We start from the raw sequence: 104,277 nt of genomic DNA, 5'->3' as shown, positions 1-104,277 counted from the left end.
ACACAGCACAGTAACTCAGCTCACCTCACAGTAGTACACAGCACAGTAACTCAGCTCACTTACAGTAGGACACAGCACAGTAACTCAGCTCACCTCACAGTAGTACACAGCACAGTAACTCAGCTCACTTACAGTAGTACACAGCACAGTAACTCAGCTCACCTCACAGTAGGACACAGCACAGTAACTCAGCTCTCCTTACAGTAGGACACAGCACAGTTACTCAGCTCTCCTTACAGTAGGACACAGCACAGTAACTCAGCTCACCTTACAGTAGGACACAGCAGAGTAACTCAGCTCACCTCACAGTAGGACACAGCACAGTAACTCAGCTCTCCTCACAGTAGGACACAGCACAGTAACTCAGCTCTCCTTACAGTAGGACACAGCACAGTAACTCAGCTCACTTACAGTAGGACACAGCACAGTAACTCAGCTCACCTCACAGTAGGACACAGCAAGTAACTCAGCTCTCCTTACAGTAGGACACAGCACAGTAGCTCAGCTCTCCTTACAGCAGGACACAGCACAGTAACTCAGCTCACCTCACAGTAGGACACAGCACAGTAACTCAGCTCACCTCACAGTAGGACACAGCACAGTAACTCAGCTCACCTCACAGTAGGACATAGCACAGTAACTCAGCTCTCCTTACAGTAGGACACAGCACAGTAACTCAGCTCACCTCACAGTAGGACACAGCACAGTTACTCAGCTCACGTACAGTAGGACACAGCACAGTAACTCAGCTCACCTTACAGTAGCACACAGCACAGAAACTCAGCTCTCCTCACAGTAGGACACAGCACAGTAACTCAGCTCTCCTCACAGTAGGACACAGCACAGTTACTCAGCTCTCCTTACAGTAGGACACAGCACAGTAACTCAGCTCACTTACAGTAGGACACAGCACAGTAACTCAGCTCACCTCACAGTAGGACACAGCAAGTAACTCAGCTCTCCTTACAGTAGGACACAGCACAGTAACTCAGCTCACTTACAGTAGGACACAACACAGTAACTCAGCTCTCCTTACAGTAGGACACAGCACAGTAACTCAGCTCTCCTCACAGTAGGACACAGCACAGTAACTCAGCTCACTTACAGTAGGACACAGCACAGTAACTCAGCTCACCTCACAGTAGGACACAGCACAGTAACTCAGCTCTCCTTACAGTAGGACACAGCACAGTAACTCAGCTCACTTACAGTAGGACACAACACAGTAACTCAGCTCTCCTTACAGTAGGACACAGCACAGTAACTCGGCTCACCTCACAGTAGGACACAGCACAGTAACTCAGCTCTCCTTACAGTAGGACACAGCACAGTAACTCAGCTCTCCTTACAGTAGGACACAGCACAGTAACTCAGCTCACCTCACAGTAGGACACAGCACAGTAGCTCAGCTCTCCTCACAGTAGGACACAGCACAGTAACTCAGCTCACTTACAGTAGGACACAGCACAGTAACTCGGCTCACCTCACAGTAGGACACAGCAAGTAACTCAGCTCACCTCACAGTAGGACACAGCACAGTAACTCAGCTCTCCTTACAGTAGGACACAGCACAGTAACTCAGCTCACTTACAGTAGGACACAGCACAGTAACTCAGCTCACCTCACAGTAGGACACAGCACAGTAACTCAGCTCTCCTTACAGTAGGACACAGCACAGTAACTCAGCTCACTTACAGTAGGACACAACACAGTAACTCAGCTCTCCTTACAGTAGGACACAGCACAGTAACTCAGCTCTCCTCACAGTAGGACACAGCACAGTAACTCAGCTCACTTACAGTAGGACACAGCACAGTAACTCGGCTCACCTCACAGTAGGACACAGCACAGTAACTCAGCTCTCCTTACAGTAGGACACAGCACAGTAACTCAGCTCTCCTTACAGTAGGACACAGCACAGTAACTCAGCTCACCTCACAGTAGGACACAGCACAGTAGCTCAGCTCTCCTCACAGTAGGACACAGCACAGTAACTCAGCTCACTTACAGTAGGACACCTCACAGTAGGACACAGCAAGTAACTCAGCTCACCTCACAGTAGGACACAGCACAGTAACTCAGCTCTCCTTACAGTAGGACACAGCACAGTAACTCAGCTCACCTCACAGTAGGACACAGCACAGTAGCTCAGCTCTCCTCACAGTAGGACACAGCACAGTAACTCAGCTCACTTACAGTAAGACACAGCACAGTAACTCAGCTCACCTCACAGTAGGACACAGCAAGTAACTCAGCTCACCTCACAGTAGGACACAGCAGAGTAACTCAGCTCACGTACAGTAGGACACAGCAAGTAACTCAGCTCTCCTTACAGTAGGACACAGCAAGTAACTCAGCTCACCTCACAGTAGGACACAGCAGAGTAACTCAGCTCTCCTTACAGTAGGACACAGCACAGTAACTCAGCTCTCCTTACAGTAGGACACAGCACAGTAACTCAGCTCACCTCACAGTAGGACACAGCACAGTAACTCAGCTCACCTCACAGTAGGACATAGCACAGTAACTCAGCTCTCCTTACAGTAGGACACAGCACAGTAACTCAGCTCACTTACAGTAGGACACAGCACAGTAACTCAGCTCTCCTTACAGTAGGACACAGCACAGTTACTCAGCTCTCCTTACAGAGTCCCTGCCTATAGCATGCTCAATAGCCAGGGCTGTAGTGACCTGTGTGCACTCCCCCAGAGAAGAGCAGAAGTTTCACCATCGTCAGGTGAGCTGTTGGGGATCGTGAGGCAGAGACCAGGGGATGCTGGGAAGGGATAAGAGGGCAGCCGTGTGGTGCAGTGGTCAGGGTTGTGCACTTACTGTATAACTGGAAGGTTGTGGGTTCAACCCCTAGCTAAGACACCGCTGTCTCCTTGAGCGAGGTACTTTACTCAGATTGCTCCAGCAAAATACCCAGTTGTCAAAATGGGTGCTAATGGAAGCTGCTTTAGATAAAAGCTCCAGCAAAACAAATGAGCAATGAATTAGGACCCCAGTGCTCTAAGGAGGGAATATTCCCTACAAGAACGCGGCGTGTGTGTTCCAGTTGTGCTAACAGCTGGCACTGAGCGCTGCAGTGAAACTAACAGTCTAGAGAGTAAAACCAGAGCTGTGGGAGAGCCCAGCAGGACCGACCCGTCAGAGGTATCAGGCCCTTCCATAACCCAGTGGCATAAACAGAGGTTTTCCTTTCCTAGTTGTCATTCAGTTAAATGTCCAGGTGACCTCATCAATGCGTGAATATATAATGATGGCTCATCAGGAGTTTTTTTTAGAGAAAACAGAAAACAAAGCTGCCCGTTTCTGTGTGTGATTGTTTTTCAGGGTTTGAAGACGGCTTGTGTTCTGCGGCCCTTTGAATATTCAATGGAGATCGTAATTAAAGCTCTGCGTGGCTCTGTGAGCGTGCTGTTGATAGAGGGGCTATTCAGGTGGCTCCGAGTGAAGAGCCCTCAGCTGCTCGCTGCTCAGTCACTGCAGTGTTTACTCATCTCATTACAGCCCCTCCTCTTCCTCAGCACAGACTGCAGCCTCTCCTCTACTCTTCCTCAGCACGGACTGCAGCCTCTCCTCTTCCTCAGCACGGACTGCAGCCCCCCCTCCTCTTCCTCAGCACGGACTGCAGCCTCTCCTCTTCCTCAGCACGGACTGCAGCCCCCCTCTCCTCTTCCTCAGCACAGACTGCAGCCTCTCCTCTTCCTCAGCACGGACTGCAGCCCCCCCTCCTCTTCCTCAGCACGGACTGCAGCCCCCCTCTACTCTTCCTCAGCACGGACTGCAGCCTCTCCTCTTCCTCAGCATGGACTGCAGCCCCCCTCTTCTTCCTCAGCACAGACTGCAGCCCCTCTCCTCTTCCTCAGCACGGACTGCAGCCCCCCTCCTCTTCCTCAGCACAGACTGCAGCCTCTCCTCTTCCTCAGCACAGACTGCAGCCCCCCTCCTCTTCCTCAGCACGGACTGCAGCCTCTCCTCTTCCTCAGCACAGACTGCAGCCCCCCTCTCCTCTTCCTCAGCACAGACTGCAGCCTCTCCTCTTCCTCAGCACGGACTGCAGTCCCCCCTCCTCTTCCTCAGCACAGACTGCAGCCTCTCCTCTTCCTCAGCACAGACTGCAGCCCCCCCTCCTCTTCCTCAGCACAGACTGCAGCCCCCCTCTCCTCTTCCTCAGCACGGACTGCAGCCTCTCCTCTTCCTGAGCACGGACTGCAGCCCCCCCTCCTCTTCCTCAGCACAGACTGCAGCCTCTCCTCTTCCTCAGCACGGACTGCAGCCTCTCCTCTTCCTGAGCACGGACTGCAGCCCCCCCTCCTCTTCCTCAGCACAGACTGCAGCCTCTCCTCTTCCTCAGCACGGACTGCAGCCTCTCCTCAGGGAAGGGGAAAGAGTCACCACAGCAGGAGTAGTCTTGGGAAACTCAGTTTGGGGGGGGGTCAGGGTAGGAACATAGGGTGGCCATAAGACAATGACAGAGCTATCCCAGCAGCCCACTGTGGGCTGTGGGGCCTGTCTCACACGTGGATTTCGCCCCTGTCTTCTGTAGCGTCACATACAGATCCAGACACTGGCGGGCTGTTGAACCCAGCGAGCCAGCATGGGAACCGAGAGGCGCCGCAGAGTTGTCTGTGTGTGAAGCTGGAAGTTACCGAACAAGAGAGCGGACGAGGAAAACAGGCCAGAAGGGGGAAAACAAGGGGCCGATCGAGAGCTCTGCGCGGCAGGGAAGGCAGCTGTGAGACAGCGCTGGGCGAGGGGAGCATGGACCCCACGGTTTGGAGATCCAATCCCACCAGTGCCAACCAGGGAGACCCAGGGGACCCAAGCTGTAAGCTCCACGGGGATGACTCAATCAGGACATTAGAAAAGCGCTTCACCTCCTCATTGTTACAGGAAGAAAGGCTGCAGCAATGCTCTGCTCGGTTACACAGCATCCTTGAATACATCATCATAAAGCTGCAGTAATTAAACAGGGAAATGGCGCAAGTGCAAGACTTATAAAAGCCCCAGATAAAGACGGCTAGGAATATCGTTGCTGGGGGAAACGTACATCTCTAAGAACGCTAGAACGCCCTCACACACACACACACACACACCTGCAGCATGGCCCTTCGTATCCTGCAGGGAGACAGGGAGGGGATCTCCCTGCTTTAATTACAATCTGTTTTTCCAGCCCGGCTACACGTCGGAAACGCTGGGCCTGAACGTGGCAGGAATCCGCTCGGACAAAACGGAAAATGTTTTGCCCTTCCCCCCTGTTAGGACACAGCTGTGGCTCAGCCCCTCCGCGGTCAAGACACGTCACCGACAGACCTCCGTCTGTCCATATCCCTCTTCACCATCTGGGGTTCGGTCCCCTCAGAGTGCGGAGAGGGGTGAGGGCTGGGCAGCCCAGGGTGTCCTCACACCTCGCTGCCTGTTGACACACTTCTGCACGGCCACGGCCTCTGGAGTCTGGACTCCGAGCCGAGGAGTTCTGTCACAGTCAATGACCAAGTTGGCTCCCCGCCCTGGTCTGACACACTCTGCTTCGTCCTGCCCTGGGAGTAGGGTAGGTCCCTTTCCAGGCCATCAGGGCCATCATGGGGGAATGGGCCACCATTTTCCTACACCCTCCGACACTGGAGGTGGAGGTGATGGGATCAGCATCACGCTCCGGTCGGCCTATTACCCCCGGAAGGATTAACCTCCCTGTACTCATCTGGAAAGCAGGCTGACCAGACCTGGGAGCCGTCTGGAAGGAATCAGAGCCCCATCGCTTGGCCCTACCTGGGATCGAACCTGGGACAACAGGAGCTAGACGCCCCTGCCGCCTGAGTTACCATGCCTCCACCCTGGCCCGTGGTTCGCCATGTTGCAATCGGCCTCTCTGCTCTGGGCTGTACGCGCCAGGCTGCTGACCCCACCCAACCCCCCCCGTCCTACAGTGGGAGGGGCAGAGGGAGTCCGCCAGCAGGCGCGCGGCCCAGAGCTGGGGGGAGGGGGGGGATGGGCTGGTTTCTAACGAAGGGCACATCTTTCCAGACAGACCAGACAGCTGTGCAAGCGGGGTGGTGGTGGTGATGCTGATGGTGGGGGGGGCTAACAGAACAACATGAAGAGGGGGCCACGTCTCCGCCGCCCCGGCTCATCGCACACAAGACGCGCGGAGGTGGTGCCCCCCGCTGGCGGGAGGGGGGAGCTCTTCATGACTCTTTCTGGGCCGGGCAGGACCTCCGGGGATGATTCAGGCCTGCCGTCCCAACCCTCATCCACCCCCTTTCCAAAACGGCAAAGGTGTGCATCGTATCGCGCGTCGGGGGATTTTCCCCCCTCGCGGAAAGTCTCCGTGGTTGTGAAACAACGGACGCGCGGACCTGAAAAGCACAGGTGATGAGCGCAGGGGGGGCGGAAGCAGGCGTCGCGCGTCCTTAATTAAGAGCTGTGTGGCGTCAATGGGCTATTTCTGGAGGTGCGGAGAGGTGCGACGGACCCAGGACAGACGGGGCTGGAGAAAGGCTTCATTATCCTGCTGTTGACTTTAGATAGAGGAGCAGCCCGACTCAGGAAATCACCTCTGGGCTCTGATTATCGCGGAGCGCACAGTACTTCAGGATCCTGGGGAAGAGGGGCAGGGACGGCACGTGTCCGGGTGGGCCTGCTGGCTCACAGGTGTGACGCTCGGCTCGCCATGCCTGGCCTCGGCTCGCCATGCCTGGCCCTCGCGACCCCCAGCTAGGATTTTAGCCCCGGCCGAACTCCCAACGACATACTCCACTGCGTCTTCCACTGCATTAAATTAGCTTGATTTCGCTCGAAAAAAATTGTTTTTATCTGCTCGAAAAAGCTAAGCAGGTTTCCAGGAGCCAGTCACATTTTTTTTCCTACCGTAGTTTCGTTTGTGGAAAAAATCGAGTTTAAACCAGAGCTGACGACGTCAGGTCCGTTCAGCAGTCTCTCTCTCCCTCCGCGCGTCGGGACGAAGCCAGAGAAAGGGAGAGGGTTCGAGAAGGAAGGGGGAGGGAGTGGGGAGACAGGATTCACAGCTGACAGGAAGTTCTGCGTCTCTTTGCCTCTTTCCTCACTCCAGGTCCTGACCCGCCGACGGGCTCCCGGACTCCAGCGGCCCAGCACCCCCTCCCCCCCACCCCTCCCGCCCGCGAGCGAGCAGTCACTTCTCGTCAGGCTCAGGCAAGACTGACGGCTCAGTGAGCCTCTTTCGCCCTCCGGCCCTGCTGGCTGCCCGAGCAAGAGGCTCACCCGCACGGAACCAGGCAGGAGCGCCGGCGGGCCCCGCGGAGCAGAGCACGCTCGGGCAGAGCGAAGGCCGGGCACGTGGGCCGAGGAAACAGAGCGAGCGAGCACGGTCCGGAGTGAACCTGGGCGCACAACAGCGGACAGAGACGCGTCAGGGTCAAGGAAGAAGAACAACAATAAATTCTCCCTGGCCAAACTGGTCAATGTGGGTAGTGACCCTTCAGAGAGAGAGCTGGGGGGGTCTGTCAGCACTAACTGGACAGTGTGTGTAGTGACCCTTCAGAGAGAGATCTGCAGGGTCCGTCAGCACTAACTGGACAGCGTGTGTAGTGACCCTTCAGAGAGAGATCTGCAGGGTCCGTCAGCACTAACTGGACAGTGTGTGTAGTGACCCCTTCAGAGAGAGATCTGCAGGGTCCGTCAGCACTAACTGGACAGTGTGTGTAGTGACCCCTTCAGAGAGAGATCTGCGGGGTCCGTCAGCACTAACTGGACAGTGTGTGTAGTGACCCCTTCAGAGAGAGATCTGCGGGGTCCGTCAGCACTAACTGGACAGTGTGTGTAGTGACCCCTTGAGAGAGAGATCTGCGGGGTCCGTCAGCACTAACTGGACAGTGTGTGTAGTGACCCTTCAGAGAGAGATCTGCGGGGTCCGTCAGCACTAACTGGACAGTGTGTGTAGTGACCCTTCAGAGAGAGATCTGCGGGGTCTGTCAGCACTAACTGGACAGTGTGTGTAGTGACCCTTCAGAGAGAGATCTGCGGGGTCTGTCAGCACTAACTGGACAGTGTGTGTAGTGACCCTTCAGAGAGAGATCTGCGGGGTCTGTCAGCACTAACTGGACATTGTGTGTAGTGACCCCTTCAGAGAGAGATCTGCGGGGTCTGTCAGCACTAACTGGACAGTGTGTGTAGTGACCCTTCAGAGAGAGATCTGCGGGGTCTGTCAGCACTAACTGGACAGTGTGTGTAGTGACCCTTCAGAGAGAGATCTGCGGGGTCTGTCAGCACTAACTGGACAGTGTGTGTAGTGACCCTTCAGAGAGAGATCTGCGGGGTCTGTCAGCACTAACTGGACAGTGTGTGTAGTGACCCCTTCAGAGAGAGATCTGCGGGGTCTGTCAGCACTAACTGGACAGTGTGTGTAGTGACCCCTTCAGAGAGAGATCTGCGGGGTCTGTCAGCACTAACTGGACAGTGTGTGTAGTGACCCCTTCAGAGAGAGATCTGCGGGGTCTGTCAGCACTAACTGGACAGTGTGTGTAGTGACCCCTTCAGAGAGAGATCTGCGGGGTCTGTCAGCACTAACTGGACAGTGTGTGTAGTGACCCCTTCAGAGAGAGATCTGCGGGGTCTGTCAGCACTAACTGGACAGTGTGTGTAGTGACCCCTTCAGAGAGAGATCTGCGGGGTCTGTCAGCACTAACTGGACAGTGTGGGTAGTGACCCTTCAGAGAGAGATCTGCGGGGTCTGTCAGCACTAACTGGACAGTGTGTGTAGTGACCCCTTCAGAGAGAGATCTGCAGGGTCTGTCAGCACTAACTGGACAGTGCGTGTCCCGCTGACCACGGAGGCCAGGGAGTAACGCACATCCCACCACCTAGAAGAACATGACGACGACCCACAAGGCCAAAATAACAACATCAGCATCCCTTTGAACTGCGCTCTGCAAAGACGGGGGCAATGGGGTGACATCACACAGGCAGACCAGCAGCCCTTAGAAAGGGATCGCAGGTATTGTCTCGCCCCTCTGATTACTCTACACCTCACCCCTCCTCCTTCCTTCCACCCACTCTCCCTCTCCAGCCCACTGTCACCCATTTCCATTACAAAAGCACTCGGAATATCAATGCAGTCTTTAATTACAGCAGCCCGTGTTTTTAAATACTGTGAAGTGCAGAGGCACACGGGGCCGAAGCAGCTTGCAGAAACACTGTACACTGCGTGCTCTCTCTCTCTCTGCCTCAACTCCCTCTGCTGTCAGGGCTGCTGCTCTCTCACCTTTGCACACTCCAACCCACAAGACCCAGGGCAGCTAACCTGCAGCAGAAATAAGATAAGATCACTTAATTTCTTGCATTAGGAATTTGTCTTTTCACATACAATACCCCTGCTTGGGAAGGAACGCAGCCGAAAGAACTGGACAACGAACTGAAGGACCTCAACTGGATGGCCGTACACAAGAGACTGGCTACCAGAGAGGTCCTCTACAGACACTCGATCTCCAGGAATCCGCATTGCCCCCGGGACACGTGTTTCGTCGAGGAGACTCAGGAGCACGTGTTCTGGAGCTGCCCCTTCGCCAAGACGGTGTGGGGCAGAATGGACAACACCATGCAACTCCTGGGGACAGGTGCGGTGCTCAGTTACCAGTGCATTCTGTTGGGGCTGGCACCTAGCGGATTGGACAAGGGGACGCAGTTCCTGATGTGGCTGCTGCTGTCCCTCACTAAAAAAGGCCTGTGGGACGCGAGGAACAATCTCATCCGGCACAACATCGAGTGGGGAGCGAGGGAGCTGGAGGAGAGGATCCTGGCGGACCTGGCAGGGGAGCACTGGAAAGGACTATGGACCCTGTACAGGGATTAATGGTTAACAGCAAGTGGTAGGGTTTGGAGGGACTCTCATAATAGCGCAAATCCGCCCACACTTGCAATGATTGATAACGGACAATCACCGCCGTTCCGCCATTGTTTTTACTACATGGAGTGTTAATGTGTGAGATGTTTCCTTTTGAGATGTTTTTTTTTCTGAATAAAGTATATTTTATAAGAAAAAAAACCCTGCTTGCTCTCCATGAGACACACAGACAGGGAGAGAAGCTGGGGGTCAGAGCGCAGGGTCAGCCATTGTACAGCACCCCTGGAGCAGTTGGGGTGAAAGGCCTTGCTCAGGGGCCCAACAGAGTAGGATTCCTCTGCCGGCTGTGGGATTTGAACCGGCAACCTTCCAGCCACAGGCGCTGGTCCTGAGCCACAGAGACACCACTCTGCCCAGGAAATGACCAGGAACATCAGACTCGTTCCGTCACACTTTGCTGCAACACCACCGGCAATAAGTCCCACCATAGAGCAGCCGGGGAGGGCACAGAGCACACAACACCTTCCTGCTGAACAATCCAAAGTAATTGTTTTAACATGGAAGCAGTATAAAAATATCATGACAAGACCACGGCCTGAATACAGCAGCTCCGAGACAAGCAAAGTTAAAAACAGACAAATAGATACATTTCAACACAGCTGCCTCATCTTAATAATAATAACTCCTGACACTTATATAGCGCTTTTCTGGCCCCTCCACTCAGAGCTCTTTACAGGTCATGGGGATCCCCTCCACCCCCACCAGTGTACAGCTGGTGATGAAGCCAGTTCAGAGAGGTGTTATGAGGTGTCACTAGGTGTTATGAAAGCCATTTTGTTTTTTTGTCTCGCTCTGGGAGCTGCGCCTGCAGGCTGCTGCTGACCTGCCTGGCTCGGCCGAGCGCCGCCCCCCTGTGGCTGGAGAGGGTACGACAGCAGGAGTCCGTGCGCCAGAGCCTCTGCTTCATCATGTGCAGCTCCACCAACGGTACAGCGCCCCTCTCCTTCCTTTCATTTACACAGCGCTATTCTGGACACCCCACTCAGAGCTCTTTACAGGTCGTGGGGATCCCCTCCACCCCCACCAGTGTGCAGCCCCACCTGGATGATGCTCCAGTCCCCTCACACACACCAGCTCTCAGTGGGGAGGAGAGCAGAGTGATGAAGCCAGTTCAGAGAGGGGGGTTATTAGGAGGCCATGACTGGTAAAGGCCAGGGGGAAATGTGACCAGGACACCGGGGTTACACCCCTACTCGTCTCGAGAGACACCCTGGGATTTTTAATGACCACAGAGAGTCAGGACCTCAGTTTTATGTCTTATCTGAAGTACGGCGCCTTGTTACAGTACAGTGTCCCCATCATTATACTGGTGCATTAGGACCCACACAGACCGCAGGGTGAGCGCCCCCTGCTGGCCCCACTAACACCTCTTCCAGCAGCAGCCTCAGCTTTCCCAGGAGTCTCCCATCCAGGTACTGACCAGGCTCACACTGCTGAGCTCCAGTAGGGCTGCCAGGAGCCCTGGCCTGGGAGCTGCAGGGTGAATTGACTGCTAGCTTCTTCACTTGGGGAGAAGACAATTATCCTAAAAAAACCCACGAGAGCTTTGAATACTATTTTCATTTCATTTTGAATTTCCTTCAAGGGGCTTCCCATCACTGTGGACTCAAGAATCTTTCCCTGGACCACTGAAGTAAAAACGAAGAGCTCGGCTTTATTAACGAAGGAAAGGCGTCTGATTACAAACATGAGCAAGAGCATGAAATGGCACAACTGTACAGGAACAAACCGCAGTGTGAGAGACCAGGCTGAAGCACACAGGGCTCCCAGTCACAGCCTCAGAGCACAGCGAGGGGTCCCCCAGTCACAGCCTCAGAGCACAGCGAGGGGTACCCCTGTCACAGCCTCAGAGCACGGCGAGGGGTACCCCTGTCACAGCCTCAGAGCACGGCGAGGGGTACCCCTGTCAGAACCTCAGCGAGGGGTACCCCTGTCAGAGCATCAGAGTACAGTGAGGGGTCCCCCTGTCACAGCCTCAGAGCACAGTGAGGGGTCCCCTAGTCACAGCCTCAGAGCACAGCGAGGGGTACCCCTGTCACAGCCTCAGAGCACAGCGAGGGGTACCCCTATCAGAACCTCAGCAAGGGGTACCCCTGTCAGAGCATCAGAGCACAGTGAGGGGTCCCCCTGTGAGAGCCTCAGCAAGGGGTACCCCTGTCACAGCCTCAGAGCACAGTGAGGGGTCCCCCTGTGAGAGCCTCAGCGAGGAGTCACCCCCAGTACATGAGGGGTGGGGGTTCCCCTGCAGCAGCAGCTGAAGAAGATGATTCGCTCCCCCGTCTCTGAAGTAGCTTCCGGATAGAGAACGGATTTCATGGGAGCGTCAGGGCTGCACTGCCATCTCGGGATCCCTGGCTTTCTGATGCTATTTGTTCCGTTAACCGGATCAGCGGCTCCCAGCGACTAGCCCCACTCAGTCCTGCCTGGCCCGGCCCGGCCCGGCCCGGGTCAGTCAGAGCTGGAGGCAGGGGAACTCCTCTCGCAGAGCGCCTGCCAGCTGCCCCTCCACCTGGGAGAGCACGGCCACGAAGAGCCGCACCTGAGGGGGAGACAGGGACCGCTGTCACACGGGACACACACACCGGGGCCAGACACAGACCCACAGACACCACTCCAGCAGCCTGACGCACAGACACGCACAGACACACCACTCCAGCAGCCTGACGCACAGACACGCACAGACACACCACTCCAGCAGCCTGACGCACAGACACACCACTCCAGCAGCCTGACGCACAGACACACACAGACACCACTCCAGCAGCCTGGCACACAGACACACACAGACACCACTCCAGCAGCCTGGCGCAAAGACACACACAGACACCACTCCAGCAGCCTGGCACACAGACACACACAGACACCACTCCAGCAGCCTGACGCACAGACACACACAGACACCACTCCAGCAGCCTGGCACACAGACACGCACAGACACACCACTCCAGCAGCCTGACGCACAGACACACACAGACACCACTCCAGCAGCCTGGCACACAGACACACACAGACACCACTCCAGCAGCCTGGCGCACAGACACACACAGACACCACTCCAGCAGCCTGGCACACAGACACACACAGACACCACTCCAGCAGCCTGGCACACAGACACACACAGACCCACAGACACCACTCCAGCAGCCTGACGCACAGACACGCACAGACACACCACTCCAGCAGCCTGACGCACAGACACGCACAGACACACCACTCCAGCAGCCTGACGCACAGACACACACAGACACCACTCCAGCAGCCTGGCACACAGACACCACTCCAGCAGCCTGGCGCACAGACACACACAGACACCACTCCAGCAGCCTGGCGCACAGACACACACAGACACCACTCCAGCAGCCTGGCGCACAGACACACACAGACACCACTCCAGCAGCCTGGCGCACAGACACACACAGACACCACTCCAGCAGCCTGGCACACAGACACCACTCCAGCAGCCTGGCACACAGACACCACTCCAGCAGCCTGGCACACAGACACCACTCCAGCAGCCTGGCGCACAGACACACACAGACACACACAGACACCACTCCAGCAGCCTGGCGCACAGACACACACAGACACCACTCCAGCAGCCTGGCGCACAGACACACACAGACACCACTCCAGCAGCCTGGCGCACAGACACACACAGACACCACTCCAGCAGCCTGGCGCACAGACACACACAGACACCACTCCAGCAGCCTGGCACACAGACACGCACAGACACCACTCCAGCAGCCTGACGCACAGACACGCACAGACACCACTCCAGCAGCCTGACGCACAGACACGCACAGACACCACTCCAGCAGCCTGGCACACAGACACACACAGACACGCACAGACACCACTCCAGCAGCCTGGCACACAGACACACACAGACACCACTCCAGCAGCCTGGCACACAGACACACACAGACACCACTCCAGCAGCCTGGCACACAGACACACACAGACACCACTCCAGCAGCCTGGCGCACAGACACGCACAGACACCACTCCAGCAGCCTGACGCACAGACACGCACAGACACCACTCCAGCAGCCTGGCGCACAGACACGCACAGACACCACTCCAGCAGCCTGGCGCACAGACACGCACAGACACCACTCCAGCAGCCTGGCGCACAGACACGCACAGACACCACTCCAGCAGCCTGGCGCACAGACACGCACAGACACGCACAGACACGCACAGACACGCACAGACACACCACTCCAGCAGCCTGGCGCACAGACACACACAGACGCCACTCCAGCAGCCTGGCGCACAGACACACACAGACACCACTCCAGCAGCCTGGCACACAGACACACACAGACACCACTCCAGCAGCCTGGCACACAGACACACACAGACACCACTCCAGCAGCCTGGCACACAGACACACACAGACACCACTCCAGCAGCCTGGCGCACAGACACGCACAGACACCACTCCAGCAGCCTGACGCACAGACACGCACAGACACCACTCCAGCAGCCTGGCGCACAGACACGCACAGACACCACTCCAGCAGCCTGGCGCACAGACACGCACAGACACCACTCCAGCAGCCTGGCGCACAGACACGCACAGACACCACTCCAGCAGCCTGGCGCACAGACACGCACAGACACGCACAGACACGCACAGACACGCACAGACACGCACAGACACGCACAGACACGCACAGACACACCACTCCAGCAGCCTGGCGCACAGACACACACAGACGCCACTCCAGCAGCCTGACGCACAGACACGCACAGACACCACTCCAGCAGCCTGACGCACAGACACGCACAGACGCCACTCCAGCAGCCTGACGCACAGACACGCACAGACGCCATTCCAGCAGCCTGGCGCACAGACACGCACAGACACCACTCCAGCAGCCTGACGCACAGACACGCACAGACACCACTCCAGCAGCCTGACGCACAGACACGCACAGACACCACTCCAGCAGCCTGGCACACAGACACACACAGACACGCACAGACACCACTCCAGCAGCCTGGCACACAGACACACACAGACACCACTCCAGCAGCCTGGCACACAGACACACACAGACACCACTCCAGCAGCCTGGCACACAGACACACACAGACACCACTCCAGCAGCCTGGCGCACAGACACGCACAGACACCACTCCAGCAGCCTGACGCACAGACACGCACAGACACCACTCCAGCAGCCTGGCGCACAGACACGCACAGACACCACTCCAGCAGCCTGGCGCACAGACACGCACAGACACCACTCCAGCAGCCTGGCGCACAGACACGCACAGACACCACTCCAGCAGCCTGGCGCACAGACACGCACAGACACGCACAGACACGCACAGACACGCACAGACACGCACAGACACGCACAGACACACCACTCCAGCAGCCTGACGCACAGACACGCACAGACACCACTCCAGCAGCCTGACGCACAGACACGCACAGACGCCACTCCAGCAGCCTGACGCACAGACACGCACAGACGCCATTCCAGCAGCCTGGCGCACAGACACGCACAGACACCACTCCAGCAGCCTGACGCACAGACACGCACAGACACCACTCCAGCAGCCTGGCACACAGACACACACAGACACACCACTCCAGCAGCCTGGCGCACAGACACACACAGACACCACTCCAGCAGCCTGGCGCACAGACACACACAGACACCACTCCAGCAGCCTGGCGCACAGACACACACAGACACACCACTCCAGCAGCCTGACGCACAGACACGCACAGACACCACTCCAGCAGCCTGGCACACAGACACACACAGACACGCACAGACACCACTCCAGCAGCCTGGCGCACAGACACACACAGACACACCACTCCAGCAGCCTGGCGCACAGACACACACAGACACCACTCCAGCAGCCTGGCGCACAGACACACACAGACACCACTCCAGCAGCCTGGCGCACAGACACACACAGACACCACTCCAGCAGCCTGGCGCACAGACACACACAGACACCACTCCAGCAGCCTGGCGCACAGACACACACAGACACCACTCCAGCAGCCTGGCGCACAGACACACACAGACACCACTCCAGCAGCCTGGCGCACAGACACACACAGACACCACTCCAGCAGCCTGGCGCACAGACACACACAGACACCACTCCAGCAGCCTGGCGCACAGACACACACAGACACCACTCCAGCAGCCTGGCGCACAGACACACACAGACACCACTCCAGCAGCCTGGCGCACAGACACACACAGACACCACTCCAGCAGCCTGGCGCACAGACACACACAGACACCACTCCAGCAGCCTGGCGCACAGACACACACAGACACCACTCCAGCAGCCTGGCGCACAGACACACACAGACACCACTCCAGCAGCCTGGCGCACAGACACACACAGACACCACTCCAGCAGCCTGGCGCACAGACACACACAGACACCACTCCAGCAGCCTGGCGCACAGACACACACAGACACCACTCCAGCAGCCTGGCGCACAGACACACACAGACACCACTCCAGCAGCCTGGCGCACAGACACACACAGACACCACTCCAGCAGCCTGGCGCACAGACACACACAGACACCACTCCAGCAGCCTGGCGCACAGACACACACAGACACCACTCCAGCAGCCTGGCGCACAGACACACACAGACACCACTCCAGCAGCCTGGCGCACAGACACACACAGACACCACTCCAGCAGCCTGGCGCACAGACACACACAGACACCACTCCAGCAGCCTGGCGCACAGACACACACAGACACCACTCCAGCAGCCTGGCGCACAGACACACACAGACACCACTCCAGCAGCCTGGCGCACAGACACACACAGACACCACTCCAGCAGCCTGGCGCACAGACACACACAGACACACCACTCCAGCAGCCTGACGCACAGACACACACAGACACCACTCCAGCAGCCTGACGCACAGACACGCACAGACACCACTCCAGCAGCCTGGCGCACAGACACACACAGACACCACTCCAGCAGCCTGACACACAAAGACACCACTCCAGCAGCCTGGCACACAGACACACACAGACACCACTCCAGCAGCCTGACACACAGACACACACAGACACACCACTCCAGCAGCCTGGCACACAGACACACACAGACACACCACTCCAGCAGCCTGGCGCACAGACACACACAGACACCACTCCAGCAGCCTGGCGCACAGACACACACAGACACCACTCCAGCAGCCTGGCACACAGACACGCACAGACATGCTGTGTGGTGTAGGGCAGAGGGACGGACAGTGGGGGGCGCTCTCACCGCGGTGCAGTGCTGGGGCAGGAGGCTCCGCGCTGCGGTGAGACAGCTCTGCTCCGTCAGCGCTCCGGTCCGGACCAGCTCCGACACCGCCTCCTGCAGCAGGACACAGCACCGGCAGTCAGGACCCACCCTGGACCTGCACCCTGCTCCCCCCCGACACCCTCCCCGCTCCCCCCGACACCCTCCCTGCTCCCCCCTAACCCCTCCACCTGTCACACCACTGCCCCCCCGCTCTCCCACCTGAACCCCCCCCTCCGCCCCCCACTACCCCCAAACACCCCTCCTGCCCCTTCACTACCCCCAAACTTTCACTTCCCCGCAGCGCAAGAGGGGAAAGAAAATTCAGCGGTGTCCCGGGACACAAACATGAAACAGCGGAGAAGAGGGAAGAAGATAAACACAGTTCCATCCAGGGGAGAAAGAGCCTATCCTCCAGGGATCATCCACAGCTGTGCGGCCCTTCAGACACCTCCAAACCCAGCTCGTGTGTCTGCCGAGCCTAGAGCAGGGCCCCTCCCTCTCTCTCGAACCCCGCCCTGGGCCTTGCCTGAGGAAGGCCAGCCAGCAGGCCGGACAGGAGCTCGGCCGCGGTCTCCTTCAGGATCTGCAGGTGCACGTCCTGGTCCTCCGCCGCCCCCTGCTGGCACTCCTGCTGGTACTGCAGCACGCGGGTCAGACTCCCCACCAGCGGCAGGTCTGCGGCACACAACACACCATGACTCTCGGCCCTGGGCCCTGAGCCGTGTCCGCTGCAGGCGGGTCAGAACCTGCAGCACACCCTGATAACGCACTGCCCCGAGTCCCAACGAAACCAAACACACACTGAACATCTCAACAAACTGAGCATCTTCCTCCTCCTCTTCCTCTCCAACAGCACAGCCCCCCTCCTCTTCCTCCCCAAAAGCACAGCCCCCTTCCTCCTCCTCCTCCTCTTCTCCAACAGCACAGCCCCCCTCCTCTTCCTCCACGACAGCACAGCCTGACCTTCCTCCTCTTCCTCCCAACAGCCCCACTCTCCTCCTCCTCTTCCTCCCAACAGCCCCCCCCTCCTCCTCAGCCCGGCTCTCCCGTCTCTCTCCAGCCCCATCCTCCTGCTCCTCCTTTCTCTCTCCAGCCCCACCCTCCTCCTCTTCTTCCTCCCAACAGCCCCCCCCTCCTCCTCAGCCCGGCTCTCCCGTCTCTCTCCAGCCCCATCCTCCTGCTCCTCCTTTCTCTCTCCAGCCCCATCCTCCTGCACCTTCTTTCTCTCTCCAGCCCTACCCTCCTCTTCCTCCTCCTCTCAGCCCTCTCCAGCCCCCCCTCCTCCTCTTCCTCCCGACAGCCCCACCCTCCTCCTCCTCCTAGCCCTCTCCCCCATCTCTCCAGCCCCACCCTCCTCCTCCCAGCCCTCTCCCCCCCTCCTCTCTCCAGCCCCACCCTCCTCCTCCCCCCCTGTCTCTCTCCAGCCCCCCCCTCCGTGCGCGGGCCTCACTCCGGTCCGGACAGCAGCACTCCGGGCGACCCTGCAGGTCGAACAGGGCCCCCAGCACCGCCAGGACGGGCGCCAGCAGGGTCTTCTGCTCCTGCAGGGTGACAGCGGGGTCGTCGGGCTGGCAGAGGTCACTGCACACGACATCGCTCAGCAGGGCCCAGAGCTCCTCGGCCACCTGCTCGGGCTCCACTGGAGACGGGAGAGACAGGAGAGACGGGGGAGCAGGGAAGAGGAGGCACAGCACGGGAAGAATGAGCCTCACAGCCGCTGTCTGGGATGGACGAGTGGGAATATCTGCACAGGCAGTTTCCAGACAGTGTGGGATAATTGGGAATCTCGGGATAGGCAGCGTCCGGACAGTCCTGGATAAATAAGTGTACACAGAAGGGCAGCTGGAAGCAGGGGGAGTCAGGCCTGTGTCTCACCTAGAGCCTGGATGCCCGTGTCCACTGTGGTGAGGAGCTGCAGGGCGTGAATGTACACCTCCAGACCCTCAGGGCTCTCCGACCTGCAAAGCACCGGAAACACGACAGGGAAAGAGCTCAGACTCCTGACTCCAGCCGCAGCACCGGGAAAACGACAGGGAAAGAGCTCAGACTCCAGCTGCAGCACCGGGAACAGGACAGGGAAAGAGCTCAGACTCCTGACTCCAGCTGCAGCACCGGGAACAGGACAGGGAAAGAGCTCAGACTCCAGCTGCAGCACCGGGAACACGACAGGGAAAGAGCTCAGACTTCCCTCCAGCTGCCTGACTCTCCAGGCACTTCCAGTCCTCACCAGCAAGAGGCGCCGGTCTGTTTCCCAGTGCGCACGGGTGAATACAATACTGACTGAAAAGGACTGGAGTACCAAGACGCTCGCAGAACCAGGAGGACCCAGGCTGGGATCAACACACACATTGGTCAGGGCCGCGCTGTCACCTGAGCTGCTTGGCAGCCTCCAGCAGGCAGGGGGCGATGTGCAGGGGGCCCTCCCCGTCCGTGGTGCTGGGCTGGGCCTGCGGTGTGATCCAGCTCCTCATCAGCTCCTCGTCCAGGTCGAACAGCTTGTCCACCAGCTCGCCCACCTTCAGCAGCAGATCGACTGTGCAGGACGGAGCACAGACATGCCAGGTAAGGCTTGGGACACCCTAGCGTGGAGGCACAAGGATGGACAGAGAGACCGCCAGGCAGACTGAGAGATGGACAATGACGGATAAACGCACAGAAAAGCTGACAGATCCGCAGCTCAGAAGGGTGATATGGCCAGCACCCTGCAGCTCCCAGCTGGCAGCCCCACTGGAGCTCAGCAGTGTGAGCCTGGTCAGTACCTGGATGGGAGACTCCTGGGAAAGCTGAGGCTGCTGCTGGAAGAGGTGTTAGTGGGGCCAGTAGGGGGCGCTCACCCTGCGGTCTGTCTGGGTCCTAATGCACCAGTATAATGATGGGGACACTGTACTGTAACAAGGCGCCGTCCTTCAGATAAGACATAAAACTGAGGTCCTGACTCTCTGTGGTCATTAAAAATCCCAGGGCGTCTCTCTAGAAGAGTAGGGGTGTTACCCTGGTGTCCTGGCCACATTTCCCCCTGGCCATCAACAATCATGGCCTCCTAATAACCCCCCTCTCTGAACTGGCTTCATCACTTTGCTCTCCTCCCCACTGAGAGCTGGTGTGTGTGAGAGGACTGGAGCATCATCCAGGTGGGGCTGCACACTGGTGGGGGTGGAGGGGATCCCCATGACCTGTAAAGAGCTCTGAGTGGAGGGGCCAGAATAGCGCTGTGTAACTGTAAGGAATGAATGAAAGGAAGGAGAGGGGCGCCGTACCGTTGGTGGAGCTGCACATGATGAAGCAGAGGCTCTGGCGCACGGACTCCTGCTGCCGTACCCTCTCCAGCCACAGGGGGGCGGCGCTCGGCCGAGCCAGGCAGGTCAGCAGCAGCCTGCAGGCGCAGCAGACCGGCGTCAGGCACAGCCCCCAGAGCGAGACATGAACTAGCAAACACTGGGCTGTGCCTCGACCCGACGGACAGAAGTAAAAAAAACAAAAAAAAACAAACGGCTTTCATAACACCCCCCTCCATCATCGCCCCCCGGTCCCGCGGGCTCCGTCCTCACCTGCTCGTCTCCAGCAGGGTCGGGGGGTCGCCATCGGACAGCAGCAGCAACAGCACCACCCTGTGGACAGCACGGAGAACAGCAGGTGAGCAGGCCATGACACTGCTGGGCCTGGGGGGAGGGGGCCGGCCATTCTCCCACACACAGAGGAGTCTGGGGGGGGGTAATCAGAAAAGTGGGGCACCCCAGAAAAGTGGGGCACCCCCACCTCCCCACCTCCGTATGGACATTTGTTTTCGAAGTCTGGAGCCGGGGGAGGTGGGTCGCTCGGGATAACCTGGATTCTGGGATGCGGAGCCGCCCTCTTCGCTTACGATAGCCTGGGAAAGGAACTCGGAGCCCAGGAGGACTGACCCTCTCCCCCCCCCCCTCCCGGCTCACCCCAGGTCCTCGTTCTCGCTGATGGAGCAGCAGGCGTCGGGGAAGCAGGCCATGTTTCCCAGGATTCCCACGCAGATCTCCTGCAAGAGGAGGCGTCTCAAACAGCAGGCAGCATGGCCAGCCCGGGGGGGTACACCCTGACCCCCCCCCGCCCCCCGCCGAGGAAGACCGAGCTCTCCCACTCCCCAGGGACAACCCCGACACCCTGACCTGCGGCTCCGCCCCGCCGGCCGCGACTCCTGGGACTCACCGTGAGGCGGGGGCTCCCGGACTTCGCGATCGCCCCCAGCAGGATGTCCGCGGCCTTGAACTCCTGGAGGAAGCGGGCCACGTCCTGCGTGCAGACACGGGCAGAGCCGCGGGGTGAGCCGGGCGCCGCCAGCCGGTGCGATCCGCCGGTGCGCGCGCCCGCCCTTCCGCCCTCACCTGGTCCGCGGCCATGTCCCAGACCTTACAGAGCTGCTCCTCGTCCTCCTCGCCCAGCTCCTCCCGCGCCTCCGGGTCTCCGGCCCCCTGCTCCGCGGCCACCTGGGCGGGAGGGACAGCGGGGCGTCAATCCGGGGTCAGGGTGTACCCCCTGCCAGCCTGCCTCTCCGCCCCTGGAGACCGCCCCTGCACCGCGCCCCGCTCACAGCTCCGGCTTCCTCGTCCGTGCGGCGGCGTGTGGCCCCGGACCTCCTGCTGGGCACCGCGGCCTCTGTCCAGCTCGGCCTGCCTGACGCTGACCCAAGCGCCCCCCTCCTGGACACACGCGGCTCTGCGGCCTCAGCTTCCTCGCCGCTCCATCAGCCGAGGAGCAGAAACAGCTGTGGGGTCGCGGGGACCCCCGGACTGGACTGGACTGGGCCGTGACTGGCGACCGGTGCCCCAGAAACAGCCGCAGGGGTCACAGGGTGGGCAAGAGACTACAAACCCAAGAGTGCCCTCAAGGCAGACTAGAAACAGGGAGAATTCCCCAATATCCCTGCTCTTGACCGGTATTTGTCACCACTGTAATGACCGCTGCCCAGTCCTCCCTCCACTCGCCGAGCCCTGAGCAGGGACTGCAGTACCTGCACCAGCCTGGTGAGGGCGCCGAAGAGCCAGTGCTTGCTGTAGACAGTGTTGCCGATGGCGTCCCCTTCTGGCCCCCCTTCCTCCTCCTCCTCCTCCTCTTCCTCTGCGTCGTAGCCCGGGGGCGGCGAGGGGTTGCGGGCCGGGTCCGAGTCCGGGCAGGGGGGGGCGCTGCCTCCGTCGTCCTCGCTGTCTCCGCCGCGCTCTGCCACAGAGGAAGAGTCAGACCAGGCGGGAGGGGGTGTCCGCACTGCTCTAGTCCTGGGGTCCTGCTCTGGTCTCAGTGACCTCAGTGACCTGGTCATCAACTCATTTCAAGAGACTTTATTAGCATGGCCCATTAATTTCAGTGCTGCCAAAGCCTATACAATTAACACAACATCTACAGTCATTTACAATACAGACACATCATAATACATGTACATACAAACATATGGAGCATTATTGAGAGACAGGCTCACTGCTCCTCAGGCTGGGACAGGAGATCACACACTGTATTATTATTATTGAGAGACAGGCTCACTGTCTGTTCCTCAGGCTGGGACAGGAGATCACACACTGTATTATTATTATTGAGAGACGGGCTCACTGTCTGTTCCTCAGGCTGGGACAGGAGATCACACACTGTATTATTATTATTGAGAGACAGGCTCACTGTTCCTCAGGCTGGGACAGGAGATCACACACTGTATTATTATTATTGAGAGACAGACTCACTGTCTGTTCCTCAGGCTGGGACAGGAGATCACACACTGTATTATTATTATTGAGAGACAGACTCACTGTCTGTTCCTCAGGCTGGGACAGGAGATCACACACTGTATTATTATTATTGAGAGACAGACTCACTGTCTGTTCCTCAGGCTGGGACAGGAGATCACACACTGTATTATTATTATTGAGAGACAGACTCACTGTCTGTTCCTCAGGCTGTGACAGGAGATCACACACTGTATTATTATTATTGAGAGACAGGCTCACTGTTCCTCAGGCTGGGACAGGAGATCACACACTGTATTATTATTATTGAGAGACAGACTCACTGTCTGTTCCTCAGGCTGTGACAGGAGATCACACACTGTATTATTATTATTGAGAGACAGGCTCACTGTCTGTTCCTCAGGTTGGGACAGGAGATCACACACTGTATTATTATTATTGAGAGACAGGCTCACTGTTCCTCAGGCTGGGACAGGAGATCACACACTGTATTATTATTATTGAGAGACGGGCTCACTGTCTGTTCCTCAGGTTGGGACAGGAGATCACACACTGTATTATTATTATTGAGAGACAGGCTCACTGTTCCTCAGGCTGGGACAGGAGATCACACACTGTATTATTATTATTATTATTATTATTATTATTATTATTGAGAGACAGGCTCACTGTCTGTTCCTCAGGCTGGGACAGGAGATCACACACTGTTTTATTATTATTATTGAGAGACAGGCTCACTGTTCTCAGGCTGTAATGGGAGATCATGTACTGGGCTGCCAGTTCAACTGAAATCCTTCCTCTCCCAGTAGGATTGGGAGCTGTTCCGATTCTAGCAGGTGTGGGAACTCTGGGATTAGATTTCTGAATTTCAGGAAGAATGTTTCTCTAATCCCAGAGTATCTGTCACAGTGCAGTAGGAAGTGCACCTCTGTCTCTATTTCTCCCCGCTGGCAGTGGGAGCACAGCCTGTCCTCTCTGGGCAGTCAGGTCTGCCTGTGTCCAGTCTCTATGTCCAGGCTGTGGTCACTGAGCCTGTCCGTCTGTGTCCAGTCTCTATGGCCAAGCTGTGGTCACTGAGCCTGTTCTCTCTGGACAGCCAGGTCTGCCTGTGTCCAGTCTCTCTGGCCAGGCTGTGGTCACTGAGCCTGTCCTCTCTGGACAGCCAGGTCTGCCTGTGTCCAGTCTCTCTGGCCAGGCTGTGGTGACCGAGCCTGTGCTCCGTCAGGGCCGGTTTCCTCAGCCTCAGAGACGCAGAGAAGCCCTGCTGGACTGGAGCCGTGCCCCTGCGCTGCACAGAGGAGCGGTACAGGAGTCTCCACCCCCCTCACAGTGCTGAATAACTCGCCACACAGACACGGTCTAAACTGGACATCTTCAACCGCAGCCCGAAGGTTGAGCCCTTCGCAGGCCAAAATAAATCACGAGTCAGCAGACGAAAAGGTGGGCGCTGTGCGGCGGCCCCATTCGCGCCCATGAAGCCGAGCTGCGAGCCCGGGTCCGAGCCGAAGCGGTCCGGGCTCGGGGACAGGCAGCTGCAGAGAGGGCGGGTCTGCAACAGAACCAGAGGCTCCCCGGCGTGCGAAATCACTCTGCCCTGACGAGCCGCCGACCGGCTCCGCAAAACACAGCTCAGATCACATCATTTAAAACCAGCTCCGCCCTGCTGATGACCAGCAGCCGCTACGGGGGGCAGGGGAAAGACGCCCCCGTGAAAAGCAGCTACAATCCAGGGTAACAAGACGCATCCTGCCGGAAAATAAATAACCTCACATCTTTCCTTTCTGAAAGGCGTCTGCGCCTTTACAACAGTCTAAATCTCCTCATTCTTACCCATTAACATCGACCCAGTGGAAGAAGTGTAATATTGTCTCCTGCAAACTTCCTGTTGCCCACGGAGACGTTTATCTGACGAGGTTTGTTTGTGTTGATGTGAAGTAATCCGCCAAAGACCTGCAGTTCTTTCAAATCTACCTCCTCAACCGCCTTTGTACGCATGCTCACAAGCCTACGGGTCCCGAGAGCGGCCAGTCCGTTCGTCAACACAGCCCCGCCTAGCGGTCACAGGGGGACATGACCGAGGCTTGACGCGTCACTCATAGGTCATGAATACGTCAGGAAGGGGAAAAGGTTTATTCCACGCTGAAAGGAAAAGGAGAGACACAACGTCCCGGCACTCCTGGAGAAGGCTCTACAGCGGAAACTATGACTCTTTTATTTGCTATATATACAGTGTCACGAAAAAGTATCTGCCCCCTTACTGATTTCCTCTATTATTGCAACACTGAATGTTTTCAGGTCTTCAACCAAAATCTAATATTAAAGGGAACTTGAGTGAACAAATAACATTTTTGTTTGCTTATTTCATTTATTTAATAAACAAAGTTATCCAGCACCATCTGGCACTGTGTGAACAAGTACTGCCCCCTAGTTAAATCGACCCGATTAAAGGAAGAATTTAGAGTCAGCTGATTGAACACAGCCAGGCTTGATTACAGCCAGCCCTGCTCAATATAAACCTCTCTTAGGTTGACCCTTACTGTCAGAGTCAAGGTGCCAGCACAAAGATTCAACAAGCACGTTCTACTACGATTAAAGGAAATTCCTGAAGTGATCAGAAAAAAGTTGTTGATGTCTCTCAGTGTGGAGAGGGTTACAAAGCCATTTCTAAGGCTCTGGGACTCCACCGAACCACACAGTGAGAGCCATCATCTCCAAATGGAGAACACCTGGATCAGTAGTGAGTCTTCCCAGGAGTGGCCAGCCTGCCAAAATTTCTCCCAGGGCGAGGCGTAAAATCATCCAGGAAGTCACAAAGGATCCTCAAAAAGCCTCCAAAGAACTGCAGGCTTCTCTTGCCTCAGCTAAGGGCAGTGTTCGTGACTCCACAGTCAGAAAGAGACTGGGCAAGAATGGGCTTCATGGGAGAGGAGCCACTGCTCACCAAGAACATACACGCTCGTCTCTCCTCGGCCAAGAAGCACCTGCACGATCCCCAAGCCTTTTGGGAGGACGTTCTACGGACAAATGAGTCAAAAGTGTACCCTAAACCACTCCAACCACTCTGTGTGTAAAAACCATTTCCAAAGCTCCGGCCCAGATGAGCCCCCCCGTGAGTTTCCAGCTGTGGCTCTGAGTCCTTGAGTTGCTTCTGAACGTGCTGTGTCGATTTGCTGTTGACATAATCCATACCTCCCCGGACAAAGACCTGTTTGCTCTAGACTGCACAATTCAGCTCATTTGACCTGTCCATAGAGGACATACAAACAATCCACCGAGCCCAGGACTTCCCTGAACACTCAAACTACAACCTTGCAATAATCTCATCCACACACAGTAAAATCGACATTTAGACCCAGATCCTTCCCATGTGCAGCTCTTTCTGCACTCACGCAGTATGTGTCCGTACGGATTGTGTGTGTTCCTGCTGCCAGAGTGCGTCAGTTCACACTTCTCACAGTCAAACTCCATTGAACTAGTGTCTGCCCAGGCTGCGACTCTCTTCAGGACTCTGTACTTTGCTGCTGCTGCTGTGTCAGGCTGGCTCGGTGTTGCTTGTTTAGGGAGATGAGGGTGGCCGCTGAGACTCGGTGAACTACAGGATCTTCCCCAGGAAGCAGCTGTGAGATGGGTACAGTGAATCCCGCACTCTTGTGTTAAAAACCCCCCATGAAATAACATCTTGCTAGGCAGCTCGACGTCTGGGAAATTCCTCAGAGGGACACTTACAGGAATACCTTGGCTCTCCACTGCCCTGCAGCACCCTGAGCCCAGCCAGACACACACGCCCTCCCCTGGCCCAGCTCCCACCCTGAGTGTTCAAGCGCAGCAGGCTGGACACAGGCTGCACGTGGCTGTGGGCTGCAGGCCAGCTCCCTGGTCAAGCGTTACTCAAAACGCAAACACGCTTGTGCCATTCCTGCCTTTGGACTGCCCAGCTCTGTTTGCCCTGCCAGGCTGTCCTTGGTTCTTCATGCAAAACACAGGATTTTCAGTAAAAGGCACCTCTGGCTGGCAGCAGGACACTGGGAAGGCACGACGATAAGGATTTCCTATTCCAGTTAGCCGGCTCCTGGGGTTTGTGAAATTCTGGATTTTCTGAAGTGTCAGATTCCCCAGTTTGGCTGCACGGGGCCGGCCCGCGGGTCTGGACTGGAACCTCTGCAGGCAGCTCTATATAAAGGAGCCTGCACTTGCAGGGAGAGCAGACAGCTGAGCTACCCTGAGCTACTCTGAGGCTCCTGACTGAGACTGTGTGCCGGAGAGCGGTGAGCATGGACTACTTCTCCCATCCCTCTCTTCTCCATCACGCTTTCTCCTCATCCCTCTCTCCCTCACTCGTCCTCTCCAAGCCTGTCCGATCCGCCGGGATACAGGCATTCTTGTGGCGTTGAGACGTGGGGATTCTGCTCTGCTTTTAAAAAAAGGCAGAGCAGAGCAGTGGCTCTGTGGCTCAGGATCTGCACCTGTGGCTGGAAGGTTGCTGGTTCAAATCCTGCAGCCGGCAGAGGAATCCTACTCTGTTGGGCCCCTGAGCAAGGCCCTTCACCCCAACTGCTCCAGGGGTGCCGTACAATGGCTGACCCTGCGCTCTGACCCCCAGCTTCTCTCCCTGTCTGTGTGTCTCATGGAGAGCAAGCTGGGGTCTGTGAGGAGACAAATTCCTAATGCAAAAAATTATATATGGCTAATTAAGTCATCTTATCTTTAACTAAGACACAGGCAAGGCTGAGAGCAGAAGAGGTTGAAATCATTCCACATTCTGAGCCTTCAACAGAAATGAGAATGCTGCGTAATTAGGGTTTGCACTCTTTGGGGTTTAGGGTACAGTGCTAATAGTTCATTACTGAACTGTCGCTGGATCTAACACAAGAGGAAAGAATAGGCACCTTAAACAGATTTGATCAGTACCCTCTCCAGCACGGCCGTGTCCTGACCCGTCTCCCTCTCCAGCTGCGACGATGAAGGTCTGTCTGGCGGTCCTGGTTCTGTGCTGGGCTGTGGGCGCCCAGGCCCAGTGGTACATGTTCCCTGTTGAGGCCGCTCGAGGTGAGTGTGTCCGCGTGTCCTGCCGCTGGGGGCCTGTCTGCGCCACACGGCCGCCGTGAGCACACCCGCTGTCCCGGTCTCTCCCGCAGGGGCGGGGGACATGTGGACCGCCTACGACGACATGCGAGAGGCCAACTGGAAGAATTCGGACAAGTACTTCCACGCGCGGGGCAACAGAGACGCCGCGAGCCGAGGTCCCGGGGGCAAGTGGGCAGCTGAGGTCATCAGGTACGCCTCTCTCTGAACTCCCAGACACACAGCCTGCCCCTCCGCTCTCTACCCCTCTCCTCTCCTCTCCACTCCTCACTCTCCACCCCTCTCCTCTCTACACCTGTCCCTCTCCTCTCCTCTCCTCACTCTCCACCCCTCTCCACTCTACACCTGTCCCTCTCCTCTCCTCTCCACTCCTCACTCTCCACCCCTCTCCTCTCTACACCTGTCCCTCTCCTCTCCTCTCCTCACTCTCCACCCCTCTCCTCTCTACACCTGTCCCTCTCCTCTCCTCTCCTCACTCTCCACTCTACACCTGTCCCTCTCCTCTCCTCTCCACTCCTCACTCTCCACCCCTCTCCTCTCTACACCTGTCCCTCTCCTCTCCTCACTCTCCACCCCTCTCCTCTCTACACCTGTCCCTCTCCTCTCACTCTCCACCCCTCTCCACTCCTCACTCTCCACCCCTCTCCTCTCTACACCTGTCCCTCTCCTCTCCTCACCCTCTCCTCTCACTCTCCCTCCTCTCACTCTCCACCCTCTCCTCTCACTCTCCATCCCTCTCCACCCTCTCCTCTCACTCTCCATCCCTCTCCTCTCCACCCCTCTCCTCTCACTCTCCACCCTCTCCTCTCCCTCTCCACCCCTCTCCTCTCACTCTCCTCTCACTCTCCACCCTCTCCTCTCACTCTCCACCCCTCTCCTCTCACTCTCCATCCCTCCTCTCCCTCTCCACCCCTCTCCTCTCACTCTCCACCCTCTCCTCTCACTCTCCACCCCTCTCCTCTCCCTCTCCACCCTCTCCTCTCACTCTCCACCCCTCTCCTCTCACTCTCCACCCTCTCCTCTCCCTCTCCACCCCTCCTCTCCCTCTCCCTCCTCTCACTCTCCACCCTCTCCTCTCACTCTCCATCCCTCCTCTCCCTCTCCACCCCTCTCCTCTCCCTCTCCACACACACACACCCTGATGAATCGGGAGGACCAGGCCGGCCAGCACCACCCCCTGTCCTGTCTCTCCCTCAGCAATGCCAGGGAGTGGTGGCAGGGCAGTGCCAGCGGCCGAGGGCACGAGGACACCGAAGCCGACCAGGAGGCCAACCGCTGGGGGCGCGACGGGGGGGACCTCAGTAAATACAGACCCAAGGATCTCCCCGAGAAATACTGAGCCCCTTTCAGCACGCCGGCCAGCGATCACGGTGGGCTGCCGAAGCCCTGCTGCTCTGCTGGCTAGAAACCTGCCTCTGGAAGATGCTGTGATCTCATCAACACTCTCTCCAAAACAACCCCACCGCAAATAAATTAGATGCGTGCTCCAGCTTCTTTGTTCTTTTCTCTTGGGCTTTCTGTGTGTATTTAGTCTGTGTGAACTGCTCCAGGGTCAGTAAGTGGGCACTATACTGTAAAAAGGTCCTTCGGATGAGACATAAAACCGAGGTCCTGACTCTCTGTGGTCATTAATAATCGAGGGTGTCTCTCGAGATGAGTAGGGGTGTAACCCCGGTGTCCTGGCCAAATTTCCCATTGGCCCTTACCAATCATGGCCTCCTAATAACCCCCATCTCTGAACTGGCTTCATCACTCTGCTCTCCTCCCCACTGAGAGCTGGTGTGTGTGAGAGGACTGGAGCATCATCCAGGGGGGGCTGCACACTGGGGGGGGGGGTGGAGGGGATCCCCATGACCTGTATGAACTCTGAGTGGAGTGTCCAGAAAAGCGCTGTATAAGTGTAAGGAGTTATTATTATTATTTTATTATTATTAAGGGGTTTTACATACAGCTCACACACAATGAATTTTTATCCAGCCACTAGGGCCCAGGCTGGAGGGCAGGAGGGGAAAGGAAAGCGCAGGAGGGGGCAGGGAGAGAGGGAGGAAGACCCACAGGGAGCTCCTCTCCAAGCGCGCGGAGCGCCCCGGCTCCCTGCTCTCCGAAACAAGACGGCGAAGGAAAACCAGGCAGCGCTCGCTTCACAGTGTTGATTTATTAACAGCGGACTCAAAACAGGGACACAGGACACGCGCGGGACGGTCACCGCAGGCCTCCGGGGATCTGTCCCGAGGGACACCTGGCCCTGCCGGGAGCTGTAGGGAAATCGGGATCGGATTCCACCCAGCTGCCGCCAGCAGGTTGTGGGAGACAAAGCTTCGATCAAGCCCTCCCAGCAGATCCGTCCCCCAAGGGCAGTGCCGCCCGTGGTCTGATGAAGAGGGACGAGCTGGCTGGCCTGGCCGGAGGAGGTTTTGCGCGGTTTTGCTGCCTGCGGTCCTCACCGATCCTGGTCGGTCGGAGATTGTCATTCGCTAGGCCAGACGACAGCTCCAGCACCTGCTCAGAGTGAGGGCTTTGCTCTCTAACGCCTTTCTGGAATTTCTCAGCAGAACGAACTGAGCTCCTCCTAATTAATACTAAACAATAATTAATACTCCAGTGGTCAATCTGGTCCTGCGGTACTAATGGCAGTTAAAAAATTACATATAGTTATTGCAGCATTCCATACTTTAAAAAATCATCTGCATATATTTGCATATATAACAACACTAATTTGTTCATCTGCTATAAATGAAAATAAGCCTAACTCCTAATAGTAAGTCGTTGCGGGCAGAGAGACAATTAGACCACCCGGGATCGTTCAAAGTCCTGGGCACCAAGCTGACAGCCACGTGGTTCCGGCCCGGTGAGGAAGTGGGCCAGATCACACCCGTGCTGGCTGCGCTGCACCAGCTTCCAGTGCTGAACGCCTCGCCCCAAAGCTTTTCTCTTTTCTGCAGCCACTGCCCCTTCAACAGAAGCACCTGAAACACCCAGACGGACTGAACACTCAGGCTCGCCTGGCTGTGAGTGCACAGAACCAGAGAGCGGAACAGAACTGGGCCTGCCTGCTTCCAGTGAATCCCACTACCAAAAATCACGGTCTTGCTCCTGTGCACCGACTGTGCTCTCAGGTGCTTCTGCGTGAACAGAACTAGGTTAGAGGCTGCTTATCGCTGTGCATGGAGGCCAAGTCACCTCTGAGGCAGCTCAGTCATTCTGGGAGCAATGGAGGAAGGAAAACTACTTTGTTCAAACGACTATCACGTGGTTTCACTCCACTAAATCTCAACCTCTCAGCCTGGAAATTCCTGCCGGTTTTTCCACACATCGTGACCGGGGGTTTAAGAGCGCCAGCCGTGCTCGTGCTCTGACTGGTGTGGGATCTGTGCCCGCTGGGCCCTGGCGAGAGAGGGCTTCAGCCAGGCTCCGCTGCTGCCAGCGCGAGAGTGCCCACGCTGCCCCAGGCCGCAGAGCTAGGCCTGCTGGGACCACAGGAAGCGGTCGCACCTCTCCAGCATGGCCTGGATGAGAGCCCTGAGTGGGGAGAGAGAAACACAGGCGCCGGGGTTAGGCTCTGTTTGAGCGAAGACGAGCGAGGCCAAGAAGCAGCGGCCACAGTTGCACCCTCTGGACAGGCCGGCCCGCAGCGCCAGATGGGTCCGGAGGGTCTCTGGAGGCAGTCAAGCGCCGATTCAGCCGGGAGATCGACGTGAACGTCAACGAACTGGACTCACGGGGGATAACACCAAGGCGCGACGCCATGGGACCGGCGGCAGGGGGTGCGTGCGTGCGACCCGCGCGGCTCGAAGACGAACCCCAAGCCCGACCGCGCCCGGCTCACCTCTGCCGTCTCTCGGCCACCCTCAGCAGCTCGCAGACCAGGCCGGAGCGAGGACCCGGCTCCACCCTCGCCCCGCACTCCTCCAGCACCGACAGGGCCCGGTCGGGTCCCACCACGCAGGCCAACCGCAGCGTCACATTCTCCGGGCTGACCCGGCCCGCCCTGTCCGCAGAGCCGTTGGCCACGCCGTTGCCGGGGGCGGGGCCGGCGGCCGGCTGGTCGCCATGGCGCTGAGAGAGCTGGAGGAGGAGCTTCCACTCGTCCACAGACTCGGGCACAACACCTGACAGAGCCAGGGAGGCAGACAGGTGAGGCTACAGGTGATACTCACAACAAGTAGTCATGGACAGGGGCAACCGAGAAGGTGGGCAGCAGGCAGAACTAGACACACAGTTTACAGCCGTACCGATCACCCGCGCTCGCTCACCTGAGTGAGTACCGATCACCCGCGCTCGCTCACCTGAGTGAGTACCGATCACCCGCGCTCGCTCACCTGAGTGAGTACCGATCACCCGCGCTCGCTCACCTGAGTGAGTACCGATCACCTGCGCTCGCTCACCTGAGTGAGTACCGATCACCCGCGCTCGCTCACCTGAGTGAGTACCGATCACCTGCGCTCGCTCACCTGAGTGAGTACCGATCACCTGCGCTCGCTCACTGAGTGAGTACCGATCACCTGCGCTCGCTCACCTGAGTGAGTACCGATCACCTGCGCTCGCTCACCTGAGTGAGTACCGATCACCCGCGCTCGCTCACTGAGTGAGTACCGATCACCCGCGCTCGCTCACCTGAGTGAGTACCGATCACCCGCGCTCGCTCACCTGAGTGAGTACCGATCACCCGCGCTCGCTCACCTGAGTGAGTACCGATCACCCGCGCTCGCTCACCTGAGTGAGTACCGATCACCTGCGCTACTCCTAACAGACAGGCCCCAAAGACGGAGCTCTCAGCTCAGGGTCAAATCAGATCCGCTTTGACCCCAGTGAACCCGCAGTGACCTTTTCGGTGAAACCCGCAGTGAAGTCCGAAAGCCAGGAGGTGTACGCCCGTACCCCCTTTTAAAGAACGGAATGTGTGTCCAGAAAACCTTTCTGTATTTTTTTCGTCAAAAGAAAAAACAGCTATTTCCACGATCTGGGGAAGATTACAATCCGTTCCGGACCCCAAAACGGCCATCCATTCTTTTACTTTTGACACAATATCAACTCACATTCAAACGGTGGGTTTGTCTTTTTAGTAATAAAAAACAGAGCTGATCCAGCTAGATATCATTACTCAAACCTCAATACAGTAGAGTACTGTAGGGTAACCTCTTTGTTTTCTTGTTTTATTCCCATACAGCCACAAGTTTCATTCTCCGAACAGCTGCAGCTGTCCGTGATCAAGGCTGAACCACAAATGGCACAATCTAACGAACATGCAGGCAGCAGGAAGCAGGGCGCGGCGAACTCTCGGGGCTCTCCGCAGCGCTGCGCTGGCTCTCCCCCACGTGAGCGAGCGCCAGGGGACGCAGACGCTCGGCGCTTTTCCTGTACCGTGTCTGCGTCGTTTCGAAGTGGGCTTTCGTTACTCGAAATGGGGGTAACAATTCAATTCAGGTCAATTCAAGGTGCTTTTTGGGCCTGACCGATGAGTAAAATCAGTGTTGCTAAAAGCAAAACAAACACAGACGCAACAAAAAAATACAGACATTTACAGTATAGACAAGAAAGCAAGATATTTACATATAAACGAAGGGCGTTTATAGATACCAACTCGTAGAATCGAATTTTCACAAGACGAACATTCGTAAGAAGAGGAAGGGGTGTATTTCTCTTTTCTGCTCCTGGGTGCGTTTTAAAAACTCAGGGTAGTTGCCCCGGCTCCTGGGGCAGCAGAGGGGCACAAAGATCTTACCCCTGGGACCCTCCAGCAGGCTCATGTCGTCCAGCCAGGCGATGGTGGAGAAGGCCTCTGCTCTCCGGTCCAGCTCGCTGCACAGGGACAGGTAGCCCAGCCAGAACCTGCAACACACAGCCCGTCACCCAGAGCGACACCCTCGCCACTCCTCGCCTGCCCCCCCGCCCGACAGCGCTGAGCCCAGAGACGCACGCAACAGGTCAGAGGTCGGTGTGCTCACCCGTGGGACCTACAGGTCTCTGCCATCTGCTGCTTGGAAGCCAGGTCAGCTGGGAGCCCAATAAAGAGGGAAATGAGGCGACTGTAACCCCACCTGAACAGGTGAGAGCGCCACCTGGAGGGCAGGAGGAATTACAGCAGTCAGCCCCCACCAAAATCTAGGACTTCTGGACGACCCCTGCATCCCCTCTCAGGTCGCGACAACGTTTAAACGTTTAAACGCCATTTTGAGCCGCCTCCCGAGTCCGTAGCACGCTGACCCAGGCTGGGGTGAAGGGTTAAAGGGTACCTGGGGCGTCCGTCAGGAGTCAGTGTGTCGGCCCTCTGAGGGGCATCATGGGACAGCGCCAGCTCCAGCCAGTCCTGTCGCAGGGCCTCGGGCTGCAGCAGGGAGGCCAGGAAGCAGGGTCTGGTGGGGAAAGGACAGTGCTGTGTGTGCGCTCTGCAGAGCGGTCGAGAGAGGGCGCACGCTACATTTTCTTGTGTTAGAAATTTGTCTTGTTGCACACTCCAGCTTGCTCTCCATTAGAGACACAGACAGGAAGAGACACTTGGGGTCAGCCATTTATATGGCGCCCCTCCTGGAGCAGCTGGGGTGAAGGGCCTTGCTCAGGGGCCCAACGGAGTAGGATTCCTCTGCCGGCTGCAGGATTTGAACCGGCAACCTCCCAGCCACAGGCACAGATCCTGAGCCACAGAGCCACCACACCGCCCCCCCAGGAATAAGAGGGACCCCACGCCCTCCCAGGGCATCTGAGGAAAGCTCGCACATACATACACCCTCTCTCGACTCGGCAGACGGGCTCCTGTACAGACACAACGCGCCAGGAGGTAAGATGAGCACTTGACTTCAGTCGAGCACTCAGGCTCCGATTGGTGCCGTCAGCCTTATAAACAGACCTGCGCCCCGATACCGACGAACGGCTCCACACAGCAGCAGGACGAACGGCTCCACACGGTGATCGCACAGAGCCCAAAGCCGTTTCCCGACCCAGAAAAACAAGTACGAGCAGGCGCCCCCCCTGGCTGGCCGCCCCACTGCGGGTACCCCGATGCCGGCTGGTAAAAAACAGACCACCCAGCAGCACCGACGCGACCTCTGACCCCACCCCGCACCTCCGCTCCTCGGGCTGCGCCTGGACGAGATTGTCCAGGTACGCCAGGAAGTGGCTCCTCTGGGACATGGCCAGGACGTCCGCGGGCAGGATTGTGGGATAGAACTGGCCGAAGGACCGGACGGCCAGCTCTCCGTGTCTCTCGTACAGCCTGAGGGAGAGGAAGAGGGAGAGGAAGAGCAGGGGGCAGGGATTGGAGAAGCAGAGGAAGAGAGACGAAAGAAAAGAGCGAGTAAGGACACCACAGAGTTTGTGGTCCAGTACCCATCCAGCCATTTTCTAAACGCTGCTGCCAATTCAGGGTCGCAGGGGAGCTGGATGAAGCCAGGGTGCACACAGACACACTCCACACACTAGAGTCAGTTGTTCCAGAAGCCAATTAACCAATTAGCCAAATGCTGTTGGATTGTGGGAGGAAACCCACGGGAACACAGGGAGAACATGCAAACTCCACACAGACAGCACCCCAGGGATTGAACCCAGGGCCCCAGCGCTGCGAGGCAGCACTGTTAACCACACACACGCACACGCACATGCGCACACGCACACGCACACGCTGAGGTCTCACCTGTGCAGGTGAGCGAGCAGCAGGGGGCCGGACCAGGGCTGCAGCTCCCGCAGGTGACGCAGCGACTTCAGCAAGTCCCCCTTCTCCAGGAACCGGACCACGGGACTGGACCGGGTCAGCTCTGCGCGAACCGAAAGACACGGGCCCCGCGTCAACACCCGCTCCTCCCCCCCCCGGGGGCCGGGCCGGGCCGGGCCGGGCGGGTCGGGAGCCGGAGCCGGGTTTCGGACTCACCCAGGAGGCCAGCCGTGTAGGCGGCCCGGACGGCGGGCGGGCCCGGGGCCGGCGGCCGGCAGGCCCGGCGGGCCCGCTCCAGGTCCAGCAGGAAGAAGCCGCGGTGCGCCAGGCCGGCGGGGAGGCGGCCCAGCTCCAGGGCGAGTGTGGCCAGCTCGGTCAGCGCGGTGGGCACAGGCCAGGGCGGGGACACGCGGACCCCCGGGGCCCCCGCACTCTCGGGGTCCTCCTGGCGTCGGGGAGCAGGGGGCCCCCCTTCTGTGGCGCTGTCCTGGCCCGGCGAGGGGTCAGGGGGGTCACGGGGGTCAGCGCCCAGGGCCCGGTCCAGCACTGGCAGCCACTCGTCCAGAACCAGCGCCAGGGCCGTCGGGTCCAGCAGCACCAGGGGGTCCTGGATCTGGGAGCTGGGGGAGGGGGAGGAGGGTGAGCACAGAGCTCTAGGAGACGAAGACAAAGTGTGTGTGTGCGTGCGTGCGCGGGGCAGGGTGTGTGTGCGTGCGTGCGCGGGGCAGGGTGTGTGTGTGTGTGCGTGTGTGCGCGGGGCAGGGTGTGTGTGCGTGCGTGCGCGGGGCAGGGTGTGTGTGTGTGTGCGTGCGTGCGCGGGGCAGGGTGTGTGCGCGTGTGTGCGCGGGGCAGGGTGTGTGCGCGGGGCAGGGTGTGTGCGCGTGTGTGCGCGGGGCAGGGTGTGTGCGCGTGTGTGCGCGGGGCAGAGTGTGTGCGCGTGTGTGCGCGGGGCAGGGTGTGTGCGCGTGTGTGCGCGGGGCAGGGTGTGTGCTGTGTGTGCGCGGGGCAGGGTGTGTGCTGTGTGTGCGCGGGGCAGGGTGTGTGCTGTGTGCGCGGGGCAGGGTGTGTGCGCGTGTGTGCACGGGGCAGGGTGTGTGCGCGTGTGTGCGCGGGGCAGGGTGTGTGCGCGTGTGTGCGCGGGGCAGGGTGTGTGCGCGTGTGTGCGCGGGGCAGGGTGTGTGGTGTGTGCGCGGGGCAGGGTGTGTGCGCGTGTGTGCGCGGGGCAGGGTGTGTGCGCGTGTGTGCGCGGGGCAGGGTGTGTGCTGTGTGTGCGCGGGGCAGGGTGTGTGCGCGTGTGTGCGCGGGGCAGGGTGTGTGCGCGTGTGTGCGCGGGGCAGGGTGTGTGCTGTGTGTGCGCGGGGCAGGGTGTGTGCGCGTGTGTGCGCGGGGCAGGGTGTGTGCGCGTGTGTGCGCGGGGCAGGGTGTGTGCGCGTGTGTGCGCGGGGCAGGGTGTGTGTGCTGTGCGCGGGGCAGGGTGCGTACTGGGCAGTGTGCGTGCCTGTGTGTGCGGGGCAGGGTGCGTGCCTGTGTGCGCGGGGCAGGGTGTGTGCGCGTGTGTGCGTGGGTTCGAGAGACTCACACTGCGCGCTCCGTCGCCTCCCTCAGCTCCTGCAGCTCCAGCTCCGGCCCGGTCCGGCGGCCGTCCGCGGGCTCCCTGCGCGACACAGAACACACAACAGGCCACGCCGGGGCTCGAGAGCAGGCCGACGGCGAGCGGCGCCGCGGGCCGGCGGGGGACGGGCTCGGCACTCACTCCGCCTGCGGGTCCGGCTCCTCGGCCACCTCTGCCCCAGGCGGGTCGGGCCGGGGCCAGAGGTCGGAGTTCATCTGGAGGGTGTTGATCTTCTCCGTGGTCTTCTTCACGAAGCTCGACACGCTTGGAGAGAGCAGAGGTACCGCAGATCAACGCGCCGCGGTCTCAGCACCCCCGCAACCCCCCACTACCCCCCCAGTAACAAACCCGTTTCAGAGCTCCAGCCCGGAAAGACTTCAGGGCTCCTGCTGAACCCAGCCCTCCCAGTCCCCCTCTCCCACAGGTCCCAGTACAGCAGGACAGTCCCAGTACAGTAGGAGCTACAGTCCCAGTGCAGTAGGACAGTCCTGTTAAAGTAGGAGCTACAGTCCCAGTACAGTAGGACAGTCCTGTTACAGTAGGAGCTACAGTCCCAGTACAGTAGGACAGTCCTCTTACAGTAGGGGCTACAGTCCCAGTACAGTAGGACAGTCCTCTTACAGTAGGGGCTACAGTCCCAGTGCAGCAGGACAGTCCTGTTACAGTAGGAGCTACAGTCCCAGTACAGTAGAACAGTCCTGTTACAGTAGGGGCTACAGTCCCAGTACAGCAGGACAGTCCCGTTACAGTAGGGGCTACAGTCCCAGTGCAGTAGAACAGTCCTGTTACAAGAGGGGCTACAGTCCCAGTACAGTAGAACAGTCCTGTTACAAGAGGGGCTACAGTCCCAGTACAGCAGGACAGTCCTGTTACAGTAGGGGCTACAGTCCCAGTACAGCAGGACAGTCCTGTTACAGTAGGAGCTACAGTCCCAGTACAGTAGAACAGTCCTGTTACAGTAGGGGCTACAGTCCCAGTACAGCAGGACAGTCCTGTTACAGTAGGGGCTACAGTCCCAGTACAGCAGGACAGTCCTGTTACAGTAGGGGCTACAGTCCCAGTGCAGTAGGACAGTCCTGTTACAGTAGGGGCTACAGTCCCAGTACAGCAGGACAGTCCTGTTACAGTAGGGGCTACAGTCCCAGTGCAGCAGGACAGTCCTGTTACAGTAGGGGCTACAGTCCCAGTACAGCAGGACAGTCCTGTTACAGTAGGGGCTACAGTCCCAGTACAGCAGGACAGTCCTGTTACAGTAGGGGCTACAGTCCCAGTAAGATAAATCCTGTTAAAAAAAAACACGCTACAGCGAAAGTACGTTGTGCTAGTTCTCCTACAGCAGGATATACCATTGTAAAAGTACGGTACAAGCTTCACAGCAGACGCTGCAGCTCAATGATCACGTGTCACAGGTTGAACGACCTGAAGCTAACAAACGGCACTTTCAAACTCCACCAAAGGACAGCATCTGCAGAGGAAGGAACTGCTCTGCTTAAACACACGCGAGCCCCAGCGTGCTCGCCCCTGCCGAGAGGAACGACGGAGACCGCGTCCGTGTCGGCCTCGTGCTTCTGTCCCCGCCATCCCGCCCAGGGGGAGCAGAGGGAGGACCGGGGAGGAGGCGCCCCGCCCCCCCCCGAGCGCGGTCTCGGACAGACGGCCAGGTGAGAGGAGGCACAGCAGCTCCCTTACCTGCGAGGGCGCAGCTCCTGCCCACCGGAAAAGAGCAGCCCGACCCCAGCCGAGCCGAGCCCCGGCTGTCTGAGCCTCGGGGAGGGAGGGAGGGCGAGACTCTCTCTCTCTCGCTCGCCTGTGAGCTCCCAGCGAGCCCCGTTTCTGATTTTCACTTCTCTCATTCTCTCTCGCCCCCCTCCCTCCCCGGGGACGGCGCGCTGGAGAAAAGCAGAAGCGAGGCCAGCTGTCTCTGGGCCTGTGCTCGCTCAGCCACCGCCAGACCCGGGTCACGTGACCGGAGCGCGGCATGATGGGAGGAGGAACGGCTCGGCGGGGAGGGGGGACACGAGACAAGCGTCTCGGCCAGAGCTGGCTCCTCAGAGCCCCCCCCCCGCTCAGCTCTTACAGGTCCTAATGGGGGGGTGCTTCTTCTCCGAGTGGGGGCCCCCCCAAGCAGGACAGAAACCTGCCCGCCCGCAGGCCTGGCCACCCTCCCTCGGCGGGCTCACGGCGCCGGGCGCGCCGCGGGGGGCCTGACGTGCACGATCGAGAGTCGCCGGGCTGTTCCTCACGCTCGCACCAGCGCCCTCCCTCCCTCCCCCCTCACGCGCGCGCAGGACTGACGCCAGGGGGCCGTATCCCAGAGCTCCTCGCTGACCACAGCCGCCGGACAGCGACCGGACCGGATCCAAACCCCACAGCAGCGGCGGCGGGAGAGGGGGTGAAGACAGCGCGGCCCCCCCAGCCAGGGGGGTGAGGGGGGGGGTCCTTACCTGTCTCTGACGGCCTGCAGCGTGGCGCGGGGGGGTTTGGGGCGGAATGAGAGGGGGAGGAACTGCAGGGCGGGCTCGGCTCGGTCGGTCTCGGCGCCGTCGCTGGGCTGGGGCTCTGGGGGACAGGACGCACAGCCCGGAGGGGATGGGGGGGTAGACACGGAGAGATGGAGAGATGGCAGGACGGAGGGAGAGAGCACAGGGACACGAGAGGGGGGCAGGCAAACACAGATGACAGATGTAAAAAAAAAAACCACACACACACACACCAAAGGCAAATCACTTGTTGAACAGACAGGTGAAGTAAATAAAGTAAATAAACAGCGTCTGAATGTGCACAAAGAGCAACAGTACCAGCAATGAGGGTGCGATGGACACTACAATGAGATGTTCGCTTTAATTCTTTAATGCTTTAATTTAAAACACAGGGAGATCACACCTCCAGATTACCGGGAGACACCGAGATGTCATCTAGCCTCACAGGTAACATTTCCTCCACGCAGCCACCAAGCCCCGCCTCCGCGGCGCCGTTTCCATGGCTACCCCTTACCCTGCTCTATCGGCTCCTCCTCCTGGGCGGAGCTAAGCTCTCTCAGCCGCTCCTCCTCCGACAGGGACTGGCTGACCAGGGAGCTGGTGTCCTCGTCCGACTGGCTGCCCTTCCGGCTGATGACCCGGTAGATTCCGCAGTCCAGCACGTTGAAGCTCTCCTGGAGCGCGGGGGGAAAACAAAACACAATTCAGAGCTCGCGTTCTGCGCCATCTCCGAAACCCGGCAGCGCCCCGGGAGAGAGGGGGCAGGTCGGACTCACATGGGAGGAGATGCTGCTCCTTCTGCTGCTGGAGGCGGAGTCGACGGGCTCCAGCGTAGACATCACCTCCTCCAGCTGGCCAATCAGGTGGCGGTGGGCGGAGCCGTCCAGCTGGGCCTTCAGGTGCTCCAGCCTCTCCATGGGAAGGGCTTTCCGGGCCTGAGGAACAGCAGGGCTCGGTGAGGGGGGTTGTTTCCTTAAATCACACGACATCGCTGTCTTCCAGGAGTTTGCGCCACACAAGAACTCTGGTCTTGCAGCTCTGATCAACTGCTGATGGTTTGTGTTTAAGGCACCAGCGCAAGTCCTCTTATGGGGCGGTGTGGTTGCTCTGTGGCTCAGGATCTGCGCCTGTGGCTGGAAGGTTGCCGGTTCAAATCCCGCGGCCGGCAGAGGAATCCTACTCCGTTGGGCTCCTGAACAAGGCCCTTCACCCCAACTGCTCCAGGGGTGCTGTATAAATGTCTGACCCTGTGCTCTGACCCCCAGCTTCTCTCCCTGTCTGTGTGTCTCATGGGGAGCAAGCTGGGGTCTGTGAAAAGACAAATTCCTAATGCAAGAATTTGTAAAGGGTTCATACAGTGATATTATATTGAATAGCACGTTCAAATACAGAAGCAAAATGCTCTTTTGGCAAAGACAGGATTAGATCTCCACCCCCCTCAGGAATCGGGGAGGCGAGGCAAACCGTGCCAGCAGGGCCGGGCGCAGGGAGCCCGCAGTGCCGCTCTCACCCTGCAGGGGGCGATGGAGTGCTGGAAGAGGCAGCAGACCATGGCCGCCAGCACCCAGGACTCCCGGCGAAGGAGCCTCTCCACGCAGCGCTCCACGGGCAGGAAGGAGAGGTGGGACAGCCGCCCGTCGCCGTGGAGACAGAAGAGCTCGCTCCGCACCACGGCCACGTCCGCCAGATCTACCGGGGTCACAGAGAGGTCGGCGGAAGGTCACTCTCCAGCCGCCGCCCCGATCCCCCCCCTCCCCACGAGCCCCGACAAGCCGATCGGAAAATGCCGGACGGAGACGAGGGCACGGACAGGGATCGGGGCGCCGCCGCGAGGAGAGAGAGACGGGTGCACGGGCAACTTCAGGGAACAGACATTATTCCACTCTCGGGGGGGGGGAGACGAGCCTCTGACCTTTGACCTCGGTCCACAGCAGCACCTGGGCGCTCTGGGGCACGAAGATGTAGATGGCCGAGTCCGTCCAGGTCAGGAGATACTGGTCACTGCACAGAGACACAGGCATTTCGGCGGCTCAGTCTGGTGACCCAGCCCATCTGCGCGACGGCTCAGAGCTGCAGAGAAAGATCTTCACTTCTCCGCACACTGGCCAGGTTACCAGCTTGAACACTGCAGCAGCCAGTCTGGACTTCTGTACAGGAAGCCTGCAGCCGGGAAAACCCGGAGCGGCTCGGGCCAGAGCGGACCAGGAGTCTGGCAGAGAGCAATGGAAAACCCGGAGCGGCTCGGGCTATGTGCAATGGCACTGGGATTTGGACCTATTGCCCTACACCACACCTCGAGCTGCAGAGGACGAGGGAGGGGCGGCCGTACCTGAGGAAGAGGAGGCGTGGGAAGGCGATGGACTGCGGCGATCGGGGGGCGGGGCTGTACTGGGGCTCACACCTGCAGAGGAGAGAGGAGGGTCAGAGGAGGGGTCAAACCCACACAGGAAACCCAGCTGCTGCGCTGGGAACCAGGCCTCTGACAAGACTACTGGGCCGAGACCAGCACACTCACACGCCGAGAGGAAACAGCCACCGCAAACCTCAAGACTCATCTGTCAGTCTGTACAGAGACACAGGAAATAACACTGGTGCTGTTCTAGAGCAACACACAGGACCTGTGAGACACACTCAGCTCCTCTCTCTCAGACCGGGGACACTGGTGCTGTTCTAGAGCAACACACAGGACCTGTGAGACACACTCAGCTCCTCTCTCTCAGACCGGAGACACTGGTGCTGTTCTAGAGTAACACACAGGACCTGTGAGACACACTCAGCTCCTCTCTCTCAGACCGGAGACACTGGTGCTGTTCTAGAGTAACACACAGGACCTGTGAGACACACTCAGCTCCTCTCTCTCAGACCGGAGACACTGGTGCTGTTCTAGAGCAACACACAGGACCTGTGAGACACACTCAGCTCCTCTCTCTCTCAGACCGGAGACACTGGTGCTGTTCTAGAGTAACACACAGGACCTGTGAGACACACTCAGCTCCTCTCTCTCAGACCGGACACACTGGTGCTGTTCTAGAGCAACACACAGGACCTGTGAGACACACTCAGCTCCTCTCTCTCAGACCGGACACGCGGGTGCTGTTCTAGAGCAACACACAGGACCTGTGAGACACACTCAGCTCCTCTCTCTCTCAGACCGGAGACACTGGTGCTGTTCTAGAGTAACACACAGGACCTGTGAGACACACTCAGCTCCTCTCTCTCAGACCGGACACACTGGTGCTGTTCTAGAGCAACACACAGGACCTGTGAGACACACTCAGCTCCTCTCTCTCAGACCGGACACGCGGGTGCTGTTCTAGAGCAACACACAGGACCTGTGAGACACACTCAGCTCCTCTCTCTCAGACCGGACACGCGGGTGCTGTTCTAGAGCAACACACAGGACCTGTGAGACACACTCAGCTCCTCTGTCTCAGACCGGACACACTGGTGCTGTTCTAGAGCAACACACAGGACCTGTGAGACACACTCAGCTCCTCTCTCTCAGACCGGACACACTGGTGCTGTTCTAGAGTAACACACAGGACCTGTGAGACACACTCAGCTCCTCTCTCTCAGACCGGAGACACTGGTGCTGTTCTAGAGCAACACACAGGACCTGTGAGACACACTCAGCTCCTCTCTCTCTCAGACCGGAGACACTGGTGCTGTTCTAGAGCAACACACAGGACCTGTGAGACACACTCAGCTCCTCTCTCTCAGACCAGACACACTGGTGCTGTTCTAGAGCAACACACAGGACCTGTGAGACACACTCAGCTCCTCTCTCTCAGGCCGGAGACACTGGTGCTGTTCTAGAGCAACACACAGGACCTGTGAGACACACTCAGCTCCTCTCTCTCAGGCCGGAGACACTGGTGCTGTTCTAGAGTAACACACAGGACCTGTGAGACACACTTAGCTCCTCTCTCTCAGACCAGACACACTGGTGCTGTTCTAGAGCAACACACAGGACCTGTGAGACACACTCAGCTCCTCTCTCTCAGACCGGACACGCGGGTGCTGTTCTAGAGCAACACACAGGACCTGTGAGACACACTCAGCTCCTCTCTCTCAGACCAGACACACTGGTGCTGTTCTAGAGCAACACACAGGACCTGTGAGACACACTCAGCTCCTCTCTCTCAGACCGGACACGCGGGTGCTGTTCTAGAGCAACACACAGGACCTGTGAGACACACTCAGCTCCTCTCTCTCAGACCAGACACACTGGTGCTGTTCTAGAGCAACACACAGGACCTGTGAGACACACTCAGCTCCTCTCTCTCAGACCGGAGACACTGGTGCTGTTCTAGAGTAACACACAGGACCTGTGAGACACACTCTGCTCCTCTCTCTCAGACCGGACACGCGGGTGCTGTTCTAGAGCAACACACAGGACCTGTGAGACACACTCAGCTCCTCTCTCTCAGACCGGAGACGCTGGTGCTGTTCTAGAGTAACACACAGGACCTGTGAGACACACTCAGCTCCTCTCTCTCAGACCGGACACGCGGGTGCTGTTCTAGAGCAACACACAGGACCTGTGAGACACACTCAGCTCCTCTCTCTCAGACCGGAGACACTGGTGCTGTTCTAAAGCAACACACAGAACCTGTGAGACACACTCAGCTCCTCTCTCTCAGGCCGGAGACACTGGTGCTGTTCTAGAGCAACACACAGGACCTGTGAGACACACTCAGCTCCTCTCTCTCAGACCGGAGACACTGGTGCTGTTCTAAAGCAACACACAGAACCTGTGAGACACACTCAGCTCCTCTCTCTCAGGCCGGAGACACTGGTGCTGTTCTAGAGAAACACACAGGACCTGTGAGACACACTCGGCTCCTCTCTCTCAGACCGGACACGCGGGTGCTGTCCTCACCGGTGAGTGACCAGGGGCAGGGGGGCGCAGGCCAGCAGCTGTTTGAACTGGTGGGTGCTCAGCACCTCCCCGCTGAAGCTGGCCTCCCAGACGCGGGACCCCGGCCGAGCGCAGCAGATCAGGGGCGATGTGCCCCCCAAGCTCCGGGTCTGCGGGAAGAAGCAGGCCCCGTACTCTCCATCCCGCTCCTTGTTCCCGATCCGCCAGAACTTTTCCCTGGAAGAGGGAACATCCCAGCGTGAGTCCAGGTGCACGAGTCCACCACGACGCACTACTACATCCGATCCACTCCGGGTCTTACCAGCTGCTGGGCTCCAGTACAGATGTCCAGCAGCTGGACAATTCAGACCTGCTCCGTTGTCAGCAAAATACCCACATCACGTTACACCCCTCAAACTTGTTTGAACATAGAGGCTTCCTTGCTCTGTTAACACATCTGGTAAAACCTGGAGTGGCTCAAAATGCTGAGCGATGGGAGTCTGACTGGCAACACTGCAAAGCTTGTGGTGGATTAGAAGGCTGTGCACTGGGAGCCTGTCTGGCAGTGGTGTAAAACCTGGATCAAAAGGATCAAAACAGTGCAGAGGGAGTCTGACTGGCAATAGTGTAAAACCCGGAGTGGACCGAAAATGCTATTAAGCGGGAGTCTGATCAACAGCATGAGACATGCAGTGTAAAGCCTGGAGCGGACCAGACTGCTGTGCGCTGGGAGTCTGACTGACAGCTCTGTCACACCTGGAGCGGATCAGACTGCTGCGCACTGGGAGTCTGACTGACTGCACTGTCACACCTGGAGCGGATCAGACTGCTGTGCACTGGGAGTCTGACTGCACTGTCACACCTGGAGAGGATCAGACTGCTGTGCACTGGGAGTCTGACTGACTGCACTGTCACACCTGGAGCGGATCAGACTGCTGTGCACTGGGAGTCTGACTGACAGCACTGTCACACCTGGAGCGGATCAGACTGCTGTGCACTGGGAGTCTGACTGCACTGTCACACCTGGAGAGGATCAGACTGCTGTGCACTGGGAGTCTGACTGACTGCACTGTCACACCTGGAGTGGATCAGACTGCTGTGCACTGGGAGTCTGACTGCACTGTCACACCTGGAGAGGATCAGACTGCTGTGCACTGGGAGTCTGACTGACTGCACTGTCACACCTGGAGTGGATCAGACTGCTGTGCACTGGGAGTCTGACAGCACTGTCACACCTGGAGTGGATCAGACTGCTGTGCACTGGGAGTCTGACAGCACTGTCACACCTGGAGTGGATCAGACTGCTGTGCACTGGGAGTCTGACTGTAAAACATGCACTGCTACACAGATAAGGCTGCTGTGCAATGAGAGTACGAGTGTTTCCTGGGAGATCTCTAAAAAAAGCTTCGGCCCTCGAGACGGGTCAGGAGGTCGGGCGATCACCTCTCTGTGTCACACAGGTAGCAGCGCGTCAGCGAGGACACAAGCAGACGGCCGTCCTGGTAGCCCAGCTGGACCACACGGGAGTCCACTGTGGTGATGGTCTGCACCGGGAAGATCACGAACGCTGCCCCCTGCAGGCAGAGAGAGAAACAGCCAGATGCCCTTCAGAGACGCACCGTGCAGGATGGGCACTCTGTGGCACAGAGGTTCACAGTCAGCGCAGGATGTGCTGAAGCCCCCCAGCTACGCCCGCGGCACCCGGGACCCTGCCTTGCCCGTGCGGGAGGATCCGACGCGCAGGCAGGACACCTTCCCCACGGAGTCACCGACGAAGAGGCGCAGCGACGAGGTGTCCCAGCACAGCGCGGTGACATCGTGGCCCCGGTGCTCCCAGGACATGCAGACCCTCTCCGGCCGGCCCCGTCTCTCCAGCTGCAGCTCCCAGACCAGCACCAGCCCTTTACTGAGAGACAGAGAGAGACAGGTAGAGCACCAGCCCCTTCCTGAGAGACAGAGAGAGACAGGTAGAACACCAGCCCTTTACTGAGAGACAGAGAGAGACAGGTAGAGCACCAGCCCTTTACTGAGAGACAGAGAGAGACAGGTAGAGCACCAGCCCTTTACTGAGAGACAGAGAGAGACAGGTAGAGCACCAGCCCTTTACTGAGAGACAGAGAGAGACAGGTAGAGCACCAGCCCTTTACTGAGAGACAGAGAGAGACAGGTAGAGCACCAGCCCCTTTACTGAGAGACAGAGGGAGACAGGTAGAGCACCAGCCCTTTACTGAGAGACAGAGAGAGACAGGTAGAGCACCAGCCCTTTACTGAGAGACAGAGAGAGACAGGTAGAGCACCAGCCCTTTACTGAGAGACAGAGAGAGACAGGTAGAGCACCAGCCCCTTTACTGAGAGACAGAGAGAGACAGGTAGAGCACCAGCCCCTTCCTGAGAGACAGATAGAGACAGGTAGAGCACCAGCCCCTTTACTGAGAGACAGAGAGAGACAGGTAGAGCACCAGCCCTTTACTGAGAGACAGAGAGAGACAGGTAGAGCACCAGCCCTTTACTGAGAGACAGAGAGAGACAGGTAGAGCACCAGCCCTTTACTGAGAGACAGAGAGAGACAGGTAGAGCACCAGCCCCTTCCTGAGAGACAGAGAGAGACAGGTAGAGCACCAGCCCCTTTACTGAGAGACAGAGAGAGACAGGTAGAGCACCAGCCCTTTACTGAGAGACAGAGAGAGACAGGTAGAGCACCAGCCCTTTACTGAGAGAGACAGGTAGAGCACCAGCCCTTTACTGAGAGACAGAGGGAGACAGGTAGAGCACCAGCCCTTTACTGAGAGACAGAGAGAGACAGGTAGAGCACCAGCCCTTTACTGAGAGACAGAGAGAAACAGGTAGAGCACCAGCCCCTTTACTGAGAGACAGAGAGAGACAGGTAGAGCACCAGCCCTTTACTGAGAGACAGAGAGAGACAGGTAGAGCACCAGCCCCTTTACTGAGAGAGACTGAGAGAGACAGGTAGAGCACCAGCCCTTTACTGAGAGAGACAGGTAGAGCACCAGCCCCTTTACTGAGAGACAGAGAGAGACAGGTAGAGCACCAGCCCTTTACTGAGAGACAGAGAGAGACAGGTAGAGCACCAGCCCCTTCCTGAGAGACAGAGAGAGACAGGTAGAGCACCAGCCCCTTCCTGAGAGACAGAGAGAGACAGGTAGAGCACCAGCCCCTTCCTGAGAGACAGAGAGAGACAGGTAGAGCACCAGCCTCTTTACTGAGAGACAGAGAGAGACAGGTAGAGCACCAGCCCTTTACTGAGAGACAGAGAGAGACAGGTAGAGCACCAGCCCCTTTACTGAGAGACAGAGAGAGACAGGTAGAGCACCAGCCCCTTTACTGAGAGACAGAGAGAGACAGGTAGAGCACCAGCCCTTTACTGAGAGACAGAGAGAGACAGGTAGAGCACCAGCCCCTTTACTGAGAGAGACTGAGAGAGACAGGTAGAGCACCAGCCCTTTACTGAGAGAGACAGGTAGAGCACCAGCCCTTTACTGAGAGACAGAGAGAGACAGGTAGAACACCACACCTGCACTACAGTTCACACCAACACTAGTGTTCTCTACCTTAATGCAACAGCAACAAAGTCTTCATCATGAGGACAGCAGGCCACCTGAGTAATAGCTCCCTCCTGTGGAGATGAAGAGAGACAGGAAGACGTGTCTCCATCACACTGGCAGCTGCAGACACACAGCAGGTGGGACACGGGGGCAGGACAGCAGGCTGGACAGGGGAGTGGGACAGCAGGCAGGACAGTGCCTCACAGACACACGGGACAGGGGGGTGGGACAGCACCTCACAGACACACAGCAGGCGGGACGGCAGGCAGGACAGCGCCTCACAGACACACAGCCGGCGGGACAGGGGGGCGGGACAGCGCCTCACAGACACACAGCCGGCGGGACAGGGGGAGGGACGGGGGGGACAGCGCCTCACCTTGTGCGTGAGGATGAGCCTCTGCTTCCAGCCCTCTCGCTGGAGGAGGTGCAGCGCGCCGGCCGAGGTGCCCAGCGCCAGCCACCTGCGGGACGCCGCCAGGCCGGTGCACTGCGCAGGGAGAGGAGGGCCGTGAGGACGGCGGACACGAGGACGAGGACGGCGGCCGCGGCGCAGGGCCGGCGATGCTACCTTCAGCCTGCTGGAGTCCAGGCGCAGGGCGGACAGCAGCGGGTCCAGGCTGTCCAGCTCGGCCAGCACGTGGCTGCAGGGCTCAGGCACGGTGGGCACGGTGGACATGGTGGACACAGTGGACACGGTGGACACAGTGGACAGAGCCCCACTCACATGGCACCCCACACTGATGGGACTGGGGGGAGGGAGGTGAGCTACTGTTACCCCAAACTGTCGGGGCCGGGTTGAGGGGCAGCCCCTGGTACCCCACACTGCCAGTCCAGGGGTGAGGGGGACCCTCACAGTCTGGCGATCAGAGCCCCGTGCTCCAGTCTCTGCAGGAGAGGAGACACATCCGTCAGCTGGCCCCACTAGGACGAGGACCGAGAGCGGCTCTGTCCCGGGGTACCCCGATCCCGATCCCAGCCTCCTGACGTCTGCAGCTGCCGCCGGTCTCTGACCCCGCACCCCCACCCAGCACGTGCGCCAGGATCACCCTCTCCGGGGTCACATGACTGGGCCGCCGAGCGCGAGGAGCCGCATTTCCTCCAGCTGGCGGCCGCGCCCCGCGGCGACAGTCCCGCACCCCGACCCCGCCTGCCTGCAGGGGGGACAGGCCACCTCCCCGGCTGGAAACCCGCAGAGGCGCGCTCTCCCGGGACAGGGCGGAGAGGGCAGGTCGCGATGCCGGGGCTGCTCGGAAGACCGGCGGCGCTGAGCGCACACACACAGCGGCAGAGTAAAACCGAAAGCGAGCACGATCCACACACACACACACCCCCCCGCTAGCCCGTCGGGTCTCCTCGAGCAACACTGACTAAAGACGTTCAGGGTCACTGTCAGCAGAGGAGGAAGTCAAACCCCGCAAGTCTGAGACCCCGCTGCCTGCCCTCCTGTCCCCCAGACGCGCCCAGCGAATCGCGGCTCACAGGGGGCTCCCCGCCTGCCTGTCACCCGGACAGCCCGGCCGGGGGCGGCGTGCAGAACGGGGTGCGGCGGAGCCTGCCTGCCTACCTGGGGCTCGCACCCCTGCTCTCCGGCGCCGGGGTCCCCGGGTCCCCGCGTCGCGGCGTCACGCCCTCCTCGCGCCGGCGGCGTCCAGATGCCGGAATTCCCCCCGCGCGAGCCCCGACTGCAGCTCGAGCTGCCCGTCTGCCTTCCTGATCGGGACTACTTTCCGCCCGGGGCGCATTAATACCGTGCTGGCACGCAGGCCGGGCCGCTGGATGGGGAGGGGGGGGGCGCCGCGCTCCTCGTGCTGTGGCGTCACTCGCGAGAGAGCGGCGTACAGATGGAGGGGGGTGTGTCACCCTCTTGCATTCCCCCCCCGTATTGAATCTCTGGTACAGGCCTTCCTGCCTCCTGCCCTTCCAGTCTGGTGGAGTTATTTGGCAGCTCCGTGTCGGCAAACAGCCGAAAATAAAGGCTTCATGCTTTTGCACGCGCCTGGGAGCCACGTGACGTCAGCATGTGGCGGCCAGCTCGCGGGAGAAGGACGTCAGAGGCGCCGGGTCGGGTCGGGTCCGGTCCGGTCCGGTTCTCCCCAGCAGGGAGCCTCCCTCTACTCGCCCTGCCGAACGAGCTGGGGCAGTGGACTGACCCACTGCAGGCGGACCCGGGCCCCTTCCCGAGCGGAGCCGTCTGTGTGGAGTTCGCATGTCCCCCCCCCCCGCGGCAGGGACACAGGGACAGGGGAGACGGGCCCCGAGCCTTCCTGGGCGCTGCTGGGAGGGGAGAGAGGAGGCCAGACCCATGGTGGTGCGGGTTCCAGTCCCTGGACTCGCGCTGGGGCAGCGGTCAGCACCGCGGCCACACAGCTTCGACTGTCTGTGTGGAGTTCGCATGCTCTCCCGCCGGCTGCTCCCAGGCTATTCTGTGCTGTAAACTGGAGGTTTTACAGATTCCGGTGTAGATTTTATTTTCACCGTGGTGAAATGCGCTCATCAGTGCCAATTCTTTATAACCCAAACTGTGAAAACAGCTCCCCTTAAAACACCACACGCGGCGGGGGAGGGGCTGCTGTAAGATGGGGGCAGCCGGAGAGACTGGGGTCCCTCTGGCCAGGAGCAGGCGCCCCCTGTCCCCCAGCCCCCCCGCGGGCCAGGCTGTGGACGAGGCCCAGGAGGAAGGAGAAGAGGCCAGAGTCTTCTTACACAAGGTCGGCCATTTTATTGGACACCACTAAAAACTAGACAATGTGAGTTCGCGAACGGAACCCCGCTGTAAATACGCTTCCAAACCTTTAATTTTCTAAAAAAAAAAATGGCAGTTGGCCTTCTCCCTTCCGAGATAAATAAAAGGTCACAGGCCACCGGCGTTCCCAGGCCGGCCGACGAAACCCCCGCCACCCTCGTCCCCCCCTCTCTCTCCTCGCTCCCGGGGACGAGGGGGGTACAAAGTCAACCGAAACCAAATGGAGAATAAAAACGATGAACAACAGTCAAAGCCCAGTTCTGCACAAACCACCCCCCGACCCAGCCTCGAGCGTGTCCAGCGCCGCAGGAGACGGACACATGGCTGTCCACAGGGCCTCGAGCGTGTCCAGCGCCGCAGGAGACGGACACATGGCTGTCCACAGGGCCTCGAGCGTGTCCAGCGCCGCAGGAGACGGACACACGGCTGTCCACAGGAGACGGACACATGGCTGTCCACAGGAGACGGACACATGGCTGTCCACAGGAGATGGACACACGCTGTCCACAGGGCCTGGAGCGTGTCCAGCGCCGCAGGGACGGACACACGGCTGTCCACAGGGCCTCGAGCGTGTCCAGCGCCGCAGGAGACGGACACACGGCTGTCCACGGGAGACGGACACACGGCTGTCCAGAGGGCCTCGAGCGTGTCCAGCGCCACAGGAGACGGACACACGCTGTCCACAGGGCCTGGAGCGTGTCCAGCGCCGCAGGAGACGGACACACGGCTGTCCACGGGAGACGGACACACGGCTGTCCAGAGGGCCTCGAGCGTGTCCAGTGCCGCAGGAGAGGGACACACGGCTGTCCACAGGAGAGGGACACACGGCTGTCCACAGGAGAGGGACACACGGCTGTCCACAGGGCCTCGAGTGTGTCCAGCGCCGCAGGAGACGGACACACGGCTGTCCACGGGGCTGCCTGCAGGGCCTCGGAGATTCCCAGCTCCGCTCCGCTCCAGAGCGCCGGACGCCAGGCGCCGGAAAGCCGGGGAATTCAGAGTCGGCTCCTGCTGTCCGCAGACGCTGGGGGGCAGGGTTTCGCTCCGGGGAGCAGAGTATTGCTTCGCGAGTCTTGGCTTGTCCCCGGACCCCCGGGGGGCTTGCAGGCCCTGCGCGGCGTTCCCACCCCCCGGGAGAGGAACGGGACGGCGAAAGGAAATTCATCTGCAGGAGGCGGGGGGGTCGTTCCTGTCCACGGACCGCAGAGCTGGGCCTCATTCCTCGCCCCCCCCAGAAGAAAATTCCAGCTCCCCGCCTGGGGCCGGAGTCCTCTCCCGCCTCCTGGGGGGCCGCGTCTGCGCCCCCCCCCCCCCTCAGCTCTTCTTCATCATGCGCCGCGTCTGCCAGGTGTGGAACTTGCTGTAGGCCGTCTGCAGCATCTCCTCCAGGTGCCCCGTCAGCTGCGGAGGGCAAGGGTCAAGGGTTAAAGTTAACACCGGCAGCCTGGCGTGCGTGTCCCGTGCGCGCGAGCTGTGGGCGACGCTAGAAGGCTTACAAACGAGGGGAGGCGGTCGGGGCAGTCTGTAGCTCACCCAGAACCTGGGGCCTAAAACGGCTTGTTCCACGCTCCCACCACCCTTTGTGTAAAGAAGTGCCCTCCTGCCCTCGGGTTTGCTCGAGTGCGTGTGCCACATGTGTGGACAAATACCAGATCAGTGCAAGAGCGCAGGGGTCTGCTTCTCTTGAAAGGAGGGCTGTGGTGTTGCATTTTGCTCTCAATGTGTTGCGACTGCTGCAGGAGAGCATGAGAGAGACAGGAGAGGGCAGGACGGGAGGAGAGAGACAGGAGAGGGCAGGACAGGAGGAGAGAGACAGAGACGGGAGAGGGCAGGAGAGGGCAGGACGGGAGGAGAGAGACAGGAGAGAGACAGAGACAGGAGAGGGCAGGAGAGGGCAGGAGAGGGCAGGAGAGGGCAGGAGAGGGCAGGAGAGGGCAGGAGAGGGCAGGAGAGGGCAGGAGAGGGCAGGAGAGGGCAGGAGACGTACGTTTGTGCTCAAGTACTGCCGCTGAGCCTTCTCCTGGAAGGGGCGCAGCTTGGTCATCTGGAACCGCTCCAGGTTAGTCCTCATCTTCACCACCTGCGGGCAGAGGAAGAGGAGGAAGAGGAGAGGCAGCGCGTCAGACTCTGACAAACTCCCTCCTGCCACCCTGATCGGGCTGTAAGAGCGCCGCCAGCGAACGCAACACCCTGTCAAGCTCTCCTTCAGAGCAAGGGAACACCGATCCATTCTGAAAGCCCTGCCTTCGCACGGGATGAGGACATCACAGCCGCAGCACGCAAGCCAACTGGACTTTCTGCAAGACCTGCTCTGCTGGAACAGCCAGTTTCGGGGTTTTGGGGTCCGTTTGTAATCACTGCAGACCTGCCTTTGGCCAGTCCTGCTCCCCTGTTAAAAACACTAAAACCCGTCCGACAGCGGGACCGGGCGGCTGGGTCTCGCCCAGCAGCACAGCTGCGGAGAGCTGTGGCTCCTCAGTGCCGATCACCGACACCGAGCCCATCCACCTCCCAGCACGGCCCGGTCCAGCTGCTCACCCCTAAGATCTGTGTGGGGACCAAGCAGGGTGAATGTTGGATGAGTGTCGTGAACAAAAATGTCATGAACAATGTGGAACTGCAACGCGATTTTTAGATTCTGGGGTCGATGAGTGCCTTTCAAACCACAATAAAACTACGATCGACACAGTAACAAAACCCCCAGTTTACATCACAAAAGAGTCTAAATAACCAGGTCTGCACAGCGCCATGTTCTGCGATTCAGATCGAGCCAACGAAACATCCAAAGAGGTGAAGCAGCCCTATTGCACTGTAAACAAGCAGGCTTGTGAGTCCATCTCTTTTGATCCAATAGAAATATCGCTCTTGACTTCGAGACGGTTTTGCTGACAAATACTACTTGTGAACTCTGCCTGCAGATCATGGTGGAACATCTCTGCAGTGAGATGTCTGCTGCACAACCTGCACTTATTCACTCGTACATCACAGTACATCAGTCATGACAGGGACTAGTGAGCAGGAAGGGCCGCCTCGCGTCACGATTCGTGGGAACTCTCACTCTCGCTAGTGGAGAGACCAGGGGTTTGCGACGTCACACAGTGCTTTCACAAAGTTCACGATTTTGTGCTTCATTCTAAATTTGTATTTTTTTTCCCTATAACACCAATTAATTTATTTTGTTACCGAGATTTAAGAACCAGTCTGAGAAACTGGAACTGCAGTTCCCCTGTAACAGCTGTGGGTGATAAATACGAACATCGTGCTGCAGTCAGGGAGAGATGAGGAGTTGTGCTGCAGTGGGCTGTCGTGCTGATGCGATGAGCACTAGTCATGCCTGAAGGGGCTTAGTTGTGCTGCAGACTGTTGCAGAAAACGGCAGGACACAGGGGTCAAAGGTCAGGCCATGCCAGGCTGTCTCGGCTCAGAGGGGGGGCGAGTCTGGAGTCTCGAGGCCTCGCAGTGCGAGAATGACAGGTGCCCCCCACATTACAGAGGCTGAAGCTGGGAAGACCCCCACCCCGCCTCCTCTCCAGGGCTGGTGGAGTTTGGGGGTGTGGGACACGCGGCTCCTGGGACTCCTCACCTTCTCCTCCAGGAAAGGCGTGTTGACGGGAAAACAGGACCAGAAGTGTCGGAGCAGCTCGCCGGCCGCAGTGTACAGGTGCTTCAGCTCAGACTGGACTTCGTTTGGCACCATCTCTGGAGACAAGGACACAGCACACTGGTAATAACACTGGGCCCAGTAACACTGCACACTAGTAATAACACTGAGCACTACTGGTAATGACACTGAATACTAGTAATTACACTGGGCCACTGGCCACTACACTGGGCACAGCTGGTAATAACACTGGATACTAGTAATTACACTGGGCACTGCTGGTAATAACATTGGGCACTAGTAATTACACTGGGTTACTGGCCACTACACTGGGCACTGAAGGTAATAACACTGCATACTAGTGATTACACTGGGCACTGCTGGGTAATAACACTGGGCACTACACTGGCGCTGCTGGGTAATAACACTGGGCGCTGCTGGGTAATAACACTGGGCACTACACTGGCACTGCTGGGTAATAACACTGGGCACTACACTGGCGCTGCTGGGTAATAACACTGGGCGCTGCTGGGTAATAACACTGGGCACTACACTGGCACTGCTGGGTAATAACACTGGGTAATAACACTGGGCACTGCTGGGTAATAACACTGGGTAATAACACTGGGCACTGCTGGGTAATAACACTGGGCACTACACTGGGCACTGCTGGGTAATAACGCTGGGCACTACGCTGGCATTGTTGGGTAATAAAACTGGACACTACACTGGCGGTGCTGGGTAATAACACTTGGCACTACACTGACGTGTCTGGGTAATAACACTGGGCACTACACTGGCGCTGCTGGGTAATAACACTGGGCACTGCTGGGTAATAACACTGGGCACTACACTGGCACTGCTGGGTAATAACACTGGGCACTACACTGGCACTGCTGGGTAATAACACTGGGCACTACACTGGCACTGCTGGGTAATAACACTGGGCACCGAAGGTAATAACACTGCATACTAGTAATTACACTGGGCACTGCTGGGTAATAACACTGGGCACTGCTGGTTAATAACACTGGGAACTGCTTGGTAATAATACTGGGCACTACACTGGCACTGCTGGGTAATAACACTGGGCACTGCTGGGTAATAACACTGGGCACTGCTGGGTAATAACACTGGGCACTACACTGGCGCTGCTGGGTAATAAAACTGGGCACTACACTGGCACTGCTGGGTAATAACACTGGGTAATAACACAGGGCACTACGCTGGCACTGCAGGGTAATAACACTGGGCACTGCTGGGTAATAACACTGGGCACTACACTGGGCACTGCTGGGTAATAACACTGGGCACTACACTGGGCACTGCTGGGTAATAACACTGGGCACTGCTGGTTAATAACACTGGGCACTACACTGGCGCTGCTGGGTAATAACACTGGGCACTGCTGGGTAATAACACTGGGCACTACACTGGCGCTGCTGGGTAATAACACTGGGCACTGCTGGGTAATAACACTGGGCACTACACTGGGCACTGCTGGGTAATAACACTGGGCACTACACTGGCGCTGCTGGGTAATAAAACTGGGCACTGCTGGTTAATAACACTGGGCACTACACTGGCGCTGCTGGGTAATAACACTGGGCACTGCTGGGTAATAACACTGGGCACTACACTGGCGCTGCTGGGTAATAACACTGGGCACTGCTGGGTAATAACACTGGGCACTACACTGGGCACTGCTGGGTAATAACACTGGGCACTACACTGGCACTGCTGGGTAATAACACTGGGCACTACACTGGGCACTGCTGGGTAATAACACTGGGTAATAACACTGGGCACTGCTGGGTAATAACACTGGGCACTACACTGGGCACTGCTGGGTAATAACACTGGGTAATAACACTGGGCACTGCTGGGTAATAACACTGGGCACTGCTGGTGCTGCACTGTGCGCTGGGCAGGCGGGGGACTCACGGTTGATGGCTTGCTGGGTGCCCCCCTGCATGAGCAGCCCCCCAGGGGACAGGGCAGCGATGGCCGTGCTCGCCCCGCTGCTGGACAGCACCTGCACAGAGCGAGAGAAGGGACGGGCGCCGTCAGGACCAGCACCGAGCAGGGGCACCGAGAGACACCCGACGCACAGTGAGCTACACTGACGGCTTCCAGCACTCCAACACTGCAGCTGCAGTGCCTCCGAGCACACAGACTGGACACCTGCCACTCGCAAGGCAAGGGTGAGGAGAGGCAGACAGCAGGGGGGTGGAGAGAGGAGGGGTAGAGAGCCAGGGGGAGGAGTGAAGGCAGAGAGAGGAGGGGTAGAGAGCCAGTAGGGAGGAGTGAGGGCAGAGAGAGGAGGGGTAGAGAGCCAGTAGGGAGTAGTGAGGGCAGAGAGAGGAGGGGAAGAGAGCCAGTAGGGAGGAGTGAAGGCAGAGAGAGGAGGGGTAGAGAGCCAGTAGGGAGGAGTGAGAGCAGAGAGAGGAGGGGTAGAGAGCCAGGGGGAGGAGTGAAGGCAGAGAGAGGAGGGGTAGAGAGCCAGTAGGGAGGAGTGAGGGCAGAGAGAGGAGGGGTAGAGAGCCAGTAGGGAGGAGTGAGGGCAGAGAGAGGAGGGGTAGAGAGCCAGTAGGGAGGAGTGAGGGCAGAGAGAGGAGGGGTAGAGAGCCAGTAGGGAGGAGTGAGGGCAGAGAGAGGAGGGGTAGAGAGCCAGTAGGGAGGAGTGAGGGCAGAGAGAAGAGGGGTAGAGAGCCAGTAGGGAGGAGTGAAGGCAGAGAGAGGAGGGGTAGAGAGCCAGTAGGGAGGAGTGAGGGCAGAGAGAGGAGGGGTAGAGAGCCAGTAGGGAGGAGTGAGGGCAGAGAGAGGAGGGGTAGAGAGCCAGTAGGGAGGAGTGAGGGCAGAGAGAAGAGGGGTAGAGAGCCAGTAGGGAGGAGTGAAGGCAGAGAGAGGAGGGGTAGAGAGCCAGTAGGGAGGAGTGAGGGCAGAGAGAGGAGGGGTAGAGAGCCAGTAGGGAGGAGTGAGGGCAGAGAGAGGAGGGGTAGAGAGCCAGTAGGGAGGAGTGAAGGCAGAGAGAGGAGGGGTAGAGAGCCAGTAGGGAGGAGTGAGGGCAGAGAGGGGAGGGGTAGAGAGCCAGTAGGGAGGAGTGAGGGCAGAGAGGGGAGGGGTAGAGAGCCAGGGGGAGGAGTGAGGGCAGAGAGGGGAGGGGTAGAGAGCCAGGGGGAGGAGTGAGGGCAGAGAGGGGAGGGGTAGAGAGCCAGTAGGGAGGAGTGAGGGCAGAGAGAGGAGGGGTAGAGAGCCAGTAGGGAGGAGTGAAGGCAGAGAGAGGAGGGGTAGAGAGCCAGGGGGAGGAGTGAGGGCAGAGAGAGGAGGGGTAGAGAGCCAGGGGGAGGAGTGAGGGCAGAGAGAGGAGGGGTAGAGAGCCAGTAGGGAGGAGTGAGGGCAGAGAGAGGAGGGGTAGAGAGCCAGTAGGGAGGAGTGAGGGCAGAGAGAGGAGGGGTAGAGAGCCAGTAGGGAGGAGTGAGGGCAGAGAGAGGAGGGGTAGAGAGCCAGGGGGAGGAGTGAGGGCAGAGAGAGGAGGGGAAGAGAGCCAGTAGGGAGGAGTGAAGGCAGAGAGAGGAGGGGAAGAGAGCCAGTAGGGAGGAGTGAGGGCAGAGAGAGGAGGGGTAGAGAGCCAGTAGGGAGGAGTGAAGGCAGAGAGAGGAGGGGTAGAGAGCCAGTAGGGAGGAGTGAGGGCAGAGAGGGGAGGGGTAGAGAGCCAGTAGGGAGGAGTGAGGGCAGAGAGGGGAGGGGTAGAGAGCCAGGGGGAGGAGTGAGGGCAGAGAGGGGAGGGGTAGAGAGCCAGGGGGAGGAGTGAGGGCAGAGAGAGGAGGGGTAGAGAGCCAGTAGGGAGGAGTGAGGGCAGAGAGGGGAGGGGTAGAGAGCCAGTAGGGAGGAGTGAGGGCAGAGAGGGGAGGGGTAGAGAGCCAGTAGGGAGGAGTGAGGGCAGAGAGGGGAGGGGTAGAGAGCCAGGGGGAGGAGTGAGGGCAGAGAGGGGAGGGGTAGAGAGCCAGGGGGAGGAGTGAGGGCAGAGAGAGGAGGGGTAGAGAGCCAGGGGGAGGAGTGAGGGCAGAGAGAGGAGGGGTAGAGAGCCAGGGGGAGGAGTGAGGGCAGAGAGAGGAGGGGTAGAGAGCCAGTAGGGAGGAGTGAGGGCAGAGAGAGGAAGGGTAGAGAGCCAGTAGGGAGGAGTGAGGGCAGAGAGAGGAGGGGTAGAGAGCCAGTAGGGAGGAGTGAGGGCAGAGAGAGGAGGGGTAGAGAGCCAGGGGGAGGAGTGAGGGCAGAGAGAGGAGGGGTAGAGAGCCAGTAGGGAGGAGTGAAGGCAGAGAGAGGAGGGGTAGAGAGCCAGTAGGGAGGAGTGAAGGCAGAGAGAGGAGGGGTAGAGAGCCAGTAGGGAGGAGTGAAGGCAGAGAGAGGAGGGGTAGAGAGCCAGTAGGGAGGAGTGAGGGCAGAGAGAGGAGGGGTAGAGAGCCAGTAGGGAGGAGTGAAGGCAGAGAAGAGGGGTAAAAAGCCAGGGGGAGGAGTGAAGGCAGAGAGAGTAGGGGTAGAGAGCCAGTAGGGAGGAGTGAGGGCAGAGAGAGGAGGGGTAGAGAGCCAGGGGGAGGAGTGAAGGCAGAGAGAGGAGGGGTAGAGAGCCAGTAGGGAGGAGTGAGGGCAGAGAGAGGAGGGGTAGAGAGCCAGGGGGAGGAGTGAGGGCAGAGAGAGGAGGGGTAGAGAGCCAGGGGGAGGAGTGAAGGCAGAGAGAGGAGGGGTAGAGAGCCAGTAGGGAGGAGTGAAGGCAGAGAGAGGAGGGGTAGAGAGCCAGTAGGGAGGAGTGAGGGCAGAGAGAGGAGGGGTAGAGAGCCAGTAGGGAGGAGTGAGGGCAGAGAGAGGAGGGGTAGAGAGCCAGTAGGGAGGAGTGAGGGCAGAGAGAGGAGGGGTAGAGAGCCAGGGGGAGGAGTGAGGGCAGAGAGAGGAGGGGAAGAGAGCCAGTAGGGAGGAGTGAAGGCAGAGAGAGGAGGGGAAGAGAGCCAGGGGGAGGAGTGAGGGCAGAGAGAGGAGGGGTAGAGAGCCAGGGGGAGGAGTGAGGGCAGAGAGAGGAGGGGTAGAGAGCCAGGGGGAGGGGAGAGGGCAGAGAGAGGAGGGGTAGAGAGCCAGTAGGGAGGAGTGAAGGCAGAGAGAGGAGGGGTAGAGAGCCAGTAGGGAGGAGTGAAGGCAGAGAGAGGAGGGGTAGAGAGCCAGTAGGGAGGAGTGAGGGCAGAGAGAGGAGGGGTAGAGAGCCAGTGGGGAGGAGTGAAGGCAGAGAGAGGAGGGGTAGAGAGCCAGGGGGAGGAGTGAGGGCAGAGAGAGGAGGGGAAGAGAGCCAGTAGGGAGGAGTGAAGGCAGAGAGAGGAGGGGTAGAGAGCCAGGGGGAGGAGTGAGGGCAGAGAGAGGAGGGGTAGAGAGCCAGGGGGAGGAGTGAGGGCAGAGAGAGGAGGGGTAGAGAGCCAGTAGGGAGGAGTGAGGGCAGAGAGAGGAGGGGTAGAGAGCCAGTAGGGAGGAGTGAGGGCAGAGAGAGGGGGGAGGGTGCAGCCTCACCTGAGTCAGACTCGGCCTGTAGTTGGCCATCTCGTGCCTGATGCAGCCGACAGAGTTAATGATGTCCTGGCTGGTCGTGTACTGCTGGGACTGCACTGGGACAGGCCCGTGAGAATACCTGCGGACAGAGGAGAGGAGACGTCACCAGGGGAGTCACGGAGCAGCGAAGAACGCGAAGAAGGGACAGCCGATCTGGCCCGTTGGGTAGTCAGTAACTAATTCATCCCAGGATCCCATCTGGTCCAGCTGTTTTTAAAAGGAGGTCAGGGTATCGGCTTTCAGCACAAGGCTGGGTACCCTGTGCCACACTCTCCCCACAGCCCCCTGGGTAAAGACGTGCCTCCTGTTCTGTTCTAAATGCCCTTCCTTGTGACTCTGCTCACTCTCCAGACTAACGGGGGGATGGGGCTGAGAAGACCAGCAGACAGGAAGCCTGTGTGCGAAGAGGGAGCGGAGGTCTAGTTATCCGACAGACTTCTTGACGTCCAATCTGTACCTAAAAAACCCTGCAAAACAGCGCAAACGCTTCCTAAGTCCTGGTGAGCCAAACCCCGGGGCTGGATCCCCATCATGTGCGGAGGGGTTCAGCCAGGGTGAACGCCGCTCCTCACGCGACCAGGACCTCTGGGATCACAAGCACACGGACAGCGCCGGACACGGACGTGGCGCCCGGCCGCACAGACCCCGAGCCCAGGGGCCCGTCCTCAAGCCCTAGGAGAGCGCCGCCAGTCAGCGTGCGGCACAGCGTGCCCCCAGCGGGCCGGCGGGCTCACCTGTCCGACTTCTTGAGCTTCAGGGCCACGGTCTTCCTCCCGCTGTCCCTCTCCAGGTCCTCGTACTCGATGGCCTCCTGCAGCTTCACCTGCGGACGCAAGCAGGCGACACGCTGAGCTCCAGGGCTCCCCCTGCGGGCGGCTCGAGCGCGCTGCGGGCTCTCGGACCCCCCCGTGCTGCGCCACACGCCTACCTCACCCCCCCCACCCCCAACCCCCCCGAGAGTCGGACCTTTTTAACCGGGGGCTGGAAGAAGTCGGAGTCCTTGGAGTTTCCGTCGGTGCTGCTCGTCTCGCTGGCCTGGTCGTTCTGCGTGTCCCTGGAAGAGAAACAAGGGAAACAAAAATAGTAAAACAACTGTGGATGCAGATTTGGTTGCTCTGTCTCCCTCTGTTTGTCTCTCTGTCTGCACCCCTCCTCCCCCTATTCTCCACCCCCTCTGCCCTCGCCCCCCTATTCTCCACCCCCTCTGCCCTCCAGCCCCCCCGGCTCTCCACCCCCCCCCCTGCCCTCGCCTCCCTCTACCCTCGCCCCCCCGGCTATCCAGACCCCCCTCTCCACCCCCTCCCTGCACTCACTGCTTGCGGAGCCCTGCGGCCAGCACCATGGCGCTGTGGTGGTTGAAGCGCTTGATGATGGCCGAGTTGCTGTTCTCCTTCACGGACTTGCCCGGCTGGGAGCTGGAGGGCCCGCTGGGGAGACCGTAGCCCTGCGGGGAGGAGACACGCTCGGCTCAGCCCACCCGCCGACCACCGAGCCGCAGGACACCGCGGGGCACGACGCCAGCTCTCGGCACGGTGTCCCAGCTCACATCCATGCCCCAGCTCTCGGCTCTTACCTCATCCAGCGTCTTGTCCTCCAGGGACAGCAGGTCCACCAGGGGATTTCTGACCCCTTGGATGACCATCGCCTTCAGCCCTGCAGCACAACGACACGCGCTCAGTGACCCTGCGCTCGGCCGCGACCAGCAGTGGACGTGCACCACCCACTCCATTATCAATCAGTTAATCAATCGTATTGATCGCGGGCCCCCTTTTATTTATTGCACCGTTAAGAAGAGACGATGGCTCAGCCCCCTCACCGCCCGCCACAGGCGCGGAGATCGCCGAGGGGCCCGCTCACCTGTCTCGTCCTGTCTGGCGCACTCGGAGAAGAGGTCCTGCGAGCCGGTGCTGATCCGGTCCCTGTGGAAATAGTGAGACTGGAAGAACCGGGTCCAGAACTCCTTCTCGGTCAGGTTGTGGGGGACGTTCTCCGCGTATTTCTGCTTCACTGGAAAAGGAATCGCCGCAGTGAGAGGGGCGTCCGAGCGCCAGGCCCTCGCCCCTCGCCGCTCGGGCACGGCCGGGGAGCCGGGGGCAGCGAGGGGCTCCGGACCAGAGAGTCGGCCCAGAGCTCGGCGGGGAATCTGTTCCCGAGAGCCGAGAACAAAAAACTCCGAACGCCTTTGGAGTCTGGGTGCAAAAAATGAAGATCCGGAACCAAGACTCCCTTCAAACAAGCCATGTATAAATACAGGACCTTACCTTACCTTCTCTTTCATAAGCACAGAATAAGAGATCACTTTATTGGCCCTATACAATTTCTTGCATTAGGAATTTGTCTCCTCACAGACCCCAGCTTGCTCCCCATGAGACACACAGACAGGAAGAGATCCTGGGGTCAGAGCGCAGGGTCAGCCATTTATACAGCGCCCCTGGAGCAGTTGGGGTGAAGGGCCTTGCTCAGGGGCCCAATGGATTCCTCTGCCGGCTGCGGGATTTGAACCAGCAACCTTCCAGCCACAGGTGCAGATCCTGAGCCACAGGGCCACCACACATATAGTTCAAATATACACTATTATACATAAATATAAAGTATATTCAGTCGACAAGCTCACAGATTTACATGGTGGATCCAGAACATACAAAATATTGAAAAAATGCTTTAATCTCAGAATAATTCGTCAAGCATGCTTACACGACCTAGATAGTGAGCCTACAGTTTTCTTTAATGTTTTTTTTTTTAATTTACATTTAATATATTGCATTACCATAGCAGTGCAGGTGGGGAGCTGTGTCAGCATGCGTAGGCTGCAAAGGAACAAGTAAAGGTTTATTCCATGCTGAAAATTTCGGCCTTGGAGCCTTGACACACCTGAAGAAGGCTCCACGGCCGAAACGCTGGGTTTTCTCTCTTCTTTTTTTCAGCATGGAATAAACCTATCACTTGTTCCATCACCATAACAGGTTAGCAAGATTTTGGTTTTTACAAGGGTTATAGGATAAATCGTGTCTAGGTGTGAACGTGGCTCTATGCGCAAATGAAAATCCCTTACCCCTGTGTGAGTTACAAGTCGACCGCATACTTGTTTCACAAACACTTTTCATACAGCAGAAACGTTTGGGCTCCACAGAGGATTCTACAGAAGTAATTCCAATCCTTCAGGTTAAGTTTATCAGGCAGGACACACAGGTTTCTGATTCATTTCCATCCATCGGATCCCGCCTGTCCGACACGAATTCGCTCCGCCACTCAAGACACGCAATGCCCCCCCTCCGCCCCCCAACACCTCCTGTGATCGGGGGCGACAGACTGCGCCCAGGCCCCCCGGAAGGCAGGAGGGAGGGGGGGTGGTCTGGGCCGTACCTGCGGGGTAGGTCCTGAATATGGACTCGATGATGTCGGCGGTGAGGTTGTATCTGAGCCCGTTACAGCCATCCGTCTGCGGGCGGACGTCCGCCTGGAAGAGCCGACAGGAGAGGAGAGGGACAGTCAGGCCGCCGAGCGCTGCCCGGATCCCCGGATCAATAACTACCGATCGAGTCGCCGGCTTCTCCCGCTCCTCTGGGAGAAGGGGTTTTGGGACAGACAGCTGTCCTTCTATTCGCGCAGAAGAGCGGAAAGGAAGCGTCACAGGTCCCCCTCTCCCTCCCTGCGGGAGGAGGAGAAGATCTTCTCCGGCTCCTCACTCCTGTGTCACAGAGCCTGCAGAAACGCCCCCTCCGGCCAGCGCGCTCGGGCAGCACGGCCCTTCGGAAAGGGGAACGGCAACGCTGCTCGCGCATTTCAGGGCTAGAAGGAATCAGCAACCCTCTACAGAAGTGAAATGTAGACAGGAACTTGTAAAACCTCCAATTTACATCACAAAACAGATACATTTCCAGGCACTGGCAACTGCGATTCAGGTCGAGGCACCAAAACTGCCGGTGAGGTGAAGCAGCCCAATAACACTGTGAACCAGCAGGCTTGCGAACCCAACTCTTCTGATCCAGTGGAAATGTGGTTCTTGACATCAAGCTGGGGTTGCCGATAAACAGAAATGACTTGTTAACTCTGCCTGCAGATCACACGCACATTCCTGCAGTGAAATGTCTGCTGCACAACCTGTATTTATTCACTCGGACATCACAGTACATCAGGCACAACAGGGACTAGTGAGCAGGAAGGGCCGCTTGGCGTCACAGTTCTTGTGACTCGCCCGGGGTGAGACCAGGGGCTTCTGACCACACGGCGACTTACAGCACTGTCACAAAATCCCAGTTTTGTGCTCCATTCAGAATTTATTTTTCTCTATGCCATCAATAAATCTATTTTGGTACCGAGATTTAATGACAGGTCTGAGGAATTGGGACGGTAACAAAACGCATCTGAAACCTGGGAAGAGTTCTTCCGGACGGCGGGAACTCCACGATCCCCACGACTCCAGTGGCCAGTTAAACCTCTTACCAGGAAGGCCGCGGAGATGCCCACTTCCTGCTTGCTGCTGGCCAGCGAGTGGTCCACGGAGGTCAGGCTGAGCCGATTGGCCCAGAACTCCTCGGCGCTGATCACCTGACTCACAACCAGGTCCTTGTAGAGCTGGAACAGCACCGGGTCCTCCTGGAGCATTCTGGGAAGGGAGGCACACACAGTCAGTGCCTGGAAGGGAGACTCCTGGGAAAGCTGAGGCTGCTGCTGGGAGAAGTGTTACTGGGGCCAGTAGGGGGTGCTCACCCTGCGGTCTGTGTGGGTCCTAATGCCCCAGTACAGTGACGTGGATAAAATACTGTTGAAAAAAAGGACACCGCCTTTCGGATGAGACACAAAACCAAGGACTTGACTCTCTGTGGTCATTAACAATCCCAGGGTGTCTCTCGAGAAGAGTAGGGGTATTACCCCGGTGTCCTGGCCAAATTTCCCCCTGGCCTTTACCAGTCATGGCCTCCTAATAACCCCCCTCTCTGAACTGGCTTCATCACTCTGCTCTCCTCCCCACTGAGAGCTGGTGTGTGTGAGAGGACTGGAGCATCATCCAGGTGGGGCTGCACACTGGTGGGGGTGGAGGGGATCCCCATGACCTGTAAAGAGCTCTGAGTGGAGTGTCCAGGAAAGTGCTGTATAAGAGTAAGCTACCATTACTATTAATTAAAAAGCAACACACAGCATGCAAGGTCTCAGCGCGTGCCCACCCCCCGTCTCCGAGACGCTGCGAGAGCGGGGGGCGCAGGGGGGACACAGCGCGTGCCCACCCCGTCTCCGAGGCGCTGCGAGAGAGGGGGACACACCTGTTCTTCTCCTCCAGCTCCTTGTTGGCCCTCCTCTTGAACTTGGGCAGCAGCTGCTGCAGCAGGTCCTTGGCGGCGTCGCGGTCGCGCAGCGCCGTGCTCTCGCCCGCGAAGTGGAAGGTGCTCGTCTCGCCCGTGTGCAGGACCAGCTGCAGCTGGATCTTCGCCTTCCCGTCCGGGCTGATCTTCTGGCCTGCGGCGGGGGACCCCGACTCTCGTTACACCCCGCGCAGCTCGCAGGCCCCCCCCGCCCTCCGCCCTCCGGCCTCCTCCCCCACCCGCGAGGAGCCCTCGGCCCTTTTAACAGGACGTCCCAGCGCCAGGCGCGCGGCTGCACAGGCCCCCAGTCCCTCGACCCTCGACCCTCGTCCCCGGACCCCTGGCCCCCGGCCCCCAGTCCCCAGTCCCCAGGCCCTTGTCTCCCGGCCCCTGGCCCCCATCCCTCAATTCCCCAGTCCCTCGTCCCCCGGCCCCCAGTCCCCAGTCCCCAGTCCCCAGTCCCCAGTCCCCAGTCCCTCGACCCCCGACCCTCGACCCCCGACCCCCCAGCCTGAAGACCCCCTGAAACAGCTGCCGGCGAGCACGCGGGCAGGACCAGGTGTCCTATCTGCACGGCCGCCCCGAAAATCACTCTGGAGGGAGGGATCCAGGAGCAGGGAAGAGAAACGAACCATTCAGAACCACAAGCCCCTGCGTTTCCGTGGCTCCCTTCACCCCCGAGGATCCCAGAGGATCCCAGGAGATCCCAGAGGGGCAGATCTAGCACAGCGGCAGGCGACAGGCTTAGTCTTCATCTGCTTAGGCTACGAAGTCGAAACCCCAGTGGGGAGAACCCACCGTGCTAACACACCCAGGCTGAGGCACGGCACGAATGACACCGGAAGCCCAATCCTGGGGTATCCCAAGCAGGAGCGGACAGAGTCCCCTGCGTTCTAAGGGGGGAGGGGGGCTGTGCCCGTCACCGGGGGGAGGTCAGGCGCGCTCGAACCCGCGGCCCCTGCGGAGCGCCCCGCTCGGACCCCGGGTGACCGCACTCACAGCGGATGTCGGAGTACAGGTGGCTGACGGAGAAGCGGTCCTTGCCCTCCGGGCCCCAGGCGATCCGCTCGGCCATCAGGTACAGCGTCCCGTCCTGCTTCTTCTGCCGGACGTGCTTGACCACCAGCAGCACCTCCTCCGAGGAGGCGGCCATGGCTGAGAGAGAGAGACAGGAGAGGGCAGGACGGGAGAGGAGGAGAGAGAGAGAGAGAGAGAGAGAGCAGGACGGGAGAGGAGGAGAGAGAGAGAGACGGGAGAGGAGGGGAGAGAGAGAGACAGGAGAGGGCAGGACAGAAGAGAGAGAGAGAGAGAGAGAGAGAGAGAGAGAGAGAGAGAGAGAGAGAGAGAGATTTTTACACACAGTGTATGTGTGTGTGGCAGTGTTGGCTCCATCGACAAGCCAGCCGGATGAGTTCCTCTGAGCAGTCAGCTCCTTGGCCCCCGGTCCAGAGGAACCACGACACTAACACCTCCCGGGCCGGCGCACGGTCTCATAACGGAAGTGCGTGCCGTGCAGATTAAAATTCAAGCCCCCCCCAACAGCACGTCTATCCGGCTGACCCAGAAAGCGCTCTCCCTGTCCCGGGCACGGTACCGGCTGGGAGAGAGCTGCAGCAGAGCACAAGCCCCAGGGAAACTGCATACAACAGCTCAATACAACCGCAAACTCCACCGCTGACGAAGGTGGACACAGGTGCTGCACCGCAACATGCACTCCGACTGCTCTGTGCCCTGCTTCCCTACTTGTTTCAGCGCTGCAAGATTAATATTTAATCGCCATCGGTTAGGCTACAATAAAAACAAGTATCACCGGCAATGGCAAAAATATTATGAGAATGACATGTACGTGGTGTGAGGGCTTAGTTACTGTACCGGAGCGCAGTGTCGACGGAACCTTGTGAGTCCAGTGAGACACAGAATTGCTCTCCAACCGTGTTCAGACTCGCCAAAGCCCATTACTTAATACCTGACACACGCCCTAATGCCCCCAGCGCAGATAAAACCTCGTTTTAAAAGCGAATCAAGGGCTCAGCAGGGGTCTGACACTCGGGTTTCTTTCTTTAAATAGGTGACAGCGCTCAAAAGTAACTACAACCCCCTCTGCTCCTTCCACCACGGTGCACAGCGCAAAAGTCGCCGAACGACAACAACCGGTACCTTTTCCCCCTCAGAAGCGGCCGCTCCTGATTCCGTGGCTGTGGCCGGGGCTGCAGAGGCAGGTTTCACTCCACGGGAGACGTGGGGACGCGTGGAGTCTTCGCTAGGGTCTATGATAACAAACGCGCAACTTGCCCGCGGCTGCCACCCCCGACACCTCCATCGGCACCCGTGCCGGCTGTAACACTCAAACCCTCCGGCTGGGAAACAGCGTCACCGGCTGCAGAGGGCCGGGTGAAAACACAGCCCCACCTACTCCGGTACTGGATTCCAACCGCTGATGATAGTTAACCGTTTAGAAGTTAAACTGACCGGATATATGCTGACCGGATCTGACTTTTTTTTTGGATATTTTCCGATTTTCCCTCCAGGGCACTGTAGTGAAGCAGTAAAGAATCACACAAAATACTTGGGTAAAGAGCAAAAAGTGTGGAATTCAAATCAGTAACTCCTGACACTTATACGAGCCCTGTATTCAGAGCTCGTTACAGGTCATGGGGATCCCCTCCACCCCCACCAGTGTGCAGCCCCACCTGGATGATGCTCCAGTCCTCTCACACACACCAGCTCTCAGTGGGGAGGAGAGCAGAGTGAGGAAGCCAGTTCAGAGAGGGGGGTTATTAGGAGGCCATGACTGGTAAAGGCCAGGGGGAAATTTAGCCAGGACATCGGGGTTACACCCCTACTCTTTTTGAGAAACGTCCTGGGATTTTTAATGACCACAGAGAGTCAGGACCTCAGTTTTATGTCTTATCTGAAGGACGGCGCCTTTTTACAGTACAGTGTCCCTGTCACTATACTGGGGCATTAGGACCCACACAGACCGCAGGGTGAGCGCCCCCTACTGGCCCCACTAACACCTCTTCCAGCAGCAGCCTCAGCTTTCCCAGGAGTCTCCCATCCAGGTACTGACCAGGCTCACACTGCTGAGGTCCAGTGGGGCTGCCAGCTGGGAGCTGCAGGGTGATATGGCTTCTGGCGTTAAGTCATGCTGAACCTTAACAATTACACACAAGTGAGACCCCTGTAACTTGCTGTATTCAGATTCTACACTTAGAAAAGATATTGTAGCATTAGAAAGACATCTGGATCTCAGGGGAATGCAGTGTATGGAGATGTTACAGGAGCAAAACGTCTTCAGTCTAGAACAGGGGAGACAGAGGGGAGATTTTATTCAAGTTTAGAAGGTCCTACGGGGTACAGAAGGGAAAACCCATGAGGAAATGGAGCCACAATCGGAAACCGACAGGACAGACAGTAGTAAACACGCCTGTACACAAAGAGTAGTGGGTGTCTGGAACATCTGAAGCCAAGACTCTGGGCAGCTTCAATAAACAGCTGGGCAAAATTTTAGCTTTTGCAACGAAAGAAAAAAATGAGCTTCAGTTAAGCAGGAAACAAGAAAACTGTGTCTTCTCTCATTTACACTCCCTCCTACGTCCGGAGACTTCTGCGTACTGGAACAGCTGGCTGGGTGTTACGGAAGCCCGACAGCTGTCAGTCACAGAAGTCTTTCTCACGTGTGCTGTCATATCTCATGGCAGTGTGGCCTCCTACCGCCACTGCCTATATTCTGCACACCTGCTTCGGCCGAACCCGGGCCACACGCCAGCTGAACAGGGCTGGCACAGGCGGGGCGTCGCCCTCTGTGGTTTCTATGGCATCGCGCTCCAGAACGTCCCTGCTGGCCAACTTCTCCTCCGCGTCCCCTCCAGTTCACACGCCCATGCTTACATCTGGCTGGACATTGCCTCGTGTGGGCCTCACTCTGCTGCTTAGATGCTATAATTCTGTCATGTTCTCTGCTCTATAACGTATAGTCAGGGCTCTGTTGTTGTTTAATCTGACATGGCCAGCAGCCATGTAACTCTGCAGCTCCCAGCTGGCAGCCCCACTGGAGCTCAGCAGTGTGAGCCTGGTCAGTACCTGGATGGGAGACTCCTGGGAAAGCTGAGGCTGCTGCTGGAAGAGATGTTAGTGGGGCCAGTAGGGGGTGCTCACCCTGGAGTCTGTGTGGGTCCTAATGCCCCAGTATAGTGACGGGGACACTGTACTGTAAAAAGGCGCTGTCCTTCAGATGAGACATAAAGCTGAGGTCCTGGCTCTCTGTGGTCATTAACAATCCCAGGGCGTTTCCCGAAAAGAGTAGGGGTGTTACCCCAGTGTCCTGGCCAAATTTCCCCCTGGCCTTTACCAGTCATGGCCTCCTAATAATCCCCATCTCTGAACTGGCTTCATCACTCTGCTCTCCTCCCCACTGAGAGCTGGTGTGTGTGAGAGGACTGGAGCATCATCCAGGGGGGGCTGCACACTGGTGGGGGTGGAGGGGATCCCCATGACCTGTAAAGAGCTCTGAGTGGAGAGTCCAGAATAGCGCTATATAAGTGCAAGCAGTTATTATTATTGTTACTATGCTACTCGATGATCCCACAATTCGTGTTCTAATAATTTTCTTAGAATAAGGAACACAAGAGCAGTGACCACCGAGAGGAGAGGCGCTCGCTCCATCTGGCTGTGGCAGTTCGCAGTTAACTGAGCCAGGATCTCGCCCAGCAGCTGAAAGGAGCCAGGGTATCGGCTTCAACCACAGGGCTTGTTGACAGGAGCTTGCTCCACTGCCTCCTGGTGTCAGCTCTTAAAAGCGCTGCCATGTAATAAGAAGATAATTGCTCGCAACTGAAATGCAGGAAGGAAGAAAAGTGATTTGTTCATCGCTGGGGGCAGGCCTGGCAGTGGAACTCTGTGCTTTATGGTGGGGCTGAAGTCTGAAGGAGTGTTCACAGAGGTGTGGTTTAATGCGAAACCTCAGGGGGCCTCTTTAAGGGCACAGTGACATTTCTGTACAATCAGCTCGAGACGTGCAATCCTCCACCCCTCTCTCCCCCCACACTCACCCACCCACCCACGGGATGACGGAGCGGCTGTGACCTGACTGTTCTACTGGCGCATTACAGTAAGGGACGCCATTTCGGCTCCGAGGCCGCCAGGGAGAAGGTTCTTTTAGGCCGGAGTTGAGCCAAGATGGCAGCCCACGGGAGCAGGCAGTTTCCTTCCGCCTCTCCGGGCGGTCCTCCCGGATGACGTCAGGCAGAGGGCAGCAGACGAGTCAGCTGATGAGGAAGGAAGGTTTTCTCTCGCAGCGCCGTCCCGTTTCTCTGTTTTGATAGAATATTCTGCAGTTCGTGGGGACGGTTTAAAGAGCCTGCTTATAGTGTTTGTCGTCCTCTAACGCAACCGCGAACGCTCCTGTGGTACGGGCAGTGCGGCCATGGCGACCACCATCTCCACGCAGAGGGGGCAGGTAAACGAGATCGCGTCTGTCTGCCGGGGGTACCCCGAAACCGAGTCATGTGTCCGCGGCATCGCGTGTCGCCGTGTTTACAGAGGCCCGCTTACTCGCGCGGCTTGACCCCTCAAGCCCTCCTGTCGTGTGTATCGCTGTCTTTCTGTGCGAGAACGGGCGCCATAGTCACAGGCTTGGCGTCCTTTCAACGAGGCGTGTACGCGCTGCTGTAGCTGATTTCTAATATTAATGTCCCCCCCCAAAGAAAAAACAACAACACGAGAATCTGGATGCCCCGGGTGTTTTCTAACGCCTTATCGTTGTTAATATCTACATCTTGGCTTTGGAGGCCGAGGAACTAAGCTGAGTGTTGCTTCGTGCGTTTCTGTACCCATTGCGACAGCGGCCGGGCCGGAATCTGGGCTCCTCGCCATCCGCCAGGTGTGTCCGCAGCCGAAGGTCGTGATTGCGGATTGAAATTGGCGGTCCGTGAATTGAGTGGGACTCTCTCCTTTATTGACACCCATCGCTACCCCCCGAACTGATCAGGGTGCGGGGGCTGCCTCTGTCGCTGTGTTGTCGGGGGGGGGGCTGCGATGCGGGCCGGCCCGTGTGACAGAGAGGCTGGGGCCCCACATCCCTGCAGTGGCTGGTTGAGACCTCGGTCAGCTGAGAGTGCTGTCACTTCCTGCCCGGACCGGGTCAGCAGGGCCAGCACAGGACTGTCTCCAGTCCCCCTGCCTCAGGGCTGTCCTGCGCTGTTTCCCAAGACCAGCCGAGACGGAATCCGGGATGACGCACACAGTCGCATTACACAGCAGGCAGAGGGCTTCCCAGAGTCATAAATAAATAATCCTTTTACTTATACAGCGCTTTCCTGGACACCCCACTCAGAGCTCTTTACAGGTCATGGGGATCCCCTCCACCCCCACCAGTGTGCAGCCCCACCTGGATGATGCTCCAGTCCTCTCACACACACCAGCTCTCAGTGGGGAGGAGAGCAGAGTGATGAAGCCAGTTCAGAGATGGGGGTTATTAGGAGGCCATGACTGGTAAAGGCCAGGGGGAATGTGACCAGGACACTGGGGTAACACCCTCTACTCTTCTCGAGAGACACCCTGGGATTTTTAATGACCACAGAGAGTCAGGACCTCGGTTTTACGTCACATCTGAAGGACGGCGCCTTTTTAAAGTTTGTGTTCCCGTCACTATACTGGGGCATTAGGACCCACACAGACCGCAGGGTGAGCGCCCCCTGCTGGCCCCACTAACACCTCTTCCAGCAGCAGCCTCAGCTTTCCCAGGAGTCTCCCATCCAGGTACTGACCAGGCTCACACTGCTGAGCTCCAGTGGGGCTGCCAGCTGGGAGCTGCAGGGTGATTTGGCTGCTGGCTGACCGAAGGAGGTAGCCTCTCCTTGCTCACTGAAACGAGGCTGTGAAATACGTGTTTTAATCAGATCACAAGTCATATCACCCTGCAGCTCAGCCACAGTGTCAGGCTGAGGTTAAGGGCTCTCCGGGGGCACTCCTGCCCTGCAGGGGCCACGTCGGGGTGCTCGCTGGGGCAGCGGGGCCGGGCCGCCCATGTGACTCCCGGCACCCCATGTGACCTCCAGGAGCTCCGGAGCTGCTGGGACTGAGAATAAGCCGCTCGCTGTTGACGTCAGGAGAGAAGCTCTGGCTCATCGACACTGGACACACTTCCTGCTTCTCCAGCCCCTATCCCCCGGCTAATACCGGACTATTCCAGGCCTTGTCCTGAGGAAGATATCTGATGTTGGCAAAATATTAAACAGGGGTGTCGCAGTGGTGAGCTGTATCCCAGGGCTGTGTGTGAGAGGAGGGGTGCTCACACTGCTGTCCTGACTGGGCTCTACAGTCTGGACAGTAAACTGACTCCTGACTGCTGGGTCACTAGAGACCCCAGGGCTGTGTGTGAGAGGAGGGGTGCTCACACTGCTGTCCTGACTCTGGGCTGTACAGTCCCTGCAGTTCCCCTTTCATTCAAATACAGAGCTGTTTTCTCTCTCCTCTCCTGGGCTGCTGAGTCTCATTCCTGGGGATGCCCTTGTGGGGGGGGGGGGAGGGTGAGTGGGTCTCCCCCCGAGTGCAGAGAGCCTGGGGGTCCTTTAGGGTGAAAAGCGCTCTGTTAATGCCTGTCCTCCCTATTAAAAACCGCAGGGTACTGAGGAAGTACAGCCGACACGTTCCTGAATAGATCCTCTGTCTCCGGCCCCGGCGGCGATCAGGCTGCTATAAATAACAACCCGAGCGAGGGCGAAGTTCAGGCTGGGCGGCGTGGCGGTGGGGCGGGGGGGCCAGCGCCGGCGAGGAACGCCGCAGCGCTCCCTGTCTCGCTGGGGCGCGCCCTGAGGACGTGAGGAAACCGGTCAGCCCATGGGGTCCGGCGCTGTGGACCCAGTCTCGTGCCGTCCTTTCAGCCTGCAGCGCGGTGCCTTAGGAATCTGTGTGAACAGGGAGGGGGAGGTGTCGCACTCGGGGGGCGCAGGCGGCGGCGCTGTGATCCCGGTGATTCCGGCGAGCTGTGAGCTCTGGAAGGGGGGGGTGTGATTTTCGGGGGCCTGGCGAAGAGGAGGAGGAGGAGGAGGAGGGGTCCTGCTCAGCTCTCTGCAGTCGGACGGGGGGAGGGGGGAGGGAGCTGGACTCGGGGGGGGCCCCCCGGTCTGACCTCTCGCTGTAGTCTGCGCCCCGTCTCCGCGCGCTGCTGTCGAGGAAACGGAGGTGAAGACCACACGCAGCAGGATTTGCATCGGGGCCCCAGAGAGCGGGTTTCGCAGGCGGGGCTGTGGTCTGTGCTGTGCGCCTGCCTGCCCAGCCTGGAGCGGCCCCTGGGCCCCTGGGCCCCGGCTCCCTGCCGGGCTCCGCCTGCGGTCAGCCCGCGGGCCGGTAGGTGTCGGAGGGGTGCGGTCTCCCCCGGCGCCGGGTCCGGCAGGAATGTGGCCCCTCCCCCAGCCTGCTGCCGCGCCCTGTGTCCCGCGCGGCCCTGGCCCGGCCCGGTGGGACTCTTCCCGGTCTCTCCGGCGGGCTCACTCTGCGGCGCCCGGGCTGGACGGGACAGGGGGGGACAGGGGGGGACAGGCGGGGACAGGCAGGGAGGAGGAGCGGAGTGTGGGTCCTCACCTGGGTGGCTCAGGGGGGGCAGGGACAGGGCTCCCCCGTCGCCCACGGGAGCGCTCTGTGGAGAATCCAGTCAGGCTGCGCTCTGCTGCGGGAGTTTCCGCGGTCATGGCGGGGCTCGGTGAGCGCCCCCTGCTGGGAGGGGCCGTTCGAGCTCGAGACTCTGCCCCGAGCCTGCAGAGGGCTCCCCGGGGGGCCCGTGTCTCTCAGGGTGCTGTGCGTGGCTGTGTGGGTGCTTCTGCTCCGGCTCAGTGCTGATTTTTCTGGAGGGTGATTATTGAGTCTCAAGAAGGAACGTTTGCAGGATGTTTCCGGGGGGAAACAATTGAGCGTTGCACCTTGACCTGAACCAATTTGCATTACAGAGACCAAGTACACCGTCCCACCCATCTGCGTTTTCCCTTGTAACTCTGTCTACCCCTCTCTTCCCCGTCTGGCTCTGCGTGCGCAGGTGTACATCGGGGAGCTGCCCCAGGACTTCCTGCGGATCACGCCCACCCAGCAGCAGCAGCAGATCCAGCTGGACGCCCAGGCGGCGCAGCAGCTCCAGTACGGGGGGGCGATTGGCACCGTGGGGCGGCTCAGCATCACCGTGGTGCAGGTACGTGCGGGTCAATCTGGGGTCCTCTTCCAGCAGCAGCCTCAGCTTTCCCAGGAGTCTCCCATCCAGGTGCTGGCCCGGCTCACACCTGCTGAGCTCCAGTGGGGCTGCCAGCTGGGAGCTGCAGGGTGAGATGGCTGCTGGCTGACCGAAGGAGGTAGCCTCTCCTTGCTCACTGAAACGAGGCTGTGAAATAGGTGTTTTAATCAGATCACAAGTCATATCACCCTGCAGCTCAGCCGCAGTGTCAGGCCCAGCAGTGAGATACAGCCACAGGAACAGGAGGAGGTCTGTTCCCTGCTGGAAAGAGAAGAAAAGAAACACAACCTTTCAGCTGTGCAGCCACACCTGATGAAGGCGGTTTCCTGTTTCCTCCTCCTGTTCCTGCGCAGCCCCTGCTCGAACTACTGTACACACAGCGGAGGGAAACAACCCAGTAAAACCAGAAACACCCAGTAAAAATGAAAAGAAAGAAACAGGCAAGGCATTACAGTGCTTTCCGATAGCCTTTAGGATTTGAGGCCGGAGCCTGAGCCGCGCCAGTGGAAGCCACTGTTGTAGGGGGGTATCCCGGGGGACTTCGGCGCGGGCGTTGGTGTCCCCCTGACCGGCCGCGCCCACCTCTCCCCCGCAGGCCAAGCTAGCCAAGAACTACGGCATGACGAGGATGGACCCGTACTGCCGGATCCGGCTGGGCTACGCGGTGTACGAGACGCCCACGGCGCACAACGGCGCCAAGAACCCGCGCTGGAACAAGGTGATCCAGAGCACGGTGCCGCCCGGCGTGGACTCCTTCTACCTGGAGATCTTCGACGAGGTGAGCGGCGTGGGGAGCGGGCGGGAGGCGCGCGCCCCCCGGGCTCCGGCCCCTGCCGGTCTGACTGCCTGTCCGCCCCCCCCCGCAGAGAGCCTTCTCCATGGACGATCGGATCGCCTGGACGCACGTCACCGTCCCGGAGGGCCTGAAGGAGGGGAAGGTGGTGGACGAGTGGTACAGCCTGAGTGGCCGGCAGGGGGACGACAAGGAGGGCATGATCAACCTCGTCATGTCGTTCGCGGTGAGCGGCCGGGCCCTGCAGGGGGCGCCAGCGGGTTGGTGGGTTGGAGTCTTTCTCACTCCCTCACTCTCTCTCGTCTCCCTCTGTCCTGCAGTCTGTCCCAGCCAGCATGGTGATGCAGCCCCAGCCTGTGGTCCTGATGCCCACTGTGTATCAGCAGGGAGTCGGATATGTCCCGATCTCAGGTACGTTGCGGGGAGGTGAAGGGTGTTTGTTCACCTGCGAGCGCGCCTGCGCGCGCACACACACACTAAAAAAGCCGTTCGCACAGCACAGTCGCGGGGCGTCCCCGGGGAGTTTGGGGTTCATTAACGCGGCGTCCCGCTCGGCGAGCCCAGGATGGTCCTGCTGGCGGCGGAAACTGCCAAACACAACAACAAAAAAAGGCCGCCCCCTGACCCCTGACCCCTGACCCCTGACCCCTGACCCCTCTTGTCCTGTTGGTCCCGCGCAGGAGTGCCGGCGGTCTACAGCCCCGGCATGGTGCCGGTGGGCCTGCCCGCCGCCCCCGCCCCCCCGCCTCAGCCCCAGTGCACGGAGGAGGACCTGAAGGCTCTCCAGGACATGTTCCCCAACCTGGACCGGGAGGTGATCCGCTCGGTGCTGGAGGCGCAGGGGGGCAGCCGCGAAGCCGCCGTCAACTCCCTGCTGCAGATGACGGAGGAGTTGTAACGGGCCGGAGGGCGCGGCCGCACGCCTGTATATATCTCCGCTGTCTGTGTGTACTTGCGTGTACCCGTCCGTGCGTGCGTGTGTCTCGCCATGCTGTATATGTGTCTGGCATTTTGTAAAGGTAGCAATATTTATGGGGTCTTAATCGGGTTTCCGTCGCACGAGCTTAGAAAAACGGAGCTGAGAAAATAAACGAAAAATCGAGAAAAAAGACGAAGCCGCCCGGCCGTCGTCTGGAGCGCCCGGGGGACGGCCGCGGCTCGAGTCCGCGCGCTCTCGTCGGGAGAGGACCGGAGGGGGGCGGCGGTCTTGGAGCCGGTCTGCTCGCTGGGCTTTTTGTTGGAGGACCGGGCCGCGACTGCGTCAGTCCAGAAGTCCCCAGTGGGCCGTACGACTGGGATGCCAAAAAAAAAAAGCTTTCTCCCTCGATGGATCTTTATGCGGCTGTACTGCACCTGTATATTGACACACACACACACACCCGTAGACAGTCTGTGGAATATTATTGATCTCCGCAGGCCAGGCTCCTGCTCTGGCGCCTGGCGGTTTGTTGCCATAAGGCAGGGAGGGGAGACTCTCCTCCCGAAACCAGGCTCTTCCAGACGGGAGCTCGGGCTCTGGTTCCTGGACGTGGGAATTCGGCTAGGGGGTGGGGGGGTTCAGCTGCAGAGTTAATAAAAAAAACAAACCCTGGGTTGGCCGTGGCTGCCTCTACCACAGTGGGCTGGGCTTGCAGATCCTGTATTTATTTTTGGGGGGTGGACTGGGGGGCACGGGTGCCATGTTGGGTGAGCGTCTTGCACTCTGACCTGGTGCGGTCCTGGTGGATGTTGGCTTGGCAGGAGCCTGGCTTGCAGCCCCATCTGGGGTGGGCTAGGAGCTCCGGAGCTCAGGAGGCATCTGGGACTGCAGCCCCAGCTGGGGTGGATTAGGAGCTCTGGAGCTCAGGAGGCAGCTGGGCCTGCAGCTGGGGTGGATTAGGAGCTCTGGAGCTCAGGAGGCAGCTGGGCCTGCAGCCCCAGCTGGGGCGGATAGGAGCTCAGGAAGGAACAGGGCCTGCAGCCCCAGCTGGGGTAATTAGAGAGTGGGAGCAGGAGGAAAATCAACACCCCCCATGCCCCATGTGACACTTTCTTCCGCCGTTTGAACGGTTCCTAAACGCTGCTCCTGGTGCCTGTTCCACACAAGCTCCCAAGCCCAGCTGCCTCCTTTGTTTAAATTATCCATATTTGGAAAACGTCAGGATCTCGATAAAAAAGAAAACATTTGGATGTCCTCCGCATGAGATGCAGGGAAATGTATTAATAAATTTTACAAGGCAATCAAAAAAAATTAAATGAATTCCAGAGCACTTCCTCTTGGCTCGTCCTTGTGCACTTCAGGCTGTACCTCAGACTCCCCGCCTCTACAGCTGAGGAGATAGCGGGAAGGGTTCGAAGGTGGTGAAGTCTTCTGCTCTATTACATTACTCACCCTTGCCCTTCGTTTTCAATGTCGGCTACTGTCATATTAAGATTGTCGCTTAAACAGAGTGGTAGTTCCGGTGTATTTGGAAAACTCGTGAGAGTTTGTGAATGAGAAAGATTATGTTAAGAGGAAAGTGTTTTTTTTATCGTATGCCACTGGTTTTCGATCCCTGGTCAGTGTGCAGATTGATGGTGAGTGTCCAGGCTTTAAAGTTACTTTTACTGTACTTGTTGCACAATGTTGCACTTGTTCTGAGACTCCAGCCTCCCTACCATGCCCTGCCCTGCCTGAGCTGTTCTACTGCCCCCCGGTGGCACATGGTGGGGATGCACCCCCACCTCTCAGCCAGAAAACTACCCTTCCAGGTTCAGCCCCCTTATAAGAAGTCGCCATAAAGTGTTTCATTTTGTTGTTGTTTTAATATCATTTTAAACGTGTGAGAAGATCGTATGTGTCCCACCAGCGTGTGCACACTGTGTCTCTGCGTGCGTGTACTGCATTTTGAAGATACAAAATAAAATGGATGCCAAGTTTGAAAGAAGCTCCGCAGAGCCAATTGTTCAGACTTTCTTCTGCTTCTGTAAACCGTTCACCGACTCCCATCTTTAGAGATAGGGGACGATGTGGGAAATCGCACCTGTGTGCCTGGCCTTTTCCAGACTGTCTGTCTCCGAGTTTTGTTAAGGAAGGTCAGGCCACTGTCGGTGTGTTCACTTTCGAGGAATGTGCTGCACCTGTCAGTACACTGCGTTTGCTGTGTGTTTTTGAGTTTCGGCTCTCCCGTGCTCTGTGCTATGATGTTGATGCACACACGGACGCAAATGCAGTGTTACTGTACTTCCTGCTCTGTTGATCCAGTGTGGCCAGCAATGAACTTCGTCAGCGATGTTGTAAACTTTTCCCCTCCAGCAGAAATCGACTCTTTTTCCCAGCTCCGGGGTGACTGTTCGGTGCTGGAACATCTCACTCTGCAGGGGCTGACGCAGCTCTGCTCTCGGCTGAACTGCGGCATGGTTTTTCTGCTTTGACGTGAGGCTCCCAGCCAGAATCACTGCAGGCCTCATGTCCTGAGCGCTAGGTACCCAACTGCAGGAGGAACCTGTCTGTGTTCAGAGAGAGAATGGTCTCCACAGATGTCAGACTCTCTGACGTTTCGTAGTCTGCCTGGATTGTGCGCATCCCTGGCCTTTTCCAGTCTGGTTGTCTCCGGAGGTTTTCCCAAAGTTTTGTTAGGGAAGGTCAGGCCAGCTTGTAAATTCACCGTCGGTGTGTTCAGTTTCTAGGCATGTGCTGCACTGTTCTTGAAACGTTTATAAAAAGTGTAAAATTGTTCTCCTCCAACATACACGTTTTGTTTTTTAAAAAAGGAACAAATCTGACTTAATAAAGTGGAAAATAAATCAAAAAGGATTGTGTGTTTCTGGGTCTGCGATCAAAATTGTGAGAAGCTTTGTGTCGGGGGTGGGATTTGTGGGTAAAGACAGCTGATCACGTTTTGACATTATAGTATTAAGCCTTCTGAATTTCTTAGTGGTGTGTTGAAGCTGTTGAAGGTTTTGGGTTAATGGCTGCTTCCTGTCTGTCTGCGTTTCCTCTTCAGTGTCCCTGGGGTTTCAGGAGGTTGATCAGAGGAGCTGGAAAGTTGGTACTCGGTTCAAAAGAGGGAAAGGCCATCACGCAAGCGAAGGAAGACCTTTTCTTAACGGAGGGGTCTCTGGGCTCAAATATCTGATCACTTTAAAATCAAAATGGCTTTAGCCAGGCAGTGTGAGGGTCTGCAGGCCTTAACAGCCCAGGACGCTATTGCTGTGGTGTCTGATATACGGTTAACCAAGGATGCGCATTTTACCTGGAGAGGATACAGCAGGAGTAGTTATGACTAAGAAGTTTAACAAAACAAAAAAACGATTTCTCAGTTTTTATTTCTGATCGTTCTGTCTGAGACAAGCGAGACGTGTTATTTCACGCACCACAAGCTTTAAACGGTTTTTGGTGAAAAGTAGGACGTCTCTCTTACAGGTTTCGTTACTTTATTGGCTTGTTATTGTAGTTTTCGACAAGGAAGGCTGCCCCCCGCACACCAGCACGAAATTTGAAGCAAAACTCAGGTAAAAGGAGGCTTTCTTTTTAGCCTCAGTTGTCCACCTAATAAAATTACATTGTGAACTGGCCGGATCCCTAATTGGCGCTGTGAGAATTATTGAGAGACGAAGATAAATAAAGCTGTTTTTGAACTTAACATTTTATTTTTTCACCGGCAGACGAAAGGACGTTAAATTTGAATTTGGCGGGCGGGCGGGCGCGCGCCAGCCCCGAAGTCGTCGAGGCGGCCGGACGGCGCTTGAAAACGGACGGACGTATTTTCCCCCCCTCTCTTTTAATTTAATTATTTGACATTAAAAATTCACACTTCACTCGAGAAATTGTTCTGCGTGCTAAAACGCCACCTCCCAGTTCGTAAAGTTGTTGTTGTTTTCTTTCTGCTAACCGCACTGCAGTTACAGCAGTACTCTTTACAGTTTCAACGCCGTAGCGGCCTCCCACATCGCCCGACGGCAACAAAAAGCAACAAAAATCAGCTGAATACTTTTTCTTCATCGGCCAGTTTTCCACAAAATTAATTCCGTTCTTCCGAACTGGAAAGTCAAAGGTGATTAAGGTAAGATACTCGTACTAATATGAACTTGTAGACAAGCAGTACTGTTACTTTCTCCAGACGTGCTGTACGATGTTGCTGCCACCAGGTAGCTCTCTGTCACCAGTGGAGATGAATATTTTCCAGAATGAGTTTAATTAAATGAATTACCCTTTAACCCTCTTGCACACCAAGAGCTCATAAACATATAATATATACAACAGTAATACAATACAGTACAACAACAGTACAATGCCACGATACAAATGAATAAATTCACAATGATAGTTAATTTTATTTGTATACTGTTTTTCACTCCAAAGGCACTCAGAGCTCTCTCCATACAAGACAAGACTCGTCTGGGTGACACTCAGCAGTCCCACTGCACACAGCCCAGGGGAGCAGAGAGAAACCGGCTCTGTGGTTGAACTAGAGGGATCAGCAGTGTGAGCACCCCTCCTCTCACACACAGCCCTGGGGTCTCTAGTGACCCAGCAGGCAGGAGTCAGTTTACTGTCCAGACTGTAGAGCCCAGAGTCAGGACAGCAGTGTGAGCACCCCTCCTCTCACACACAGCCCTGGGGTCTCTAGTGACCCAGCAGTCAGGAGTCAGTTTACTGTCCAGACTGTAGAGCCCAGAGTCAGGACAGCAGTGTGAGCACCCCTCCTCTCACACACAGCCCTGGGGTCTCTAGTGACCCAGCAGTCAGGAGTCAGTTTACTGTCCAGACTGTACAGCCCAGAGTCAGGACAGCAGTGTGGGCACCCCTCCTCTCACACACAGCCCTGGGGTCTCTAGTGACCCAGCAGGCAGGAGTCAGTTTACTGTCCAGACTGTACAGCCCAGAGTCAGGACAGCAGTGTGGGCACCCCTCCTCTCACACACAGCCCTGGGGTCTCTAGGGACCCAGCAGCCAGGAGTCAGTTTACTGTCCAGACTGTACAGCCCAGAGTCAGGACAGCAGTGTGAGCACCCCTCCTCTCACACACAGCCCTGGGGTCTCTAGTGACCCAGCAGTCAGGAGTCAGTTTACTGTCCAGACTGTACAGCCCAGAGTCAGGACAGCAGTGTGAGCACCCCTCCTCTCACACACAGCCCTGGGGTCTCTAGTGACCCAGCAGTCAGGAGTCAGTTTACTGTCCAGACTGTACAGCCCAGAGTCAGGACAGCAGTGTGGGCACCCCTCCTCTCACACACAGCCCTGGGGTCTCTAATGACCCAGCAGTCATTAAATACAATCAACTGTGTTTACGTAACACTTGTAATTTTAAAGATCTGTACACATGTGAGGAGGCCCACCTGGGTGAAACACAGCAGCCATGCTGCACGGAAGCCCATGGGTGAAGAGAGGAACTAGCTCTGCAGGTCAGCTAACCCACCCTTAAGCTAAGGTAAATACTGATAACAGGTACAGGGGGTTATCAGACACTTGGTTCTGGTTCTGGGCAAGAACATCCTTCAGCTGACAGAGTGACAGAAAGCATTCTTAGGGTTGGCTCAGGATGTCCTGTGTAAGTCAGTGATCCTGGCTGACAAGTCTGGAAACACACTGGCAGAAAGATTAAACAGGCAGTGCCTGCACGCACTGTGTTCACACAAATAGTTGCGCATTCAGATGTAATGTAAAACACAGGTTACTAGGTTTTCTTCTAAAAGGTTTTTCCTTAAACCCTCTTGGCGGACGAGTGACACTTAATTTAAAGAACACTGGGCAAAATGCATAATTACAATTAGTACACTTCCTGAGTCATTCATCTAGTAATTCAGAAATGACCTGTGGAATCATTAGCCTCACTTGAATTGTTGTGACTTCAGTGAAGAATTTTCTTCTGACAATAAATTTCTTTGGTAGAAGAAGACTTTCTAAGCACTCAACTTCTGAACCAAATCTGAAAATTCCTTCAATTTAATTAAGTAAAACAACACTTCAGTGTTCAGTATGTGTCATCCTAGTGAGCCAATACTCTGATGACCTCTCCAGCTGGCACCACTGTGCCCTGGTAGTAGCAGGGGCACTGTGAAGCTGGCACACATTTGCCCTCCTCGTCCATGTAGGTCCCCTTGGCACAGCCACAGCCGTCCACAGGCACAAACTGGACGCTACAGGTGGGGTCAGGCTGGCTGAGGGAGCGGCAGGTGCGATTACAGCTGGTCATGCTGTAGCCAAAGACCAGAGTCCTGGGGCAGGTGCTGGAGTATTTGGCTGAAGGAAGGGAGAACCAGGGTTTCAGTCACAGGAACACTCCCCCCGGGTGTCTGAACTTCCTGCCCTGAAAGCTCCCAGGTCCCTGGCTATTGCAGACACTTACTGCAGACACTGGCTCTCCAGCCGTCCAGCTGCACCCCCTTAGCAGCACAGGCACGGACGTACGAGGAGATGGCAGCACACATACAGTCCTCACTCTTCTCACAGTTACAGCTGTCGTACATGCAGTTCTGGGGGCAGAGGAGCAGAGGGTGTGCTCTCGGTTATTCAAGAGTAATTGAAATGCTACTACTTCTCAGAAAAACAGAAGCCAATTCATAAGCTCGAAATTCATTTTTGTTTTCTGATAAGAAAATAATAATAGGTTCTCTATTACAAGTTTTTATGTTGGAATTTAAAAAATCAAACATTCAAAAATTAAAGTAAACATCAACACCCCGTTATATGTCTACGACTACTACAAGGTTATTTTACAGCAGTAGTGTTGGTGTACAGACAGGCACAAGAAACAAAATGACAGGAACAACAATCTACATATTTACATAGAAGGTTGAGTGTTGAGTGTTGAGTGTTGAGTAATGGCTACAGGTATGAATGACAACTTGAGATCAACACCAATGACCTTGTGAGATATTTTCACAAGACTGCCCAGTTTGTTCTTGCCTCTCAGATTCAGGATATAGTGTCTTCATATGAGTGTGACAGATTTTACAAAGGTTTCAGTTTTTAAGTTTAATAGAAACATACTGTTTTGTAGATATCTGGGCTAATCACAGCATGGCACGCAGCAAACACTCCTTGAGGATCTGACAGCATGGAGCACCAGTGCTGGGCGTACTTCTCTGTGAAGAGAGAGAAAGGTGGGGTAAGTACAGGCACCTTTTCTCATTTACAAAAGGCAAGGTGCAAGTAACTTCTTTTGCCCTTCATAAACAAGAACATTTCCTGTGACTGTTGCTTCCCAGCTCCACAAGCCTACAGAATGTCAGCCAGGATTTGCAGGTCAGACTCAGTAACACTGAAACCCTGCTGGAGTGGTGGCCAGTCTTACCGTTCTCCACACTCAGACAGTAGAGGAGATCATAGCTGTTCTCTTCCATTATGGCTCCCAGTTCAGCTACTGCTGTGGTTGTAAAGTGACATCTTGTTTTTCAGTTACTTTTCCTACTTTATACACAGAATTAATCTCTTTAAAATATAAGGATGTTATGAAATTTAAGACACTATATTTAAGTGTCCCTGTTTGAGGATACTCAGAGAAAACATGAAAACAGAATGGTGCAATTGGCTAAACATCATTTGTTTTAGTTAAGGATTGTCAGTGGCTTTTGCAGTAGCCTGAAGCAAACTCCCAAACTCAACATGTACAGGAATGGACTTCAAGTGAATGAATTTTTCAGACGAGAGTGTTGTTCTTTATCAGATGTGTTCAACTTAATTCTAGAGAAAATGTCAGTTATTAAGTGTAAATCTGATGTAATAAGACAAAGAGAAACAGGATTGTATGCAAAGGGATACAATTTATTAATTACAGAAAGGAGCACATTGTCATTTGCACACTACAGTCAAATTTGGTGAAGTTGACAGAAGTGATACATATTTATGTAGTATTTAATCACAGAGAAAAAAGTCTAGATTTAGACAAACTCATAATATTTTATCTAAGTAGGGGTATTCAAAAGAGGGAAATTGTGTTTTATTTAGTTTCACTTGGTTTTATATATAGTTGTGCATATTAATAAAATATAGACTTCAAAGATGTGTTTAAAATAAATAAATTTGCAGCAGTTACCTAACCCCTAATCCCTGTCTAATTAAATTGATTAATTTTAACTGTGTAACAGATATTTTAAATGTAGGAGAAACAAAAGCACAGGATTCGGGGTTAAAATCAGGGTAGTGCAGTCTTCATTCTCCTCGAGTTCACCGTCGCCTTCTGTACACTTTCCGCCCCTTTGAGGACTTGGAGGGCTCCTGACCCTTGCTGGTAGACTGCTGGGTGTCCCAGTCCTCACACTCGATCTCCTTGCAGCCGCACTTCTCAACGTAGGTGTAGGAGTGGCTGAACGTGGTGCCGTCGGGGCAAACCATCTGCACCTGCTTCTGAGTGGTGTCCATCTCCTGGCAGCAGGAGCAGGTGTGGTCCATGGCGTTGGCCTCCGCAGAGTACCTGGCAAGGGCAGGACAGAGGGCTGAGCCTGGAGAGGTGTGCAGGGCAGCGGGACTCACAGTTACTGTCCCACGCACTGCTGCATGGAAGGGTTCACTGATACTGTGTACATGATACTAAGCCCAGTTATGTACTTTTAACTGCATTACTGTACTTCACAAATGAAGTGGGCTTGTCACTCGTTGTGGTTGATGGTTGTGTGTGTAAAGTAGTTTCATTCAAAACCTCTTTTTTGAATCATTCCTGATCTCAGAAAAATGTAGAATACCGGACGTAGAGCCATAATTTCAAGCATTGCCCTATTATAATGATAAGGGTGTGTGAGAGCTATGTGAAACCTGAGCATGAAACAACTCCAAGCTGCAGGGAGAGGCTGCAGAGTTCTGAAACTCACATGGAGTAGGTTCCACAGGAGCCCCCACACGACGTGATGTCCACAGGTTTGCTGGATTGGCAGCCGTTGTTGGTGATGTAGGTGGTTTTCGTCTTAATGTTGCAGTTCCTTGGTATTGGAACACCTGGACAAGTGACACACAGAGAGCGTTACTGACACTGCTTGAAGAAGTGAGGTAGACTGTTTGTCTATATGGGGTTGATGCCGTTGTGCTCCAAACTCCACATGAAAGATGTACCAATCCAAATTCAAACCCAGAACCCAAGAGCATTATCTACCACACCCTGTCAAGGAGAAGTAAGATCAGCTTCAAGACTGTGGACTCCTTCAGGATTACTCCACTAATGAGTAAAGACAAGGTCACCAGGACCGAGCTCTGATTTATACAAAATAAATGGCTTCTAGTTACCATTGATTTTGTTAATGAAGCACAGTATTTATTCACAGTGGTTTACAGTGTTGATTTCAAGAATGTAACAAAGATGTAAATGATACTCACAGACATGGCAACAGCCATCTGGGGCAATTGTCTCTGTGCCCTGCAGTAACAAATTTAGATAAGATTTTTATGAGAAAAGGTCTGTTTAAAACCGAGAACAGGAGGCTTGTTTTTAAACGAAGGCACTTGGAAGAACACTTCCTGAAGGCACTTCCTGATTCTTTCAGGAAAAAGGTGGATGACCATACAAACCAGTTGTTAGGCCATACAGAATGGAAATTGTGACAATATAGCTTTCTTAACCAAGTCTATACACCGTAGGTCCAGGATTGGACAAAACCCAGTCATTGTTAATTGTCTTTTAAATTTGGAATCCCAGTTTATTTTTTTATTCTAATCCAACACAGTAGGAATCACCAAACTCAGAGCTGGCTCAGAGCTGTGAAACCTGCAGCCTTGTACACTCTCACACAGGAGAATGAGGAAGTGACTCGTACACTTACAGGAATGCAGTCCTTGCGGTTGAAGAGAGGGCAGGTGATCTTGGCCTCTACTGGTACAAACTGATCCTCGATCTTCACACACTCATATTTCACACATTTGTCACCAGGGGGCGACCAGGTGTCTCCAGGCTGTTGGAGGGAATGAGGTATAATTGTTGCAGGAGGATGTGATTGAGTTTTCTGTTTATGTAATCTCGAGAACAAAGCTTGATAGACATGGTTTCTAGCCAAGAAACTTTTCCGTGCGTCTTTGACACAGATTTCGCAATGTGGAAATGTGCAATTTACATTACACTTTATATTATCATAAACAACATGTTTTAATCATTTTCTTTAGTATTGTACATGTAAATGATCTCCAATAACCTCTAATCCAGCCATCAAATGTATTTCCACAGCAGTGCCTGCATGTGCTTTCAGTGTTATAGGAGCACTAATGTTAATCTGGTTGACATCCTGAGTGTTGTGCTCTCACCTCAATGACATGCACTGTGTGGTCTGGCAGCATGATGACACAGCTGTCCTGTACACACTGGCCACAGCACTGTCCAGGGACAGCTTGATATGTAAAACCCTGCAGAGAAAATGAATGTACAGAACACAGGCAACCAGTTAACCAGTTTCTATTCTCATCTGCAGCACATTAGTCAGAAAGTTGGAAAAGTATTAAGAAATAATACTAGATAGTATAGATTTTATATTGGTGATTTTGTAATTCAGAGTATTGCTAGAAATAGTCTTCATAAAAAATGTTATTAATAGGGACACCTTAATTAACACATTTTAGTCACACAGAAATACAGCCAATTGTCTTTCCTTATGATTCTGTAGATATGATATCAGTAGGAATTTTGAGGGAAGTTCCATACCAGCTGACAGTTTTTGTCACAGCTCATTGGTTTACAGGCAATGATGTTCAGTCTTGTATTGGGATCCACCTCATAACTGCACTGGCACAACTCACATGTGTCTTTAGGGACACTGACACCTGGCTGTGATGAGAGCAAAACAGAACCACCCTTAGAATCACACAGAGGACAGGAGACCCCAACCTGTTAACAGCTGATAGGGCAACTGAAGTGAATTTGCACATCCAGTTACTAAAGTCATTGTAGTTCATAGACAAATACACACAAAATATGCAACATAAGAACACGTGTACACATGTAATTGTCATTTAATTCTCAAACTCATTTCAGAAGTAACTGAAATGGTATAACATGACCTTGTCTTGATTTGTAAAGTGTCTGTATTCACATGTCAAAGGATCTGGCCAGCTGCAAGCCCAGAATAAGTTAAAGTTAGTTAAGGATCTTACCTTGTATTCAGTATTATTGAAAACACAGACACCTATTGGTTCTGTAAAGAAAGAAAGAAATCTTGAATCAGTTTAATTAAAAATAGACGTGAAAATAAACTGGATTCTCTACTGAGCATCTGGTTGTATTAAAAACCTTTGTGAATAATAAATACTATAAATACAGAAAAACAGGTCGTCTTCTTCTCATTCCTGGGAAGACAGCTACTGACAGTGTCAGCACAGCACAGTGGAAAACACCAGTAACACTCACCACATTTATAAACAGCACAGCAGCTTCCTTCTGGGGTTGTTATCACTGGTCTGAATCCTAGTTTACAGTTGTTTTGTGGTTTTGGGCAGAGTTTTACATCACACTCTATTGGGAAGAAGAGCAATAAAGAACAGGGGGCAACAGGAAACATGTTAAAACTGCACCAAAGAAAAGAGTATGCTTAAAGCATGCTAAGCATATGCTTATTAGCAAGGTACAAAATTATAAACTGCAAAAGTACTGTAATAGTTTAATAACAATAGTCTTTTCAAAGCATTAACTGTGCTGCTCTAAATGCTGCACCTCTATGATGCTGTTGAAAGAGCCAGTCTCCCAGCAGCACTAACCCCTCCAGTCCTGAGTCTGTCCCTGTCCCTGCAGCTACTCACCACATCGGGACTTGTTGCAGCAGTCGACTGTCTCAGTTACCAGCACCTGGCCCTCCTTGTTGCAGGTGACGGGGGGCTGCCTGGGGCATGGCCGGGGTTTGCACTGCACGCTCATTGAATCGACGTCACACACACACTCGTTGCAGTTACTGTCCCACGTCTCGCCAGGCTGAGGGCAGACACACAGAGTGAATGCACCAGCTTATCCTGCCCTCGGGCACCTGCCGTTAGCTCAGCTATGCAGAAGAGTATGTGGAGGGAAAGAGCTCCTGCTTTAAAGATCTCTTATCTTGACCATTGACATACTGGTAATTAATCGAATAAGACACAAATAAAGAAAAAACAATAACATATAAAATGTCATTACCAGTTTTGGTTTCCCATCTGGTCCAGTGCAGTCTAAACAGAAAGTTTTAAAACAGAGTTAATTCCTCAGTGAATACTGCTGTAGCTTTATCCTCTGTGCGGATCTCTTTTGTAAACAACAATAAAAGAAAACTGAAAATTAAGCCTGAAAAATAACTAATAAAGTGCTAATTATGTCTAGCTTCCCAAACGTCATGTATTTCACTGTAAACAGTGTACTAGCGCTGGATTGACCTGGAAGGTGGGTACTCTGTAACTTCTGTAACCCAGTGTGGGGGCCAGCAGTCCTTACCGCAGGAGGGGACACAGATGTCTGAGAAGGAGTTGAACAGGATCGTCCCCTGGGGGCAGAAGCAGCCCTCAGTGAAGTCACTTGTCTGCTCTCTGCTGCTCTGCTGGATGAATTTCTCATTGTACCTGTTTAAAAGTGTGAATACAGCATTTGTGTTTAGCCTGTGTTTAGTGTGACTGATAGAAAATGTAACACTGTACATATTATTAGATCTGGAGTCTGATCTTGAGAATTGTCTAGAAAATGATGACTGTGCTTTATTTTTGTGGCATACAAATAGCTTTGAAACTTAAATTGAGTGTATGGGATTGTTTTATTGCATAATAATTCAAAAGTATGATAAAGAGAATCACAAAGGTAAATCTTAGTGTGTGCTCAGCTGAAGGCAACTCATTTCACTTACCTTGCATTGCAGGTTGGCTGCACTGCTGGTCCACATGGCTTGTACACCTTGGTTGCTGAGCAGTTATAGTCTGTATAGGAGCAGAAAAGGGGACCTTGAGTTCCTGCTGTGTTCTACAGTAACTTGAAGAGACAATCATGTGTTTAGTGGAAATTAAAAATGAATTTCTTATGGAGCTGAGTGTGGTATCTGGTACAGCACAGATTCGGTCAGTTGTTGCCCATACTCAGTTGAGCTCACATGTTTTCTCCTGTACACTGGTAGCCCTTGAGCAGTAAAGAAGGCAGCTACCCCGCTGTTTTCTGACTTGGCCCTACCGCATTCTCCCCCTGTCGCGCTCCTCCAGTCGACGCAGACTCCGACCGATGCGCACAGGGCGGCGTACGCTTGCAAGCTGGAGCAGCCGATCTTGGTGTGGGGCATGTGGCAGACGTCAAACCTGCAGGCCTCGTAGAAGGGCAGCGCAGGAATCACTGTGCGGCACTCTTCAAACACCCTGCGGCAGAGGGGTCGCATCAGCTGCGTCGAGTCACACAACAGCACAGCAAAATACTAGACATGTACTTCTTATTTAGCTAATTATATTAGCTTTCTAACCTTGTTATTTCAAATTCTTGATAATTAAAATGAAGGCAACAATTTTTACAGCATATTACATTTTTTAATAGTGCTCGGCAATTATGAAGAAAATTCCACATTGAGGATGGACCTATTTTTATTCAAGTGATTGCCCTTACTTGCTTTGGATGATATCACAGATAGCTGGTTTGCAAGGCTTAGTAGAAGTTACAGTTGTTCCTGGTGGCAGTGGTGTCACAGGAGGCTGCACTGTAGTTGTAGTGTCACAGTAGGGTTTATTCTTGTCATGAATACGCCAGTGTTTGGCCATGTCAGGGCATGAGGGATCTATCTGTCCATTTGGCAGCCTGCAGTCATTTTTCCTTGTGTTGTCACAGGTACCTTCAAAATAGAGAATCTGCTATATTACGTAGTTTCATCACAATACTCTTTGAGAAAGATAGATTACTAAAAGCAGCTAAATTCACAGCAATGAGTTCAAACATTTAGGCTGGAGTGTTAAAACAGCTATGCAAGGAGGAGTTTGTATGTAGCTTAAGAGAATGCTCCTCGTTTGTTTTCTCCCTCGTCTCTCAATGATCACAGTTGCTCAACAGCTCTGATTAGAATAAGCGTGAAGACAATGAACAGTCTCCTCTTACCACACTGTCCTTCCGTGTTGTGATGGAAGAGGGAGTAGGGCAAGAAGATGCTGAACATGAGGCCTTTGAATGAGACTAGAGCGTTGATCTCTGGGATTTCCAGAACCATGTCAATTCCACTGCTTGTAATTGTAAGATGCTCATTAGTATAAGCCGGGATGATTTTCTTTTGGTTGATGTAGATCTGAGGAATTTTTAGATGCAATTAATTATCTCATAATGACAACAATATGGCAGTATTACTATTACAAATAGAATGTGAATCAATAATGTGTACTTTCAGAAAAAAAAAAATCAATAAGAATAGTGACTGTGTCAAGAATTCCCTGACAAATAAGGATTATAATTGTTTTCATATACAGTTCAGATGTATATTTTCATTGACCCGTTTTATAAAATTAGTCATATTTTTTATTTTTTATAATGAGTGTTGACATATACAGATACTGTACAGTATATACAAATTCAATTGTTGTTTAAACTATGAAAGTTTCCTAGTCTGCAACTTGCAAGTTACATGTGTTTCTTCCGACTTCTGGTCAGGCTCAATTAACTGGGCTAGTTATATTAAATTAGTTAATTAACTGAATCCGGTAAAGAAAATGACAGATGATCCTCAGTAGCTTTATGGACCTCACAAGGCATTCAAGGAAAGATCATCTGGTTAACCCAGGAGATCTGCCAAGTTATATACATTCACATTTGTGATGGTCTGCTCTCTTCATGTCTGTATTTATGATGGGAACCAGGGATGTAAGATATGTACAGTAGATGCCATGTAAGTACTGCTCATGTAAGAAATCATCACGTATGAGTAAACATTACCAGGTTTGTTGCTACTCCTTGAGTTATCTCCTGCCTCAAGATCACTTCATAGGACTTGTAATACACAGTCAGAGCCCTGGGGCAAGAAAGGCCATCTCTGGCATTACACAAATAATTGTCAATGATAACGGTGAAGTTGTCATATTTGGGGATGATCTCCTTCACCAACACATAGGTGCAGTTTCCTTGGAAGCCATAGTATTGTCCATCAAAGGTGACATAATGAGGGTCTCCCCACCCATAGCAGACACCTGGGGAGGCACACAAGAGGCCTAGTGAAACAACTGTTCCCAGTGATTCAAATTCACCAGCACTTCATGGATGATATGGCTCTTCTTTGTACACTTATCAGTATGCATGTTTCATTGATAGTTATTTCAGTGTGACAACATAATCAGTTCCAGATTGATGTCCCATTATTGACATGGAATACAGCTAACTTATTACTTATAAATGATTATTATATTTAATCTTCTTTTATTTAATGTTTATCATTTATTATATTATAGTAATCTATATAACAATTACTTTCTAAAATGTAGAACTTGATACTTATTGTTCATTTCTTACTATATTATACTGCATTTAATAATTATGTATGAGACTTAATTGGTAATCAGAACCAATGGTAGTTACATTTGCTCATTTTGAGAAATATACAATTGCTAAGTTGTGTAAAAGAACATTTATAAAAGCATTGCTTTTAATAGGTTCAATGATAAACAGTGATACAAAACAATATTTTTAGTCCTCAACAGTGTTTAGACTTTTCCTAACTACTACAAGAAACTCTTAAACTCTCCTCAACATCTAACACACTGATTGTGCTAGAGACTACTTTTTGACATTTCTCTGTAGAGTAAGTTATTTTTTTTCTCTTTGGACTTACATTCACATTCATAGTGGAAGCAGCATCCAGATTCATCAAAGACCTTGACTGGGGGGCGGCCATTCTCACATTCAAGTGGTGTAACAGCCTCACAGTACACTGACTCCAGGGTTATATTGGAACTTCCTTGGCATATTGCTGTGGTACATGCATCAATTTGCCATGATTCGCCATGCTGTAATAATAATAATAATAATAATAATAATAATAATAATAATAATAATAATAATAATAATAAACAATAAAAGCCTGAATTAGATGATCTTGGATTAAGTGTTGGATTTATTGTCCAGAATGTCACTGGGAGCCAGTGCAGCTGAAGAGTGATGAGAGACACATGTTGAAGCGGAGGACTGATAAGTAGAGCTAGAGCCACAGAAATCTGGGCATACCGCAGCTTGTTTAGTAACTTAGAATATACCACAGGTACAATAGTTACAATAGTCTAGACACGATAAGGTCAAGCAAAACATTCTGTCTGTGTCATACTGTGGTGAGCCAGGGCTTGCAGGCATCAGCTACCATGGCAGCAAATCACTCTGAACAGCCCATTGCCAGCCAAACTCAAGCCAGGTGCTGCTTCTCATCACCAGTCCTTGGTTAATAACTCAATCTGGTTTATTAAAACCTTTTCAGGGTTTCTTTTGGCACTCTGACACTGAGTCTGTTTCCCAGCTCTCAGCAGCTCAGGTTGCCTGTTCAGCCTGTTCAGTATTCCTGACTTTTTGCCTCAATTTTCAACTTTGTCTTCAGATCTTCTCTTCAGCTTGAGCTTGTCTTCTGGTTATCTGGTACCAAACTCTGTATGCAGGTTTCCTATGAGCTTGTTTATCCCCTAATCAGCACGCTGCTCTTGCAGGACCAGCCCTGTCTGCTAGCTGCTCAGCTGCCACCCCTGCGCTTACCTCTGCCCCTGCAACATGAACTCCCTCTATTCTAGCTGCTCCTGCCCTGCCTGCTTCATCTTCCACTTGTTCAGCTCTTGCACGTGGATTCCTCAGCCTGATTATTAACGCAGCCTAGGCCACGTCTTTACAGTCAGAAAGTTAAAGAGTCTTAACTGACTGTTACACAGGTGTAGAAAAATTTCTTTGTGATAACAGCTTCAAATGACAATACGGGCTTAGAATAAAGTAAAGGATTCCAGCTTTGATCAGGATTTGATTTCAGCACCATCAAACACACAAACATATTTACAAATTATGGTCATGAAATTATTATTAATTAGCTCTTAGCATTTTAAAAAGCAGTGGGTGGCTTCTAAATAAAATCAATTCCGCCCTCATTGGGGTTGATCAGCCCAACACTTGAAGAAAAGTCCAAATCAAAGCATACATAAAGGAAAGGTACACAGTAGTCTCTTTACTGCCTAGGCTGGAAATAAGACTCTTCTACTTGTACAAACTGGTGTAAAAGTAGTGCTATTGGGGCAGAGTGGTGGCTCTACGCCTGTGGCTGGAAGGTTGCCGGTTCAAATCCTGCAGCTGGCAGAGGAATCCTACTCTGTTGGGCCCCTGAGCAAGGCCCTTCACCCCAACTGCTCCAGGGGTGCTGTACAATGGCTGACCCTGCGCTCTGACCCCAGGATCTCTTCCTGTCTGTGTGTCTCATGGAGAGCAAGCTGGGGTATGTGACAAGATAATTCCTAATGCAAGAAATTGTAAAGGGTTAATAAAGTGATGTTGTTGTTATTATTATTATTAAAAGAGGTGGTATTAAACAATATATAAATATGTATATATTAATAAACAATATGTTATAAATACAATATTTATAAAATTGATCTTTCGTCCTTTTAACTATGTAACAGCCAGGAAGTGAAATATACCTTTCTAGGAGGTGTAAGCTGGTCACAGTTTAATGGATGAGTTGTGGTTGGGAGGCTGGTGGTTGGAGCTGTGGCTGATGTCTCAGCAGTGGAGGACTCTGTCTTTGTGGGAGTTGATTTGGCTGTAGTTGTCTTCCCTGGTGTTGTTGGGCCAACTGCAGTGGAGGTCTGGGCGCTTGTGGTTGGAGGAGAAGCAGTGGTGTGACAGTGCTTGGAGTGTTTCTCTATTTCACACGTCTCGTTGCAGAAAGCAGTGAAGCACCAGTCATCGCCATCAGTAGTGTTATACAGCAGTGAACCTGAACGTTAAAACACAAGGTGAAATAATGGGTTAAGCACTAGTAGGTAAACTATTTTTGCATTTTGTATTGTTATTGACCTTAATATGTTCAGATTAGCATTTTTGGTTTGTTCAGACTCATTTCTGGTCTTAAATCTGTCCCACACTAATAGATTTAAAGTATTTTAGAATGTCTGAGAGGACTCCTTCTGGATAAAGAATGAGACATGGAGAGATATTTAGATAATTTAAGCAGAGATTCATAATTATATGTCTGTTATAATTTATGTCTGTTTGGTTGGTGGTAACCTATTCATCAAAGTGTATATCAAGCTGTTTTGTGAAGGTTCCCGATAAATCTGCTTCAACATGGCTGGGAGGTGTCTTTCACAATGTCATGATTATTTGTGTATAGAAAGGTGTTCTGATTTGACTCCTTAATTTCCTCACATGTAATGACACATAAAAAGCATATAGTTCTAAATATATATACAGTATCTTACATACCACGTGGAAACAGCTTCCCGTTGTAATGGCAGCCACATTCAGTTGTTTCAGAGTGGTTTATAGTTGTTGAGGTTTCATGGGTGGATGTAGAGGGAGCTGTTGAGGTTTCTGTTGTAGGTGTGGTGGTTTCTGTGGTCACAGTTGTTGCTGAAGTAGTGGTTGGTTTAACAGTGGTGGTAGTCTCGGTTGGTTGTGTTGATTTTGTAGTTGTTGGTTTTTCTGTTGTAGTTGTCTCCGTAGACACAGTTGTTGTTGAAGTAGTGGTGCTCTCTGTTGATGAGGATGTTGTTGTCTCAGGGGATGAAGTTGTGGTTACTCTTGTAGAAGAGGGCACAGAGGTGGTCTCTGTTGTGGTGACAGGAGTAGGGGTTGTGACTACTTGTGATGTTGTTGAGACTACATGGGTGGATGTAGAGGGAGCTGTTGAGGTTTCTGTTGTAGGTGTTGTGGGTTCTGTGGTCACAGTTGTTGCTGAAGTAGTGGTTGGTTTAACAGTGGTGGTAGTCTCGGTTGGTTGTGTTGATTTTGTAGTTGTTGGTTTTTCTGTTGTAGTTGTCTCCGTAGACACAGTTGTTGCTGAAGTAGTGGTGGTGGTAACAGCTGTAGTGGTTTCAGGAGATTTTGTTAATTTAGTTGTAGTGGTTCCTTGTGTTGTTGTCTGAGGTGTAGTGCTCTTAGATGATGTATGGGTAGCAGTTGTAGTTGTTGTAGATGAAGTTGATTTGCCAGTAGTTGTGGTACATATATTTTTGCAACATTTAACTTTGATTTCATAATTGAAGCACATTGGTGGTATACCCTGATCTTTGTTTTTGCAAATCAGTCCTACTGATGGGTTGCATTCCACATGCTGCCCCAGGTCTGAGAGGGGGACATTTGGATAGTCTACTGCTCTGCACTCAATTGCCTCTGGAGAGTTGCAAATATGAATACCAGAATCCCTAATCTTTGTGTAGGTTTCTTTATCTCCATTATCTGGACCAAAAGTAGGATAACTGACATCAATCCATTTTGACCATTCACACACAGTGCAGTGTGGAGTAGTAGTGGACACTGTTGTTGAAGCCGTTGGTGAAGACGAACTCTGTTTTACTGTTGTAGAAGTGGTCTGTTTCGCAGTAGTGGCATTTTCAGTAGTCACAGTGGGTGTTGTTAGTGAAGTGGTTGGTGTTTTAGGAGGCTCTGTTGATCTAGGGCTTGTGAATTTTTCTGTGGTTGCCATTTTTCCAGTGGTACTTTCTGTTATGAATGAAGTTGTAGAAGTTGAAGAAGTCATTGTGTTAACCTGATGCGCTGTTGATTGCTTTCCAGTTGCTCCAGTTATAACAGAGAATGTTGTTGTAATGGGTGGAGTTGAAGTCACAGGGGTGGATGTAGCGGGTGCTGTTGAGGTTTCTGTTGTAGATGTGGTGGTTTCTGTGGTCACAGTTGTTGCTGAAGTAGTGGTTGGTTTAACAGTGGTGGTAGTCTCGGTTGGTTGTGTTGATTTTGCAGTTGTTGGTTTTTCTGTTGTAGTTGTCACCGTAGACACAGTTGTTGTTGAAGTAGTGGTGCTCTCTGTTGATGAGGACGTTGTTGTCTCAGGCGATGAAGTTGTGGTTACTCTTGTAGAAGAGGGCACAGAGGTGGTCTCTGTTGTGGTGACAGGAATGGGGGTTGTGACTACTTGTGATGTTGTTGAGGGTTCAAGGGTGGATGTAGAGGGTGATGTTGAGGTTTCTGTTGTAGATGTGGTGGTTTCTGTGGTCACAGTTGTTGCTGAAGTAGTGGTTGGTTTAGCAGTGGTGGTAGTCTCGGTTGGTTGTGTTGATTTTGTAGTTGTTGGTTTTTCTGTTGTAGTTGTCTCCGTAGACACAGTTGTTGTTGAAGTAGTGGTGCTCTCTGTTGATGAGGATGTTGTTGTCTCAGGGGATGAAGTTGTGGTTACTCTTGTAGAAGAGGGCACAGAGGTGGTCTCTGTTGTGGTGACAGGAATGGGGGTTGTGACTACTTGTGATGTTGTTGAGGGTTCAAGGGTGGATGTAGAGAGTGATGTTGAGGTTTCTGTTGTAGATGTGGTGGTTTCTGTGGTCACAGTTGTTGCTGAAGTAGTGGTTGGTTTAACAGTGGTGGTAGTCCCGGTTGGTTGTGTTGATTTTGTAGTTGTTGGTTTTTCTGTTGTAGTTGTCTCCGTAGACACAGTTGTTGCTGAAGTAGTAGTTGGTTTAGCAGTGGTGGTAGTCTCGGTTGGTTGTGTTGATTTTGTAGTTGTTGGTTTTTCTGTTGTAGTTGTCTCCGTAGACACAGTTGTTACTGAAGTAGTAGTTGGTTTAGCAGTGGTGGTAGTCTCGGTTGGTTGTGTTGATTTTGTAGTTGTTGGTTTTTCTGTTGTAGTTGTCTCAGTAGACACAGTTGTTGTTGAAGTAGTGGTGCTCTCTGTTGATGAGGACGTTGTTGTCTCAGGGGATGAAGTTGTGGTTACTCTTGTAGAAGAGGGCACAGAGGTGGTCTCTGTTGTGGTGACAGGAGTAGGGGTTGTGACTACTTGTGATGTTGTTGAGGGTTCAAGGGTGGATGTAGAGGGTGATGTTGAGGTTTCTGTTGTAGATGTGGTGGTTTCTGTGGTCACAGTTGTTGCTGAAGTAGTGGTTGGTTTAACAGTGGTGGTAGTCTCGGTTGGTTGTGTTGATTTTGTAGTTGTCAGTTTTGCTGTTGTGGTTGTCTCCGTAGACACAGTTGTTGTTAAAGTAGTGGTGCTCTCTGTTGATGAGGATGTTGTTGTCTCAGGGGATGAAGTTGTGGTTACTCTTGTAGAAGAGGGCACAGAGGTGGTCTCTGTTGTGGTGACAGGAATGGGGGTTGTGACTACTTGTGATGTTGTTGAGGGTTCAAGGGTGGATGTAGAGGGTGATGTTGAGGTTTCTGTTGTAGATGTGGTGGTTTCTGTGGTCACAGTTGTTGCTGAAGTAGTGGTTGGTTTAACAGTGGTGGTAGTCCCGGTTGGTTGTGTTGATTTTGTAGTTGTTGGTTTTTCTGTTGTAGTTGTCTCCGTAGACACAGTTGTTGCTGAAGTAGTGGTTGGTTTAACAGTGGTGGTAGTCTCGGTTGGTTGTGTTGATTTTGTAGTTGTTGGTTTTTCTGTTGTAGTTGTCTCCGTAGACACAGTTGTTGCTGAAGTAGTGGTTGGTTTAACAGTGGTCGTAGTCTCGGTTGGTTGTGTTGATTTTGTAGTTGTTGGTTTTTCTGTTGTAGTTGTCTCCGTAGACACAGTTGTTGTTGAAGTAGTGGTGCTCTCTGTTGATGAGGACGTTGTTGTCTCAGGGGATGAAGTTGTGGTTACTCTTGTAGAAGAGGGCACAGAGGTGGTCTCTGTTGTGGTGACAGGAGTAGGGGTTGTGACTACTTGTGATGTTGTTGAGACTACATGGGTGGATGTAGAGGGAGCTGTTGAGGTTTCTGTTGTAGGTGTTGTGGGTTCTGTGGTCACAGTTGTTGCTGAAGTAGTGGTTGGTTTAACAGTGGTGGTAGTCTCGGTTGGTTGTGTTGATTTTGTAGTTGTTGGTTTTTCTGTTGTAGTTGTCTCCGTAGACACAGTTGTTGTTGAAGTAGTGGTGGTGGGAACAGTTGTAGTGGTTTCAGGAGATTTTGTTAATTTAGTTGTAGTGGTTCCTTGTGTTGTTGTCTGAGGTGTAGTGCTCTTAGATGATGTATGGGTAGCAGTTGTAGTTGTTGTAGATGAAGTTGATTTGCCAGTAGTTGTGGTACATATATTTTTGCAACATTTAACTTTGATTTCATAATTGAAGCACATTGGTGGTATACCCTGATCTTTGTTTTTGCAAATCAGTCCTACTGATGGGTTGCATTCCACATGCTGCCCCAGGTCTGAGAGGGGGACATTTGGATAGTCTACTGCTCTGCACTCAATTGCCTCTGGAGAGTTGCAAATATGAATACCAGAATCCCTAATCTTTGTGTAGGTTTCTTTATCTCCATTATCTGGACCAAAAGTAGGATAACTGACATCAATCCATTTTGACCATTCACACACAGTGCAGTGTGGAGTAGTAGTGGACACTGTTGTTGAAGCCGTTGGTGAAGACGAACTCTGTTTTACTGTTGTAGAAGTGGTCTGTTTCGCAGTAGTGGCATTTTCAGTAGTCACAGTGGGTGTTGTTAGTGAAGTGGTTGGTGTTTTAGGAGGCTCTGTTGATCTAGGGCTTGTGAATTTTTCTGTGGTTGCCATTTTTCCAGTGGTACTTTCTGTTATGAATGAAGTTGTAGAAGTTGAAGAAGTCATTGTGTTAACCTGATGCGCTGTTGATTGCTTTCCAGTTGCTCCAGTTATAACAGAGAATGTTGTTGTAATGGGTGGAGTTGAAGTCACAGGGGTGGATGTAGCGGGTGCTGTTGAGGTTTCTGTTGTAGATGTGGTGGTTTCTGTGGTCACAGTTGTTGCTGAAGTAGTGGTTGGTTTAACAGTGGTGGTAGTCTCGGTTGGTTGTGTTGATTTTGCAGTTGTTGGTTTTTCTGTTGTAGTTGTCACCGTAGACACAGTTGTTGTTGAAGTAGTGGTGCTCTCTGTTGATGAGGACGTTGTTGTCTCAGGCGATGAAGTTGTGGTTACTCTTGTAGAAGAGGGCACAGAGGTGGTCTCTGTTGTGGTGACAGGAGTAGGGGTTGTGACTACTTGTGATGTTGTTGAGGGTTCAAGGGTGGATGTAGAGGGTGATGTTGAGGTTTCTGTTGTAGATGTGGTGGTTTCTGTGGTCACAGTTGTTGCTGAAGAAGTGGTTGGTTTAACAGTGGTGGTAGTCTCGGTTGGTTGTGTTAATTTTGTAGTCGTTGGTTTTTCTGTTGTAGTTTTCCCCGTAGACACAGTTGTTGTTGAAGTAGTCGTGCTCTCTGTTGATGAGGACGTTGTTGTCTCAGGCGATGAAGTTGTGGTTACTCTTGTAGAAGAGGGCACAGAGGTGGTCTCTGTTGTGGTGACAGGAGTAGGGGTTGTGACTACTTGTGATGTTGTTGAGGGTTCAAGGGTGGATGTAGAGGGCGGTTTTGAGGTTTCTGTTGTAGATGTGGTGGTTTCTGTGGTCACAGTTGTTACAGAAGAAGTGGTTGGTTTAACAGTGGTGGTAGTCTCGATTGGTTGTGTTGATTTTGTAGTTGTTGGTTTTTCTGTTGTAGTTGTCTCCATAGACACAGTTGTTGTTGAAGTAGTGGTGCTCTCTGTTGATGAGGACGTTGTTGTCTCAGGGGATGAAGTTGTGGTTACTCTTGTAGAAGAGGGCACAGAGGTGGTCTCTGTTGTGGTGACAGGAGTAGGGGTTGTGACTACTTGTGATGTTGTTGAGGGTTCAAGGGTGGATGTAGAGGGTGATGTTGAGGTTTCTGTTGTAGATGTGGTGGTTTCTGTGGTCACAGTTGTTGCTGAAGTAGTTGTTGGTTTAACAGTGGTGGTAGTCTCGGTTGGTTGTGTTGATTTTGTAGTTGTCGGTTTTTCTGTTGTAGTTGTCTCCGTAGACACAGTTGTTGCTGAAGTAGTAGTTGCTTTAGCAGTGGTGGTAGTCTCGGTTGGTTGTATTGATTTTGTAGTTGTTGGTTTTTCTGTTGTAGTTGTCTCCATAGACACAGTTGTTGTTGATGTAGTGGTGCTCTCTGTTGATGAGGACGTTGTTGTCTCAGGGGATGGAGTTGTGGTTACTCTTGTAGAAGAGGGCACAGAGGTGGTCTCTGTTGTGGTGACAGGAGTAGGGGTTGTGACTACTTGTGATGTTGTTGAGACTACATAGGTGGATGTAGAGGGAGCTGTTGAGGTTTCTGTTGTAGATGTGGTGGTTTCTGTGGTCACAGTTGTTGCTGAAGAAGTGGTTGGTTTAACAGTGGTGGTAGTCTTGGTTGGTTGTGTTGATTTTCTAGTTGTTGGTTTTTCTGTTGTGGTTGTCTCCGTAGATACAGTTGTTGTTGAAGTAGTGGTGCTTTCTGTTGATGACAACGTTGTTGTCTCAGGGGATGAAGTTGTGGTTACTCTTGTAGAAGAGGGCACAGAGGTGGTCTCTGTTGTGGTGACAGGAGTAGGGGTTGTGACTACTTGTGATGTTGTTGAGGGTTCAAGGGTGGATGTAGAGGGTGATGTTGAGGTTTCTGTTGTAGATGTGGTGGTTTCTGTGGTCACAGTTGTTGCTGAAGTAGTTGTTGGTTTAACAGTGGTGGTAGTCTCGGTTGGTTGTGTTGATTTTGTAGTTGTCAGTTTTTCTGTTGTAGTTGTCTCCGTAGACACAGTTGTTGTTGAAGTAGTCGTGCTCTCTGTTGATGAGGACGTTGTTGTCTCAGGCGATGAAGTTGTGGTTACTCTTGTAGAAGAGGGCACAGAGGTGGTCTCTGTTGTGGTGACAGGAGTAGGGGTTGTGACTACTTGTGATGTTGTTGAGGGTTCAAGGGTGGATGTAGAGGGCGGTTTTGAGGTTTCTGTTGTAGATGTGGTGGTTTCTGTGGTCACAGTTGTTACAGAAGAAGTGGTTGGTTTAACAGTGGTGGTAGTCTCGATTGGTTGTGTTGATTTTGTAGTTGTTGGTTTTTCTGTTGTAGTTGTCTCCATAGACACAGTTGTTGTTGAAGTAGTGGTGCTCTCTGTTGATGAGGATGTTGTTGTCTCAGGGGATGAAGTTGTGGTTACTCTTGTAGAAGAGGGCACAGAGGTGGTCTCTGTTGTGGTGACAGGAGTAGGGGTTGTGACTACTTGTGATGTTGTTGAGGGTTCAAGGGTGGATGTAGAGGGTGATGTTGAGGTTTCTGTTGTAGATGTGGTGGTTTCTGTGGTCACAGTTGTTGCTGAAGTAGTTGTTGGTTTAACAGTGGTGGTAGTCTCGGTTGGTTGTGTTGATTTTGTAGTTGTCGGTTTTTCTGTTGTAGTTGTCTCCGTAGACACAGTTGTTGCTGAAGTAGTAGTTGGTTTAGCAGTGGTGGTAGTCTCGGTTGGTTGTGTTGATTTTGTAGTTGTTGGTTTTTCTGTTGTAGTTGTCTCCGTAGACACAGTTGTTGCTGAAGTAGTGGTGGTGGTAACAGCTGTAGTGGTTTCAGGAGATTTAGTTAATTTAGTTGTAGTGGTTCCTTGTGTTGTTGTCTGAGGTGTAGTGCTCTTAGATGATGTATGGGTAGCAGTTGTAGTTGTTGTAGATGAAGTTGATTTGCCAGTAGTTGTGGTACATATATTTTTGCAACATTTAACTTTGATTTCATAATTGAAGCACATTGGTGGTATACCCTGATCTTTGTTTTTGCAAATCAGTCCTACTGATGGGTTGCATTCCACATGCTGCCCCAGGTCTGAGAGGGGGACATTTGGATAGTCTACTGCTCTGCACTCAATTGCCTCTGGAGAGTTGCAAATATGAATACCAGAATCCCTAATCTTTGTGTAGGTTTCATTATCTCCATTATCTGGACCAAAAGTAGGATAACTGACATCAATCCATTTTGACCATTCACACACAGTGCAGTGTGAAGTAGGAGTGAACACTGTTGTGGAAGCCGTTGGTGAAGAAGTACTGGGAGGGGTTGTGATGGGAGGGGTTGTGATGGGAGGGGTTGTGATGGAAGTGGTTGTTGTTGGAGTGGTTGTTGTGGGAGTGGTTGTTGTTGGAGGGGTTGTGATAGGAGTGGTTGTGGTGGGAGGGGTTGTGCTGGGAGTGGTTGTTGTGGGAGTGGTTGTTGTTGGAGTGGTTGTTGTGGGAGTAGTTGTGCTGGGTGTGGTAGTAATAGGAGTGGTTGTGGTGGGAGGGGTTGTGATAGGAGTGGTTGTACTGGGTGTGGTTGTGATAGGAGTGGTTGTTATGGGAGTTGTTGTGGTGGGAGTTACTGTGCTCGGTGTGGTTGTGATGGGGGTTGTTGTGCTGGGAGTGGTTGTTGTTCGAGTGGTTGTTGTGGGAGTGGTTGTGCTGGGTGTGGTAGTAATAGGAGTGGTTGTGGTGAGAGGGGTTGTGATAGGAGTGGTTGTGGTGAGAGAGGTTGTGATAGGAGTGGTTCTGCTGGGAGGGGTTGTGATGGGAGTGGTTGTGCTGGGAGGGGTTGTGATGGGAGTGGTTGTTGTTGGAGTGGTTGTTGTGGGAGTGGTTGTTGTTGGAGGGGTTGTGATAGGAGTGGTTGTGGTGAGAGGGGTTGTGATGGGAGTGGTTGTTGTTGGAGTGGTTGTGATAGGAGTGGTTGTGCTGGGTGTGGTAGTAATAGGAGTGGTTGTGATGGGAGTGGTTGTTGTTGGAGTGGTTGTTGTGGGAGGAGTTGTGATAGTAGTGGTTGTGGTGGGAGGGGTTGTGATAGGAGTGGTTGTGGTGGGAGGGGTTGTGATAGGAGTGGTTGTGCTGGGAGGGGTTGTGATAGGAGTGGTTGTGGTGGGAGGGGTTGTGATGGTTGTGGTTGTGGTGGGAGGTGTTGTGATAGGAGTGGTTGTACTGGGTGTGGTTGTGATTGGAGCGGTTGTTATTGGAGTCGTTGTGGTGGGAGTTACTGTGCTCTGTGTGGTTGTGATGGGGGTTGTTGTGCTGGGAGGGGTTGTGATGGGAGTGGTTGTGCTGGGAGGGGTTGTGATGGAAGTGGTTGTTGTTGGAGTGGTTGTTGTGGGAGTGGTTGTTGTTGGAGGGGTTGTGATGGGAGTGGTTGTGGTGGGAGGGGTTGTGATGGGAGTGGTTGTTGTTGGAGTGGTTGTTGTGGGAGTGGTTGTGCTGGGTGTGGTAGTAATAGGAGTGGTTGTGGTGAGAGGGGTTGTGATAGGAGTGGTTGTGGTGGGAGGGGTTGTGGTGGGAGTGGTTGTGGTGGGAGGGGTTGTGCTGGGAGTGGTTGTTGTTGGAGTGGTTGTTGTGGGAGTAGTTGTGCTGGGTGTGGTAGTGATAGGAGTGGTTGTGCTGGGAGGGGTTGTGATATGAGTGGTTGTGGTGGGAGGGGTTGTGATTGGAGTGGTTGTGGTGGGAGGGGTTGTGATAGGAGTGGTTGTTGTTGGAGTGGTTGTTGTGGGAGTAGTTGTGCTGGGAGGGGTTGTGATAGGAGTGGTTGTGCTGGGAGGGGTTGTGATAGGAGTGGTTGTGGTGGGAGGGGTTGTGCTGGGAGTGGTTGTTGTTGGAGTGGTTGTTGTGGGAGTAGTTGTGCTGGGTGTGGTAGTGATAGGAGTGGTTGTGCTGGGAGGGGTTGTGATAGGAGTGGTTGTGGTGGGAGGGGTTGTGATATGAGTGGTTGTACTGGGTGTGGTTGTGATAGGAGTGGTTGTTGTTGGAGTGGTTGTTGTGGGAGTAGTTGTGGTGGGTGTTACTGTGCTCGGTGTGGTTGTGATGGGGGTTGTTGTGCTGGGAGGGGTTGTGATAGGAGTGGTTGTGGTGGGAGGGGTTGTGATAGGAGTGGTTGTGGTGGGAATGGTTGTGGTGGGAGGGGTTGTGATGGGAGTGGTTGTGCTGGGAGGGGTTGTGATAGGAGTGGTTGTAGTGGGAGGGGTTGTGATGGTTGTGGTTGTGGTGGGAGGGGTTGTGATAGGAGTGGTTTTACTGGGTGTGGTTGTGATTGGAGTGGTTGTTATGGGAGTCGTTGTGGTGGGAGTTACTGTGCTCTGTGTGGTTGTGATGGGGGTTGTTGTGCTGGGAGGGG

General features: G+C 55.0%; 6 protein-coding genes across 10 annotated transcripts; 2 read left to right on the top strand and 4 right to left on the bottom strand.

Moving 5' to 3' along the window:
• Positions 1-11,517: 11,517 nt before the first annotated feature.
• saal1 (serum amyloid A-like 1) lies at positions 11,518-24,905 on the bottom strand. 4 transcript variants are annotated; one of them, XR_011182922.1, is made up of 15 exons: positions 24,730-24,905; positions 22,179-22,384; positions 21,553-21,654; positions 21,377-21,460; positions 21,127-21,206; positions 20,746-20,805; positions 20,455-20,570; positions 19,568-19,730; positions 19,073-19,155; positions 18,648-18,836; positions 17,724-17,872; positions 17,177-17,269; positions 11,763-12,422; positions 11,695-11,728; positions 11,518-11,660 (listed from the first exon to the last, which is right to left on the bottom strand). XR_011182922.1 is itself a non-coding variant. In XM_069181706.1 (13 exons), the coding sequence occupies exons 1-13, from the start codon at positions 24,737-24,739 to the stop codon at positions 12,336-12,338; spliced, it is 1,422 nt and encodes a 473-aa protein (XP_069037807.1). In that variant the 5' UTR covers positions 24,740-24,905; the 3' UTR covers positions 11,518-12,335. The 4 variants fall into 4 exon arrangements, 1 of the variants encoding a protein (XP_069037807.1); XR_011182921.1 differs by having other exon boundaries at positions 11,695-12,422; XR_011182920.1 differs by having other exon boundaries at positions 11,518-11,728.
• Positions 24,906-26,887: 1,982 nt separating this feature from the next.
• saa (serum amyloid A) lies at positions 26,888-29,470 on the top strand. Its single transcript, XM_006642696.3, has 4 exons — positions 26,888-27,164; positions 27,850-27,945; positions 28,035-28,173; positions 29,179-29,470. Exons 2-4 carry the CDS (start codon positions 27,858-27,860, stop codon positions 29,318-29,320), a joined length of 369 nt encoding a protein of 122 aa, XP_006642759.2. The 5' UTR covers positions 26,888-27,164; positions 27,850-27,857; the 3' UTR covers positions 29,321-29,470.
• A 647-nt stretch (positions 29,471-30,117) lies between these two features.
• Positions 30,118-49,918, bottom strand: hps5 (HPS5 biogenesis of lysosomal organelles complex 2 subunit 2). Of its 2 annotated transcripts, XM_069181511.1 has the most exons (23): positions 49,707-49,918; positions 48,711-49,027; positions 48,519-48,629; positions 48,149-48,213; positions 46,293-46,485; positions 46,023-46,153; positions 44,601-44,816; positions 42,048-42,119; positions 41,631-41,719; positions 41,229-41,407; positions 40,495-40,653; positions 40,233-40,392; positions 39,683-39,797; positions 37,380-37,502; positions 37,206-37,280; positions 35,843-36,246; positions 35,609-35,729; positions 35,042-35,191; positions 34,215-34,334; positions 33,927-34,040; positions 33,704-33,810; positions 31,808-32,090; positions 30,118-31,500 (listed from the first exon to the last, which is right to left on the bottom strand). In XM_069181511.1, the coding sequence occupies exons 2-23, from the start codon at positions 48,816-48,818 to the stop codon at positions 31,440-31,442; spliced, it is 3,156 nt and encodes a 1,051-aa protein (XP_069037612.1). In that variant the 5' UTR covers positions 48,819-49,027; positions 49,707-49,918; the 3' UTR covers positions 30,118-31,439. The 2 variants fall into 2 exon arrangements, with proteins under 2 accessions (XP_069037612.1, XP_069037613.1); XM_069181512.1 differs by lacking the exons at positions 48,149-48,213; positions 48,519-48,629; positions 48,711-49,027; positions 49,707-49,918 and having other exon boundaries at positions 46,298-46,479.
• A 920-nt stretch (positions 49,919-50,838) lies between these two features.
• Positions 50,839-67,735, bottom strand: gtf2h1 (general transcription factor IIH, polypeptide 1). The gene is made up of 15 exons (XM_069181701.1): positions 67,533-67,735; positions 66,375-66,530; positions 65,337-65,529; positions 64,519-64,681; positions 63,439-63,532; positions 61,933-62,082; positions 61,649-61,728; positions 61,389-61,519; positions 61,042-61,129; positions 60,810-60,898; positions 60,037-60,154; positions 56,431-56,521; positions 54,469-54,584; positions 52,873-52,965; positions 50,839-52,286 (listed from the first exon to the last, which is right to left on the bottom strand). The coding sequence occupies exons 2-15, from the start codon at positions 66,526-66,528 to the stop codon at positions 52,200-52,202; spliced, it is 1,647 nt and encodes a 548-aa protein (XP_069037802.1). The 5' UTR covers positions 66,529-66,530; positions 67,533-67,735; the 3' UTR covers positions 50,839-52,199.
• A 2,867-nt stretch (positions 67,736-70,602) lies between these two features.
• tollip (toll interacting protein) lies at positions 70,603-79,160 on the top strand. The gene is made up of 6 exons (XM_069181545.1): positions 70,603-70,833; positions 74,407-74,556; positions 75,191-75,373; positions 75,462-75,614; positions 75,709-75,799; positions 76,069-79,160. Exons 1-6 carry the CDS (start codon positions 70,801-70,803, stop codon positions 76,284-76,286), a joined length of 828 nt encoding a protein of 275 aa, XP_069037646.1. The 5' UTR covers positions 70,603-70,800; the 3' UTR covers positions 76,287-79,160.
• Positions 79,161-82,338: 3,178 nt separating this feature from the next.
• LOC138224462 (mucin-2-like) lies at positions 82,339-83,695 on the bottom strand. Its single transcript, XM_069181858.1, has 4 exons — positions 83,647-83,695; positions 83,343-83,479; positions 82,699-82,825; positions 82,339-82,592 (listed from the first exon to the last, which is right to left on the bottom strand). Exons 1-4 carry the CDS (start codon positions 83,693-83,695, stop codon positions 82,339-82,341), a joined length of 567 nt encoding a protein of 188 aa, XP_069037959.1.
• Between the last annotated feature and the right edge of the window lie 20,582 nt (positions 83,696-104,277).

Source organism: Lepisosteus oculatus, chromosome 21 (assembly GCF_040954835.1).
Source record: "Lepisosteus oculatus isolate fLepOcu1 chromosome 21, fLepOcu1.hap2, whole genome shotgun sequence".
In the NCBI taxonomy this organism is placed as follows: domain Eukaryota; kingdom Metazoa; phylum Chordata; class Actinopteri; order Semionotiformes; family Lepisosteidae; genus Lepisosteus; species Lepisosteus oculatus.
The sequence above is the reverse complement of the archived record's forward strand: the minus strand, read 5'-3'. Positions and strand labels throughout refer to the sequence as shown.

Coding starts and splice junctions, on each gene's coding strand:
- saal1 (XM_069181706.1), bottom strand. Junction 20,806..21,126: donor AGCGAGAACGAGGACCTGGG/GTGAGCCGGGAG, acceptor TGCTGTCCACAG/GGTGGTGCTGTTGCTGCTGC. Junction 12,423..17,176: donor TGCCCCAGCACTGCACCGCG/GTGAGAGCGCCC, acceptor TCTCCCCCTCAG/GTGCGGCTCTTCGTGGCCGT.
- saa (XM_006642696.3), top strand. CDS start 27,858: ATGAAGGTCTGTCTGGCGGTCCTGGTTCTGTGCTGGGCTGTGGGCGCC. Junction 27,946..28,034: donor CCCTGTTGAGGCCGCTCGAG/GTGAGTGTGTCC, acceptor TCTCTCCCGCAG/GGGCGGGGGACATGTGGACC. Junction 28,174..29,178: donor TGGGCAGCTGAGGTCATCAG/GTACGCCTCTCT, acceptor TCTCTCCCTCAG/CAATGCCAGGGAGTGGTGGC.
- hps5 (XM_069181511.1), bottom strand. CDS start 48,818: ATGTCCACCGTGCCCACCGTGCCTGAGCCCTGCAGCCACGTGCTGGCC. Junction 34,335..35,041: donor GCGCAGCCCGAGGAGCGGAG/GTGCGGGGTGGG, acceptor TTTCCCCACCAG/ACCCTGCTTCCTGGCCTCCC. Junction 31,501..31,807: donor GTGGCCGAGAGACGGCAGAG/GTGAGCCGGGCG, acceptor CTCCCCACTCAG/GGCTCTCATCCAGGCCATGC.
- gtf2h1 (XM_069181701.1), bottom strand. CDS start 66,528: ATGGCCGCCTCCTCGGAGGAGGTGCTGCTGGTGGTCAAGCACGTCCGG. Junction 54,585..56,430: donor CACCCAGCAAGCCATCAACC/GTGAGTCCCCCG, acceptor CCTTGTCTCCAG/AGATGGTGCCAAACGAAGTC. Junction 52,966..54,468: donor CGCCTTTCCTGGAGGAGAAG/GTGAGGAGTCCC, acceptor CTCTGCCCGCAG/GTGGTGAAGATGAGGACTAA.
- tollip (XM_069181545.1), top strand. CDS start 70,801: ATGGCGACCACCATCTCCACGCAGAGGGGGCAG. Junction 70,834..74,406: donor TCTCCACGCAGAGGGGGCAG/GTAAACGAGATC, acceptor CTGCGTGCGCAG/GTGTACATCGGGGAGCTGCC. Junction 75,374..75,461: donor ACCTGGAGATCTTCGACGAG/GTGAGCGGCGTG, acceptor CCCCCCCCGCAG/AGAGCCTTCTCCATGGACGA.
- LOC138224462 (XM_069181858.1), bottom strand. CDS start 83,695: ATGGAAGAGAACAGCTATGATCTCCTCTACTGTCTGAGTGTGGAGAAC. Junction 83,480..83,646: donor CTGTCTGAGTGTGGAGAACG/GTAAGACTGGCC, acceptor TTTGTAAATGAG/AAAAGGTGCCTGTACTTACC. Junction 82,826..83,342: donor GCCCAGATATCTACAAAACA/GTATGTTTCTAT, acceptor CTCTGCCCCCAG/AACTGCATGTACGACAGCTG.